Genomic DNA, 144,179 nt, shown 5'->3' with positions numbered 1-144,179 from the left:
CCATTGTTGCAGCCATCCAAACCTCTTTTTTTTTTTTTTGGTCTTTACTTTGGGTATGCAAAAGGAAACATGAACTTGAAGGGGTGAAAGGAAAAGAATCAATTGATTAGGTAGGTGGGGTTGGAGGTTTGGAAATATTTAAATATCTTGTCTTCATTTTTCTACATAGGAATGAGTCAATTCATAACCCACTAAGCCTCTCAAAATGTCTTGATTCATGTAATTGAACTTAATCTCATCCCTATTTGAAATGAATAATACTAATTAGTAATGATTCAATGTGCTATTCAACTTTTATAGCATATTTCTTTTTTCTTATCTTTTCTTTTTTAATTTGAAAGTCTTCTTTTAGTCTAAAAAATAGGCATTATTATATTTAATACAAAATAAATTTTTATTTTGCGTTAAATACAATAGTGGCTTTTTTTTTTTCTCAATAGAGACTAAAAGTATATATATATGTTTCAAAACCTAAATTTTAACTTACTATATGATCATGTTTGGTACGTAGTTATTTTGTTTATTTTTAAATTTTATATATATACACACACACACTAGTTTCTTAATCACACCATATGGTTAGTTTTTCACCTTCTTTAAACCCCACTTTTGAATTCTATCCCTAAATTTGTTAATAAAAATAAATAAAACCCTTTCAAACTACTTTGTTTAGTTTTCAAATTTCGATTGAGTTATTTAAGCATTTTCAAAAGTAGACGATAATGGAGAAATTATCAGAAATAGCCTCTTCAAATTTTCACTTTACGAAACTAGTTTTTTTTAAAAAAAAAAAAAAAAAACTAGTTTAACTAGTTTTTCTCGATCATCTCAGACAAGATCAGCCACCGAAATTTAGTCAACTTTTTTTTTCCAACTTATCGATTGATTTAGGCTTTTTCGGTACATCTCAACCATTACCTACCGAGATTCGGTTAATTTTTTTAAATATTATATAATCTTCCACAATCTTATACTAAATCTTATATATTTTCAAAATTTCTACAAATTCCACCAAATATTATATTAAATATTTACGTAATTTTTTAAATCTTTAGCTCAATTCTTGTTCCACAATTATATTTTTGAATTATCCAAATGGTTTTCAAGTGATTGACTCGTGATTTTTAAAATTTGAGAAAAACAAATTTTACGATTAAGGAAAATATGAGAAATATATAGAATCTCAGTATTAATTTGCACGAGAGTTCACCGAAAAGACTCAAATATATAAAATCTCGGTGTTAATCTGCCTGATATTAATATCGAGATTTTATATATTTTCCATATATCTTATCATTTTTTTTGCAAAATTTAATCTTTTCCAAAATTTTAAAAATTAAAATGAAATCACTTGAGATCCATTTGTATAATTGGTAAATTTATTTGAGAGTTTGGAAATTCATATAATTGTGGAAACATAAATTGAGCTATATATTTGAAAAAATATGTTAAAATATTTGGTGAAAACAAATTAATTACGATAAATTTTGAAAATATTTGGTATAAGATTTGAGAATATTACATAATATTTGAAAAAAATTAACGTGGGTAATGGCCAAGATGTATCGAGACTGCCCAAATCAATCGATAAGTTAGAAAAAAAATTGATTTAACTGAATTTCGACGATCGATCTGGTCCTAAATGTACTGAAAAAAACTAGTTGAATGAGTTTTCAAAGAGCATACTAATTTTATAAAGTGAAAACTTGAATAGGCTATTTTTGACAATTTCCCATGATAATGTCCTAAAACTATAAGTATCAATTGTAACATCCTGAGTTCCGGATAAATTGGGGTTAATTATCTTAACTTGATAATTTCTTTTAGTTTTGGATTTTGGAGCCAACTTAAAACAATTGTGGAGATAATTAATTAATTTTATGTGATTTAAATTGATTTAAATATTTGGAATGATTTAATTGTATCAAATTGATGGAGTGACTTTTAATTTTAGTTTTTGGAGCCTAAATTAAGGTAATTTGAGAAGTTAATTGATTTATTAATTTGATAGAATCTTTGGAGATTTTGGAGATATTATAATAAAATATTTTATTTATCTTTTTAAAATTTGAAAAGAAAATGAAAGAATCGGGATATTTTAAATTAAAGAGAGTGAAAAGAGGTAGAAAATCAGAGAAAAAATTTGCAATTCGGTTTTTCAGCAACAGCTTCTACAAAATTGTAACAGTTTCTACAAATTTGTCAATTGTTGGAGCTTGAACTGTTGGATCGTGCTGAAAGTTGGTCGGTCTGTTTGGGACATATAGGTCTCGTTTTGAACAGTTGGATCGTTGTTTGAAGCTCTGATTATCCTTAATCGCGGTTGAATAGAATCTGTAAAACTGGAAACCCCCTTCTTTCTCACTCTCGCAAACCCTCCTCATGCAAGACCTTCACTACCAGCTGCTAGCCTAAACAATTTGCACCATCCGACAACAATGCTCGCCATCCGACTGTGGTTGCCGCCACCGCCACTACCGCTAGCGTCATTGTCTCTGGAATTGATGTTTTTTACTCTCAAGATGCTTTCGACAAGATTAAAATTGTTCGGCGTCCTTTTTTGTAAGCTTTGGGGTCTTTGTTGAGAATTTTTTTTATACCATCAAGTGTCGGTTTTAATTGTGATTTTTGGAAGTTGGATTAGAAGATCTAAAGTTGTTGTCTAGTTAAAAGTTGATTTTGGTGATATAGTGGTTAGATCATGTTAATTTTAAAGTTTTGAAGTGGTTTTGGATCAAACACATGTTGGGTAAGTTGTTTGGAGACATTCTGGTTAAGTTGTGATTGGAATTGTGCCTTATACATTGAATTTAATTTTGGTTTATGTTTTTTTATTTATTCAGGATTCAAGATTTTACGAAGTTGAATTGCTAACTATTTAATTCTAAGGTAAGTGTCTTATTATTAGTTCGCCTTCGAACCAGTCGTCTCAACCACATGGTGATGTTTAGACCCTTATATATTATGTAAGGAATTGTCTTGACTGATATTGTATGATATATTGACTGAGGTGTTTTCGGTAAATTTTCATGGGTTAAATGGCGATAATTGAACTGTTTGATTTAATGATATGTATTGGTTTGACTATGGTGTTATGCAATGATAATTGAGGGCGTTCTGGTAGTTTTTCCTAATTTAAGCAACTATGTTTATGCTAAAAGTTTTAAATGTGGATTGATGCATGCTAGTTATATTTGGTGCATGTTAACCTTTTTATTTGGGCAATGTACACCTTAAGACTAATTGTGTATTCCTTCGGGATACACATCTATGACTGTTTATGTGCATATTTGTTTGTGTACCTTTAGATGTACACTTATGACTGACATGTGGTCCCTCAAGACACACCTACGAGTGATTTGTGTAACTTCGGGTATACACCTATGACTAACGTGTGCTCCCTCGAGACACGTCTATGACTGATATGTGTACCTTCAGGTATACACCTATGATTGATGTGTGTTCCCTCGGAATCACATTTATGACTGATATGTGACCTTCGAGTTCACTACGACTGAATATGATATGGGTATACGTCGTTGCCTAGATACAATGTTTAACATGTTACCTAGAAGATCTAGTAGTGGGTCACTTACTGAGTATTTCATACTCACTTTTTCTTATGATATGGCTTTCAAGTAAGAGTAAGCACGACAGCAAGCACGGCGGCAGATGACAAGAATAATCTGTAACCATGCCATTGGGATCAGACAGAAGCTTGCGCTCGTGTTTTCATGTTTTTCATGTTTGAAACGAGTCTTGGTATTTGAAATTCAACTTTTTATGTTAAACTTTCAAGTTCTTCAATGTTTTCCCGTTTTAAATTTATGTTTTCAAGGAATCCTGGACAAGTGTTTTGTTTATTTGATTTATTTATTAATTTAAAATTTTGATTTGAAATAGCCAACTCTATTTCCCTAAATTTATACTTTATTGGACAAAATGTTTGAATGAAAATGTGTGGTCATGAATAATGGTCCTTGTCAAAGTACTCGAATACATCAATAATATTTATAGGCTTAATTAAAAAAAAAAAAAAAAAAGTAAATTTCTAATCATTATGAATAAACAAACTAGGTGTGTTTATGATACCTCACGTGTCTATTAAATAATTTTATAAATTTTAGTGGTAATGCTAACTATTTGTTTAATCTTTGTATAAAATTATGTTGAAAACGAATATATTTGGAAGTTTAAGATCAAATAAACTAAATATAAAATTCTTGTGGAGCAAAATATAAATTTTCTTTTAGTATAAATTTTGAACATGGAAATGGCACAGATTCTTCACAAAAGACCAATCCATCATATAAGACAAATTAACATTATTAATGGGTCAAAATCTTGTTAATCGTATAAACTATTCGAAAGAATTAAAGAAATTTGAATGGTAGCTATATTGTTTAAAATATTAATAGCCATATGAATTTCTATTTTTAAAATGATTTTTAGAAATTGGGATGGCAGCTAGATTGTTTAATAAATATTAGTAACCATGTATTTGTATTATAAAAAAACAATTTAATGGGTAAAAGATATATCATCGTCATCGACTAAGGTTGTATTTGAAATACATTTTCAAATGTTTAATTTAAAAAATAGGTCATTTTAGAAGAAATCAAAGTGTTTGGCACAAATCAAAATAATTTTTCAAGTGTATTTTAATCGGTTTTTTATCAGAAGTGTTTCAATAAAAATGATTTTTTGGAAATAATTTTTTCTCAACTCAATCCAAACGGTTTTAAGAGATGAAAGGTTCAAATTCATGCCATGCACATTATTATGCCAAATGTCTCTTTGGATTCTTAAAGGACGCTCTTAGGGAAAATCTAATAATAGACATTTATGTGTGATTAGACCGTCAATAAAAGCTATTAATACACAATTTTTTAGATACGAATATTATCAAACAAAATAACTGTGTGTCAAATCGAGTATAACTCAATTGACATAATATGTTAATAATCATGAGTGATGTGGTTCAAATCTTTCTACCTCAATTGTACTAAAAACCCAAATAATAATAATAATTTTGTAAAATGTTGTTTTTTAAAAAAAAAAAAAAAAAAACAAACAAACAAAAAACATTTGTTAGGTGCTAACTAATGATGTTTTTTTAATATAATACTAAGGAAGGAATTTAAAGATTTAAATTATATTTTAGTCCCTGACTTTGAATATTATTTTATTTTGATTCATAGATTTTCAAAAAAGTTCATTCTAATCTCTAAACTTTTAAAAAATATCGATTTTGGTATATGCTATAAAGATTCTATTAACTCTTAAATAATGGTTAAATGACTTGTGTTTTTTTAATGATTAGCTATCAAATAAGTCAATCATACTAAAAAAATCATTGGTTTCAATTTTGAATTAGGTGATAAAGAAATTTTTTTACAGGAGATCTCATAAGTCATTTTGAATTCAAGATTTTGGTCGTTCACTATTTTAGCACGTTGGTTGTTGATATTTTACATCACCTTCATTTTGTTCAACTCATGCCAAATGCAATTTTATCTCTAAATAAATTTTATCTTTAAATAGTTAACATAATCTTAACCATAGGGACCAAAATAAATACTTTTTAAAAGTTCAAGAATCAATACGAATATTTTTTAAAGTTTAAAGACCAAAATAGAACTATAAAGTTTAGGAATCGAAATAGGATTTCAACTAATTTTAAATAATAGCTAAAATACATATTATATATCAGTTGACCTAGACTTGTTATGGCTACCAACTAATGATTTAGGATGTAAAAAATTTATAAAAAAAAAAAAATGTCAAGTTTATATTTATTTCAAAAATGTGAAATTAATAAATAGTTGAATTTAATTGGTGTGCATTCAATGCTTTTAATGGCATTATCTGATCTGGAATGGTAGAATGTTGGCTCAAGTCTCTCCACAAATTCGAATTTTTTTTCTTCTTTAATTTATTTGTAATGTAATTGGTTTCAATTTTTTATTGGTTTTTCTTACGCTAAATATATTATACGAAATACGCCTCTATTTTATATTTTTTTTTGTCAAAAATATCCTTATAGTTAATTTTAAAAAAAAATTATTATTGTTCCCTTAACTTTAAAAATTTTTAAATACTCTTAAAATTTAAAAAAAAAAAAAATTAAAGAAAATACACTTATGGTTAGTATATGAACAAAAATTGTTAGTGTCTTCTTAATTATCAATTTCCTTTTTCTTTTCTCTCCTCTCTGGTTTATTACTCTCTTACTCTCCTTTTTGTTAACTATTTGACATTTTTATCTACAGTAAATAAATAAATAAAGTTGTTTATTTCAGTTAAGCTAGGGACTATAACAAGAAGAAAGAGAAAGACAATGGAAACACCAAAAGATTTTAGGACTTAAATGTACAAGGTTATATGTTAGTAGTTGAATGTGTGTTAATAGTCAAATACAATTTTTTTCAGTTGACTATTTTATTGTTTTGGTATGTTTTAAGGAAAGATATTGATTATGAGATTTTATGTTTTATCTCAAAGTTTTGGTTTTTATTTTGGTTGTTAAGAAAGTTTGTGTCAGAATTAGAAATTGGAGAAAAATGAGAATATCTACATGAAAAAAAATGAGAATATCTATATAATTTATTTTAAAATTAGTTATTTTTTAATTCAACAAAACTCCAAACAAATTAATCATTGTATCTAATGATTGAAGCATTTTATTTTATTTTTTTTAAATTTTAGAGTTATTTTTGCATCAAGATATTCACGGTTTCTTAGGATCATTTAAGGGTACTTTTTTCCTTTTTTACTTTTTTACTTTTGAAAGTTTAATGGTATGTTTTATACTTTTGAAAGTGCAAAGATATTTTATAGACAAAGTAATAAGGTTTTCCATATAAAATTAACAGTTTGTGTATTTTTTAACTATTTTATAAAATAATGGCATTCCTGAAATAAAATGGAAATTTCAAGGACATTTTTTATATATAATGGCGCCACCAATTTATAATACAAAAAATCTAAAAATATATATTTATTATTATTATTATTTAGAAAATAACTCTTTTGGCAAGCTCTACCAACCACCTTGGGATGAGGTATCATTTATAAAAGAGAAAATTTATTTTTCCACGAGAAAGATATGATGAAATAATTGAAAATTTATGGTAAAAGTTGACACATCTAACAAACAAAAATACCTAAAATACACATTTTCTAACTTTTGTGTTAGATGTGTTTTAGAATGTCTCCACAAAGCAAACTATTGAAAAGGAGTATTTTAAAGACAAATTATTATTCCAATCTATTCCTTGATAATCCATCGATTATATGTACTGTTGAACAAGGCTGAAGCAATAGTTTTTTTTGGGTTTACAAGGTCTTGTGGAGTTTCCAGTTGCTATCTTAGGACCGTTTGGATGGACTTGTTTTTCAAAAAAAATCATTTTTATTTAAACACTTTTGACAAAAATTGATTAGATTATACTTGAAAAGCTATTTTGAGTGATCATCGAATACTCTAATTTCTTCCAAGATAATTTGTTTTTCAAATTAAACCCTTCAAAATATATTCCAAAGATATCATTAATGTACTATGGAAAAATGAGACTTCAAATCCAAGGGTCGAGTTTGTTAAGAAAAGATGGCAGATGTGATTCAAAATAAATAAAGTTGATGGTTCCTTCTATGGTCGGCTTAAACAACTGATATATCTGTGCTATTAAATTAAGACTCTATTGGGGTTTTTTTAATAATAATAATAATAATAATTTTCTATTATATGCATCCAATGAATATTACATTGTCTGAATTTAAAATTTATGTATAATTTACAAATTTTGTAGTTTCCAAAGAATATAAAAGTGATATTTTAAACCAAAGATATTTTGCATATCCATCGTTGATCTATCACATATATTAATTGAATTAAAAATCAAAGATAGTTGAAATTATCTTTGGGGGATTTTTAAATACAAAGATTGGGCCAAAATAATTACAATCCGTAGAAGAAAAAAATTACGGAAAGTTGCAGCCCGACTAAAGCCCAAAAATGGTGTGAAATACCAAAAAAGTCCCGCCCGATTTTTCCTCTTCAACAGATTTTTCCCTCCAACATTTCATCTCCTTCTTCAGCTTGACTTCGTTCACTCTTCTTCTTCTTCTTCTTCTATCATGCTGCTTCACGTCGACTTGGTTATTTTCCATCATGATGCTTTGATTGATCTTCCCCAACATTTTCTATTTAGGTCCATTTCATGTTACAATTATTTTAGGTTGTTGAAGCTGCAGAAAAAGGAAAACGTACAAAGTTTAGACCAAATATATGTCTAATGTAATTCTATTAGGTACGTCAGGAATTCTATCATAGATAGACAATGATAGAAGTTTATAAAAGTCTGTTAGTGATGGTCTATTAAAAAAAGAACATGATTGTAAGCTCCATCTCACTTGGGAAAAGAACTGCTCACTGAGCTCTGATACCACTTGTTGTCCCAAACGACTATGATCTTCACGTTCACAATCACAAAACACTCAAATTTAATAGTCAATAATAATTCAAGAGTCAGGGGAGGTAGCTTGTTGAGACTTAAAATTCTTCTGTCATTTATCAAATGATAGCTCGATCGTGTAGACGAAGCTCCAAAAACTAAATGATAGTTTAATTATGTAAACGATTGGATGAAGCGCTAGACGATCGTGTAGATGATAGTTGACTCGAGCTAGATGATCGAGTAGATGACAGTTGATGAGCTAAACAATTGGACGCGGAGCTAAACGATATATCAAGCACTGTCTATCATTGTTTAGCAAGCGAGCGCCTACGCGATCATGCAACCAATGCCACATGATCGTGTAAAAAACTCTATACGATCGCGTAGCATTAGCTATACGATCGTGTCATAAACTCTACATGATCACATAACAAAAGCTATCCGATCATTAACTTTGTAAAATTTAAAGAAAGCCTTAAAACGAGAATTCTATCTCGAAACATCCATCAGCAATTCATCCACAAACATTTATCACATAAACGCAATGCAGATTATAAAAATAATAATAATAATAATAATAAAACCACAGTTTACTGATAAATATATTTAAACTACTATCAGTGTTTATCAATGTTTAAATATATATTATATACTTTTGAAGTATATCAATTCCATAGTTTACTGATAGAAATTGATAGACTTTTATCAGTATCTATCAACTCTCAACTCAATTACTATAGTGCTATAATGCTTCTAGTTTTGATACCAAAAAATGAAGCAACCATGGATAATCCTAATATTGCAATAATTTTTACATAAAAAATGAAATTATAAATTTTAATAACCAAAACTGATATACTATATCAGATGGCAAAAAAGAAACACTAACTTTCAGATTAACCATTAGACAAGTTCAGTATCAATATCCATGATCAGTTCATCAAGTATCTTCATTTTCAGAATAGCTATGATATACACTGATTGAAAGATATCAGTGGATTGGATATCAACACAATAGTATATCAGTGTGTATAAATGATAGACACTGATAGAAATCTATCAGTGTCTATCAATATATATCAGTGTTTGTATAAATGGGTATATCACATGTTTCAGTCTAGAAAAGGAATATAAACAAAGAAATATTGTTAGTGAAGGTAAGCTCATGAATTCTATCATTGATAGACAATGATAGAAGTCTATAAATGTCTATTAGTGATGGTCTATTAAAAAAGAACATGATTGTAAGCTCCATCTCACTATGATCTTCACGTTCACAATCACAAAACACTCAGATTTAACAGTCAATAGCAATTCAAGAGTCAGGGGAGGTAGTATTTTGAGGCTTCAAATTTTTCTGTCGTTTACCAAATGGCAACTCGATTGTGTAGGCCAAGCTCCAAGAACTAAACGATAGTTCAATTATGTAAACGATTGGATAAAACGGAAGACGATCGTGTAGATGACAGTTGATTGGAGCTAGACGATCGTGTAAACGACAGCTGATGAGCTAAACGATCTTATAAACGATTGGACGTAGAGCTAAGCGATATATCAAGCATTGTGTATAACTGACTATCAGTGATAGACAATGATATAGCTCAATAACAGTATATCAAGCACGATATATCACTAGTGATAGAGCTCAATCATTGTTATGGAGAATGATAGAATTCTATCACTTTCTATCAGTGATAGACAGTGATAGTTCTATCACCGTCTATCACTAATAGAAATTGATAAAACTCTATCTCTTTGTATAACTTATAGATAGTGATATATGTGTATCATTATCTATCAATGGTAGAGAAATGTTCACATCCATACATAGTCCCACAAAAAACTATCTATCTGCATGAAGCCATAGATGGACGATGCTATTGTCTATCAGTGGATATCAACACAATGGTATATCAGTGTGTATAAATGATAGACACTGATAGAAATCTATCAGTGTCTATCAGTATATATCAATGTTTGTATAAATGGGTATATCATATGTTTCAAACTAGAAAATGAATATAAACAAAGAAATATTGTTAGAGATGGTAAGCTCAATGATAGAATTCATGTTATCATGAATTCTATCATTGATAGACAATGATAGAAGTCTATAAATGTCTATTAGTGATGGTCTATTAAAAAAGAACATGATTGTAAGCTCCATCTCACTACGATCTTCACGTTCACAATCACAAAACACTCAAATTTAATGGTCAATAACAATTCAAAAGTCAAAGGAGGTAGTATGTTGAGGCTTGAAATTCTTTTGTCGTTTACCAAATGGTAGCTTGATCGTGTAGATGAAGCTCTAAGAACTAAAGATAATTCAATTATGTAAACAATTGGATAAAACAGTAAACGATCGTGTAGACGACAGTTGACTGGAGCTAGACGATCGTGTAGACGCTAACGGATGAGCTAAACGATCGTATAGACGATGGGATAGGAGCTAAACAATCGTATACACGGTGGGATAGGAACTACACTATCGTGTAAACGATACTTTAGTAAATTCTAAACGATCATAGTGTCTATTAATATTTAAATACAATATGTAGCAAAAAGACCTAAGGAAAGTTGCAGCCCAACCAAAACCCAACTTTTACATAAAAAATGAAACGAAAGAAGGATTTTTCCCTCAAACATTCCATCTCCTTTTTCAGCCCAACTTCGTTCACTATTCTTCTTCCTTTTCTTCTTCTTCTTCCATCACGCTACTTCACGTCGACTTGTTTATTTTCCATCGCGCTGCTTCACGACGCTTCTTTAATCGAAGTTGATTGATCTTCTCCAACATTTTTCTATTTAGGTCCTTTTCTTCAATTGACTTCATTCACTACTTTTTTTTCTTCTTCTTATTCCTAATCCTCGTGTTACTTCTTCTACCACTATATCAACAACAAAAGGTATAACTCTTTTCTTTTCGTGATTATAGTTATTAAGTCTAATTTTGTTTACTAGTAATATTTATTAACCCTAACTATTTATTAACCCTAAATTTTGTGTATAGATGATAAACAACATCAAAAGGAAGACTGTTAAAGAAGAATGATCATCAAATAAACAAAAGAAGACAAAAACTCAAAAAGAAGAAAAAGGGAAACTAAAACTAAAGATATAAACAAACTATGATGGACATTGATAGGGGAATATCACTGTCTAACAGTGATATGATCATTTTCTCATATATTTTATGTTATCTATCATTCATACCATGTTTAGTTAGGGCCACTTACAATTGATGTTCTGATATTTCTTTTATAGATAGACAATATTTTTATCATTCATAGGCTACTTACAATTGTCATGTTGATACTTGTATATTTAAGATAATAGTGAGTGATAGTTTATGATAGAATATAGACATATATCACTTGTTTATTGTTGATACTTGTATGTTTAAACACGTGGAACAAGAACATGAATATCAAACAATAATGCAAGACTAGAACAAGAATTTGAAGATAACAATATGCATCTTATTAGATGTAATACAAATTATTAAAAACCAATTAGATGATAGGAATTTAAATACTTTTAGAAATGGTCCTTTCAGACACTTTCTAGATATAAAAATTGAAAAAATACCACAAGATTCATAAACTACCTTCTAAGAAGACAATACATTACAAATAAGCCAAATGTCTTGGCTTTTAACTTTAATGGGCATATAGCAGAGTTTGGATTGAAAGAGTTTTGTTTAATCACAAGTTTAAGTGGCACTCAACTACCATCAATAGATTTAGAAGAAAAAGAGAAAATTTCTGAACTTAGAAAAATAGTCTTTAAGAATGATGATTCAATTGATAGAAAAGACGTTGAAAGAAGCTTTAAATTCCTACATGATTATGAAAGTGATAATGTCAAGGTTAAGTTGGCAAACCTCCTTCTCTTAGAGTCCTTTTTAATCCCAAGGCAAGGTCACAATGTTGTTAGTTAGAAACATGTTGACATGTTGGACAATGAAGAAGAATTTAAAACCTATCCTTGGGGAAGATTGTCATATAATTTGACATATCAATTTTTGCTTCTTCTACTGAAAATGATTATGCAAGGTTTTCCTTTGGCACTAGTTTATTGGGAATTTCAAATAATACCAAAACTTTCAATAATAGATATTGATTTTGGAAGAAAAATTTGCAATCAAAGTCCAAGAATAATATCATGGCAATGCTTGCAACCTAATCATTGGAGAAATCTTGAAGAGAATATCTTTCAAAGAAATGATGTAAGTATTTTCTATAATTTCATAGTCTTGTTTTTATTACTTGCAATGATTTCAAACAAAAAACAGATAAAAGTCTATCACTGTTGCTTCTATCACTGTCTATCAGCAAAAACAGTGATAGACATATATCATAAAAAAACTTGTTAGTGTTTTCCTATTTTTGATCTAATAATTTAACATGTGTTTAAACTTGTGGTTTTGTGTAATTCCACTAGTTCCAACAGAAGAAGAATCACAATCAACCACTATCAAATATTTGATAGATTTGGAAGAAAAGGAGAAAGAAAAAATAGAAAGAAAAAGAAAAAAAAAGAAGAAGAAATAAATGAAGGAAGAGATTTAATTGGAGGAAAAAAGGAGCATAGGAAAAATATAATGGAGGAAATATAAGAACTGAAAAATGGCCAACAAAGGATATAAAAAGAGTAGAAAAGTTTGAAACAAGACCAAGAAGAGATCATCAGAATGTTAAAAACCATCATAGAAAGACTTCCAATTGAAAAGCTTTCACAAGAAGAAGAAGAAAATGAGGTTGAGGAGACCATAGAGAAAAATAAAGCTCATTCTTGTAGCTTACAAATTATTGAAAGAAATTATGAAATTGACAAAATGGTGAATTATGCTGCGAATTATGTATAGCTCAGGTAAGTATTTTGTAATGTGTTATTTTATTTTTAAATGTAAACATACATTTACTAACTAAACTAAAATTATTTTTTCTTGTAGATTAAAATTGGGAATGAAGGAAAGGATTGTATACAAGTTTTTATACTGATAGACAGTGGCATATCACTGCATATCAATGTGTCATTTTTCTTCCATTTTTCATCATCTTTGTATTTGATTTATGTTTTTTGTTTTAGGAATCTTATACAAAAACACAAGAGATTCAAACACAAGATCATTTTGATGATATAGAACCTCTACCTTTAGAAACCTCAAAGATACAAGAATTAAAAACAGTGTTCAAGGATGAGGATGGAAAGGAAAATGTTTGCTTCGTCTCTTAAGCTATGTGTTTTCTCTATTAAGCTACATATTGTCTATGTTAAGCTAGATATTGTCATGAAAGACAATTAGATCTATCATTAGGTCTATCACTGCCCATCAGTGATAAACATTCACGATAGAAGTAAATGAGGTCAATCACTGAACACATTGTGTGACTTCTTAAGTCTTAGTGTTTTCCTTTATTACAACCTGTTGATAAAGGAAAAAATGTAGTTGAACAAGAAGAGCATGTTGAAGAACAAGTTGATGAGGAAGAAAGTGAAGAAGAAAATGAGAATGAAATGAAAAAAAGACTTGAAAATAAAAGAAAACAACCAACAGAAAAGAAGGTAACAAAGAATCTTTGTTGTCAGTCATGATATGTAGTTTTCAAATTCTAACATTTAACGTTCTTTCTTGTTACTATTATTTTAGATTGTTGAACCTGCAGGAAAAGGAAAATGTACAAAGTTTAGACCAAAAGTATTAAATGAGAGGCCCAAGAGAGAAAGGAAACAAACAGCAAAGGCAAAGGAAATGAAAAAAGCATCTCCTAAAAAGAAGAAAAAGACTAAAACAACTTCATTGGTGGACAGTGCTCCAAGCTTCAACTTAAACATCTCTCAACTAGACTCTCGAACTCAATCTCAACTTTCTCAATCTGAATCTCAACCTCCTCAAACTTAATGTTGGAACTTGGTTTTAGAATGTTATTGAAAGAGACTACAATACTACTAACAATGAACTATGTTATTTTGTGAATGATATTTTGTGAATGTTAAAAGTGACAATGAATATTGATGGTATAACTACATTTATAAGAATTCTAGTTTATATTAATGATGTTATCTGCTGTGATTGTATCAATTTTATAAACTTTTGTATATGTGTTGGATAAAATTCTATCAGGTACATGATAAATAAACCACTATCAAATATATGTCTAATGTAATTCTATTAAGTACATCATGATTTTTATCATTGATAGACAATGATAGAAGTCTATAAATGTCTATTAGTGATGGTCTATTAAAAAAGAACATGATTGTAAGCTCCATCTCACTTGGGGAAAGAATTTCTTACTGAGCTCTGATACCACTTGTTGTCCCAAATGACTATGATCTTCACGTTCACAATCACAAAACGCTCAGATTTAACGGTCAATAACAATTCAAGAGTTAGAGGAGGTAGTATGTTGAGGCTTGGAATTCTTCTGTCGTTTACTAGATGGCAGCTTGATGGTGTAGACGAAGCTCCAAGAACTAAATGATAGTTCAATTATATAAACGATTGGATGAAGTGCTAAACAATCATGTAGACAATAGTTGACTGGAGCTAGACGATCGTGTAGACGACAGCTGATGAGTTAAATGATCATATAGATGATTGGACACAGAGCTAAACGATCGAGTACACAATGTGATAGGAACTACACTATCGTGTAAACAATACTTTAGTAAATTCTAAATGATCGTAGTGTCTATCAATGTTTAAATATATACTATATACTTTTGAAGTCTATCAATTCCATAGTTTAATGATAGACATTGATAGACTTCAGTTTATCAACTCTCAACTCAATTACTATAGTGCTATAATTCTTCTAGTTTTGATGCCAAAAAATGAATCAACCATGGATAATCCTAATACCAAGAACTAAATGATAGTTCAATTATGTAAACGATTGGATGAAGCACTAGACGATCGTGTAGACGATAGTTGACTCGAGCTAGACGCTCATGTAGACAACAGTTGATGAGCTAAACGATCATATAGACGATTGAACGAGGAGCTAAATGATCGAGTACACGATGCGATGGGAATTACATGATCGTGTAAATGATACTTTGGTAAATTCTAAACGATCTTAGTGTCTATCAATATTTAAATATATATATATATATATATATATATATATATACGTTTGAAGTCTATCAATTCCATAGTTTACTGATAGACATTGATAGACACTATCAACGTCTATCACCTCTCAACTCAATTACTATAGTGCTATAATGCTTCTAGTTTTGATGCCAAAAAATGAATCAACCATGGATAATCCTAATACCAAGAACTAAACGATAGTTCAATTATGTAAACGATTGGATGAAGTGCTAGACGATTGTGTAGATGATAGTTGACTCGAGCTATACGATCCTGTAGATGACAGCTGATGAGCTAAACGATCGTATAGATGATTGGACGTGGAGCTAAACGATCGAGTACACGATGCAATAAGAACTACACGATCGTGTAAACGATACTTTAGTAAATTCTAAATGATCATAGTATCTTCAATATCAATATCCATGATCAGTTCATCAAGTATCTTCATTTTCACAATAGCTGTGATATACACTGATTGAAAGATTAAGTGGATATCAACACAATAGTATATCAGTGTGTATAAATGATAGACACTAATAAAAATCTATTAGTGTCTATCAGTATATATCAGTATTTGTATAAATAGCTATATCACATCTTTCAGTCTAGAAAAAGAATATAAACAAAGAAATTCAAGAATTTTATTCATATAAAGTTGTATAAATGGCTATAACACATCTTTTAGTCTAGAAAAGGAATATAAATAAAGAAATTCAAGAATTTTATTCATATAAAGATAGTATTCCATTCACTTACAAACTCAATCATAGAACCAACAAAGGGCAAAAATAACTTTTATAAGTTGTAATATCAATCTATTTGGCAATACAAGGGAAAAAATGAACTATAATGATTACATCATTGAGCAATTAGGCGACGTTTGCAAGTCCTAGAATTTTGACCTTTAGAATGATAACGACTACATCTTAATGAACTACTTTTAACTTAACTTATAGATGGAATCCTTTGTTTTTTAGGTCTTCATGTTGAACGTTTAAAAATAGGAGGTAATGCTCTAATACCATCATCTAAAACCTTCCAATTTGAATGGACTCTAACAGGTCGAACACAACCCATATATGTCTATGACAATGCACTTGAGTAATAATAATTAGATACATAACAGGTCGAACACAACCCATATATGTTTATGACAATGCACTTGAGTAATAATAATTAGATACATAGGAATAAATATCCATGTTAAGCAGCCGAAGAACAATAAACACATGAGCAACATGGAATCTCTTCAAAATCCTATACTTGACAGCTACAAGATCCAAAATTAAGCTTTACTAGAAATTGTTTATCACTATCAATTACTGAGTATTCAACATTGTCAATAGGATGAACATAATAAATAAAAATGGGAAAAGAAATAAGCATATTACAGACATATTAAGCATACCAAATAAATAAAAAGTTGTAGAAATCTATCAAGGTTAGGATGATAGAAATTTATTACTGTCTATCACATTGAATATCTTTCTCCTATCAATTTTATAAAGAACACTTACCATGAAACTTCTTGATTGTTCATATTGGTTGCATAATATATTCTTTGCCCAAGGAGTCAAAATTGTTGTCATTGACAAACTAGTTTTCCTTCGATCATGAAACCATCTTTGCAGTAAACCTCTAATTGCATCGAGTAAACTTGCAACTGGTAAGTTCCTATTCTCTTTTAAAACAAAATTTACACACTCTGAAGGGTTTGTTGTCATCATTTCATACATTCTTCTTCGAGAATATGCACGAGACCACTTCTCAAATTCTACATTAATAAGGTAACTTCGAATATTTGGAGAAATTAACTCCATAAATCTCATATTAAACTCAAAGTCATCAACAATATAAGATTTAGCACAACTAAAGTAAAATCGGTCAATCAAAGGATCTTTGAATAACTTCTTCAAATTTCGCAGAACATGTTGAATGCACACACAGTACTCAACATTGTTAAACACACTTAAACACCCTTTGGAATGCTCAAATGTCGATCAGAGACAATGCCTAAATGTTATCTATCCCCTAAACTAGTTTGTATTAAAGGAAATCGATCACGAGAATTTCCATAAGTAGCAGAAAGATCATTCCAAATTACAATCATGTATAAACATTACAACTACAATCAAAACAAAAAACATGCGGTTATACAATCAACAAAGAAATTACAGCATGAAAATACAAATAAACAAGGAGAATGCTACGAATATTTGTAGACTCGTCACCACGCTCCTTGCTCACGAACGTTCAAACACAACAACCTTGAATGCTCGAATAACACAACCGCTACACAGCACGAACATCGCGCACTCGTCCTCAGCGATCACCAAGGTCACAAACACCCCAGCAGCATGAACGGCACGAATGACACCAGCAAGAAGGCTACCTTGGTATTCTCGGTGTTAGAATCCAGAGGGTGGACTCTGTGTGGACTTGGTTTGAAGCAGAAGACGGAGGAGACAACAATTGTGTAAACGATTGAGCAAGTGGGAGAAGGTTGAACCTATCGTATAGGTCGATGCCCAATCGTTTAGCAAAAGCTAAGCGATCGTTTAGCTCATCGCTTAGTTGCATGTCTGTCGCTTACAAAACACTACACGATCATCTAGCTTGCTCAAGCTATTGCTTAGTAAATCGTATTTACTTGATAACTTCTTTTTCGAAAGAAAATTCACCAATTAAACATTGTCAACGTTACTAAAATTAGGAAAACAATCTTCCTTTTATCTCACGGTTACCATGAACCACCAATAACCTCCCACTCAATTGGTTATTAGAGAAAAAGGTTTAATTGTCCAATAATTAATATTATTATAAATATAAATGATAACCAACTTATCATACTATATTTATAACCTCTAGTTTTAATATTTCATCTCATGAAACATATAAACCATAGTTCTTTTTCTATTCCATGACACTTAATGTAAATCTCATTTACATTAATCCTCCACTAGATGTATCTCATACATCATACCGATCATATCATATATAATCAAAATACCTCTTGTCAATTTGAACATTTCAAATCAACACCAAGAACTGATCCTCAACTGAATTCATTGAGCTACCAAGGGGACCTTATGGACCTGTAGCTCGAAGCTCCAATGGTACGTGAATAACTGACTAAACTCTTTAGTCACAAGATCTACCATCCGTTAACTGCCAAACACTCCATTAATGACCGACAGCTGAATTCTCCTTACCACATATATATTATGTGTCCATCTTAACCAATCAGAAGTGCAACAACCCTTCACAGATCGCTCGTAAGTACAACTGGGTCAATAACCGTTATGCCCCTGTAGTTACATCTAATTTCTTAAGTACCACTAATCTCTCTAATGAACATAAGTCATAATCCTACTATGACAGAGTCCTTTCTTCCAAAGAGAAGTTGTGGCCACTATGTTCAAGCCCCGGAATCAGCCCTTAAGAGAGCAATCTCTCTACTTATCCCTACTTTGAGAAAGGAGTGAATTCCATCTTGTGGATTGAGTTCCCAGCTCCCAGATCAGATAAGTCCCCGAAAAGGTAGGCATGTTGAATTGACAATTTGGCCACTCTCACCCATACTAATCAAAGGACCGCCCTAAAAGCCAGGGGTTCTCAAAACACTCAGGATTGAGGTCGTGTCACCTATGGTCGTTTCGGTGAGATGTAAGTCTCTAGAATCAACGGTGTTATATACAGAGTCTAGTCATCTCGTGGTCCGGGTCTGATACAAACTCTTTATATAAAACACTCCCGCTCGCACGTGTCCATATGAATGGTCAAGATCTACCATTTGTAGTAGTTTACAACACTTGCAAACCTCTACAAAGCGAATCGTATCCGTAGTATCACCAGGATCAGGTATCCCACCTTAATCCTTATACTACAGACCTATTTAGGTTATCACTTAAGGCATGATCCACTTGTATATCACATATACATACTTAAGTTCATATAAGATAACAAGGAGCTTTGTTTATTGGATATGAGTAAATGTCATAATTAAATAACATTTATTTTATTCATCAAACAATGTGTATCATTACAAACAACGAGACTCCAGGAGAATTAGGACACCGATCCCAACATGTATATGTTCGAAAAACCATTTCCATGATACATCATTCTTAGAATCTACAATAACAAATGCGATGGGAAAAATATTATTGTTACCATCTAGTGTGGAAGCTAATAGTAGAGTACCGCCAAACTTAGACTTAAAAAACGTGTCATCAATGGATATGGTAGGTCTACAGTACCTCCACCCCTCAATAGATGCACCAATAGCCATGAAACATAATTTAAAATGTCCATTTTCATCAATCTTTAAAGCAATGTACGTTCCTGAAAAAATAAATGAAAACAATTATATTAGTCACAATGGTAACAAATCAATCATTGTCTATCATTGGTAGATAGATAGTAATAGATGGCTATCACAGTCAATCGGTGATAGACAATGATGCACAATTATCATTGATAGACAGTGATAAATGACTATCACAGTCCATCTACAATACAAAGTGATATAAAATTTATAAGAAAAATACTTCAATTGAAATAATACTTGGATTCATTTCTTTCAACCTTTCAAAAAACTGTGGAGTCAAGCTATATGATTCAGCTGCATCACCATTCAATGATCTTAATATATGTTATTTTTTCCTCCAAGCTTTTTGATAACTAATATTAACACCAAGTTTATTACGACCTTATGAATAATATCTCTAGGAAGGGAGTGCTCAGTAGAGATAAACTTAAAATCCTCTTTCAAGCAGTCCCCAATTACAGATGAAGAAGCTTGCCTATGACAACTTTAAGTTGTATTCATTGAACAGTTATGGTCGGAAATATACTTTCTAAGTATCCACAACTCACTCTTCTTGTACCGAGATGCCTAAAGATACCATTGACGGCCTTCTTGCAAACATTTCAACTTAAGCGACTTTGAATTTGACCGCGTAGTCCTAAATTGAAAATTCACCAACATTTTGTATAACTTGATCATTTGAAGAACTAGAAGAAGAACCTAAACATAGCAATCTATCATCACCTCCACCACTAATACCACTGCAAGATCCTTCTACAGAATGATGACTAACTTGAGCAACTAAAGGATGCCTAGTCCTTGAATCTTTAGCCAAAGACAAATACCAACGATATCCTTATCTTGCTTTATTTGAAATATAGATTGAATATTAATTTGACCAAAATCCAACAATACTGATAAATCTATTGAAACATCCAACTGAATTTCATCAAATATCAAACTAATCAAACCATTGAAGTCTATCATATCATCAACAAAAACTCCAGCAACACTATAATTCTCATAAGAATTGTAATGAGTCCACTATCCACCATAAAAAATGACTACAGGAATATTAACCATGATATCAATTTACTGCAATAAAAGGAAAAGAAGATTGTATAAGAAAAATGTTAATATGTATATAGCTCTATCACTGTCTATCAGTGATAGACAATGATAAAGCTTAATCACTGTTATAGAGAGTGATAGAGTTCTATCACTTTCTATCAGTGATAAATAGTGATAGAACTATATCACGGATAGAAAGTGATAAAACTCTATCATTTTGTTTAACTTATAAACAGTGATATATTTGTATCATTATCTATCAGTGGTAGAGAAATGTTCAATTCCATACATAGTCACAACAAAAACTATTTATCTGCGGGGAAGAAGCCATAGATGGGCGGTGCTACACGATCATTTAGCATGCAAAGATGCGTTGAGTATCCAATACCACACGATCGTCTAGCAAGCGAGCGCCTACATGATCATGTAGCCAACGCCACATGATCATATAAAAAACTCTACACGATCGCATAGCATTAGCTTTATGATTGTTTAGCAAATGCTACACAATTGTGTAGTAAACTCTACATATCGCATAACAAAAGCTATCCGATCGTTTAATTTTGTAAAATTTAAAGAAAGCCTTAGTATGTATATAGCTCTATCATTGTCTATCAGTGATAGACAATGATAGAGCTCAATCACCGTATATCAAGCACGGTATATCACTAGTGATATAGCTCAATCACTGTTATAGAGAATGATAGAGTTCTATTACTTTCTATCGGTGATAGACAATGATAGAACTATATCGCTGCTTATGACTGATAGAAAGTGATAAAACTCTATCACTTTGTATAACTTATAAATAGTGATATATGTGTATCATTGTCTATCAGAAACTATCTATCTATCTGCGAATTCGATTAGCATGATCGTTTAGCACGCAAAAACTATCTATCTGCGAATTCGATTAGCACGATTGTTTAGCACGCAAGGATGCGTCGAGTATCCAATATCGTGTGATCGTCTAGCAAGCGAATTCCTACGCGATCATGCAGCCAACGCCACACGATCGTGTAAAAAACTCTACACGATCGTATAGAAAACCCTACAAGATCGTGTAGCATTAGTTATACGATCGTTTATCATATGCTATACGATTGTGTAGTAAACTCTACATGATCGCATAACAAAAGCTATCAAATCGTTTAACTTTGTAAAATTTAAAGAAAGCCTTAAAATGAGAATTCTATCCCGAAATATCCATCAACAACTCATCCACAAATATTTATCACATAAATGCAATGCAGATTAAAAAAAAAAAAAAAAAAAAAAAAAAAAAAAAAAAAAAAAACCCACCAGTACTGTAAACGAATTCGATGAAGAAACGTACACTTACAAACACAAAAAAATAGAAGAAAAAAATTGTACCGTGGTCGAGGAAGAATTTCGATAAAGAAGATCGGTGAGGAAAAAGATCATGACGTTCGACGAGGAACAAAGAAAAATAGCATTCAGCGAGGAAGAAGATCAATGTGTTCGACGAGGAAGAAAGAAGAACAGATTTCAGCAAGTGCAACAAATCAAATTTGAAGAAAAGGAAAATCAACGAGAAGGAAAATCATGGTATCGATAAGGAGAGAAAGAAAATCAATACGGTGTTTGTAATTTGAGAATGACGAGGAGGAAAATCACGACATCGACGAGGAAGCAGAGTTTAGTGAGCGAACGTGACAAATGAAAATTCAAAAAAAGGAAAATCGGCGAGGAAGAAGGGTATTTTTGAAAATTTTTAAAAAAGGAAAATTGGAATTTGTTTTTGCTATAAAGTGTAAATATTATGTTTTTTTAAAAAATTTATTTATAATAATTCCCCATTATCTTATATGAGTGATTTCCATGCTCATTTGGTATTATGTGTTAAGGATATTTATAACATAGTGAAAAGAAAGTGAAATATTCAATCCTAACAAATAGAATTTGATTATACATGATGTTTTATGTACAAATTTAACACATATGAAAGTTAAATTTGTAGTTTATTTAATTTGAATGAGGTATGTTTGATCTTGATCAAGTAACAACAATTCAATTTAGTTAAATTTATAAATGTTTCGATTTTGTATTTATTTGATTAGTTTTTTTTTTTAAAAAAAAAAAATTGACTGTTACTAATTTGATAGCCTATAAATAGCAACTTTCTTTTGCAACATCACATTGCAAATTGAAGAGTTCTCTCATTTCTTTCTTTTGATCTTGAGTTGAGTTGAGAACAAGTATCCAAAAGTTCTGTCAGATCCAAGTAGTTCGAGATTGTAATTCTACTAGATTTAGTCGTTGTATCGTGCTGAGACGATTATTGTAGTCTACTTGCAGTTCGTGCAGAGCGAATTATTGTCTTTCAGGATAACGCTTATTAGAAGCGTGCCTCGACTATCTTTTGAATCTCTACAAACTTTTGAAGTTTTTGTTTTTTAATAAGCTTTTGGTTATTTTAATTTATAAATCTTGTTATATTAAGTGGCTTACTTTTGAGTTTTAACATTGTTATTATTTTTGTATATAGTATATATATTGTTTTTAATTGAGGTGTAATCAGTTTGTTAGTATATTCAATTTCTATATATTTTTCCTGCATCATTACTATTATTGATTTACCATATTATAAATTAAAAGTAGTAAGTTTGTGGCATTTAACTTTTGTTGCTATTCATGTTTGTAGCTCATTTGTAATTAGGTTTATCATTGATGTACTATATCAATATAATAAAAATAAAGGGTGCATGGCTGATCTTTATTTTGTTTTCTACAAGTGATTGTATATAAGGGAGTGTTGTATGCTCATTTGCTTTTGAGTTTATTATTGATATACCTTATCAACAAAATACAAATATGGTGTATCATTGATATGTAGTATTTAACTTCCATTTTCTATCATGATTGTTAGTTTTTTTTCCTTTCATTCTTTTTTTTTTTTTTTGTTAAGAAAAAAAATCGACTTCCTAAATACTTCAAATGTGTTTTCGAGTGGAAAGAATTTTTAAACATTTGAAAAGTCAATTCAAACACAACATAGTCTATTTTTAATATGTGATAATGTTAATCGAATTAAAAATACTATATGAAATTGTTTTCTATCAACGATGGTTTGCATATGTTCGTTAATTTGTTATCAGGTCGTCGTCAATTTGGTATATCAATAGATTAAAAATGGTAAATTTGTGGAATTTAATTTTTCTTTACTATCAATTATTATTTGCAAGCTTATTTTGCTATTAAGTCTATCATTAATATACTATATAAATATAATAAAAAGGTGTATTTGTCATCTTATTAGATATAAAATTGAGTTATGTGTTTAATGAAACCCTAAAATTTCAATTTTATATTGAGTAGATACGTGATTTAAACAAATACGCGAAATAGATTAATGACCTATTATATACAAAATTATAAAATCTATTGGAAACAAAATTGAAAGTTTAAGAATCTATTAGACTATTTTTAGGATGAAGTTAAAAAATATAGTGTATTTTCAAACCATTGATAAAAATGGAGTATATGGGAATGTATTTTTAAAAATAGGTGGGAATGGAAAGTATTGACAAAAGTAGGGTAGAGAAATCGTGTACGGGGTACACGATTAGCATTTAATCCAGTCAGCACCACGTCGGCTGACTTGGTTGACCGGTCGCATGGAGACTTGTAGACCGGGTCCATGGTTTTTTTTTTTAAAAAAATAGATTGACTAATTATTATTTTTAGTCGGAGATGTACAACGATATTAAGACTTTAGGACCGGGTCCACAAATTCCTTCATTATTAATTTAATGATATATTTAATCTACAATGAAAACATAATTATTCTGCACTCATATTAAAAAGAAAAAAAGAAAAGATGTCATGATACTAAAGAAGATTTATGATTAGTTTTTTTATTTGAAAATAGAAGCTTACATGAAATTTAAAGACGATCCCCTGGCTCTTACCCCACATGGGGTTTTCTTCGTGTGCCTCTAAATTAACTTCACTCTGTTATTGTCATCTATGACGAATACGTCTTCGATCAGTGTCAGAAACATTAAATTGTTTTGTTTGTTGAATAATACTTTCTATGTTGACCAATGTTTGGTGACACATTGAACCCAATTTTAGTAAGTTGTGCTGCACTGAATATTGTTGTACATCTCCGATAAAATTATTCTGTATGATGAAAAGAATAAATATTAAACAATATTCATATCATATATATGAAAAATGTCTGATTTTAAATCTCTTGCCATATAATAGTAAATCTCTTATCATATATATAGAAAATGTCTGATTTTAAATCTAATATATATGTTAGTATTAAATAACATTCCTTTCTGTATTAAACTACAATTATCTACCCATATACTCCTTTCCTCCAAAATTGACTCTCGTTCACATGTTGAATTCGTAATTTCTCAATTTATTTGGGTGAACATATCGATAGTACCAACTCAAGATCATGTTCCTTACTACTATTGTTTCCAAATAATTCATAACTTCAACATCACTGTCTCCATCATTTTCAGGTTCAAGAATACTAAATCTTCATGATGCGTCGACATATTTATTATAATTTTTTCAACTGTTATAGTTGACAAAAAAAATATGTCGATATGTCAATCCAACAAAATCCAATTTCTAAGTTCAACATATAAGATTTAAATATTGTACATTTAAATCACCCAAATCTAAGATCCATAAACTATACATTTAAATCAGCCCAAATAAAAACAAAATAGTACATCTATGAATCATACATTTAATTCAGCCAAAATGCAAACGAAATAATATATATGAAGCAATCTTCATTTTTATAAACATATGCATATATTTTCTTAAATTAACCCAAAAAAAAAGACCAACATAATGATCCAAAAAAAATAGCCCAACAAACTCTAATTTCTAATTTCAACGTATATCAAGAAATAAATCATGGATCCATAAACTATACATTTAGTTTAGCCAAAATGCAAACAAAATGATATACATATGAAGATTATACATTTAAATTATGGATCCATAAACTATACATTTTTTTTTTAACTTAATCCTCATTTTTATAAACAAATAAATATATTGGGAAAACTTAAAGAAAAAACTTTACCTCAGTCAAAGAAAACGTTTCGGATGGAGAAAACCCTTCGGTAGATCGACTTACGACGACAACAACGATTTAATGGAGGAAGAAGAAGGCTACGACGGTAATGGTTTTCAAATGGAGGAAGAAGGATTCAGATGGTTTTCGGATGGAGGAGGAAGAAGAAGAGGCATCGCAGTTTAATGGAGGACGAAGTCGTGTATTCGATACACGACTTAGGGTAATCGTGTATCGGTTACACGACTTAGGGTAATCGTGTATCGGTTACACGATTACCTCAGTCAACGTTGCTTGACTGCCACATTGGCAGTTTGCGAGTGCTAGATCACAGGTACTCGTGTATCGGGTACACGATTTAGGCGTAATCGTGTACCGGATATGCGATTAAAAAATCTATTTTTGTCAATCATTTTAGCCCACCCTGTTTTTGTTAATATATATTAAAATAACATTATTTAAAAAAAATCATATTTTTAAAGTCTATAAATTTTTCAAACATAAAATTTAGGATAAAATACATTTTTGGTTCGAGATTAGTATCTATTTGGTCCTTGAAGTTTGAAAAGACATACTTTAGTCCTCAAGTTTTGAAAATGGTCCCTCAAGTCAATTCGACCGATAGTTGAATAACGAGAAAATGACATGACATGGTAAAGTGTCAAATTTTAAATCACATAACCTTTTTTTTAACAACTTTTCAGTTACTTTCTTTTTCTTTCTCCATAATTTCATTTTATTCTCCAACTTTTTGCTTCTCATCTTCTCCGATGGAATCATCATACTCCTTTCTCTTCCTTTTCTCTTTTTTCTCCTATGCAACTGACGATTTTAAGTGATTTCGAGCCATTGATTTCTTACAACTAGGAGAATCGGAAGAGTTTTGGTGTGTATTGATTTAGAATTTTGGAAAAGATAAAGAATTAAAGGAATTGATGAAAGAAAACTTCCACTTTTGGTTCGTAAAAATAAACATCGTTCCATAAAAAGGCACACAAAAGAAAACAAATCTGGGTAAAATTGTGGAAAATTATTTTAAATGAAAAACTGTTAAAAATATTTATAACTAATAGCAAAATATTATAGTCTATCTGTTGTAGACAGCGATACACAACAATAGACTATTATCTGTGTCCATCTGAGTCATGGTAGACACAGATACTAATCTATTGCGGTCTATCACACATAGACTATGATATTTTACTATTATTTATAAATATTTTGGTTCATTTTCCTATATTTGAAAACAACCCTAAAATTGCAACTTATGGAAATGGCTTTGCTCATCGCCTTATTATGTTGTTCCACCTTTCAGATCAATTTCTTCTAGAACTCATCTTCACCTTCCTCTATCCATTTTCATTCCCATTTTTGTTTTTGTTGTTTTCGTTTTTGAAAATTAAGCATATGGACATTACTTATACCTCCAATTTTCTTATTTTGTTATCTACTTTTCACCAATACTTTAAAAAACCAAGACAAATTTTGAGAACTAAAAAAAAAGTAGTTTTTGTTTTGAATTTGGCTAAAATTCAACCATTATATTTAGAAATATTCACGTCATTGTAAAAAAGGTGAATGATATAAGTTTAATTTAAAAAAAAATAAAAACAAAAAACATAATAATTACCTGACGGATCCTTAAGAATTCGTCTTTCTAATTTTAACTTTCATCCAATTGATAGAGTTGCAACATTTTTTGAGTTGGGATATTATTTTCAAACTTCTATCGAAACAATTAATGATAGGATTATAACCTTTGACCTATTAGGGATATACATTTTGTTTTCCAATTTTTGGTTGATTTTGAATTGGATTACTTGATTTTCTGTGTTCAATGATGCAATTCGAAGAAGCTGCAGCTAATGCACACACAAATTTCGACTAATGCCATAGTTTAGGTTCTGGTGGAGTTGAATTGTATGCCATAGTTTAACTCTTTTCAAAGTTAAAAGGTTAAATTATAAAAGACATCTTTAACCTTTACCATATGTTTCAAAAATACATTCACACTTTCAAAAGTTACAATATTATCCTTGAGCTTTCATAAACGTTTTAAAAATATCATCAGAATAAAAATTTGTTAGATTTTGATGAAATTTAAGATATGAAATGGTCTAGTAGGTGACATAGAGTGAAGTTTGAATCACTACATCGTTTTAGGTCATCCTTACACAGTTTGAAGTCTAAATTTCAATTCGAAATTCTAAAGAATTTATACTCTAATGGTAGTTTTGAAACATTTATGAAAGTTGAGAGGAAATATTGCAACTTTTGAAAGTATAGAGGTGTTTTTTAAGTAAAAAAGAAAGTTCAAAGATATTTGTTATAATTTAGTAAAAAGTTAAGAGAAAAAGTGATGTAATCTAAAATATAATATAAGTTTAATAAAAGGTATCCACCTCAGTTACGATCTACACTTCAACATGCCATATCATCTTCCGTTAGTCAACTAATCGTCAAATTGATTCGAGGAACCATTCAAAACCATTTTTTATAACCTCAGGAACTAAAATGCATCTTTTGAAACTTTAGGAACTAAATAGACATTAATCTTAAACCTCAAAGACCAAAAATGTATTTTGCCATAAAATTTAAAGTTTAAGAATACAGTAGACAAATTTTAAACTTAAAAAACTTATTTGACATAAAGTTGAAAGTCAATGACCTATTAAATACCATTAAAAGTTTCGAGAGTAAAGTTTATACTTCAACCATTTTGTTAACTCCACTTTTGAAGACGTTCTAATTTGATTAACATACCATAGTGGTCCCCATACTATAGATTTCATTTTATTTTGGTCTCTATATCTACAAATATTTAATTTTATTTATTTATCTTTCAATAAATGTTTTAAAGGTATTTACAGGCAGTTCATTGTTGATTTTTTTTCTACATATTGGCTTGTTTCTTTTATTGAATTATTATTATTCAATCAAATTCTTACAAAATTAATTTCGAAGAACTAAATTTAAGACATTTATAAGGGTAAAATCAACCATATTCCGACTCTCAAATTTTGTACAAGTACGAGGGCGGGAAAACATAAACTCAGGAAGAAGAAAAGGAGCCACAACTGAGCTTCGAAGAACAAACTCAATCTCTTCTGTTTCTCTCTTTCTCTGAAAATTCAGAGTGGAAGAGAACAAAAAATGGAGAGGATTCATGTAACGGTCCGAGCAAGGCCACTCTCAGCGGCGGACGCTAAGACGAGCCCATGGAAAATCTCCGGCAACTCCATTTTCATTCCTAATTACCCTAACAAGTTTGAATTTGGCACGTTTCTACTTATTTCTCTAATTTACAGTTCTGTATTTCTCCCCAATTTTGCCCTCCTAGCTGTTTTTCTTACTTCCCTTGGCTTCCGATTTTGCCTTCTTTCTCGTCTGCAGACCGAATTTTCGGTGAAGATTGTAAGACTTTCGAAGTCTATCAAGCTCGCACCAAAGAAATTGTTGCCTCCGCAGTTCGTGGATTCAATGGTACTGTCGATGGAAATGGTTGATGTTTTGGATTGATTTATGTGCTAGTAATATTTGGCTGAGTACTCGAATATCTCTCTTCTGTGTTGCTGTTTTCCATAATTTAGGGACTGTTTTTGCTTATGGGCAAACTAACAGTGGGAAAACTCATACAATGCGAGGTTCTCCCACTGAACCTGGGATCATTCCTCTTGCTGTCAACAATTTGTTTGATGTTATACATCAGGTATTTCTAAAATTACTCCATTGCTATCCTTGGTCATGACTAGAGGCTACACGAAGAGCATCCTCCTCTTTTTGTTGGTACTTTTGTTTTGGTTTTTGCATTTTAAAGTATACGAGGAAACTACAAGACTCGTGGAGCTTGTTTAATATTCAAATGGAAAAAATGGAACATGGGTTTTACCTTATTTGGACCGTTAAAACGAAAATTCAAACAGTGTATTGTTATAGCCGGGAGAAAGAAAAACAACAATGGTCAATCAAATGAAGCATTGAGCTTGAGTCTGACCCAACTCTTGCTCATCTAATATATTGAACTATTAGATATGTCTAAGTGAAATCTTCGTGTTCAAAGGATGCAGATAGAGAGTTTCTTCTTCGAATGTCCTACATGGAAATCTACAACGAGGAGATTAATGATTTATTGGTTCCTGAGCATCGAAAACTGCAGATTCACGAAAGTTTAGAGGTGGTGCTTAATTTTCAACTTGGTGCAACTTATTGTTCCATGTCCAAAATTATATGTATTTTTGTTGATGTTAGTTTTTTCCTTCATATTTGCAGCGGGGAATCTATGTTGCTGGTTTGCGAGAAGAGATTGTTGCTTCTTCTGAGCAAGTTCTTGATCTTATGGAATTTGGAGAATGTAATTTAACTTTCAAAAGAATACAATAAATTCTATTTTGTTTCCAAATTTCTTTTACATTTCTTAGCGCTTGGGTTAATAGTCCTAAACTTCTGATTTTGAAACTGAAGAGCTCAGTAGGGAACATTATGAATTATTTACATCTTGAAACGAGTTTAATAGGGAGCATTCTGAATTATGAATTATTTACCTGTTGCTTCCTCCTTAAAGAGTTCAATGGAATTCTATTTTGTTTCCAAATTTCTGTTACATTTCTTAGCTCTTGGGATAGTAGTCCTAAACTTCTGATTTTGAGACTGAAGAGTTCAATAGGGAGCATTATGAATTATTTACCTCTTGAAACGATTTCATTTTCATTTCTATTTTGATCTCCTACAAATCGATACCTCTGATTCTTTTAGGCTTGTCTGTCTGTTCTTGTATATATTAGTTATTCAAAGCTAATTTTAATAACTTGTTCATATATTCAGCTCATCGTCATATCGGAGAGACAAATATGAATTTGTACAGTAGTAGATCCCACACTATCTTCCGCATGGTATACTCAATATTCTTCCAATTCTGCAAGTCATACATCTATTGTTTTATTTTCCCCTCTCCATCTTACCTAATAATCAAATAGATAATTGAAAGTCGGGATAAAGTTGAAGATGGAGACACTGGAAATTCTTGTGATGCTGTTCGTGTTTCAGTTCTGGTATGTGGTTCCTATAATTCAATTATTTCTACATGCTTTTGCTTCCGTTATTCATTTACAATGACTTTATTCTTGTGATTAGTCGATGGGGACCCATCATCTCCCCTCGTTGGCTTTGCTTCTCTCTCACTTTTTCCCTTCCTTTCTCTCTTTCTCTCTCATTCAAAGAATTAAGGAAGAAAGAACCGATTGGAACTATGGGGTGTTGTCCTTTCAATTGAACGCATAGGATTTCTTTTGATATTAGGGAAGGAAGTATAGTTGACAAAGGAGTATGGAAAGATGCTCTCCTCTTTATTCATTTAGCTCGTAATTGCAGGCTGGTTAGGAAAGGGTAATATTAGCTCGTGAATAATTTCCTTTATCAGCAATTGAAGTTGTGATGATTGTGTGGTGTGAATGGAGAAGTTCATTAGTAAAAGTGGAGTGGTGGAGGTATGTAAAATCATTTCAAATGAGTAAAGAAAGAATTCTCATTCTGGAAGGATCTATATTCCCTATGCAGGTCTGAATATTTCGAAGAAAGCAGTGAAAAGTTTTTCTTTTAAAGAGAGGGGGCTTTTGGGATGTTTAATAATGTAGTAAAACGGAGGTTACATAGAACAACACTATTGTGATAAGTGATAATGAAAAATAGTGGTTTTGAGGGATTAGGTGGAGCAAGATGATTAGACTAGGAAAGAAATGTGGAAAAAGGAAGAGAAGCTTGTATAGGTTGGTCATGAGATTGAGGTTGAGTAAAATAGGAGTTGTTTTTTCGATGAAAGAATAGAAGCAATGTCTCAATATAATTAGATGGAAAACAGTTGTTATTACTATATGTTTTTTCAATGACTGTTGGTTCGATATTTTAGGAGAATTGAAAATACAATCTGTGACAACTTGATGGTAAATCCTTTAAATGTTGAGATGAATTTACTACGATGCCCAAATGAAGAACTCACTGAATTTGTAAGAGACAAACTCTAGCTAGACATCTGAGAGGTTTGACAATCTCTTTCCCTAACTTCACCAACATGGTATCCTTTTTGACCAAGACCTGATTTTGTAGAGTAGATAAATAAAATTGGTCAATGCACAACATCCTTTAAACAAGTCATATCAAACTGAGCGAGAGCTTTGAGAAGAATTCTAAAAAATGCGATGATTTCTTTCCAACCATAGTTCGGAGAGGATAGCCTTAACCACATTAACCCAAAGCTTGTGATTTCCACCTACTGCCGCATAGAAGCCTTAGTGATTTTCTTATGGCTTATTTTTGGCCTTTGGATTGGATGCTAGCATCATAGTTTTGGTGTTTTAAAAAATTTCACCATACCAATGAAAAGTTGAGGGTGAATTAGGTTAGTGATCTGAAAACATAAATTTAAAAGCAATGGGTTTGATGAAAATTAGAGTTATATATCATGTTTTTGTGTTATCAAAATGTGTTTTGGACAAAAGATTTAGATCTTGGATCCTATTTTAAAAGTTGTTAGAAATATGTTTGGTAATATATTTATAAACAATAAAAATGATTGTAATTAACAACTTGGTTGAGTGTAAACTATCACCAATTAATTTATTCACATGTTTTATATATCACCAATTAATTTATTAACATGTTTTATCTTATAAATTTTATCATGTTACAATATCATAATTCTGTTTTTAGTGTAACATTGCATTTTATAATTTCAAAATTTCAAATTTGAATTCATTGAAAGTATAAAAAATCATAATTAAATTTCATTTTCTGAAAATTTCTTTCATAGGTGTTCCTTATTCTTCTTAATTGTGCTTAATCTTTGCAGAATTTAGTGGACCTTGCTGGTTCAGAGCGTGCTGCAAAAACTGGTGCCGAAGGCATTCGCCTTAAAGAGGGATCCCACATTAATAAAAGCTTGATGACACTGGGAACTGTCATTAAAAAATTAAGCGAAGGTGCTGAGAGTCAAGGGTATGTGTGTGTGTGTTTTCCCCCACTTTTTTCCCACTTCTTTGCTGCGTAAAAGAAGGATTGTTCCTGGATGCATGGTTCTTATTTGATATATGTTGCAGGAGCCATGTCCCATATCGTGACAGCAAACTTACTCGCATTTTGCAACCTGCACTTGGTGGAAATGCAAACACAGCAATTATTTGCAATATCACTTTAGCACAGGTATCATCTTTCGTCACCTGGGAGATTTTCTTTTTTGTTCTTTTAAGTTTTAAGCAGTGATACTTTGTTACATATTACAAAAACTTCTGCAAAGTAGGAAAGGTATAATATCACGTTACCATTCAGAAAATGAGGCTTCACTCATGAAATGGTTATGGGAATTTGTAAAAGAACCTAACAAGTTGTGGCACATGGATAACTTCATAAGTGCGTATGTGATACACGCAAGTGTGCGTGTCAAATTATAATAAAGTTAAAACGGCCTTGGCCGAGTATCGTCCTTAGGGAATTAGATTGATATTCTTTTAGCTATTAAAAAATTCTTCCAATTTTATTTAGGACCGACTCGTGATGTAAATTAATTAAACTAAACTAAGAATGCAATAAAAGTAATCGAATATGAAAATTATCAACAAAGAGACGTTCTAGGAAATAAACTTCATCAATGACATTATTAAACACATTTGTTTTGACTCTTGAACCAATCAACATAATACCTAGGTCTAGAAGTCTTTTATTGTGGAATGACTTCTTTCAGGAGTTTGCTCTTATGTTCGCTCGTCAGAGGGCTGTGCGTTTGATGATTGGGGAGTTCTTCCTCCATCCGCCTTTCAAAGAAAAAGGCCACTTTCTTTGGGTCGCTGGGGTGTGCACTATTTTGTGGGATCTTTGGGAGGAAAGAAACAAGAGTGTTTCGTGGGGTGGAGAGAGACCCTAGTGATGTGTGGTCCTTAGTGAGGTTCCATGTCTCTATTTGGGCTTCAGTCTTATTTTTATTTTTTTTATTTTATTATTATTATTATTTTTTTTTTGTAATTACTAGGTAACATTTTACTTAGTTGGAAGCCCTTTCTCTAAGGGTTTTTATGGGCTTTTTTTTTTTTTTTTTTTTTTTTAAATGTCCTTGTATTCTTTCATTTTTTCTCAATGAAAGCAATTGTTTCTATATATAAAAAAATAGAAGTTTTTTATCTGGATTGTCCTTCTCAAGATCAATCTTTCCTTTCACCTAATTACTAATCTCTTGAAACTAGATATTTAAGCAAGGCATCAAGATCCTTCATTAACAACCTCTATCGTTATCCGATTACTCTAGTATGTCCAAACAATAGTTTAGCATGCATGATTTAATCTAAAGTTCACTTGTTAAAGCAAGATTTAAATCATGAAATCATTTGAATATTGGCCAAACATTCAAAAGTATTAAGAATGGTCATACTAGAAAACATTAATGCAAATTAAAATTCAAGAATCACAAAGTGTTTAACAAAAATCCATAAAATCCATCTAACCCTAGAACAATGAAAGATCAACCTAACATGGCTTCTATAAACAGAACCATGGCAAGAATGCAAAAATACAGCAAAGAATCTAAGATACAAAAGGGAAAGAAAGAATTACCGGCGTTTCGATCCCGTTTTCGTGATGGAATTGACCCTCCAATGCTCTCCAATCAACGTCGGCCCCAAGAAACCTTTGTATTTTACTCATAACTCTCTCTCTTGGCCTCAGAAACTCCAAAATTCGATGTTGAGACCAGCTGCAACCTCTTTTAAATAGGCAAAATTTTCCTAAACTGTGTAGGATTTGGAACCTCTTTTAATAATAAAAGATGGGGCTGTGCCGTGGTACTGTCAATTAAAACAGCAGACACACGTGAAATCTTTGTGCTACATTGCTACCTTGTGTTGGGGCCTTTTGTCCATGGCGCGCTGTCCACACACTTTTTGCCCTAGTTTGCCATTTTTTTTATCATCTTTGACCCCTTCTCTTGCCCTAGCTCAAACTTTGACCTATTATAGGGGGCCATTTTCGTCATTTTACCCTCAAATCAGCTCGTTTTGGTTCAAATGCTCAATTTCCTAACAATTAAACGTAATAAAGCATCAACGAACGCAAATTACCAATAAAACTAACGAAATTCTAAGCCTAAGAATGCAATTTTTAAGTGAGTTTCAGTTAGGGAAGGAGAAAGATGGGTAATTTACAAAAGAGAAGAAAAATGGGAACTCAAAATGTCATTGGCGGATTATATTGAAACTCAAAGCAACCTTTCAAAACTTATTTTGTAAAGGTTGCTGATGGGAAAAGAGCACCTTCCTGGAGCTGGAGGGACTATTAGGTGGAAAGTCAAGATCGAAGCAGGATTTTTTCGAGTATTTTTGAGCTCTGTTATGGAAGATTCAAAGTTATGTGGAACTTCAGACTATTCTTGAAGAAACTTGAATGAGGCAGGGGTGGATGGACTTGTAATAGCAAATTGGTGGCTAAAACTTCAAGTAAAGATGGATGGATGTGGGATGTAGAAAAGTCAGGAGAGTTTTTAGTTTGTAAAATATTTGGGCAATTTTAATTCTTTATTCATTTAATCTAAACATATGGTGGAAGCCATGTGAAAAGTGAAGAGGCCTATAAAGGGAACTTTTTTTTAATGGCCTATAAAGGTAAATATATTACTACGATTGGTGCTTAACTGGCGATTTTCCTTATTTATCTTAAGACATGGTGAAAGCCATGGGAGATGAAGAGTCCTAGAAATTTAAATGTAATATGCCCCCAGGGTGGGGTGGGGGGTTCAAAAGAAGTGTCCTTTTTATGCTTGAGTTTATATGTGCATATTCTATGTTCAAAAGTAAAAGAAGATACCAATCATCTCATTTTTTAGAAATGGAAACAAGCCTCTTCATTGAAATAATGAAATGAGACTAATGCTCAATCATCTCCTCTTTCAATGTAATATTGTATTTACAACTGGAAACTATAGTTGGTGTTATTTCAAGATTTTAAGATCTCAATCATCTCCTCTTTCAATGAATGAAGAGTCCTAGAAATTTAATTGTAATATGCCCTGACGGGATTCAAAAGAAGTGTTCTTTTTGATGCTTGAGTTTATATGTGCATATTCTATGTTCAAAAGTAAAAGAAGATATCAATCATCTCCTCTTTCAATGTAATATTGTATTACAACTTGAAACTATAGTCGGTGTTATTTCAAGATTTTGAATTTTCATGAGTTCTCAATTCTAGAGCAGAAAGGAATTAGCTATCTTTTCTGGTAATTTGTGGGTTTAGAAGGAAAATAAAAATATTGTAGATTTATTTGATCAAAGTTCGATATGGGGCTTATGCTCTGAAATGAAATTTAGATTTTTGTAAGGTAAAAAGTTTCTAGTGGGGAGAAAGACTAGACTTCATCGAACTCTCAACTTCTTGGTGTGTAGTTTCCCAACATTTTAATAAGTTTTCTACTTTTGAAGTTCATGCTGGCTAGACTTCTATTATATGCATTTCATTGTTAGTTTCTCTCGCAGCCCATTGGAAAAGTTTTTTGTAATCTTTCTTTGGATAAGATTTTCTCCTACTTCTGCAATTTCTTTTTGTAAATGCGTATGTTTCTTATCCAAACAAATTGGTGGTTCTCTCTCTCTCTCTCTTATTTATTTATTATTATTATTATTATTTTTTAAAAGGAAACCTAATTTTTTATTGATAAAATGAAAAGAGACTAATGCTCAAGGATATAATAACCTTCAAGAGGATAGAGAAATTGCAAGAAAACAAAAGAAGAAGAAATACTATTGAGATAGAAAGAGGAGAAGACAACAAAAAACAAACACTTAAAAGAAGAGTGTTGTAAAAGGTTTTTGTGGCAGCTTTATTAGTTTAGTTGGGTAGAGAGGATTGTAATTGGGGTAACTTTCGAGAATTACTTCCTTGCATTTATTTTTGAGTCAGGTGCTAGAATCAAATGCAATTTGCTACCTGTCTTAATTCAATGAAAAGTTTGTTTCTGTGTTTGTCTGACAATATATTAAAGAATTTTGTAAAAAAATCTCATTTCGATTTTGGGTTCATATTGTGTTTTTAGCTCAATGGCCCTTCAAACCTTTAAGTGTAATTACTTGTTTTTGTATTTACAAATGCAAAAGGTGTATCTATTATTTTTTCTCTTATAGAAGTGCCTTGATTTGGTTATTGACTTCCTAGATTTTAGCACTCTCTTGAGCATCCGATTGCTTCATTATGTATATTTGAAGGAAGTTTGTATATCTAGTACTTTATCCTGATTTTTAAGTTCCTTGATTTGGTGACAGATTCATGCAGATGAGACAAAAAGTACCCTCCAGTTTGCTAGTAGAGCATTACGTGTCACTAATTGCGCCCATGTGAATGAGGTTTTGATCTATACTCTGGTTTCATTTCTTCTCCCCTTGTCTCAACTCAGATATTTATGCTTTCCTCTGAAGAAGCTAATATTACTTGGCCCACATTTGCTTTTAGTCATCGTGCTTATCCACTTGCATCCAGTTCAAAACTTAAATTCTTTCTTGTAGATATTAACAGATGCTGCTCTGTTAAAGCGTCAAAAGAGAGAGATTGAGGAGCTTCGAGCCAAACTGCAGGTCAGACCTTATATTCTTTTTGTTTTCTTCCTTTTTTTTTTCCTCATGATAAAAGGGTTAGACTATATCTTTTGTTCTATTTCTATGTTTCAGGGTTCCCATTCAGAGCATTTAGAGGAGGAGATCCTCAACTTGAGAAATACATTATTAAAGGTCAGCAACAAACATTCATGTGATGATTCTTTTTTGAGGGTCACGGACTTATCCTGGAAGTTTCTATATGCATCTCAGATTGAATTGGAGAGGGAACGAATGGCTTTGGAGTTGGAGGAGGAAAAGAAAGTGCAGTCCGAATGGGAGAAGAGGGTGCAGGAGCAAGCTAAGAAAATAGAAAATTTGAGTTCGATGGTGCTTTATTCGAAAAGAGATGAGAACCATGATGGAATTAAAAAGGTTCACAAAATAAAAATGTATTGCATTAATTTACAGTTCGGCAATTACAACTTTCAGATTTATGCCATCTGGGAGGCTTTTTTGTAATCTCCTTGGCCTTTGGGGACACCTCATTCTTTTTTTAATACATTCTCCTCATTTTCTTTATTAATAAGTCCTGTTTCTAATCAAGAAGAAAATGTTTTGCATTAATTTGTTTTTCCGACTTCTTTCTGTTAGTCTGTACATGTTCCATCTCATTTTTGATATACTGCTTTATTCTTTTCTATCTGAGCATTATATCTAGTTCTCTGCTACTATCCTTTGTTCTGAGTAGTCTTTTTATTACATCCATACAGAGTTTCTTTATAAAAATTGTACTTTTTTGTTTTGTAGGATAAGAGAAGGGATACATGGTGTCCAGGAAATATTTCACGGAAGCCCCTTAGAGAGGTAAATTTGTTGTCTTACTGTTTTAGCGCATGGTTTATATTATGTGTCGTGACTCCCTTTATTTGAACACTAACGAAACTGATCTATTGAATGTTTTCCAAGTAGTTTAGTAAATTTTGAGATATTATTTATTTTTGGTAGCTTAGCTAATGATTGCCAGAGATAATCTAATGATGTAAGCTAGGATGGTTAGAGCAGAGTACATAAGATGGACGTTGGTTAGAAGAGAAACCAACTAGGAGAGAAAAATAACTGTGAAAATATAGGAAAAATTTCTTGGGCATTCCATTAAGTATCTACTACAATTGACCGACGTTTATCAAGTCTCCTTAAGTTTATTGAGAGGGTCTTTGAGCGGCCGTCGTTTCTTAACTATGGCCTTAGAATCTTCTGTGCAAATCTAGTAGTGGGGATCTGTGGCTCAAAAGAAGAAGCAGAGGCCCTTATATGAACAGGTCTGATAGGTATCCTGTCCTCCGGCACAAGAAACACAAGCACAAACACACCAACAAGGATACCCAACGCTAGAAAACATGTATTCAGCTCACTCTGATACGATATATTGATAAGAGGAAAGATAATAACAACTAGAGAGTCTTAAAGTAGAAATGTAAAAGGCAATAATCCCATAACAACAAGAAAGCACGAACAAAGAAAAAGGATCACTCGGCTATTTGAGAGGTCATTTCTCCCACAAAATCTCCACCAAAAACATTGCTTCCTCTCCTTGGATCAGTCCTTCAAATAGACCATTCTTTGGGCCCCTCCTTCAGCTTCCCGTACCACGCCACTCTACACGCCTCCAACGATAATATCCTCTCTTGGTCCCCCAGTACTGGTCCCCTCTTCCTTTCCTTGCTTGGTCCCCACCTCCCTCCCAATTTTCGCTCTTCCCAATTTGCCCTTCCCTTTCTTCCTTTCGTAAACCTTCATTATTGGAGGTCTTACATCACCCCCTATCTGAAAATTCACCTTGTGCTCAAGGTGAGCATCTGGAAATTGCTTCTTCATCATGTCCACGGCTTCCCATGTTGCCTCATCTTCAGGTTGTCGTGCCCACTTGATCGGCCATTCTTGGCACTTCTCATCAGCGTTCCATCTCACCCCTAGGACTTGTTCTGGCATTGCATTCCATTCAAACTCCTCTGTTAGCAATGGTGGCTCTCGCCGAATTATTGTCTCTTTAGAAACAACCTTATTTAACTGAGAGACATGGAAGACATTATGGATAGATGCTGTTGGCGACAGTGCCAATCGATAGGCCACCGATCCTACTTTCTCAATGATATCATAGGGCCCACAAAGCTGAGGGGACAACTTTTCACACTTCTTCCTTGCCAATGACTTCTGCCGATATGGTCGAATATTGAGATACACAAAGTTTCCAACTTTAAACTCCACTTCCCTTCTTTTCGATTAGCATACTTACACATTCTGTTCTGTGACATCACTACTGATTCTTAAGCTTTAATAAGGCCTCATCTCTTTCGATCGATTGCTGTTTAAGAGTGTAATGTGGTGTCTTCCTATCTCTATACGCAATAATTGGAGGGGGTGTTCGCCCAAACACTATGCTAAATGGTGTAGTGTTGATCGAGATGTGAAATTTTGTATTGTACCATAGTTCAGCCCATGCTAGCCATTTCTCCCATTTCTTGGGTTGCTCGTTACAAAAACATCTCAGTTATGTTTCCAAACATTTGTTGACTATCTCTATCTATCCATCCGTTTGGTGGTGGAATGTAGTGCTCTTCCTTAGCTTGTACCTTGAATTACAAACAATTCACTCTAGAATAAACTGACGAAGATTTTGTCACGGTCTGAAGTAATGGATGGTGGAAATCCATGGTGCTCACCACCTCCCTCATGAATTCGGCTGCAACCTGCTTGGCAGAAAATGGGGGATTGAGATTCCTATAAAGGTGAGATTCTTTACTTGGTAGGTTCTTCACGACCGTATTAGCACATTGAATAGGCTTGTTAGGAAGATGCTGTCGTTGGTTGGCCCTTTTTATTACATTCTTTGCAGGAAAGCAGGGAAGACTTGGACCATATTATTTGGCATTGCGAGTTTATGAGCTTTATCTGGGATTCTTTTTTCTAGACATTTGGTTTGATGTATGCTCGTCAAAGAGACGTTAAAGATATGATCAAGGAGGCCGTCCTCAATCCGCCGTTTGGGGAGAGAGGCCGTTTTCTCTGGGCTAGTGTTTGTACTATTGTTTGGCTGTTGTGGGACGAAAGGAATAGAAGGGTGTTTAGGGGAGTTGAGAGGGACTCTAGAGATTCGTGGTCTCTTATTCGTTTTCACGTTTCTCATTGGGCTTTGGTTTCTAAATTTTTTTGTAATTATCCTATGAACTTGATCTTGTATAGTTGAAGTCCCTTCTTGTAGTGGGATTTCCCTTTTTTGTGGGCTTGTTATTTTGTATGCCCATGTATTCTTTCATTTTTTCCCAATAAAAATTGTTGTTCTTATCAAAAAAAAAAAGAAAAAAAATCAAGTCTCTCTAAGTTTTTATTTCTGTTTTCATGTTTTAAGTCTCTTGTTTGAGCTCTTAGTCTGTGATGCTTTATTTTCCTGATTATGGCCTTCCTTTTATGTCTTTAAGTCCTTTGTGGTTTTTTGTTTACGCTATCTTTTGTAGTATTATTTTGTATCTTGGAGCAATAGTTGCTTTTCATTCCCTTGATAAAGAGTTTCGTATCTTTTCCAAAAAAAAAAAAAAAAAAAAAACAAGAAGAAAAGAAATATGGGGAAAAGTTGTTTTGAAGCTGTACTGTAGATATTAATGGGAGAGCTGAGGAGTTTCTTGCGAACTCCCCTAATTGCATCTTATAAGTAAATTTAAAGCGGATATCTCTACCAAATTTTTGCCATACATTTTTTGTACTTGTGCTCATATGTGAAATGTTTTGCAAATTTAGGTCTATCCAACCATCCAGTCTATGTCTTCGGCTGTGAAACCTGTAAGAGCCAATCGTGACATGGGACCACTTCTTCCATTCGAAGAACTGGTGGATGACACTGAGCTTTCTAAGGAGGAAACTTGCAAAAGGGGTGAGAGCGATCAAAAGAATGTATTAGAACAAGGATGTGCTTTTCCAGATCCCTGCGCGTTATTGCATGTTACCAATAGGAGAAAAGTGGTATCGAAGAAGAAAAGCTTACCGGGAGTAATGCCACTTGTCTATTTCTCTAAGATTTTTAAGTTGTAACTGTAATTATGGCATTAACGTTGTTATAAATTTGGCAGGACACTGATGTAACAGATGTGCAAGCAGCATATGAAGATTTGCTTTTAAGATTTGAAAGTGAGGTATTATTTAGTCTCTCTGACCACAGTAATAGCATGATCTCTCCCCCTTCCTGATCTTTCTTTCTTTTTAGTCTTTATTTTTTTTTGAGGATTTTATTTATTTATATATTATTGTTGTTGTTGTTTTCTGTTTTGTTTTGTTTTATTTTTATTTTTTTTTTAGAAAACTATGAGTGACATAAAAATCGATTGCTTAACGAGAAAGCTTGCTGAAATTGATGATCACTATCATGTCAAAAGAGGTGACTTTAATGGGGACAAACATATAAGTTTACGGGAATCAGAGGCTATCCTTGTTATCAAGCGACTTCAAGAACGGGTGGGTGTTTTGATTCTCATTTTATTATTTTTTGTCACGGTTCACTTGCTATATATGATATATCTACATTATTCAGTCCAATTAATTCATACTCCTTTTTCGGTACATGCTATCTCTTATGTTGGAATTGCCTTTTGTTTTTCCATTTCCACCTTTATATTTTATTATATATTTCACAGATAATGACTTTGGAAATGGAGAAATCTTCAAGTCAGCAAAATCTTGATAACGTTGTGGAGCTTGCAACAGAGCAAACCATATGTGCAAGGGAAAAGTTCGACGAGGTAAGTACGATTCAACTACCCATCTTTGTTTTGTAATCTTAACTCACAACAAATATCTTTGTGGTGCTATGCAATGTTTAAAATATTGATGTCAATATGAAAGTTGATATTCATAAATCATATTTATGATATATTAATTGATATTTCTGGAAATATAATCGATACCATATTAACTTTTAAAAATGGTGATTTTCATAATAAAACAACAATAGCGTATTTAAATAGGGAACTATTATTTGTAAAAAAAAAGGGGAACTATTATATAATTGGAAAAAATACATTTTCGATCCCTAGGTTTTGGTTCTAGTTTCCATTTAGTCTCTAGATTTAAAATGTTGCACTTTAACTCTTGAGTTTTTAGTTTGACTTCTGTTTGGTCTCTAAGTTTCAAATATTACATTTTCACCCTTGAATTTATTGTTTTGTTTCCATTTGGTCCTTAGACTTCAAGGTTTAAACTTTTAACCTTGATTTTTAATTTTTTACTAAATACATTATTGAACAATAGTAAGAAAAAAATTCATTAAACAATAGTAAGAAAAAAATTCATTACTTCAACAATTTTATAATATTTAGTCGAAAGAAAGAAATAAATAAGAAATTAGAAAATAGAGAATGATTAAGTCATGAGAGATAAAAGAGAAACTATGTTATTAAAAATATTCTAGAATTAATAAATTGCATAGTATAAATATAGAATTTATATTCTAATATTATTGTACAAATATAAATATTTTTAAAAATAATATAATTTAAATATAATATCTTAATTTAGGAAATAAAAAAATTTGTAACAAAGAGTGATAGAGAGATGAAAACGTGTTCAGAAAATTGAGAAATAAAGAAAAGCAAGGTAGTTTTGAAAATTATACAAAATGAAGGGAACAAAGTGGGAAAAGGAGAGTGTCAAATGGTGTGAGATAGGAGAAACTATGAAGTCATCACAATATGGTTGACATGTTACTGACAGTTTTGCATCGATGGGCATATGAGAGAGACACTGTAAAGGTATTTTTAATTTATATATAGTGGTTATCAGAGAATTATAGATTCATTCAATGGTTATTGTGAGACTATGGCGGTCTCATTGATTAATTTTTCTAGAAATGGAAATATAAAGAGAGTGGAGAAGAGATGGGATGGAGATTTAGGCAGAGAAGTTGGATAGAAATCCTGCGTAGGAAGTGAAAGACTTGAGGAAGTCTACAAGGGTACTAGGTGGTTGATAATGAGATATAATCACCTCGTTTCTTACAAGGTTTGTCACTGTGGAATTGGAAATAGTCCATTCCTGGAAAGTTCATCTACCCATGAACGATGATATCTCATACCCTCACAAATTGTTTGGGTTTTCTCTCATGCCCATGGACATCTGCTTTTTTTTCTTTGCTTTTTATATATCTAGTATAATTGCTTATGTTATCTAATTAATTTAATATTTTGAATTATGTTTACTTCAATTTAATAATGGATAAAACCATATTAAAAGTAATATAAATATAATTTATAATAGAATTTGAACAGAAAATATATTCCTCTGCTTCTTTAGAATTAGATTACTCTTATACCGACTATTTTTATAGTTACTTGTTAGTAGTATAAAGGTTTTTGACTATTTTTATGTTTACTTTCAAATTTGTAAAAATCATATTGCCTTAATTTTCAAGTACATCTCCTGTACTCTCTTTTAATGAATAATAAAGGCCATTTCCCTTTCAGGAAAAAAAGTATAAAGGTCTTTGACAATAGCATCATCATTATATTGGTGACAATTGTAACAACGAACTAAAAGTTCAGGAAATAAATCATTAAATTTTATAAATTCAAGGACTAAATTGTTATATACTAAAGTTGGATTTAATTTTTACAAATTTGAAATTACAAGGACTGAATTATTACAAGCTGAAGTTCATGGACTACAATTTGATTTTCATGAAAGTTTAAGAACCAAAAGTATTGTTAACTTTACAAATATTGGCAACTATGTTGTATTACAAAAAAAAACTTGTCTAATTTTGGACATAGTCATTAGAAAATAGAAAAGAAATTCTTATTAAAATTAGTAACGCATAGTTTACTGGAATAAGATTTCAAAGTTAGAAAAATACGAGGCAAAATGTGAATACAGAAAATGGAAACATAAACTTTATCTTTTACTGTAACATTTTATAATATTTTATTTATTTATTTATTTTTACAGTGGATACAGAAAGTTTCTCCCTACAGTTCTGTGTTTATATCGATAGTAGCTCTTCATGGTTTTTGAGTTGGGTTTATCGTGTATGACTTTGTTATTATGTAATATTGTGAAGTTGAGTTCTATTAAGATCTTAAACTTTCATAGCTATCTGAAGAGCTGCATAATGCACGTGAAGAAGCCAGGGTAGCTCGCGAGAAGCTTAAGTCCCCTGAATCTGTAAGAATACATCCATAGACCTTTCATCTACAATTATGATTTTGTATTATTTGGTCTTGCCTTTTCTCTAATTTCCTGCGTGTACTTTTTTTTAATATGTTAGGCGTTAATCAGTTATTAGATAAAGTAATTTGTAACCATCTTCCTGCCAATATGCTTCTTTCAGGAAGGAGATTTTGACTTCTTGTCAATACTTTCAAAGGAACTCCAAGAAGTGATTACAGAAATTGAAAACTCTAATCAAATTTCTTTGAATGTTTCTTTACTCATCAATGATACATCTCAGTGTTTTTCTGCTCTATCTGATATGCTGCTTGTAAGTATTCTTGGAGCAGCTTTTGGAGACTAGTGTTCTCATGCTCGTCTTGTTCAATGACTTTGTCTAGATCTCATTAGTTTCGAAAAAATGCAGGATTTGAAGACTTTGATCCATGAATGTTCTGTGCAGCAGAAACTAATTATTAAAGATCATGAAGAGTTGAACTCCCAAATGATGCAGAAAGTTTCCAAAATCGAGAATGAGAAGGTGGGGTATATTTGATGTATGTGGTTATAATCCTTCTGCATCTTGTAAGCCAGTTTTAATTACTTTTCTCTGGATGTGCAGCTTCTTCTTCAAAATTACTCAGATGATCTCCAGAATCAAATAGAGTTACTGAAACAGCAAGTTCAAAATTGTGAGGAGCTATCGATGGTAAATATTCTTTTATATATATTTTTTATTAGATGTATGCTTTGCAATCCTTCTAAGAGACATGCGCTTGCATATTTGTCGCTCCTGCAGGCTCTTGATCATCAGAATATGGAACAAGCTGAATATCTTGCTCAAATCCAAACTCTTCAAAAGGAAATAACATGTTTGTCATCTAGTTCACTTGCAAGGGAGAAGGAAAGCCTGAGAAAAGATCTTGAAAAGACAAAAGTAAAGTTGAAAGAGTCTGAAGTGAAGCTCAAGAATGCTTTGCAAGAGAGAACAAAACTTGAGGTTTGATAACCTTTTTCTGTTATTCTCCATTTTTCTCCAAATAACTTTAAATATGGGCCATCAATTTAATAACATTTATACACTTCCAGGGCGAGAAAGCTGCAGCAGAACGAGAGATAAAACGGCTAGTTGGACAAAATTCGCTTCTTAAGCGTGATATGAATAAACGTGACTCCATTGCCGGTAGACGGCGTGATTCAATAATTGATAGGAGTTCAAAGGGGCTTGATCCAGACAGAGCAAAGTCCTTTGTACTTCCGTATGAACAAATACTGGAGGTAACAGTAACACTAGTGGTGTTAAGAAACATATTGATTATTTCTATTAGTTAAATAATCATGGGTAAGTTACAAAGAAAAAAAATCATTTTCAGTTTTTGTATATGTTATATTTTCAATTACTTCAATCGAAATCCATGCTTTTGAATATTTAAAATATTTTCACTATAATATATATCTTTGAAAATATTTTTGAAAATGAGCCCAATTAAATTTTCCTAAAAGGTTGGCTGGTTCACCTCAGGAGAGTAAGACATCTGAATTCTTTTGAATGTTTATCAGGAAGATCAAAAGAAGTTGGAAGTTCTTACCTTTGAGTTAGAGGCGAAGATTGCTTCTCTGGAAGAGCAATTAAGGGCCACATGCAATGAGAAAGAAGAGGCAATGTTTAGAAATGAATGCTTACTTTCAGAATTAGAGACTTTAACTGAAAAACTGGGAATAGCAAACATACGACTGACTGCTGTACAGGATGTCACCGAACTTGTAAGCTTATGTTTTTATTTCAATAGTCGGACATTGGTTCTCTAAGACTTCTCTTTTCTTTCTGAAACATAATATTGTATATCTCTCCAGAAACAAAGCTTAGAAGAAGCTACATTTAAGCAGAAAAGCTTGGAAAGCTCTATAGGACTTCTGGAAGAACAAAAAGAAGAGTTGGCCATGGTAATTTGTGATTTTACCCTCACCTTTCTGTCTATGATAAAGTAATGGGGTTAAATAACAAGTTTAGTCTATAAGCTTTGAGGTTTATGTCTATGTAGTCTTGAACTTTTTATTTAATGTCTAATAGATCTTTGACATATTTGAAAATTTTAAAAATTAATTGATCTATTTGATATAAATTTGAATTTTATGTCTAATAGAACCATAAACTTTCAATTCAGTATTTAGTAGATCCTATTTTAAAGAATATCAACTAGGTCAAGGGCCTATTAAACACAAAATTTTAAATTTAGTGATTTAGTAGATACAAAATTACAAGTTTAAGACTAGACATTTTTTAAAGTTTAGGAACCTATTAGACACAAAATTGAAAGTTTAAGGACCAAATAGACACAAACCTCAAACTTCAGGAACTAAACTCGTAATTTAATCTAAAATAATATTTGTTGAGTTGTTCAGAATGCATTTGCTGCTGTGTTTCATGTTTGAACTTGTTGGTCCATTTCCACTGGTTTTGTAGCAACTCACAGAAGCCCTTCTGGAAATGGAGGAGGAAAGAGCTGTATGGTTGTCGAAGGAGAAGACTTATATTGAAGCAATAGAAGAGAAAGTAAAATTACACGATCTGAAGGTGGCTTCCGCATCAAAAGAAATATCTAAGGTATGAACTTTATGAATCAACTTGTCAAGAAATCTGCTGCCTGCTTGTTGTAAATGGTTTCTTTGTTTTCTTTTAGTTTGACCCTGTTTTGGCAGCACCCATTAAATTTTCTAGCATATATTTGTTCAGAATGACGTGTCATTGGAATGATGTCTTTCTTTAGTTTTGTAATTATTTTAACGTTGCAGTCTGGAAAAAACTTTTTGATGGTTACATACTTGATAATCATTTGGCGTTTACAGATCTAATATTTTAAAAACAATTTGATCGTTACAGATTTAAGATTTTAAAATTGTTTGACCATTCTGAAACGTTTTTCGAGTTTCCTTTTAAATAGAGGACAAATCTTGGTACGTGATAGAGATTTTTTTCTTCTCTATTTTCATCTCTTAGATTTCTTTGAGCAAGTTTTTTCTTTTTGATTCCATTCCTTTCTCCGACGAATGCATGTTTGAGATTGGTGGTTGTGTAAACCTTGGGGAGCATTCGACAATTGCGTTTTAGCACCGAGGTCGCATCGAATTTTTCTTTCAAGGTAGTAGATCTTTCATAGCACAACAACAATCAACATTTCATTCCTACAATTTTTTGTTCATTTTATGTTAAATTTGCATATTATTGGATAAATCACAATAATTCAGAGTACATAATCAATCTTCTACAAGGTGAATAAATAGATACCAATAAAACCAATAGAGGAAAATACATAAATAGAAAATACCAAAAAGGAAATAATAATGGAAAATAAAATAATAAGGAATAAACCCTAGTTTCCTTTTAACACCCTCCCTCAAACTCAAGGTAGTAGATTGGCGAACAACTTGAGTTTGCAAAGATAACTTCAGAAACAAATCAACAGATCTGGGATGGAAACAAAAACCCACGAAGAACGAAAACACAAAGTAGGCTAGAAACATAAACCCATGAAGAATGGAAATAAACTTCTGGGCTGGAAACATAGATCCTCATACCGAGATCTATAACAAAACAATCAAATTTTTGGGCTAAAAGATCCTCATATAGATCTACAACAAAACTCACGAATGACTGATTTGAAAACGGAACAAATACCTTTGTGCAAAATAAATCAAATTGACCAACTTTAAACCAAACCAAATTGAGTGGACCAAACTAGGATGGCTGAAATAAACTAGACCGAGTAAAATGAATCGGATCGGATCGAGTTGGATGAACCAAATCGAACTAATTTAACCGAACCACAACATATTGATTGAACCAAACTGGGTTTGAACTGGGCCATACATGACATAGAAATCACACTTGGGAAGGGGGGACAATTCGCTAGAGCAGCAGGTGTTGTAACAAAACTGACTGCAAAAGAGGGGAAATCGGCCACATTAAAATTATCTTCTGTATGATAACCGAGCCAGTAGGTCAAGGTCTGTGGATCCAACTCTTTGAAGACCCATGCGACAACTAGTGGTGGAGGTAACACTTCAAACTCCGGCGACATTGGAAGAATAGAAAGCGACGACTGGTGGACACAACCAACGAACAAACGACAGCAGAAATCAAACAGAATGATGTGGGGGGCGGAGCAAATTTGAAGCGACGAAGGGTGGTGGATCGGAGACAGACCTGGGCATTAATCTGAACTAAATAACAAAACCCACAGTTCAGGTGATGGTGCTAAGGGCCACGAACTTGGAAAAGACCCACACGGTTGAGACTGGGCAATGACTTGATTGAGGCGAAGCAAAAACAGACTTGGGCTGCTGATCGGAGATGGTCTGTGTGTGGATCTGCTAGAGAGAGAAGCGGAAGTGACGAATCTACATGTAGGGCTGCTTCCGTTGGTGGCTAATCAGACCGACGGAGGTAGAGATTAGAGGTTGCTAGAGTTCAACGATACAAAACCCTAGTGCTCTGATACCATGTTAAATTTGTATATTATTGAATAAATCACAATAACTTAGAGTAATTCAGAGTACATAATCAACCTTCTACAAGGTGAATAAATTACCAATGAACCAATAAAGGAAAATACATAAATAGAAAATATCAAAAAGGAAATAATAATGAAAAATAAAATAATTAGGAATAAACCCTAATTTTCTTTTAACAGTTGTATTATATTATCAAAATGTCAGTGGATAACTAATAGAGTAATCCTTGCATTATTGAAGATTGGAAGGAGACTGCGTAGTAATTTTGCAAGCCAACACCTTTCAACCAGCACTAATATTATTCCGTTTTGGTATCCTTTTAGTATAGAAAAAAAATAATTTTTGTGCTGATTTGTTTAGTGATAGTATAAGAAAGAAGCAAAGCAAACTTATTATTCTAAAGCACTTTCGTTTCATTATCAATTCTAAATGGTATATAATTCTCAAACAAAGCAAATACACGAGCCATGTATTAGTTCAACTTAAGGTTCTTTGTTTAAAGTATGTTATGTTTAATGTTTGTATTTTTTTAAACTAAATCAATGTTGGAACATTTAAATTTCATTCCCTAAAATATTAAGTTTGTTCTAAAAGTTAGATGTTTGAATCACTACCCCTACATGTTGTTAAACTAAAAAAAAACCCTATTATTTAGTGAAAAGATTGTGGAATTTAAAAGTTTTAAGTATTTCTAGTACTTCTTTGGAAGTTCTTCTGATCTAAGGTTTAAGTTTTCCCAAATAACATTTTACTGTTATTGGACTATGAAATACGTAACCAAATATGAAATTTACTGTTATCGTACTAAGTACTCCCAGATATGAAATTTCTTTCTGTGTAACCTATAAGCCCCCCTAGAAGAAGCAACAAAGCAAGTGGCACCCTAAAAAATAGGAATGGCTTCCATCCTAATGGAAATTCTTCTATTTTATAATAAGCCAAATATTACCATTAAAAGGTATTTTTATCACCATTTGCTATGAAAATATATCCTTCAGTCTTCACAATGCATAAAGGAGATAGTTCACGTGAAAAGTTTGAATGAATTATTGGTGTTTAAATGGTCGTATATCTTTAATATCAAAGCCTATAAGATAGGTCTTATTGTTCGCAAATGTACATATTTTATCTCACTGGGAAAATAGCCCTTTACTTTCTTCCCCTGAATGTCTAGGTTAACGACATTACCAAAACGATGAGTCATTATGGGTCACAAGCACACAGTAGCCTTGCTACAGTAGTTTTAGGGCTAATCTGACAAGCTATATATGGACTTTACAGCTGGAAATAAAGAGCTAATCTTACATCAAGTTATTATACCTTCTAAGAATTTGAGCTATCTAATGAAGGTTTAGACAAAATTATAAATAGTCATCAAACTGTTCCATGAATAAATTCATACCAGTTACCATTAATCCAAAGATGGAATGTTAAGACAAGATGGTTAGTCCATTTTATTTTGCAGTATACATTCATGGAATTGCATGTCTCTCTTTCTTGTCAAACGTTCTTACGACCTTTATGCAGTTTAGTGTATAAAATGTGCAGTGCTTTCTTGTTTATGATGGTTAAAGATTTTAACTTTACGATACAGGTGATGAATGATTTGGAGTCTTGTCGTGAAGAATGTGAGGTACTTAAGCAAAGTTTGAGAAGTTCAGAGGAGAATGAGAGACGGGAAAAAGAGTGCAGGTTTTTTTCTGGACTTTCTTCTCAGTTGTATCTTCAAAGGGTTTGGTTGATCATGCATCTCCTTTTTACATATATTAATTGAAGCCTCAAAGTTAAAAGGTGGTCTAATCTGTTACTTCGTTTAATAATATATGTAGTTACTTCGACAATGAAAACTTTGTTTCTAATTAAAAGATATCCAACCATACTAATTGTTATAAATAGAGGGCTGTTATGTATTAGCCCTAAGGATATTCTAGTACTTTTTCTTTGCCCTAGTATGTATTAAGGTTTCCTACAAGTCTATATGCTCTCTCTTGTATTTAGATAAGAAAAAGAATAATAAAAAAGTACTCTTCTATCTGGTGTTTTTTCCCTGTTCTAGGGTTTTCCATGTAAACATTGTGTCTTCTTCTTATTTCAATATGGTATCAGAGCATGGTGACGAAACTCTAGCCATTGTTGATGAAAATCAACCTGTGGTCTATCAATCTTCACCAACAGAAGCAGCCGCCACCGCTGCCAATGCAGCCCATACCGTTGTCGTGCAAGCAGCCGTCGATCATTACCTTCAGACAACACTGTCTTTCCTTCTCGGCCAATCGACGTCCCAGCTAACTGCAGCTGCCAGAAACCCACCAAAGCTTCCCTACCCAAGCATCGGTCTACCAGATCCCATCCGCCCAAGTGGGCTTTTATTGAGCGCCAGCCCACCGAACCCAGCCCATGCCGGAAGCCACTCGACTGCTGTATTTACGCCGGCGTTGCACTACCCGAGCGCCAGCATCATCCAGCAGCGCCAACCCATGTTGAGCGTCGCACTTCCGTCGATGACTCTTTACCTGAGAGCTGGTGTCATTAGCAGCGCTGATAGTCTCCACAGTGGACAACAACCATCTTTACCCGACCGTAAGCGTACCTTTGAAACGGGAAAGTCCTCATTTTCTCACAGTGGACAGCAACCAGCCTTCTCGGCCAGCAATGGTGCTTCGCGTTCGATGGGCTTATCTCCAACGGTGGTCCAACAACAATTGGCTAGTCTCCAACAACAAATTGTTGCTCTTGGAGCAGCTCTTGGGCCAGCTACAAATCTCCAACCAAATTTTGCAAATTCAGATTTATCCTCAAGTCTATCGATGTATTCAAAAAATCCGATAACCACCTTTCCTACTTTGTCTATAACAAATGTTATGTTTGGTTCTATAGGAATTTTTGCAGTTTCATTGCAGGAGAGAAACTGAATGGCCATAACTACTTTTCCTTGTCTTAATCCATTGAGCGGCGTCACAAGTTTGAATATTTAACTGGTGAGATACCAAGACTCAGACTAGGAGATCCACAAGAGCGCATTTGGAAAGGAGAAGACTCTTTACTTTGTTCGTTGTTAGTTAACAGTATGGAACCATAGATAGGAAAACCCTTACTTTATACTGCAACTGCTCAAGATATTTAGGGTGCAGTACAAAAGTTATATTCTAAGAGGTAGAATGCATCACGATTGTACACATTGAATAAACAGGTCAATGAGTGTAAATAAGGAACGATGAATGTGACTTCCTATTTCAACAAATTGTCTTTACTTTGGCAGGAGATGAATCTATGTCGTGAAATTGTCTAGAACTGTCCGTGTGGTGGAGTTTAGTGTTCAAAAATTGAGGAAACTGATCGTGTTTATGACTTTCTTGTTGGTTTGAATTCCAAATTTGATACTGTGCGTAGTCGAATACTGGGACAGAGATCAATACCTTCCCTCATGGACGTCTGCTCTAAGGTTTGTTTAGAGGAGGATAGATCGAGTGCCATGAAAAATCCTATAGTTTCTTCCACAGATTCTGCTGCATTTAGTGCAAAGTCATCTGGGCTTGATGGTGACAAGTAGAATAGTATACTTCCTTCAGTATGTGAACATTGCAAGAAGCCTTGGCATACTAAGGATCAGTGCTGGAAGTTACATGGTTGTCCTCCGAATAGTAGATGTCGTCATGATAAGTCAAATTCTGGTCGAGCACTTGTGAGTGATTCTACAAATGGTGCTTCTGAGTCTCAATCTCAGGTGAATAACCAGAATAACTCTGGTACTGTCAGAGTCAGTGCTATTATCCGGTTAGGTACGTTTCAGTCCTTCAGCCTTCTTAGTATTAAGTAAAAAACCGTGGATTCTTGATTTAGGAGCCACAGATCATTTGACTGGCTCATCTGATCAGTTCCTTCCATATTATCCAAGTGTTGGTAATGAGAGAATTCGGATTGCCCCTTTGCTCTTGTTGCGAGAAAGGGTAGCTGTGTTGCATGTCTCGAAAATGTCATACAACTTACTATCTATCAGTAAGATTACTAGAGATTTGGATTGTCAAGTTGTATTCTCACCTGATACTATTTCCTTTCAGGATCTGAGCTCGGAGATGACGATTGGTACTGTCCGACACGATAGGGGGCTCTATTTCCTTAATGTCGATGCTTCCTCTAGGAATTGTTATAGAACTAGTTAAGTATCTTCTTGCTTTCTGAAAAGGATTATATGTTATGACATTTTCGTCTTGGTCACCCAAGTTTTCAATATATGAAATATTTATTTCCTCATTTATTCCATAATGTTGATGTCTCTTCCTTGTCTTGTGATGTGTGTATTCGTGTTAAACAACATCCGGTCTCTTTTCGATCCCAATCTTACAAACCATCTCAGCCTTTTACTCTTATCCATGGTGATGTTTGGGGTCCCTCAGACATCACTACTTCTTCTGGGAAACGTTGGTTCGTGACCTTTATCGATGATCCCTCGTCTTACTTGGGTGTTCCTTCTCACTGATAAATCGGAAGTATCATCGATATTCCAATAGTTTTATACGACTGTGGGGACTCAGTTTAACATTAAAATTGCCATCCTTCGCAGTGACAACGATCGTGAGTTCTTTAACATCTTCCATGATTTTTTGGCTTCTAAAGGAATTGTCCATCAAAGTTCTTGTGTGTATACTCCTTCTTACTTATGGGGGGATGTTGTTCTGACTGCAGTGCATCCTATCAATCGAATGTCTTCTCGTGTTCTCCAATTTCAAACTCCTCTTGAGTGCTTCAAAGAGTCATACCCAGCCACTCATCTTATTCCTGATGTCCCTCTTCGAGTGTTTGAGTGCATTGCCTATGTCCATACTCATGGTCCTAACTGCACTAAATTTACCCTTCGTGCTTAGATATGTGTCTTTATCGGGTATCCTCTTCACCAACAAGGGTATAAGTGTTACCATCCATCCTTATAGAAGTATTTTGTCTCTATGGATGTCACGTTTCTTGCGCATAAACCTTTCTTTCCTATTAATCCTCTTCAAGGGGAGAGTACTAGTGGAGAGACTAATTGGTCCACATCTTCAATTCCTATAGACTTGCTTCTTGAACCCATCTTTGTCACGAATGATAGTGTCCTACCTACTAAATAGGTTCCTTGGATAATGTACTACAAGAAGAATCTCAGAAAAGAAATAGTGCCACTTGTTGCTTCTCCAGCTATGGTCCATGAATTGGAACCAACACCAGCTCAAGGTACTCTTATTTATGGTAATATTAATATCTGTGTTGAGGATTGTTATAATTCTATAGTTAGGGTTTTCCATTCTTGTAAATATTTTGTGATATTTTCCTTTTCTATGCTTTGTACACTTGTATATATTCATATCCTTGGTGAATGAATAGAGTATTCTGATTCTTTCTCAAACCTAAGAGTTTTACATGGTATTAGAGCAACCTAAATAAACTGGTTTTGTGAACCTTAGGGTTTGAGAATTTAGAACCTGTTTGTGATATGTTTAGGGTTTTGTGGAGAGGTGAGTTTACACTTTTGCTCATAGTCGTCGTTAGCCGCCGCCGCCGTCAACCGTCGTCTCTGCCGGAAAAAAAAAGGCCATTCTTTCGACACCGCCTAGTCCGTCGAGGAGCCCAGCCGCCGATCTACAAAACCCCAAAGTCCGGATCTCATCTGACCAGCGCGTGGGGCTCACGTGCTGCTTGTTCCAACTTGCCGTCCGTCCACGCGCCGGTGCGTGTAGGCGCGTGCGCCATCGATTTTGGTTCGTCTTTTGTCGGTTTCCTCAGTGTTGTTGACTCTTCTTGGTGGTGTGTTTATTTGGGATATATGGATATACTCATTGCTGGTAAAGACATCTCTTCGGTAAATTAGGTTTTGATTTTCTGTTGTCCGGTGTCTATTTTTTGAGGTAATAGTTGATAAGAAACCAGTAATGTCTGAGATTGTTCCTATGGTGTCAAAAATAACTGAACACAAGTTGAATTGGTCCAACTACTATTCATGGAGATTAAATCCAGGAGGTGTTGTTTGCTATTATTGTCATAAACCTGGCCATACGAAACGTGAATGCAGAAGATTGCTGAATAAGGGTCAGAGGATGCCATCACCCTCTGCACACGTCGCCTCTACTCCTGATAATCTTGACAAGTCAATTACGATTTCTGCAAAGGAGTTTGCTAAATTTCAGCAGTATCAAGAGTCATTGAAGGCATCATCTTCTACTCCCATTACGACCATCGCAAAGACAGATAACATTTCTAAATGCCTTCTTTCCTCCACGTCAAAATGGGTCATCGACTCTGGTGCTACAGACCATATGACAGGTAACCCCAATTTATTCTCTAACCTTTGTCCATCTACCTCTTCACCTAACGTCACTATAGCCGATGGAACCTCCACTCCTGTTTTAGGATCAGGAACTGTCTATCTCACTGAATCAATTTCTTTGTCATCAGTTTTAAATTTACCACATTTCTCGTTTAATTTGATTTCGGTCAGTAAACTCACTTGTGATCTTCATTGTTGTGTCTCCTTTTTTCCTGGTTATTGCTTATCTTAGGATCTTACGACGAAACAAACTATTGGTAAAGGGCGGGAATTTGGAGGTCTTTACATCTTTGAACCATAAACACCTACGGCCATCACATGCTCTAGTGTGTCGTCTCCCTTTGAAGATCATTGTCGTTTGGGTCATCCGTCTATCTCTGTGTTGAAGAGCCTTCGTCCACAACTTCAACATTTGTCTTCTTTAGATTGTGAGTCATGTCAATTTGCTAAATTTCATCGTTTGAGTTCGTATCCTCGAGTCAATAAACGAGCTAGTGCTCCTTTTGAATTAGTCCATTCTGATGTTTGGGGTCTATGTCCTGTTGAGTCCAAAGGAGGGTTTAGGTATTTTGTTACATTTGTCGATGACTATTCTCGTATTACGTGGTTATATTTAATGAAAAATCGTTCCGAGTCACTTTCTCATTTTTGTAACTTCCATGCTGAAATTCAAACTCAGTTTAGTGGTGCTCTTAAAATCCTACGGAGTGATAATGCTAAGGAATATTTCTCTCATACACTCAAGTCTTATTTAGATGCCCATGGCATTCTTCATCAATCTTCTTGTGTCGATACTCCATCTCAAAATGGGGTTGCAGCGAAAGAACTGTCATCTCCTTGAGACAGCCAGAGCTTTGATGTTTCAGATGCATGTTCCAAAATCCTTTTGGGCTGATGCTGTTTCCACAGCTTGTTTTTTAATAAATCGCATGCCCTCTTCCATTCTTAAGGGTGAGATACCTTTTCGTACTTTATGCCCCAAGCAACATTTGTTTCCCATTCCACCCAAAATATTTGGTTGTACTTGCTTTGTTCGGGATGTTCGGCCTCAGCATACCAAGGTGGATCCAAAGTCCTTAAAATATTTTTCCTTGGTTATTCCCGTGTCCAAAAGGGGTATCGGTGTTATTGTCCTAGTCTAAATAAATATTTCGTCTCTCCTGATATCACATTTTTTGAACATACTCCATTTTTTTCATCACCGTCTTTCTCTTCGAATAAGAGTCGGGGGGAGTATAAGGAATTAGAGGATGATTTCCTTGTCTACACAGTTATTTCTCCTTCCGATCCTCTTCCTGATTCATCTCTACCTGTGGCTACCTCTACTCTTCCACCCACTGTTAAGGTTTATACTCGACGACAACCTCCTTCAGTTCCATACCCTATACCAGAGTCTTTTTCGTCATTGGATCCAGAAACGAGTGATGATCTTCCTATTGCTCTTCGTAAAGGTAAACGTACATGTGCTCATCCTATTTCTTCTTTTGTTTCATATAACCATTTGTTGCCTTCCACATGTTCATTCATTGCATCCTTAGAGTCTGTATCCATCCCGAAAACTATTCATGAGGCTTTGTCTCATCCTGGTTGGTGTACCGCAATGGTGGAGGAGATGACTGCCTTAGATGATAATTGTACTTGGGATTTAATTTCCCTCCCTACAGGAAAGAAGGCTATCGGTTGCAAATGGGTGTTTGCAGTTAAAGCCAATCCTGATGGTTCTGTTGCTCGGTTAAAAGCGCGCCTTGTAGCGAAAGGCTACGCATAAACTTATAGTGTTGATTATGCTGATACTTTTTCTCCAGTAGCAAAAATGGCATATGTGAGGTTGTTTATTTCATTAGCTTCAATCAATCATTGATCTTTACATCAGCTTGATATTAAAAATGCATTTCTTCATGGTGATCTTCAAGAAGAGGTGTATATAGAGCAACTATCAGGGTTTGTTGCTCAGGGGGAGAATGGAACGGTGTGTCGCCTTCGTAAATCCTTGTATGGATTAAAGTAGAGCCCATAAGCTTGGTTTGGTAAATTTAGTCAGGTGATTGAAAGCTTTGGAATGCGGAAGAGCATGTCAGATCATTTAGTCTTTTTTAAGAGGTCTGTGGGTGGTGCCATCTTGTTAGTCATATATGTGGATGATATTGTGATTACTGGTGATGATGTTTTAGGTATCCAATCTCTAAAGACCTTTCTTCATAGACAATTCCATACAAAAGATTCGGGTATGTTAAAATACTTCTTAGGAATTGAGGCAATAAGAAGCAAGAAAGGAATTCAATTATCACAGAGAAAATATGTACTTGACTTGTTGACTGAAACAGGAAAGCTAGGGGCTAAGCCATGTAGTACCCCAATGATGCCCAACTTACAGCTCACAAAAGATGGAAAATTGCTAAAAGATCCTGAAAGATATAGGAGGTTAGTGGAAAAACTTAATTACCTTACAGTGACTCGACCCAACATAGCCTATTCAGTAAGTATTGTGAATCAGTACATGTCATGGCATGCTCTACAGTTGATCATTGGGCTGCATTGGAACAGATTCTTTGTTATTTGAAGGCTGCTCCCGGGCGTGGTTTATTATATAAGGATTATCGTCATACTAATATTGAATGTTTCTCAGACGCCGATTGGCCAGGATCTAAAGAAGACAGAAGATCAACCTCAGGGTATTGTGTTTTTGTTGGTGGTAATTTGATTTCTTGGAAGAGTAAGAAGCAAAATGTGGTGTCACGTTCAAGTGCAGAATCAGAATATAGAGCAATGGCACAATCTGTGTGTGAATTGATTTGGATATATGAACTTCTTGTTGAGTTGGGATTTGAAATCACCACACCGACAAAGTTGTGGTGTGATAATCAAACAACATATCATATTGCGTCTAATCCAATATTTCATGAAAGGACTAAACATATTAAAGTTGATTGCCATTTTGTACGTGAGAAAATTCAACAAAGGTTGGTATCTACAGGATATGTGAAGACTGAAGAACAATTAGGAGATATCTTCACAAAAGCATTGGATGAAAGACGTATCTATGTAACAAGTTGGGCATGATTAACGTATATGCTCCAACTTGAGGGGGATTGTTATAATTCTATAGTTTGGGTTTTCCATTCTTGTAAATATTTTGTGATATTTTTTTTTTATGCTTTGTACACTTGTATATATTCATATCCTTGGTGAATGAATAGAGTATTCTGATTCTTTCTCAAACCTAAGAGTTTTACAAGGGTGATATATGTGATATGAGTGAGAATGACAAAACTTCTGGTAACACTGATGCTTGTATCGAGGGTGATATGTGTGATGTGGATGTGGTTGGGAATGACAAAATTGATGTGATAACTCTAGGAAATGACAAAGTTGCAGGTAGGGATGAGTCTTTGGAAGAAGTACTAGAGGATGAGACTCTGCCGCAGGGAATTGAGTGTGATCATTATCCTCTTATTGATGAGGGGTCTGACAAAATAGAAAGTTATGGTGCCTCTCTTGATCTACCCATTGCATTGAGAAAGGGTACTAGGTCTTACACTAAATATCTCATGCATAGCTTTCTATCTTATTGTAATTTATCTCCCGACTTCAGGGCTCTCACTATGAGTCTGGATACAGTAATGATACCAAACATTATACATGTAGCAATGGAGGTTCCTGAATGGAAGGTTGCTGCAGTCATGGAAGAGATGAGGACTCTTGAAAAGAACAATACTTGGGATCATGTTGCTCTTCCTAAAGGGCATAAGACAGTTTGGAGCAAGTGGGTGTTCACCATAAAGTATGTTTGATGGAACTCTTGACAGGTACAATGCCAAATTGGTTGCTAAAGGGTTTACTTAGACTTTTGGAATAGACTACTCAGAGACTTTTTCTCCTTTAGCGAAGCTAAATACAGTTCGAGTTCTCCTTTTAGTGGTAGTTAACAAAGACTGGCCTCCATCAACCCGATGTGAAGAATGCGTTTCTAAATGGTGAATTAGAGGAAGAGGTTTATATGGGCCCTCCTCCTGGTTTTGAAGCTCAGTTTGACCATCAGGTGTGTAAACTCAGGAAGTCTCTGTATTGTTTGAAACAGTCTCCAAGAGCTTGGTTTGACAGGTTCACTACCTTTGTTAAGTCCCAAGGTTATACTCAAGGGCACTCTGATCACACCTTGTTCACAAAAAGGTCAATATCGAGGAAGATTGTTCTTATTGTGTACGTAGACGATATTGTTCCGTCAGGGGATGATACTGCTGAGATTATCAAGCTTAAAAGGAAAATGACCGAGGAGTTTGAGATTAAAGACCTTGGAAGATTAAGGTATTTTCTAGGAATGGAAGTGGCAAGATTAAGAGAGGGGATTTCTGTTTTTCAACGGAAATATATACTTGATTTATTGAAAGAAATAGGTATGATTGAATGTAAACCTATTGATACTCCTGTAGAATTCAACGCTAAGCTGGGTGATTCTGTTAACAAAGTTCCCATCAATAAAGAGAGATACCAATGTCTAATGGGAAAATTGATTTACTTATCCCATACTAGACCAGATATATCCTACGCCGTCAGTGTAGTTAGTCAGTTTATGCAGGCACCTTACGAAGAACATATGAAGGCTGTAAATCGAATCCTGAGGTATTTGAAAACTACTCCAGGTAAGAGTCTGATGTTCAGGAAAACCAACAGACGATGTATTGAGGTGTACACTTACTTTGATTGGATAAGATCTGTTATAGACAGAAGATCGACATCTGGGTACTGTACTTTTGTGTGGGGTAATCTTGTTACTTGGAGAAGTAAGAAGCAATGTGTGGTTGCTAGAAACAGTGTTGAAGCGGAATACATAGCTATGAGTCTGGGAATATGTGAAGGAATCTGGTTGAAGAAAGTTCTGTCTGATTTCCATCAAGACAGTGATCTTCCTATGAAGCTCTATTGTGATAACAAACTAGCGATAAACATATCCAATAATCCGGTTCAACATGATAAGACAAAACACGTGGAAATTGATAGACACTTCATCAAAGAAAGATTGGACAGTGGTAGTATCTGTATCCCTTACATTCCTTCTAGTAAAAAAGGTTGCTGATATTCTCACCAAAGGGTTACTCAGGAAAAACTTTGATTCTTGTGTTAGCAAGTTGGGTCTTGTTTTGATATATATTTATATTGCAATTATAATTAGTTGTCCTCTATCGTAATTTTATATCTCCTAGATTAGGGTTTCTTAATTGGTTATATATATGTATCTTCAATCGATGGTTGCTACTCACAATTAGCCTTTGCGTCAACTTGACATTAAGAATGCTTTTCCTCATGGTGATCTTCAAGAGGAAGTCTATATGGAGCAACCATCTGGGTTTGTTGCTAAGGGGGAGAATGATAAGTATGTCGCCTTCGAAAATCTTTGTATGGACTGAAACAAAGTCCTCGTGCATGGTTTGGTAAGTTTAGTCAAACACTCGAATGTTTTGGTATGAAGAAGAGTATGTCTGATCATTCTATATTCTATCGAAAATCTGACAGTGGTATTACTTTGCTTGTTGTATATGTTGATGATATCGTTATCACTGGAAATGATGTATCAGGTATATCCTCTCTCAAGACCTTTCTCCAGAGTCAATTTCATACCAAAGATTTGGGGCCATTGAAGTATTTCTTGGGTATTGAAGTAATGAGAAGCAAGAAAGGTATTTACCTACGTACTTGATTTATTGTCTGAGACAGGTAAACTAGGAGTCAAACCATGTAGTATTCCGATGATACCAAATTTGCAACTTACAAAGGAAGGAGAATTGTTTAAAGATCTTGATAGATATAGAAGATTAGTTGGGAAGTTGAAATATTTAACAGTGACATGACTTGACATTGCTTATTCTGTGAGTATTGTGAGCCAGTTTATGTCTTCCCCGACTGTGGATCATTGGGTTGCAGTTGAACAAATCCTATGTTATCTAAAAGCTGCACCTGGGTGTGGGATCTTATATAAAGATCATGGTCATACAAGGGTTGAATGTTTTTTAGATGCTGATTGGACTGGATCTCGAGAAGATAGGAGATCAACTTCTGGATATTGTATTTTTGTAGGAGGGAGCTTGCTGTCATGGAAAAGTAAGAAACAAAATGTAGTTTTTCGTTCGAGTGCGGAGTCATAATATAGAGCGATGACACAATTTGTGTGTGAAATAGTGTGGATACATCAACTTTTGTCTGAGATGGGCTTCAATGTTAATGTGGCAGCTAAACTATGGTGTGATAATTAAGCTGCTCTCCATATTGCATCCAACCCAGTATTTCATGAACGAACTAAACATATTGAAGTGGGCTGTCATTTCATTCGCGAGAAAATACAAGAAGGGTTGATATGTACAGGATATGTGAAGACTGGCGATCAATTGGGAGATATCCTTACTAAAGCAGTAAATGGAGCAAGAATAAGTTATTTGTGCAACAAGCTTGGCATGATTGACATATTTGCTCCAGCTTTAGGGGGAGCATTATGATATGTATTTATATTGTAATTATAATTAGTTGTCCATTATCATAATTTTGTATCTCCCAAATTAGGGTTTCTTAATTGCCTAATTTTCAGCCTGATTAAGTGAATAAGATCATTATTCTCTCTGAAACTATGGAGTACAGGTTTTATTGATATCTACTCCCCAACTTGAGGGGGAGTGTTGAAAATAGAGGGTTGTTATGTATTAGCTCTTAGGGTATTTTAGTATTTTTCTTTGCCCTAGACTGTATTAGGATCTCCTACAAGTCTATTTATACCTATGCTCTCTGTTGTATTTAATAGAAAAAGAATAATAAAAAAGTACTCTTTTATCATGGTTTTTTCTCCCTATTCTAGGGTTTTCCACGTAAATATTGTATCTTCTTCTTCTATCAATACTAATAAAGATGCTTAGGTTCTTTTTAGCACTTGTATTATGTACCGCTATAACTTGTATACGATACCTTTCTATTGTTATCAATCCAAGTCTTAGTTCAGATGTCTGAGAATTTCATTAAGATTGACTTGTGGCACTGATTTAGTGTAATTTACTTAAAATTTGTTAATTGAATGTGTCTTTTTTGTTCTGTTTTTGTTTTAATTTCTTAGGCAATGATATATTAAAGCATCTGCATCACGTTGTATTTGTATTCGTGCTTCTTATGCTCGTTATTCTTATCATCTATAAAATATTTTATGCATTTGAAGAACAGGTGAAGTATGTTATGTTTATTTGTATTTTGTTAATTTTGCATATTTTGTTGCAGTCAGAAGAAGCTAGATGTCATAGAGAGCCTAAAAAATGAGAAAAATATAGCTAAGATTGAAAATGAAGCGACTCAGCAAGTAAGTTCGTTTACTTTCAGCACTTCTATGGATGTAAGCACGATGGGATGTTACCGATAGTTCAAACTAATATTTTCTTGACTTTCCAACTTTCTGAGGGGGGGAAAAAAAGAGACAAGGGCATACAAACTAAATAAGCCCACAAAAGGGAGCACTCTAAAAAAGGATCTTCATTCTCCGATTAAGAAGAACATGACCAAGCGAATAATTACAAAAGAAGCTCGTCACTGATGTCCAAAGGTTTAAATCTCACAAGGAACCATACATCAAAAGATTCCCTCTCCATACTTCTAAAATTTCTATTATTTCTCTCCTTCCATAAACCCCGCAACATGGCGCACACCCTGGCTGATTAGCTGAGATTGTCTAACAGGTTCTTTGGTGATTTTTTTCTTGTGGATCATCTCTTCTCAAATAGAAAATTTACATGGTCTTATGATAGGCCAAAATCAAGAACGTCTATGCTAGGAAGCATATGCATGAGGATGCATAGGCACTCTACATGACGAGAGTTCGCTATTTTTGAGGATCCTTGAGTTAGAGGGGTGAAGTGGACATTGTGCAAGTAGGGTATATACGTCGTGTAAAATGGCCATATTTTGGCTATCTTGTTAAGGAAGAGAGATCACAAAGCTCTCAAATTCTTTGTCGGCACTGCACCTTGTACCCTTTTCTACTTCTCAATATTACTTTGTAGAATTGATAGCTTTTGCTCTAAAGGTTGGATGGATAATTTTAAAGAGGTGAGGTCACTGAGGTGAGACAATTGTTATGTCCTAGAGTTACTTTGGGTCACAAGTCTACCTATCTAAACTCCGTGCCCTTCCAACCCCCTTTTGATTTGAGAACAAGTAGATGCCCCACCCTACTTCCAGTTTCCATCTTTTTTTTGGTTGTGTCACTCTTGGAGGATCGAGAAGGATTTTACATGGTTATGATGAAATTCTATTTCATTTTCCTCCTTTATAGGAGGTGTTTATTTGGCAAATTACTTTATTTGTACTTTCTTGAAAAATGTGGCTGGAGCGAAATAAGGAATGTTCTTGAGAGAGGGTCTTATTTTTTTATTTTTTGATCAATCAATTAATTAATTAATTTTTTTAATTGATAGAACTTTAATTGAGAATGAATAAAAGAATACAAGGGCATGCAAAAATAAAAGCCTAAGTGCTCCAACTATACAAAATAGAACCTATAAAATAATTACAAAAGCTATGGGTTTTAGTGATTATCTTTCTTCTCCTATTCTTTTTATTTGGAGTCACTTTCTGTGATTTTGTTTGCTTTTTTTTTTTCAAGGATCTTTTTTGTTCACTTTTTTGGCTTCTTTTGTTCTTGACCTTCATTTCTTAGTTTCTTTCTATAATGTTATCGTATATTCTTTCATTTGTTCTCGATTAAAGTTATTATTTACAAAGAATAAAATTAAATATATATACATTCAAACGAAATATCCAACCAAATTGCACATTTGAAAAGAAATGAAAAAGATTGGAATCATTCTAGTTTTGTTCAGTTCGTTTTGGACATCTCTAATTAATGGTACACGTGAAGCTTCATTTGATAAAGCTACAAATATATGTTTGAAGAACCAATAGGAACGATAAATAATTTATACCTCAACTTTGGTGGTGTAATTGTGTGAACTTTAGGTTTCGGGTGAGATAATATTTGTAATTAATCGCACGTTTTTTCCTCTTTCAGAATATTAGAAACCAGCTGCTTCTCGTAACAGTGGAAAGAGATAATTTGATGATTCAGATTCAAGATCTGCAAAGTCATTCAACTGAAGTGGAATTGCTGAAAAATAATACTAGCGAGATGGTGACGACACAACTTGCCTGTTTTTTATTCCTCTCTCGTTGAACCAAGTTTTCTGAATAGTAGACATGCTATATCGATGAATTTAATGCAGTTAAGAGGAGCAGAACTTCAAGTGGAAAAATTGGCCTCGAGAATTTCCAGCTTGGAAGTCAAGATGCATGATGTAAGTTCTTGACCATATTGAATATTTTTAAATAGATATCTAGAATTTAAGAGGTTACATTTCAGAGATTATATTTTATTTGTTCTGAACATTTGTAGTGTTACTGGTGGTACCGGGTAGGAAGTATAAAAAAAAACTAGATGCTAGATCTATGGTGTTAATCATCTGAGTTTTTACACTAAAAAGGGGTTCTCTCCAAAATTATCGGTTATGGGTGGACACAGATGAAAACGCCCTTCACATTTATCGTTGCCGTTGCAATCTGATTAAATTCTTTGAGATGATGGAATGAAGATTGATAATTTATTCAAGATGATTAAATTCTTTGAGACCCCTTTTAGGATTAAAGGTGCATTGGCCAAGCCTTAGTGATTTTTGTTAATTTAAGGACTTCAAGGTTGCTGGAACTAGCCCTAAGAGTGGGTTGTAGATTTGAAACACTTCCCTTTTCCTAAGAGTGGGTTGTAGATTTGAAACACTTCCCTTTTCCTATTTACAGATTCCTATGGGGAAATCCCAAGAAGTAAAGTTTTGTAATCCTATTTCGTAGAGGATCATGAGGAAAGTTGACGGACGTTTTCTTGTGAATCAAATGAATTATGATATAAAATGGTGGTTGCATATGGGAAGAACAGGAAATTTGGTTGGTTCACGTAATTGAAGGAACCTTGCTGTTCAAGAAGCCTCTGGCAGTACATTTTTAGGCCTGTAGGCCATCTTTAAAAGATTCTCTTTTATTAGGGTAGGCAATGGCAAGATTATATAGATTAACCTTCAGCTCTAAGATTTTCCACAGGAGTAGGAAATTTGTATCTTGCCGCTATTTTCCTGAATCTAGTACATATTACATGTTGACTGATTTCCTTTTGCTTCTACTCTAGTTTTGTGAGCTTCTAAAAGAAAGCATATGTATCTAGAGTTATTATCTTATCTTGATCAAGAATCTAACATGCTTGTCAACAGGACGAGGTTCAGAACGGAAAAGAAAAGGCGAAGCTTCGATTGAGACTACGAGGAACTCAAGCAAAGTTGGATGCGTTCCGCATCAGATATCAGGAAGCATTGGATGAGTCTGATCTCATGCATAGAAAGTATGAGAAGGCTGCTAAGGACTTGAAGGAAAAGTTGGCTTCTAAATGTACTGAGAACCTTAATCTTAGAAAGCAGCTTGCTTCCGTACAAGTACTATGAAGGTAAATATTTTGTTTGTGTGTATCCATAATATTGAATTATGCTAACCCTTTAGCTCAGGTCTAAGTCGTCATCAAACTTTTTTTTTTTTTTTTACAAGGTTGTAACTTTATTGACAGTTTATATCAGTCATTGTCATTAGGTTATGTTATTGTAGGTTGAGTTATTATTTTTCTTGCCAAAATTATTGTATATACTCCTTTTGTAATTGCTCGAGGGGGAAAAGTTGTTTCTACCTATCTTTTATCTTTTAAGATAAACTCCAAAAAAGAAAAAAATACCCAACTTTATTCTCTAAAAAATATCCATATTCTTTCAAAGATGACGATATTTTAGTGACCTATCCATTAAAATATTGAGAGAAAATTGGATGTGGAATGATGTGGTTAGAGGTGTTCAAATAACCCGACAACCTGAACAACTTGGACTACCTAATCCAAAATGTAATGGTTGGGTCGTGTGTTGGCTAAAAAAATATAAACCAACTTGAATTTTATACATATATATTTTCCTTTGTTTAAAGTTTGATTACTTTGTATTGATTATTTTTTGAATTTTTAATACTCTTTTAAAATTTTTATGATATTTGTCTTTGTTTAAAGTTTGCAATAAATATCATAGATATTTAGTATTTAGCATTTGAATTTTATGAGATTTTAGTTATTAGTCATGTATTGTATGTAAATTTACATATTTTTAATTAAAAAGAAAAATAAAGTTATAACCCGACAATCCAAGGTTGGATTGAGTTGGAGGCTCTATTTGAGTCTTTTAGGTTGTCAATCTAACAAACCCGAATTTTTAGATTGGTTCAAAAAATACTCTCAATCCAATCAAATCCAATCTACAAAAAATACTCTCAATCCAATCAAATCCAATCTAACTCATATATATCCTTAGACGTGGTAGTCTCAATTTTTGTTACAAGTCACTGTACGATATTTTTTTTATCTTTTGACTAATACTTCATAATGAATTAAACATGGAGCCAAATGACCATTTTGGCTTCTTTACAGCTTGACCTTTTCCATTCAAATGAAGATGACTTTTATTACTCCAGTTTGGATTCAAGAAAGTTTAAAAAATGATTTTAAATCTTGTGATTTGAAATTTGAAAAATGATTTTAAATGAATTATTACATTTGGAACATAAATTCAAAATTTTGTGTTTGGATGATAACCAAAAAAAGAAGAAATTCAACCATTCTAATTAAACAATTTTCAGAAAATGACAGTAATTTACTTTTAAATCCGATGAAATTCTACAAAGTTTGGCCATTCTAGTCAAACAATTGTTTAAGTAAAAAGAGGAATTGAATTCACTCCATAATTTAAATCATTCACTTTCTTACAATAACAAATAATGGAATTCATTTCATTTAAAATCTCTCCGGATCTTCTAAATAGGTCTATGTCAACAAATCTTGTCATGTCTTAACTTAAGATAAACATTCACAATCTTCTTGTTTTTGCTTTGTCTGAATCGAATCTAATATTTGTTGTTTTTGCAATTGTTTCCAAATAAGCATCCATAATCTTTTGTTGTTCTTACTATGACTTTTCAACCACCAAGGTTTTTTTTTTTAAAAAAAAAAATCGTAAGTGAGATGATACTTTGTAGAGTACCGTCAATTTCCTTTTAACGACTTCTTGAAGAACAATGAAGCTCGATCAAAGAACTTTTTTGAGAATGTAGGTTTACAGGTTAATCGAGGATCCTAACTCCAGGTTCGATTTTCTTCTTTCCAACTCGTTGTTGGTGCTAATACCGTTATTGACCATCTTTAGGTTCGAAATTTCTTTCAAAATACCCATAACCTACGATTTTGTTTAAATTTTCCAATGTCGCATATTTGTGTTGTATGATTGTACTTATGTTTATTTATGATCTCAATCACTATATATTTTTAGTGTTTTTAGGTCAAAATCTAGGTTATGATTTTAAAAAATATGTATTTTTTAAATAAATTAATTGTAGATACTACTTGAGTATTTTTGTAATCTAATAATTAATAATTAATTAAATCCAAATTAGCTTTGCTATTTTTCATAACCTAATAACATCTTAGCTATTTTCTAAAATGAAACTTAAAAAAAAAAGGCTATTTCTCTTTTTTCCAAGAACCCTTTTAGTGTTAAATTTTGGACAATTTTATCCTTGGTTCTATTTGTTTATATCCGTTTTTTATATATATTTTCCAATTTACGAAGCTTGATTCATGTTCGGAGGGAGAAAATGCATTTAATATATATTTTTTTCTCATTTTCAAAATACATCCAACATGATTTTATTTTCCATTTCACGTATTCCGATGTCTTCTTCATTTTTCATGTTTGATTTTTGATATTATGTAATATATTCTATTGCTTATTTAGAGTATTATTTGTTTTCATGTAATATATTTCATTATTTATTTGATATGCATATATCAAGTATTTTGATATGTATGCACTTCTAATATATTCCCTCAATGACTAATATGTATGTCATTCTAATGTAGTTTTTATATAATAATCTAACTTATTTGAGTTTATCTATTATAGTTCATTGTTCTAATGTATATTTGAAAATAACCATGAATCTAAATTATGGTGTATACATATGATATAATAACTTGAAATATAAACAATGTCTTTAGTTATTTTGCAAATATATACATCATATTATATTCTACAAATTAGATCAAATTATTTAAAACAAACAAAATTTGTGTGAGTTCAATTTCTTATGGTAGGGCTCTAAAATGTATTAGTAATCTTTTCTCCTAAAATATATTCGAATGCATATTTGATATATATGGTGAGGGAACGGTATGAATTAACAATATACGATAGAATATCACATACTAACTATATTTAAACAACAATATATATTAACACGACAATAGTAGATAGTATTGCAGTCGTATTTATATATATAAGGAAAAATAGCTTTTAGTTTATGATATTTCAAATTGGTCATTTTGTTCTCTAAATTTTAAAAAATAGGCCCACTCTAAAAAAAATCTTCAAATTTAATATGAAAAATATATAGATGTTGATATGACAAGATGACATGGAAAAAATATATTTTATTAGTCTTTCCTTTCTTTCTCTCTCTCCTCCATTATCAAATCTTTCTTTTTTCTTTCCAAAACAATAATCCTAATGAAAACCAAAAAGGGGGATTACTGAAATTTGAATATGAACTCAAGAAGAGACCAAAAATATGAAACCCAGCAATGAACTCAGCAAACCCTTGGATTTCTCCAACTGGGTCTCTCTCAATCTGTTTAAAATGGCTACCATTTTCTTCCTTACCTTTACAATCGCCTTCTTCTTCCTCCGAGGAGCTCGCGATTGTATTGCATTTTCCTGGTTCAACTCTCACCCCAAACCCCCTCAGCTCACCCCTTTGCCCAAAATCAACTTCGATTCGATTCGATTCCATCCCCTGCCATTACATCAAATGTTCAATGAAACCCATCAATTACGTCTCTTGTTTTCTTCGTTTGTTCTTGAGTCCATTCAAAATTCAGTAATCTCCTTTTAGGATTAGATGAAGGAGAGGGCACCAAAAAAATTGGTAATGGAGATGGGGGAGAGACGACCAGAGAGAGAATGAAGAAAATGAAAGAGGATGAAGAGGGAGCGAGAGAGGGAGATAGAAAACAAAAGATTAATAAAATATTTTTTCCATATCATCTCGCCATGTTAAAATTTATACATTAAATTTAAAAATTTTCTTTAGAAAGTGATATTTTAAATTTATTTTTGAAAATCCAGTCACTAAAATAACTAATTTTAAATTTTAAAGATTAAATGTACATATTCTTCCAAATTTAAAGACAAAAAAGTTTTTTATATATATGGATTATTTGAAATAAAGCCATAAAACAATCTATATCCTGATCAATCATTGTTTCAAAACAATAACAAAAAATGTAAATAAAAAATATATAATACACAGCCTCCCACTGGTTAAAGTTCATCTCAGTGTAAACCATGCAAGAAGAATATAAAAAGAAATTAATAATTGAGATGAGTGCGGTTCAAATGCAATAAAAAATTAAATTTAAAACTTAACCAGAAGATAGTGAAGAGAGTAAATAATCGAGTTGAGGGTGTGAAGCTTTAACGGGAAATCTCAAGAGAAGCGCCACCGTCACCTGAACCGACCATCACGCCACCGTTGCCAGCCACCTGCAACTCACACCGCCTAGAAGAAGAAAAGGAGAGAGGAGAAAGAAAGAAGAAAAAGAAATGGAGGTCCAACAATTTTTCCTTTTTCCTTTTCCTTCTTTTAAAAAAACATGGGTACGAAACCCTAGGCTATGTAGGCGGAGAGACACAAAAACCTAGATTTATTTTTTTTACTATTATTTTAATAAAAATCATGGATAATGTATTAATGGTAAATTGACCCAACATAACTATTTATGAAATAAATTGAATATAGAAAATAATAATGTAATATAGGCCTAGAATTAAGATCTTCTATATAGAAAGCCCAATAGACCATGGATAAACATTTGAATCTTAAAACTTTAAATATGGTACCAATTTCTCTTAGTTACGTACTTATATTTTAAAATTTTAATTAATCTTCGATAATTTCTAATATGATTTTTAAATTTAGAATTGAATTTAATATGATTTTTAAATTTAAAATTTCATCCCCATGAAATAGTTTGAAAATAATTTACGAGATAAAATTTAACCAATCAAATCGAATCATCTAATTGTCTATATCTCACGTGATGTCAAATCAATCAATATTTACCTAATAAAAATGTAAACTAATCCATTCTCGTCATTTAAAATTTTTTTATGAAATCAATGAGACAAATTCCATGACCACAAAATTCTAACTCTCTAAACTATCAAATTTGTAATTTAATTTAGCCCCGATCAATCATTAGCGATACTATAGTAATCTTCATGCCTATTAGATAAATTAAGATTGTTGTCTACTTGTGCCAAATTGCCTATCTATCTTACCACATTTCATAACAAATTAATTAACAATTACGTAACAATATTAATGGAAAATTCCAAAGTTTGAAGACGGTTGAAGAACTAAATTTGTAATTTAAAGAGTGATTCAAACCGTTGAGGGTAATCTTATTCTTACCATTGATATACAATTAATCTTAAATATTGCGAATAAGTTTGTGGATTAATTTTTACGTAGCCACGATTTCAATTTCATCAAATTGAATCAAAGAATAAAGGGAAACTTGTACCTCTCACAAGTGATATGAACTCAAACGCAATGCATTAAAATTCCAGTACAATCACTTATCAAACTTTTAACAACTAAAAGTCCATAATTTCAATTAGATTTAAATCGATTAAGCATTAGCTACACAAAAAATAGCTACGGTAAGGCTTAATTCATCTCTACAGCTCATCTCCTTGAAGCAGGTAAAAAAAAAAAAGGAATCTTCTTCTATTATGGTTACACCAATATACCTAAAAACTCTGCTGCATCATACTTTCTGAAATAATAACTAAACATATGAAACAAGATAGTTGAAACTTGAAGCAACGACTTTAAATCTTAACTGGATGCATAGTTGTAAGCAGGATTTCACCCTATATTCCATTTCTCTGCCAAATCTTTGCAAATATCCGCAATACAGCAACTAGCACTGAGAGGATATTCAGAAACTGCACAAATATAACAGGAAAAAATGTCATCAAATTAAGGATTCACGGCCAAGCTAATGGATTTAACTTCATCAGAAATTTATACTGCCCAAGAAGAACAGTAGAAGTTTGAGCAATTTGCCAACTAGTCAAAATGTTACAAATATAATGCTATATCACTCTACTATATCTTTGGAGGTGCTTTTTAAATGGTTCGAACTTTAAAACCCTTCTACCTTAATGCTTATGTTTGACTACAATTATAGAAACCGTCCTTGAAACAGCCAAAATAATTTAGAAGTGCATTTCAAAGAAGTAAAAAGCCATTGATACTTGATTTGTAACCTCCATCCTTATTCTGGGGGAGATAAACTTCATCCTTAATTTGTCGTGATACTTAACCTAATTACTTTCTACCCACATTCTTGTCCTAATTACTTTCTACACACTTTTCTGCCGACTTATCTTTATACACTTTGTGTCACCCTCACTTCTTTCTATGCACAATTTTTCTTGCTAATCTCTGTTCACAGTTTTCTACATGGAGATTTCTATCTCATACTGCAAATGAATCGCTACATCAGAAGTACTAAAAAAGAACTTCTCGAGTTAAAAGTAAACGTACCTAATGTAATCATTTCCTCCCATATAATCACTCGAAATAAACACACAAAAGAAAGCGAACTTACTTGCTAAAAGATCATCGGTGTAATCAGTCTCAATTTTCCCATGAGCCATTGCACCCACCTAATACATTGCAGCAAAGGAAAGTTGTCATATGTTATACACATAAAAATGAAGCATTCAGAAGTGGGAATTCTGCTTAGGAGGTTTAAAGATACCACAAAAACAAGGTCTACATCATCTTCGACAGCATCCAAATAATTTCGCATCTTGACCAACTTGTCTGAACTATGCGAGAAGCCTGATATGCAAGAAAACAGTATGGAAGTTTTCGTCCAAAGCCCAAAACTCACAATGGGGAAAGAGCATATAAAAGCTTACCCATTTTACGAGAATTTGCAGGTAAGTACTGAGTTACAGGATTCTTTATCACCCGAAAGAGTTTCTCACGCTTACCCGCAGCTGTGATGCTTAACTTTTGTAGCAATTGCACTGCAAAGTATTTGGCAAAAGGTCAATGAAAAGAATCATAAAAAAGGAAAATTCCATTGATCACAAGACACCCAAATAGCAGAGATGTCCTGCCAAATTAGAACAAGCAAATCCACTTACACATAACTCCATAAAATCGTTTCTGCGTCCTTGGAAGACGAACGTATGGTTTAACTTCAATTAATAAACCTTTCTCAGTTTTCACATAAACAGCTTTCAACCTCCCAGCCTTTGCAATTCGGCTATCGAATATCGCCAAAAGAGCCTGAATCATTTACATTTAATATCACTTCTGAAACCCAAATAATCAACATATCAAATTCCCTCTCCCCTTTCCATAAAACAATTCTTTATCCAATGGGAAAATGAACAGTGAGCTACAATACAGCTACTTACTTGATGCAGGATATCAGGTCTATAATCCCCCGGATTTCTGTTATTTTTTCTCAAAAAATTGGAGTGGTCATCAGAATTCAACAGCTGGTAATTCTATACGCACGAAACATGGAGAATCGATAGTTAGCTTCTTAAACATCATAAAAAGCATAATAAAACCCAGTTAAACGGCTGAATTGAATGAAATCCTAAAACTCCAAAGCAGCAAGTGAAAAACGGTACCTACCTTCCCAACTTTGGCAACCTCCAATGAAGCTCTTTCGAGGACGAAGATGACACCCGCATGTTTATCACTGTTGGGGTCTTTTGGAACAATAGGAATACCTTCAAGCTCGTGGAAGTCTTCCTTGGGTGGTTCCTCGTCAGGTTCGTTCTCCGCCGTAGGCTTCTTGGCTGGAACCGTGGATTCTCCGTCATCGTCGTCTCTGTCGTACTTCTCCGACTTCTTTCTCTTCTTCCCCTTGGCCGCAAATGGTCGAACCATGGTTCGTTGGGGCTGGAACTTCCTTGAAGGTAGCCGAAGCTTAGCGCTAAAACCCTTGAAATGGGAATGTAAATCGTTGAAACTTTTTGAAAGCAGCAGCAGCAGCCACTATAGAGATTAGAGAGCTAGGTTTATGGGCTGAGCTTTTTTCATTTTTCTTAGGGCTTTGTACATGGAAGGCCTAAAAATAAGGATACATTAATCCATTCAACCTTTCATTTTTTATAAAGGAAGAAAGGAAAAAAAAAAAAAAAAAAAAAAAAACAATGACAGAAAACGATGCCTATTGAATTTTGTTTTTCCATCAATGTCAGTGTCTATTTATAATTTAGACTTTGATTTCACGCGTATATATATATAATTCTCTCTCCTCCATGCATATATTCTTTTCCTTATGCATATTCTCTCTTTCCATGCATATATTTTCTCTCCCAAGAATATATTTCAGATATTCTCGCTCCCCCATGATTCACAGCTATTTCTTCCTCATTCTCTTTTCTTCTTTCGGCAATATGAGTTGCAAATAGAAGATAAATGATGTGGGGTGAGCAGATCTAACGACAAGAGATGGTTGACGTAGGGAAAATTAAAAGCATGGCACGAGACGACACAAATGACATGGGATGAACTGATTGAAGGAACTCTAAGAGAAGAGAACCTTGAGCGGAAGAAAGATCGTCCCAATTCTCATTTTTCATTGAATGTAAATTTTACAGTAAATGAAGGACAAGATATGCATTTACATAAATTACAGCATGCTATATAATTAGGTTTTAGAAACCTTACCTTTGAAAACTTTTCTTCAAGAATCCCTCGAACAATACACGAAGGCCTTGAAGACTTTCTTCAAGATAACCTCGATCAAGAATGAGAACACAACCACAATGGTTTCCTTGGTATTCTCAGATAGAAAACCCAGGAGTGGTAGGCTCTAGCTATTTTGGATTAAGGAAATTTTGTGTAGAGAGGAGAAAAGAGATTTAAAGATTGATCAATAACAATTCCACGAACCCATAACTTTTTTATCTCTTCTTTTTTTCCTCACAATCAATCGATTAGCAGAGAAGAAGAAACTTTTTCTTTTTTTACATGCCAAAAACAACAATCACCCAATGGTGGGTGGAGAGAAAAGAAAGGGAAGGGAGTTGCAACTCCCTCCCTTATTATTAAAATAATAATTAATATAAATATAAATATGATAATTAACTTATCATATTATATATATATAACTTATAGTTTTAATATTGTACTACATACAATATAAACTATAGTTTCTTTTCTCTCTTATATCACATTTAATATAAATCACATTTATATTAAATTTAACAACTATGAATCCAATTCAAAAACTATATTTGAATCTCATTCAAATATTTATTTCCTCTCATTAAGCTATAATGTATCAAACACATTATAATAATGATATCACATATAATTGAAACAACTTATATCATATATGATTAAATCTCTCTATTAACTTACACATATTTCAAATTAATCAAAAGTTGATTCTTAATTAGACCTATTAAGCTACCAAGGGGACCTCGTGGACCTGTAGCTTAAAGCTCCAACGGTACATGAACAATTAATTAAACTATTCACTATCCGTTAACTATCGGGCACTCCACTAAAGACCGACAATTACAATCTTCGCACTACAGATATATTTCTGTGTCCATTGGATATAACCAATCAATAGTACGATGACCCTTCACAAATTACTCGTATGTACAGCTAGGCCAAGTTACCATTTTGCCCCTATAGTTACATCTAACACCTTAAGTATCACTGATCTCTCTAATGAATAATAGATCATAGTCCAACTATGACTAAACCCCTCTTGAGCTAGAAGAAGGTGTGGTGCCACATTGTTCAAGACCTGGAATCAACCCTTAAGGGAGCAATTTATCTACTTATCCCTACCTCGGGGAAGGAGTGAATTCCATCTTGTGTAGTTGTGTTCCCAGCTCCCCAATCAGAAAAATCCCTAAAATGGTAGGCTTGTTGAGTCGGCGATCTGACCACTTTCACCTATACAAATTAAAGGACCACCCTCATAGGCAGGAGTTCACAACTTACTCAGGATTCAGGTCATGTTACCTATGATCATTTTGGTGAAATGTAAGTCTCTATTATGAACGACGTTATATAATGAGATTAAACATTTTGTGATCCGATCTTATACAAACTCCTTTGTATAGAATATTCCCGCTCACATGCCTATATGAATGATTATAAGCAGATCATTTGTAGCACTTTACAACAATTGTAACACCTATAAAGCGGGCCATATTTGTAGTGTCACCAGGATAAGGTACACAACCTTATCCATCTATTACATAACATTTAGGTTATCACTTAAACATGATCCACCCATATATCTCTACATATATGTTTAAGTTACAAGATAACCTTGGATGTTAGTTTATTGGTTTGTGGTTAATGCAACTAAAAAATGGAATAAAATATCATATATTCTATTAAATAGACAATGAGTTTGAATAAAATATCATATATTTTATTAAATAAATAATAAGTTTGTTCAATACATTTACAAGACCCTACGAGATTTAAGGCATCAACCCCAATAATCTCCCACTTGACCTAAAGCTAGTGGGGTGTACAATATAGTCAAAATACAAAGTACACAAAAAATAACCTAGGGCATAACACACACCCAGTACAAATCTCCCATTTGCCCTAGTCTAGACGTGGCCTGTCTTATAGACCCATACTCTTCAGGTCTCCCTTAAACACCTTAGCTGTGAGGGCCATTGTAAACGAATCAGCAACGTTGTACTCTGCAGCTATCTTCGTGACAATCACGTCTCCTCGATGCACAATCTCTCGGATGAGATGATCTTTCCATTCTATATATGCTTCCAGCCCTTGTGACTCCTAGGCTCTCAAGAATTAGCCACAACAACACTATTATCACAATAAAGTATTATGGGCTTTGACATGTCTGGAACAACTTCCAGATCAGTCAAGAATTTCCTGAGCAAAACAACTTCCTTAGCAGCTTCACAAGCCGCTACATATTCAACCTTCACAATGGAGTTAGCAATGCACCCTTGCTTGGTTCTTCTTCAGACTACTATCCCTCTGTTAAGAGTGAACATTGATCTTGATGTAGATTTTCTAGAATTCATATCAGTCTGAAAATCAGAGTGCGTGTATCCTGTAAGGATCAAATCCTTAGAACTATACACGAGCATGTAGTCCCTCGTTCTTCGTAGATACATGAGGATGTTTTTAACGACGATCCAGTGATCTAATCCTGGATTAGATTGATATCTACTGACTATTCCCACTATATAGCAGATGTCAGGTCTAGTACATAACATCGCATACATCAAGTTGCTCACAACCGATGCACAGGAAATCCGTCTCATCTCCTCAATCTCTTGAGGTGTCTTAGGACACTGTTCCTTAGACAATATCACTCCATGCCTGAAAGGCAATAAACCTCTCTTGAAGTTCTGCATCGAATATTTGACAAGGGTCTAATCAATATACGATGTTTGAGATAGAGTTAGCATTTTGTTCTTTCGATCTCTAAAGATCTGAATACCCAGAACAAACTGAACTTCCCCCAAATATTTCATTTGGAATTAGGTCGCTAGCCAGTTCTTAACTTCAGACAGTAAACGTATATCATTCCCAATGAGTAGAGTATCATCTACATATAACACTAAAAAAACTACTGAATTGTTGATGATTTTCTTATATACACAAGGCTCATCAACATTTTGATCAAAGCCATAAGATTTGATTGTAATATCAATCCTTATGTTCCAAGATCTAGAAGATTGCTTCAGTCTATAAATGGACCGATTAAGCTTGTAAACTTTTTGCTCTTGACCTTGGATTATGAATCCCTTGGGCTATTTCACGTACATGGTCTCCTCAAGATTACCATTCAGAAAGACAGTCTCGACGTCCATCTGCCAAATCTTATAGTCATAATATAAGGCAATGGACAGGAGTATCCGGATAGACTTAAGTATGGTAACAGGTGAGAATGTCTCCTCATAGTCAACTCCCTCTACCTAGGTATAACCCTTTGCCACTAATCTAGCCTTGAAGATTTGCACCTTCCCATTAGCACCCTGTTTCCTCTTGTAAATCCATTTACAACCTATAGGTTTAACCCCATCAGGTTGATCTACAAGATCCCATATAGTACTAAATTTTTGTCAATATCCTCTATTGCCATCTTGTAAGACAATGGATCCTCAACTTCACCATCAGTTACCATAGTCAGAGTTTCTGTTAAACCCATATAGCGAACAGGTGGGTTCACAACCTTCCCACTACGTCGAGGTTCCCTCAACATTTGAGGTGTATTTGACCTACTAGATGATCCTACTTCAACAACTTTTGTTAAGGTACTAGGTTCTTCAACAACTCTAGTTGAAGATTCAGTAATTTCTTTGAAAATTTCATTCAACACAATCTTTCTTTTGGGCTTGTGCTCCCTTATGTAGTATTCTTCAAGAAAAGTAGATTTTTCGATACAAACACTTTGTTTTCTTTAGGATCAAAGAAGTAACCACCAGATTTTTCGATACAAACACTTTGTTTTCTTTAGGATCAAAGAAGTAACCACCTCTTATTTCTTTAGGGTAGCCTACAAATAGACACAATCTTGAACATGGTTCCAATTTCTTAGGATTAGCCTCAAGCACATGTGTTGGACAACCCCAGATTCTGAAATGACGTAAACTAGATGTATGACCATTCTATAACTACTCTTGGAAGGAATACAGTTCAAGATGTATGCTATAGTCTCCACTGCATAACCCCAAAACGAGTCAGGTAAGGAAGTATAACTCATCATAGACCGAACCATGTCCAACAGGGTTCGATTTCTCCTTTCTAATATACCATTTTGTTGAGGTGTACCAGTTGCTGAGAGTTGGGATACTACTCCATGTTCTATCAAATAGTTCTAGAATATTAAATCCATAACCTCTCCACCTCAATCAGATCAAAATGTTTTAATCATTCTGTTTAATGCATTTTCAAATTCAGCCTTGAATTCTTTGAACTTTTCAAAAGATTCAGACTTATGTTGCATTAAATAAACATACCCATATCTTGAATAATCATTAGTAAAGGTGATGAAATATTTATAACCTCCTCTAGCTTTTACATTTATTGGACCACAGATGTCTGAATGTACTAGCTGTAAAGGTTCTTTGGCCCTATGACCTTTTCCAGTAAAAGGTCTTTTAGTCATCTTGCCTTCAAGGCATGACTCACACACAGGTAAAGAATTTTCTTCTAACTCGCTTAGAAGTCCATTCTTTACCAACCTCTCAATCCTATTGAGATTAGTGAGTCCTAGTCTTAGGTGCTAAAGTTGGACATCTTCTTTACGAGAAATTTTAAGTCTTTTATGTTGAGTTACTGCAATCTTAAACATTTATGTGTTATGGAGGGCGTTAGTTGCTAACGGTCTTAGCACATAAAGATTATTTTCTAACTTTGCAGAACAAATATCAACACCATTCTTAGAAGTAAACACTTTATTAAAAAAAAAGTTGATATTATATGAATGTTCAAGCAAACACTTTACAGATACAAGGTTCCTTTTTAAATCAGGAACTACATAAACATCTTCTGAAATAAGAAATTTATTCTATAAAGTCAACTGGAAACCTCCCACTGCCATAGCTGAGATGATGTGCCCAATTCAAACCCGCATCGTTATCTCACTAACATCTAATTGCCGCCAGAAACTAATTTCCTGAAATGAAGAACAAACATGGTTAGTGGCCCTAAAGTCTATAATCCGGGCAGAATCATCATTCTCCACTAAGCAGGTTTCCAATACAAGTAAATCATATTTACCTTGCTTAGTCTTCTTCTTTTCCGTCAAATATTTGGGGGCAGTTTCTCTTCCAATGACCATCTTGGTTGTAATGGAAACAGATTCTCTTTGCAGCCTTGATACCTTACCCTTTAGAGTAGCAGCTACAAGGTTAGCTTTCCCCTTTCCACCCTTATTCTTCTTCCATTTTTTGGTGTCAGAGGAAGAAGGTACAGACTAAGTTCCAGACAAACCTTTATGGAACTTCTTAGAAGATGAAGCAACATTTGCTTCACCCTTCTATTATTTGCATTTCATCAAGGATCGGAAGGTTTGTAACTCATTGAGCAGAGTGGTCAGGTTGTAATCAATCATATTCAAAATAGCATTGCTATGAAAATGAAGGAAACTTTCAAGTAAAGATTCCAATATGAAGCTAACCTGACTGGCTTCATCGATGCTCGACCCATTCATCTATGCCACGTTGAGATGGACCATCATGTTGAGAACATGTTCTCGAACAAATGCCTCTTCTTGCATATAGGCATTGAATATGTGTTTTAGGGCGTCATGCCTGAGCTTTGCAAACGGTTGTCCGAACATTTCTCTTAGAGACTCCATGATCTCACGAGCTATGAGCATGGGTTCATGCTTCTTGGCCAAGACTTCGTTAGAACTAGCCAAGATATACGCTCGGGCCTTTTTGTTTGCCCGTGTCCAATGTTCGTATGCTTTCCGAACGTTTCGAGGAGCATTGTGAGCTAGAATGGGAGGATAATCCTCCATCAAGCAAAATAAAGATCATCGATGATCAGTATTATGTTGATTGTATTTTTCCAACTAGCATAATTCTCTCCCGTTAATTTATCTGCGGTGAGTAAACTTAAAGTAGCAGTAGCCATGTTAAAGAATTTGTTGAAAAAGAACAAACTATTTACATTCAGTCTACTTACATTAAACCACTTATGATAACCAATCAATTTTTTAGCAAAGTAGTCTAGTGTACCCAAAGTTACATTTATTTTGCAATGATGTTTAAGTGAGGCAGGACAAAAGTCACTGTAGGGTGATTAAGTGCCCTTTCACTAAAATGAGACATTCTCAACCATTAGATAGAAATAACACATTGTCACTGCATCTAATAGTCACCATTGTTCGGTCCAAAATTTGTTAACATCCTTAACAATTTTGTGTAAGTGTAGCTCCTCATTTTAGGTTCTAGAGTTCCGTCCCAATGAGCCAACCATAGGGAAAAACCGATTGGGACATGAAACTAAAGCAACCCTATCCATTTCTAGAGATTGAATAAAGCGTCATGCAGTACTGCCATCTTTTAGGGGGACACCCACGATGCCACGAGGCGATGCATGAAACTTTATTTAACCTAATAAGAGAGACTGAGGGATGTGTTGTCACATGTCCCGTTCCTACTTACTATAAACACTCTCTCCATTCACCTTGTTATTGACCTATCCAAATGCCACCCGTAGGGGGACACCTATGGTGCCTCGAGGTCGAGTTAGATCTCCGGTGTGAACTTACAGGGAGAAACGTGTAGAGACTAAAATGAAGTATCATATACCCATTTTCTTCCCACCGAGTGTTTTATCTAGGGTTAATTAACTTAGAAAAAATTCGGCTACTGATTTATCTAAGTGTTTGTTTAATTCGGTCAAAACGACTATTGTCTTTGATGATTAAACAATTTTGATTGAAGTCTCATTAAACTCTTTATTAGACTTTGATCAAATTTGCATGCATGTAATAAAGCTATCTAATTCACCTTTCCAGGTAGGTTCTCAGGTAGGGTGCGACGTTTCCATCAACTTAAGTACCCCAACCTAGTCAGAACCCGCCTTAGCCAAAAGGTCCCTTATAGATACATTTGTTAGATATTTAATCTTTTATTAAATAATATGCATTTACATAAATTATAGCATGCTATATAATTAAGTTTTAGAAACCTTACCTTTGAAGAATTTTCTTCAAGAATCTCTCGAACAATACACGAACGCCTTGAAGACTTTCTTCAAGAAAGCCTCGATCAACACAACCACAATGGTTTCCTTGGTATTCTCAGGTAGAGAACCCAAGAGTGGTGGGCTCTAGCTATTTTGGATTAAAGGAATTTTGTGTAGGGAGGAGAAAAGAGATTTGAAGATTGATCAACAACAATTCCACAAACCTAGAACTCTTTCTTCTTCTTCTTCTTTTTTTTTTTTTTTTTTTTTTTTTTTTTACAATCAATCGACCAGCAAGGAAGAAGAAACTTTTTCTTTTTCTACATGCCAAAAATAACAACCACCCACGTAGAGAAAAGAAGATGAAGGGAGTTGTAACTTACTCTCTTATTATTAAAATAATAATTTATATATATATATATATATATATATATAATTATATTTTATATCAAATATAATATATAACCTATAGTTCTAATATTGTATCACATACAATATAAACTATAGTTTCTTTTCTCTCTTATATGACATTTAATATAAATCACATTTATATTAAATTTAACAACTATGAATCCAATTCATAGAAACTATATTTAAATCTCATTCAAATATTTATTTCCTCTCATTAAGCTATAATGTATCAAATACATTATAATAATCATATCACATATAATTGAAACAACTTAATTATATCATATATAATTAAATCCCTCTATTAATTTGAACAATTCAAATTAATCCAAAAACTGATTCTCAATTAATCCTATTGAGCTACCAAGGGGACCTCATGGACCTGTAGCTTGAAGCATCAATGGTACATGAATAATTAATTAAACTCTTTAATTAAATATTCACCATCCATTAACTGTCTAGCACTCCACTAAAGACCGACAACTGAACTCTTCGCACTATAGATATATCTATGTGTCCATTAGATATAACCAATCAACAGTACGATGACCCTTCACAAATTGCTCGTAAGTACAACTAGGCCAAATTACCGTTTTGCCCTTGTAGTTACATCTAACTCCTTAAGTACCACCGATTCCTCTAACGAACAATAGATCATAGTCCAACTATAACTAAGCCCTTCTCAGGCCAGGAGAGGGTGTGGCATCACATTGTTCAAGACCCGGAATCAGCCCTTAAGGGAGCAAACCCTACCTCGGGGAATGAGTGAATTCCATCTTGTGTAGTTGTGTTCTCAACTCCCCAATCAGACGAATCCCCAAAATGGTAAGCTTGTTGAGTTGGTGATCTAGCTACTTTCACCCATACCTATTAAAGGATCACCCTCATAGGTTCGTTCACAACTCACTCAGGATTCAGGTCATATTACCTATGGTCATCCTGGTGAAATATAATTCTCTATTATGAACGACATTATATAATGAGATTAAATATTTCGTGATCCGCTCTTATACAAACTCTTTGTATAGAATACCCCCGCTCACATGTCTATACATGAATGATCAGGATCATATCATTTATAGCACTTTACAACAATTGTAACATCTATAAAGCGGGTCATATTCATAGTATCACTAGGATAAGATACCCAACCTTATCCATCTACTACAGATCATTTAGGTTATCACTTAAACATGATCCACCTGTATATCTCTACATACATGTTAAGTTACAAGATAACCTTGGGTGTTAGTTTATTGGTTTTTGGTTGATGAAATTAAAAATGGAATAAAATATCATATATTTTATTAAATAAACAATGAGTTTGTTCAATACATTTACAAACTATAGGACCCTACGAAATTTGGGGCATCATATCAGAACATTAAGGGAATATATTACTATTACAAGTAATACCTGAGTGTATACATAAATACCTGGTACATAAACCAAATAAACTATCACACCCCTTCCCGGTTACCCCACCTAATCTAGAAAGGGGTGTGAAGATGTTAAACATCACCTCCCCTAATGATATTTAGCATCCAGCTAACCAACTCAACATGTACATGAACTTGAATAGTTACATAATGGTTATTTAATACATTTAATTTCCATTCGACATATTCCATTTTATGACATTAACAAACACATTTCATAGCTTTTCCATTTCCTGTTATATGCAAAACATCAATGAAGTTTATGTACTATTTAACACTTTTATAACTGTACAACCATGCACTACTTTTGTCCCACACTTCAAAAACTCAAATACATTTGGTTCATGATATACAACCTATATACACCAGGACTTCAAAACATGTAGACCTACGATGTAGCAGGAGACCCTCGTCGTGTGGTAGTAGACAACTTAGGTTGGATTCGGAACTTTATCGCTACCTGGGGGGAAAACATAAAACATTAAAAAGCATGAGCTAATGGCCAGTGAATGGTAATTTAATATGAACATAAGTTTTCTCTTTCTAAATCATTAATAAAGTAGGTCAAATCATTCATTAAATCATTGACAAAGTATAAAAGATTCGGTAACATCTCAAACACATGCTAGTAAAACAGTGGCATGATCATATCTCATAGAAGCACATTATAAAGCATCAGGAGTTATCAGAAAATTACACCAACTCTGTATCCAAATACTCATTTACAACAGCGGGTTACTTTGGACAAGGAATGCTCCTTGTGGTGTAAACCAAATCACAAGAATATACGTGTACACAGAGTTGCCTCCAAGGCTAAACATAGATCCAAACCACATGCTTAGGTTACTCTAGACTCCCCAGTATGCTCTTGCCATATTTGATCTCAGCAACCACCTATTAGCTTGGGTGGCGCTATAGATGCAAGTTGCTCTGACTTCCTGGTACACTCTGGCCACATTTGACCCCGATAACCTCTGATTTCCTGAGCAGTGCTACTGAAACACATTCAAGTGGTATGAAAAAATAACCATCTCTCGGGTACAAGAATCAATAGTTTGAAATCACTTTCACAAAGCATTCAACATAATTTATTCCACCATCAAGAGGTTTTCTTACAAAACCATACAAATCATAGTAAAGTAAAATTAGATTCCAAACTACATGTTTAAAACTTTAGTTCATATAAAATCAATGAGAGCTCAGAAATCATGATTCAATGCATTTCTAAAATAATAGTCAAGTAAGACAGATCATGCCAATACATTTCATAAATCATAGCATACTATCATACGTATATATTTTTAAATAAAAAATACTTAAAATAAAATTGCTCACAGTCATGAGCAAGATTTTCTTTGCTTATAAGCTTTTTCAACCTCAATTTGACCTAAAACATAAGTCATTAAACACCAGGTCACTTCCTGGAAGTCCCCTTGACTCCAAGTGTTGGGGTTGATGCCTTAAACTCTCGTTGGGTCCTATAGTTTGTAAACACCTGTATTGAACAAACACTTGTGATGTAATAATATGAGATATTTTCTTCACTGTTGTCTAGAAACATGAGATGTTTTAATTGCTTTACCACAAACCAATAAACTAAGATCCCTGGTTGTCGTTATAACTTAAGCATGTATGTGGAGACATACAAGTAGATCATGCCTTAAGTGATAACCAAAATGGTCTGTAGTATATGGATATAAGAGAGAAATCTTATCCTGGTGACACTATAGATAGTGTTGTGACGTGCTACAGATGTGTTGGGATTGGGGTCCTAATTCTCTCGGAGTCTCGTAGTTTGTAAACTATACACATTGTTATGAATAAAATAAGAGTTATTTTATTTCACATTTACTCATATCCAATAAACAAAGCTCCATGGTTATTGTATGTAAACTTAAGCATGTATATGAGATATATAAGTGGATCATGCCTTAAGTGATAACCTAAAAAGGTATGTAGTATAAGGATTAAGGAGGGATACTTGATCTTGGTGACACTATGGATACGACTCGCTTTGTAGAGGTTTGCAAGTGTTGTGAACTACTACAGATGGTAGATCCTGACCATTCATATGGAGACATGCGAGTGAGGGTGTCCTATACAAAGAGTTTTTATAAAACCGGACCAAGAGATGACTAGTCTCTTTATATAACACCGTCGATACTTGAGACTTACATCTCACATAAACGACCATAGGTGACATGATCTCAATCCTGAGTGTTTTGGGAACTCCTGCCTTTGAGGGCGGTTCTTTGATTAGTATGGTGAAAGTGGTTAGATTGCCAACTCAACATACCTACCTTTTCGGGGATTTTTTCTGATTTGGGAGTTGGGAACTCAATTACACAAGATGGAATTCACACCTTCCTCGAAGCAGAGGTAAGTAGATAGATTGCTCTCTTAAGGGTTGATTCCGGGTCTTGAACATAGTGGCTACAACTTTTCTTTGGAAGAGAGGACTCTGTCATAGTAGGACTATGACTTATGTTCATTAAAAGGATCAGTGGTACTTAAGAAGTTAGATGTAACTACAGGGGCATAACGGTTATTGGCCCAGCTGTACTTACGAGCGATCTGTGAAGGGTTATCGCATTGTTGATTGATTGATATGAACATAAAATATATCTGTAGTAAAGAGAGTGCAACTGTCGGTCTTTAGTGGAGTTCCTGACAGTTAACGGATGGTGGATCCCGTGACTAAAGAGTTTATTCAATTATTCACGTACCGTTGGAGCTTCAAGTTACATGTCCATAAGGTCTCCTTGGTAGCTCAATGGATTCAAGTTGAGAATCAGTTTTTGGTGTTGATTTAAAATGTTCAAATTGACAAGAGGAAATTCGATTATATATGATATGATCGGTGTGATGTATGAGATATGTCAAGTGGAGGATTAATGTAAATGAGATTTACATTAAGTACCATAAAATAGAAAAAGAACTATAGTTTATATGTTTCATGAGATGAAATATTAAAACTATAGGTTATAAATATAATATGGTAAGTTGGTTATCATATATATTTATAATAATATTAATTATTGGATAATTATATCTTTTTCTCTAATAACCAATTGAGTGAGAGATTATTGGTGGTTTCATGGTAACCGTGAGATAAAAGGAAAAATATTTTCCTAAATTTATAAGTTGTTGAAAGAGTTTCTACTCTCGGAATTACTCACAGAAAGGCTGTCAATTGAATAGGATTCACTAAACGATAGTTGAAGAGAGACTAAACGATCGTGGAGTGACACTACACGATAGTTCACTCAACTAGCCTTTAGCTAATCGATCGCGGAGATTTTGCTAAACGATCACATAGAACTTGTTAAACGATTGGGCATCGTCTATATGATAGACTTCGGTCATCTCCCACTTGCTCAATCGTTTACATGATTGTTCTTCCTCCGATCTCATCCTCTAACCAAGTCCACACAGAGTCCACACTTTCTGATTCTCACGCCGAAAATACCAAGGTAGCCATTGTGGTAGTGTCGTACTCAACTCAACATAGTTCGAGGTTTTTGGAGGTTGTTCGTTATATTTGTGGTGTTCGTGTGGTGGTCGCTGTGATCGTACTTCATTGCAATCAAAGTGTTTGAGCATTCTTGATTGCTATCTTGCTGATTGAACGAGCATTCGGGATCAAGGGAGGTTGAAGATAAGTCTTCAAAGGTATGTATGATCTTTCCCTTGAGTTTCTTGAAAAGCATGTTGTAATTTTTATTGTGCATGACCAGTTAGTTTCCGATTGTTGATTCTAATTGTGTATGTTCAAATACAAATGGAATTTGGATGATCATTTCGCTGTTCATGGAAATCTCATCCAATTTCCTTTAGGTTGTACCCCGCACAACTATCCAGAAAGCAAAAATAATCATTCCATGCCAATCTATCCAGCATTTGATCAATGAAAGGTAAGAGGAAGTGATCTTTTTTGTCACGGCTCGGTAATCCATGTAGATTCTCCAACCGGTAACTATACACGTTGATATTAGTTCATTGTTTTAATTGGGAATGACTGTAATTCCCCTTTTCTTTTGCACATACTACACCGGGCTGACCCACGTGCTATTTGAGATGGGGTAGATAATTCCAGCATCTAGCCATTTGATGATTTCCTTTTTTACCACTTCTTTCATCACATGGTTCAACTTGCGATGAGCTTCAACAGAGCCCTTCTATCCCTCTTCTAATCTAATTTTGTGCATCCAATAGGATGGACTTATTCCCTTAATATCAGCAAGGGTCCACCCTATAGCTTTGTTGTACTTTTTTAACACCTAAAGAAGGGTTACTTCTTTTTCTTTGGTAAGCATGGATGATATGATGACTGGCAAGGTTTCATTTTGTCCCAAAAAAGCATACTTCAATGAGTTGGCAACAACTTCAGTTCTAGGACTGGAGGTTGTTCTAGAGAAGTTTTATTCAATCCTTTTTCTTCCTCCATATTTAGCGGTTCATAAGTTTTCTGTATCACGATTATCGCATTACATAATTCGATTGCAGTGTGCGCTTCTTCCTCTGATTCTTCATTTGTTCCCCAATTCCAGCTGCAGGGCCATTCCTCATCCACATCGCATGAGTGTGCTTCATCTGGGTAACTCATTGCCTTAATAATGCTGAGCTTCAACTTTTGACTGTTGACATTAATTGCAATTTCTCTTTTGTGCACATCGATCAGAGCTCTCCCAGTGGAGAGGAACGGTTGTCCCAAGATAACATGGAAATCTTTATCAGCTTCATAGTCGAGTATGATGAAGTCTGCAGGAAAGATGAATTTATCAACCTTGACCAACACATTTTCCAACTTTCCTTCCGGATGAACAAGCGATCGGTCTGCTAATTGGAGGGTCACTGATGTGGGCATGAGTTCTCCGATCTCCAATTGTTTAAAAATTGACAGAGGCATTAGGTTTATGCTTGCCCTTAGATCGCATAGTGCATGCTCAATATAAATTCCTCCGATTGAGCAAGGTATTGTATAACTTCCAGGATCTCTCATTTTTTGAGGAATGATCGCATTGTTGACCTATGTTAGAGCCACCATCTCGTACTTCCTTATGCTTCTTTTCTTGGTTATAATATCTTTCAAGAACTTAGCATACGTGGGCATTTTTTCTATTGCTTCAACGAAAGGGATGTTGATATGCAACTATTCCAATATTTCCAAGAAGCGTTGGTATTGATTTTCATTGCTTTTCTTCTTTTTCAGCCTTTGTGGAAATGGAGGTGGTTGCACTTCTTATGTTTTTTATGGAGTTGTGATAACTTGTAGAAATACAGGTTATTTATACTGTTTTATTTAGATATTGTGGCAAAAAGAAAGAAAAGTTGCGTCAATAGTATAGAAATTGGCTAAGAAATGTGAGAATTGTAAAATGTCGTCAATACACCCACTAACACTATTGCGATGGTAGAATAGAGTATTTCAATTTCTGTTTTGCAGGAAATCAGTCACCGCATGTGTTAATGGCTCAAAGATAAGAGGAAACAACGCATTGCGCCCACCGCATGCGGCGATTGATCGAAGATGTAAAGAGCAACGCATTTTCGGAGGATTCGGACGGATGTACAGCTTTCAGTTGTGCATTTCTGATGGGTTTATTGCGTAACAGAAGGAATATTCACTCCGCCATTTCAAGAACTACCATAACCATACAATGGGGACCACAAAGTCAAAGAGCCAAGCTTCACCTATAAATAGCTTCTGCAAATTCACTGAAAGATATACTTGAATACATAAAGACGTGTATATACTGATCTGAGAGAGAGACTGTTCTGAAGCGATTTCCAGAGTAGTTCCGAGATAATCAAGAGATAAGGCCGAGAGGTGAGTCTCTGAGCAAGGAATCCTTCCAATCCTCACCGTTGAAGCTCTGTACGAATGTCATTTCTACCAGAAGAGCAAGCCTGAGAGGGAAGCTCTCCTCTCCATTACTACCACATGCCGGCAAGCAAAGCCTCCGTCCAGGATCTATGTTAAGACGTTGACACTTTTCTGTATTTGTTTCTAATATCTTTTTCATCACCTGTATTCATCTTCTTAATCTTTCATTCACACCATGTATCGAACGCTTAATCTTAGTATTAAATGTTATGATCATTTCCATTGTCATCTCTTTGTCTATTTCCGTTCATCCATAATCCATTTTCTCCATGATGTTTTCCTAATTCCCTAGGTAAATAGCAAGAATTAAGCAAGTAAATTAATTCGTGTTAAGGAAATAATTATGTTTAGTCAAAACATGCTCGATGGCATCTTCACCTGTGAGAGTAGAAGTGAAGATGTTATTCCGCCTATCGAGAGAAGGTTGGAAGAATGCGTTAACTAAAGGGAGAAGTACTTCCAGAGATAGAAGCAACCTTGCGTTCATCACGTTCATCCCTGTTTCACCATAGAGATATGGGAACGCGGCCGATCACTGAAAGGTGTACGCCAAGGGAAAGCAGAACCTTAGTTACATTTTTAACACAATTAACAAACTTGCGATGTTTTTACTATTTATTTCTTCTATTTCTGATTCATCCATAAAGACTTGCTATCGCATACCACAATCCTTTGTATAACTTCACAGTCAGTCTCGAACTCAGTATCATGTATCATGTATCTTGTATCTTGTATCATATTAGGTTAGGATTTTATTTTCAACGCAATTTATTTTATCAACTTATTTTATTTCATTGCACTTTAAATTCCTGTATAAACCCAATTCTTTATTAATTGTCAAAACTGGTCGCGTGTATCACAAAAGTAATGCATTAACGATAACAATCCCTGTGTTCGACCTCAGATTATTTTGAGAAACTTGTGTTGGAATTATACTTGGTTTCAGCACAAGGAAACTTGTGACACACATTACTCTATCGCATACTACAATCATATCATTAATAACGCATATTTAGAAGTAGTATTTCATAAAGATTAAAGCTAAAAATTAAGCGTTACAAGTTGCTATGCTTATTTCTTCTGGTTCTTGTTCTTTCTTCTGAACACTTTCCTCAGACGCATGATCTTTGCCTTGTTGGATTTTAGATTCTTCTTGCAATTTTCTTTTTACAGCCTCTGTTGTCATGCATTCACTTCTTAATGTCACTGCCTGACATTGTTCCTTGCCTTTGTCTCTCATATGGTGAGGAATTTCAGTGGTGCTAAGAAGTTCTCCTTGTTGCCTATTCTTCAACTCATCTGCAATCTGGCCCATTTGTACTTCAAGATTACGAATGGATGTTGTTTGATTTTGAAGAACTGTTTCATTCTTTTGAATGTATTCCTTCAATAAATTTTCTAAGGAAGAGGATGAGGATGACTGAGATGAATTGGTTGTCTGCTGAAATCCATTTGGTATTTGTTGAAATCCTGGTGGTCCATCGCTATGAGCATTGTGAGTATTGACTTGTGCTTGTTGCAGATTACCACCCAAAGAGAAATTCGGATGGTTTCTCCAGCCAGGATTGTATGTGTTAGAGAAAGGATTGTTTTTAATGAAAAAGATAGACTGAGGATTTCATGGGCTTCTTAAGGTGTGAGGTTCTTCGCAAGACACAATTTCTGTTGTTCATTTGGGCAATCACATTCACTTCCCCGCCTTTTGCACTGATCTTTGCCATGCTCATTGCCTGAAACAAGTTTGTCATCACTTTAACTTGTGTTTGCAACGTCGTTGTTCTGGGTACTGTTGGTTCTGGACCCATATTCTTTTTCCTGGCAGTCTTCGTGATTCTTTAAGATCTGATCCAATATATTCTTGGCCTCAATGTAAGTTTCGTCTAGAAGTCCACCTGCTGCTACAGCATTCACAGCGGTCTGCGATCCTGAGTTCAAGCCATAGTAAAAAATTTCCATCTGGAGACAATCAGGGAGTCCATTATGCGGACAGTCTCTAACTAGTCTTTTGAATCTTGCCCACGCATCACTGAGCGTTTCTGATTCTTCCTGTTGAATGTTTGTGATTAACCTTCTCCTCTTTGCATTTTCCATTGGTGGGAAGTACTTTTTCATAAACTTCTCTACCACTTGTTCCCATGAAGTTATCTTCCCTGGTTCAAGCGAGTACACCCATTTTTTTAGCTTCGTCGCATAATGAAAATGGAAATAGTGTAAGTCGTACTTCCTCTGGTGTGATGTTTGGAAATATAAAGGTGTTGCATGTTTTGACAAAACTCCTCAGGTGAGCGTGGGGATCTTCACCTCGTCTTCCCCCAAATTGCCCTATCACTTGAATCATTTGAAGCATTACGGGCTTCATTTCAAATCTTTTTCTATTTAAGGTTGGTCGCATGATTCTTGGAGAGGAATCATACAGGTTGGTGACGCATAGTTCCTGATGGGTCTATTGCAATCATTTGCCAACAAAATTAGGTTGGAAATTGCTTCATTGTGATTATTTTCTTTTTATAGTTCCTTCAGGTGGTTATGCTATTCGGCCATCCTACGAGCTCTGTTTTGTCTTTTTTTTCGGTCGGCTCCCTGTCTTCTGCGAAAAGTTCTCTCTATTTTTGGTTCGTATACAAGCTCAGGAGTATTTCCTTTCTAAGGTACAATACTCCAGAAAGTCGAGGTCTTCAAAGATCAATAAAAATAGCTTTAGCACACTTAGTTACCGCAATCCCTAACAATGGTGCCAAATACTTGATGCGTTCTGTACATGCGATGAAATAATAATACTTATGAGATTTACACTCAGTAAACAAAACTGAGTTCCTCCAGGAAATTGCTTCATTGTGATTATTTTCTTCTTGTAGTTCCTCCAGGTGGTTTTCTTTAGTCAAACCCAAGTGCAAATTTGACCAAAGTTCCTGGTGAATCCAGGGTCGAAGGCAGGGATTGTTTCTAAGCACGCGATGAAACTAAAAATATGATCTTAGCGCGAGTTAAAATGTTCAAAGGAGTGATCAAAGAAGCAAACCTAAACCTAAATATGCGATGGGGATTGTGTTTAAAATGAAGCAGTACGAGTTAGATAATAGTTATGCGATAGGAAAGTTGAGAAGAATTTTTACTAACATTTTCTAAACAAATAGATGAAATATGCGATCAAGCTATACACTCAATATTACGACCAACATTTCTTAGTGTTCTTTGCCACATTTTCTTATCTCTAAGATGCATGCGATAGGTGTAATATGCGAGAATGTACTTATTTCTAAGGAACATTTTCTCTCATTTTATGAGGTCTTAATCTAAATTCTTTCAAACTTAGATTAGCTTTACTTAGAAAAAGTTCTCAATTGATTCAAGCAACAAATATAAGCATGCATAAAACAAGTTGATCGCATGATTCCTCTAGTTATTTAGTCGTGTTAGCTACAATATTCTCAACCCATGAAGCGACTTAGCTAGGCATTATATTGGTGAAAAAGATAGACAAGATATATAATAAACATGTATTCATACTACAATTCTGAATTTGTCAATACAAGAAATACAATACAAATACAAAAACAAAGAGAAAGGGTCAGAGAGTCAAGTCGTGGTTTGCAATGTCTTGCTTCCTCCGTCTCGTTTTACAACTGCTTCACTTAGATGATTGAACAGTATTATCTTCTTCTTTCCCAAGAATCCTAAGCTCTCACCAAGGAGTTTCTATAGAAAATTGATAGGGGTTTTTAGTAGAATCCCTTCTAAGGGTATTCTTCTCGTCTCCCACAATGTATCCATCGATATATGTTACGATGTATATTTTTTTCCTCTTTTTTTTTTTTGCATGGCATTTGCATGGGTATTTATAGGCGTTCGCGAGCACTTCTTTTCTCAAGCTCATAATTGCATTGATAGGGCGCATTAAATTTTATATCCTACCATGCTGTCTGCAACGTGTCAGTGGTTTATTGAATCTTTAAGAAAGTTTTCCTGTCGGGCACCAATGCAACTTGTGATGTGACACCCACTGTCCATATCATGTCATGCTTCAACGCTTGCAGCTTATGCAACCGTCTTTCCTTTTATTCTTAGGCAACTTCTTCCTTTGAACGTATTAGTGGGTATGCAATCATGCGATCATCAGACTGTTGAATGATATACTGCACAAAAGTAGCAAAATTAGTCTGGAATTTAAATATGTTATGCATTAGAAGTATGTGATCGTATGCTTCGCTTTTTGTATAAATTTATTGGTAAAAATGATCTAAATTTCATGCTATTACCTTATTATTTTAAATGAAAGAGATACAATAACTTGTATTTTTACAAGTTATCATATAAACAAAAACAATAAACTAAAATAGAATATACGTAAACAAACATGTAAATAGCATGCTGTAGGGAAAGGATAGAACCATTCTTGCCTTTGTAGATTCTCAAGCTTTTAGAATGGTCCTTTCGATGTTCCAATGAACGAATCCTCCATCGATCTTAAACACGAACGTTTCCTCGAACAATCTTGAACACGACCACGAGAGAAACCTTGTTATTCTCAAAGATTCCAATAGAAGGATAGGTGGTATCTAACTATTGGAAGAGGGTGAGGAGGAAAACTTTTTGGGAAAGTAGAGAGGATTTCTTTTGTGGTTTAGAAAAATTGTTAAATGAATGCTTGCAATTCTATTGTGTTTTGTATCTCAAAGGGCCATAAGGAAGACTTTATATAGAGAAGGGTCAACCCCTTCTCCTAAATCTTTTTCTAATTTTCCCTTGTGCATAATTAATTAAATAATTTATTTAATTAATTAGCACAATTAATTAAATAACTATTTATACATTAAAACCAATTTAACGTATATATTATTTAATTCATAAACATCATATGTATATGTACAACACCTCTCTATTAATTAATTAATTCTTTGTGAATCTAATTAACTTGAACTAATTATTTGAATCTCATTCAAATGTTTCTTTACAACTTAATTTGAATTATAGATCACATCCATAATCAACTACATATTAATAATATTAATATACAATTTCCTCAAATTGATTTGAACAGTTCAAATCATCCCTCTTTAGTATCCTGTAATGAGCTAACAAGGGGACCTAGTAGACCTGTAGATCAGAAGCTTCAACGATATGAGATTAATTGGCTAAACTCATTAACCAAGTTAATTAATATCCTTTAACTATGGATACACTCCATTAACGACCCATAACTGCACTCTTCTCACTACAGATATATTTCTGTGTCCACAAATATAGACCAATGACAGCAAGTTAGTCCTTCACGAGAGTTTGTAATTCCAACTAGGTCAAATTACCGTTTTACCTTTGGGTTACCTCTGACTCCTTAAGTATCAATGCTCCTCTAATGAATAACCTATTTATGGTCCAACCAATAAACAGAAACCCCTCTTAGGACAATGAGAGAGTGTAGCCCTTTGTTCAAGTCCCATAGACATCACTTAAGGGAACACTAATCTACTTACCCTGAAGATAGGTCGGTCTTGTCCCTGAAATGGTAAACATATTGAGTCAGCGAACTGGCCACCCTCACCCATATAAATCAAAGGAAAATCCCTCGTGAACAGGAGTTCATAATATACTAAGGATTAAGACTAAGTTGCCTAGGTCATTTTATTGAAATAGAAGTCTAACTAGTTAATGCTATTACATCTAATGGTTACTATTTTATAGTTCGGTCTTATGCAAACTCATTGCATAGGATACCCTCACTCGCATGTCACCTACATGAACACATTGGGTCATTGCGTTTGTATAAAATACAAAGTGGGTCGTATCCATAATATCACCTAGGATAAGGTACCCAGCTTTATCCTTATACTATAGATCCTTTAGGCTGTATCTTGAACATTGATCCTTGTATGTCTCCACATACAGTTTAAGACTCATAAGGCAACATTGGATGTTAGTTTACTGGATTGAGGGTTATTAAGACAAAATAGAAAATGACACATCTATAACTTTTTATTGATGATGGTCAATTAATAACATTTACTATCTACGAGTTTTAGGGCATAAAACCCAATATTGCATACCACGGCTTGATTTTCTATCTCTATCTCTTTTTTTTTCTACAGTTGTTATTTATATTGTGTAAAACGTTGAAAGACTCCATTTTATCCATATGAATGCATCGACAGTTTATCTTTTATCCATCTCTCCATCTTTTACCATGAGCAACTAATTTCTTTATGGGTTCAGAAGCATTGCAACTAACATGAACTAAGTAAAGCTTAATCATGCGTTCAACTTGTTTTATGTATGCTTTATAAACTATTTGAATAAGTTGAAATATTGTTTTAAATAGAATGAATCTATTGTTCTAAATAGAATGAATCTATGTTTGAGAAAAGAAAAGGATTTAAACTGCATAAAACCGAAAGAGACTATCTTTAGAAATAAAGAGACATCTTTTGCATCAAATACTCATTGCATGCATCTTAGAAATAGGATATGGTGGCTAAAGACACTGAGAAGTGTAGGTTATGATTTTCGAGTGATTTACTAAAACACATGATTTATGCAGTTACTTGGGAATTGTTAGTGAATATTTTTCTCAATTCTATCTTTATTCATTTGAAATCTATATCTCTCTGCATAGACTGTTTCATTTACGATTTTGATACCCATCACATCCATCAATATTTATTTTAGCGATAAAATAGAAACAAACTCATTGCATATTTAACAAACAGTTTGCATCAAGATCGAAACGATTATTGTCAATGTATCAATAAAACACAACCACTAAGTTCGATCGTGGACTCACAAGAATTCTAATTGGATTTATATTTGGGTCTAACTAGGTAAAACAACGTTTATAAGATAGTACAAAACAATTAAGTCATCATATAGATAAAATGCATCAAAATGCATCAAGTTTTTTACCACCTTCAACCCTTAATAACAAACATCCTTATGTCATACACTCCAAGTTTACTTCCTTAATTTAATCTTAAATTTAAGAAAAAGGAAAAGAATCAAGGACTTACAAATCAGTACCCTCTTTTTTTTAATTTTTTCCTTAAAATTCAGCTAGAAGTCATCAGGAGAATAACTGAGGGTATTTGGTTCTCATTTGTTGCTCACTTTCTCAGGTTGCTTCTTCCACTGCATGGTTCCTCCACAACACTTTAACTAGTGGGATTGTCTTCTTTCTCAATACTTGTTCCTTTCTATCTAAGATTAGTACGAGTTCTTCCTCATAGGATAGATTTTCCTTAAGTTGTAGTGGTTGTGATTCTAGAACATGTGATGGGTCCAGAACATATTTACGCTATTGGGAATGTCCTAAAACTCGTATTTTGTAAACATTAAGCATATTCTATTCATAATAAAGTTATTATTGAGACTTCATTCAATAAAGGTGTTATTGAATTGCATTCATTCATAAATCCAATAAACGAACCCATGACTATAACATGAATATTTAAACTTTATGTAGAGACATAAAAGAGGATCAAGTTTTAGTATATAACCAAAACGGTCCATAAGTATATGGATGAGGTTGGATACCCATACAATCAGAACACTTCAGTGGGAGATTAATAATATATATGATATATTATTTTTAGCTCTCATGTCCCTTAGAGTTCACACCGTGAGGTCCATGCTTGGCTTCGTATCACTTTTACCGCGACTGCTCCATTCAGAAAGTGTTTGCATGGGTCAATAACCAGGTGAATAGGAGAAGTAGTCCATAGTAAGTGGGTGTAGAAAATGTGTCAGCATATCCTTTTGTCTCTTCCATTAGTTTGAACTGTTAGATTCTTATGTTGCGCATGCTATTGTTTTTAGGTGGCATTATCTAGTCGTTTTTTGCAACTATCCCCTCAGAGGGTTGTAACATAGGATTCGAAACAACTCAAACTTTAGAAATGAATAGGGTTTCTTAGTTTCATCTTGACTATTGTCTTGCAATTCGAGGGCTTGTTCATATCATTCTATGAAATCTAAAAATGGAGGGTCACACTTACAAGAGTTACTAAGAGTTAGTAAGTTCTTGAACGAAAATGGTAACTAAATAACTAATAGAATAAAGAGTTATTCTAGAGTCAGTGAATGAGTATTTTACTGTCCCTCGGTAGCATATATTCTGACTCACTAAAGTCTCATTGCAATTAAATAGAGAATTTGGGTACTTCATTTCTTTTGGCTAAAATTGGATTTAGATGCAATTTTCTAATAGGATTTGTTTATATTTCAACATGTCAAACTCAATAATTCAACTCTTAGCTACCGATAAATTTAATGGTGAAGGTTACTCGAACTGGAAATCAAACATAAATATGATACTAGTTATTGATGACCCGAGGTTCGTTTTAACAAAGGAATGTCCTCTACTTCCCAATTCAAATGCATACAAAAATGTTCGGTATGCCTATGACAAATGGGTCAGGGCTAATGAAAAGGCCTAAGCCTACATTTTAGCAAGCATATCTGATGTGCTCACTAAAAAGCATGAAACCATGGTCACTACTAGAGAGATCATAGAGTCGTTATAAGGGATGTTTGGACAACCATCCTTATTAGTATGACATGATGCAATAAAATATGCTTACAATTCTCCCATGAAGGAAGAGACCTCGGTTAATGAACACGTTCTGGATATGATGGTCGACTTCAATGTAGCAGAAGCAAACGGTGTTGTCATAAACAAGAAAATTCAAGTTAGCATGATCATTAAATCTCTTTTGAAGAGCTTCTTAACCTTTCGCACAAATGTTGTGATGGATAAAATTTATTATAACTTGACGACTCTCTTAAATGAACTCCGGACCTATCAATCATGAATGAAAAATAAAGAAGGGGAAGCAAATGTTGTTACCCAAAAGAAGCTTAAAAAAGGATCGGCATCTGGTACAAAACCTTCTGAAAAGAAGTCTGATCCTTCAAAGGATAAAAGTATCCAAATTAAGAACAAGGGAAAAAGGAAGAACAATACTCCTGCTAAAAAGAAGACAAAGTACTTATATCGACAAATGCTACATTCTTAGAGGAAGATCACATAAGAAATCATCAACCTCCCAGTAAAATGGTATTAAATGAGATGTCCAAAGAATCTACAAATAAATAAACAAAAGTTGTTGATCAAGCTGGTCTTTAAACAAAATTTGTTGATAAAACTGGTCCATTACATCTGTCTAATGAATTGAGAATGCCTCGACGTAGTGGGAGGGTTGTTCAAAAGCCTGACCGATATATGGGTTTAACAGAAACTCAAGTCATTATACCTGATGATGACTTAGAGGATCCATTGACCTTTAAACAAGCAATGGAAGATGTAGATAGAGACTAATGGATAACATAGACCTTGAAATGGAGTCTATATACTTCAATTCTGTCTGAAATCTTGTAAATCAAATAGATGGGGTAAAACTTATTGGTCGGATTTACAAAAGAAAACGAGACCAAACTGGTAAGGTACAAACCTACAAAGCCAGACTCGTGGCAAAAAGTTTTACCCAAAGAGAAGAGGTAGACTATGAAGAAACCTTCTCTCATGTTGCCATGATTAAATCTATTATAATACTTTTATTCATTGTTGCTTTTTATGATTATGAAATATGGCAAATGGATGTCAAGACAACCTTTTTGAATTGTTATCTTGAAGAAAGTATTTATATGTCTCAACCAGAAGGATTCATTAAACAGAGTCAAGAGCAAAAATTTTGCAAGCTCAAAAGATCCATTTATGGGTTGAAACAAATGTCTCGATCCTGGAATATAAGATTTGGCACTGTAATCAAATCTGATGGCTTTGAACAAAACGTTGATGAACCTTGTGTTTACAAGAAGATAGTCAACAAAACTATAGCTTTTCTTATACTTTATGATATCTGACTCATTGGGATAAGATAGAATTCCTTGCTGACGTAAAGAGATGGCTAGCATCATAATTTCAAATGAAAGACTTAGAAGATACATAGTATTTTCTTGGGATCCAAATAGTTCGAAATCGCAAGAACCAAATGTTAGCACTATCTCAAGAATCTTATATTCACAAAATGTTGCCAAGATATAATGTGCAAGATTCCAAAAGAGGTTTGTTACCTTTTAGACATGGAATTCATTTTTCTAAGGAATAGTGACCTTAGACACCTCAAGAAATTGAGAATATGAAAAGAATTCCTTATGCATCAACAATTGAGAGTTTAATGTACGCTATGTTGTGCACACGCCCAAACATATGCTTTGCGGTCGGAATAGTCAGCAGGTTCCAATCCAATCTTGGATATAGTCATTGGACTGCCGTTAAGAATATCCTCAAGTATCTTCAGAGAGCGAGGATCTATATGCTCGTGTATAGCACTAAGGATTTGATCCTTACGCGATCCACTAATTCTGATTTTCAGACCAATGTAGATTCTAGGAAATCTATTTCGGGATCAGTATTCACTCTAAATGGAGGAGCTATAGTATGAAGGAGCATCAAATAGAGTTGTATTGCTGACTCTACCATGGAAGCTGAATACATAGCTGTATGTGAAACAGCTAAAAAATCAGTATGGCTAAGAAAATTCTTGGCTGATTTGAAAGTGGTTCCAAATATGCATCTACCAATCACCTTGTATTGTGATAATAGTGGAGCAGTTGCCAACTCAAAGGAACTTAGAAGCCATAAACGTAGAAAGCACATTGAGCGAAAGTATCATCTCATCAGGGATATAGTACACCGAGGAGACATAATAGTCATGAAAATAGCCTCTAAAGATAATCTTGCTGATCCATTTATGAAGGCCTTCACAGCTAAAGTGTTCAAGGATTACCTGGTAGGACTGGGACTACGAGCTTCATTAATCTAGGGCAAGTGGGAGAATGTAATGTAAAGGGTATTTAGATGCCTTAGTTTATTATATTTTTTCTCTCATACTCAACATTGTATATTTGTAAATATATTTAAAACCCACTGAGTTTTAATCCAAGTGGAAGTTTGTTAGGAATGTCCTGAAACTCGTAGTTTATAAACATTAAACATATTCTATTCACAATAAAGGTATTATTGAGACTTCATTCAATAAAGGTGTTATTGAATTGCATTCATTCATAAATCCAATAAACAAACCCATGGCTATAACATGAATACTTAAACTTTATGTAGAGACATAAAAGAGGAGCAAGTTTTAGTATATAGCCAAAAAGGTCTATAAGTATATGGATGAGGTTAGGTATCTTATCGTGGGGATACTATGGGTGCAACCCATTTTGTTTATTGAAACAAACGATGTGATCCCAAAGTCGTTCATATGGAGACATGCGAATGGGGGCATCCTATGCAAAATACATTTGCATAAGATCGGACCACGAAATAGTCACTTTTCTTTATAACAACCGTCTACTGTTAAAATTGACTATTTCAAATTGATGACCTAAGGTAACTCATCTTAATCCTGAGCTAACTATGGACTTCTATTGATTCGGGATTATCCTTTAATCTGCATAGGTGAGACTAGTTCAACATCACTACTCAATAAGCCTCCCATTTTAAGGGTAAGACCAAATAGATAGCTGGGGACGTAGTCTTGCAATACAGGATTCACTCCTACCCGTCTTAGGGTCAGCAAATAGGTTGTTCTTTTAACTATTGACTCTTGGTCTTGAACAAAGGGGCCCTACCCTCTCGTGACAAAGAGGAATTTGGTTTATTAGTTGGACCATAAACCAATCGTTCAATAGAGGATCAGTGGAAACTTAAGAAGCAAGATATATTATAGGAGTAAAACGGTAATTTTGACCTAGCTGTAAATAAGAACGACCTGTGAAGGATCGACTTACTGATTATGGTTAAATCAAGTGGATAAAAATATATCTACAGTAAGAAGAGTGCAACTACTGAACTATAGTGGTGTGTCTTGGTAGTTAACATATAGTGATTAATTTGGTTTAAAAAGTTCAGTCAATTAATCTCAAATTGTTAGAGCTCATGATCTGTAGGTCCATTAGGCCTGTTTAGTAGCTCATAAAAGGATTAAACCTTATATTAAACATTGAGTGAATTTGAAATGTTCAAATTCAAATTAGGGTCTGGATAATTATATTCGATATAATTAACGTTTAAATTTATTGAAAGTAAACGTATTTGGAGAGTTCAATATATTTAAATATTGATTACATGAATAGGGAATCATGTTTGAATTAGGTGTTTTATTAATTTAATATTTGATATTAAATTATTATTATTTAATTAATTAAAATGGTTTAATTATTTATTTAATGAATTAATAAATCAATTTCAATTTTAAAATTCAATTTCAGAATTTGAATTTAGATTTTAATTGAAAATTAAATAAAATAAAATTAGAATTGAAAAATTGTTTTAAATCCATAGTGGATTTTCCCCAAATTTGAACACCTAATCCATTAAATTAGTGATATTTGAAGTGTCAAATAGTCATTTATTCCTTTTGCATGTTTATTTTGTTTAAATACTCCATAATTTGTTTGAATTATGGCATGCAAATTTGAAAAAGGAAAAATAGAACTCTGTTGAAGAAGAAAACTATTTTCTCTCTAATTCAATCCCAAATTCACCTTCAATTGGAGTTCTACCACTCAATCTAAGGCCTGAGATTAGTAGAGAAGACTCTTGTGGAGGTCTACTACAAGAATTGAAAGTCAATTTCGTGGAGATTGCAAAGAACAAGTGGAAATCATCAAAGTTATTCAGACTGAAACCCTATTGTTGGAAACTATGATTATGCATGCTTGTTACTCAAATTAATGGAATTAAAGTGTTTAATGATTCTGTTTGCTTTTGTATTATGCATGTTAACTTTATCATACGCAACATCGACAATTGGAACACATCGTGAATCCTGGAAAGCTCCATCGGCAATGCCAAACGGTAGGCCGATGATCCTATGCATTCCAGGATTTCATAGGGTCTTATATATCTCTGACTAAGTTTTCCTTTCCTACCAAAACGTAACACTCCTTTTCAAGGAGAAACCTTCAGGAAAACTCTATCTCCCACCTTGAATTCTAGTTCTTGATGGCGTTTGTCATCATAACTTTTTTGGCAATCTTGAGTGGTCTTAAGTTTCTCCCTAATAATTTTAATAGTATCCAAAATGATTTGCACCAATTCTGGACCGAGCAACTTCCTCTCACCGACTTCATCTCAACATATTGGGGTCCTACATTTTCTCCTATACAAAGCTTCATATGGAGCAATTTCAATACTTGAATGATAACGGTTATCGTATGCAAACTCCATCACTGGAAGATGAGAATCCCAGTTAACCTTGAATTGTAGCAAATAAGCTCGAAGCATGTCTTCCAAAGTATGAATAGTCCGTTCTAACTACCCATCTGTCTGGGATGAAAGGTTGTGCTAAACTTAAGTTTAGTACCGAGAGCTTGTTCCCAGCTTGGCCAAAACTTAGACATGAATCTTGAATCTCGATCAAAGATAATCAATACTGGTGCTCCATAGCAGCTAACAACCTCCGCTACATACATCTTAGCCAACTTATCCAAAGAATAAGTGGCTTTAACTGGTAAAAATCTCGTTGTTTTAGTCAACTTATCAATTATCACTTAGATGCCATCATGACCATTCTGAGTGCGAGGACGTCTAAACAGAAAGTCCATGGTAACATGCTCCCACTTCCATTATAGCACTGGGAATGGATTTAGGAGCCCAGTTGTTTTCTATCGGATTAGTTTAACCTGCTGATAAATCATGAACTTCAATACATATTCAACCATACCACGTTTCATTCCAAGCCACCAGTAGAACTATTTCAAAATCCGATACATTTTAATACTACCTAGATACATCATATAGGCTGAGTTATGGGCTTCCTCTAAAATATTTTTCTTTAAGTTTGTATTAGGAACACATACACAATTATATCTTATATAACTCTATCATTTCTCACATCATAGTCTGTCTAATAGCCTTGTTCCACTGTTTCTCTTATCTGCTTCAACATTTCATCATCTTTCTATGCCTTACAATCTTATCAATTATGTTAGGCCTTACCTGAAATTGTGTAATTAAACCTCCCTGGTTATCTGCTGCTAACACTTCATTGAAACTCTTTAGTTCACACAAAAGAGATGATCTAATATCATTCAATGAAACTTTCGAGCATAATGCCTTTCCACTCAAAGCATCAGATACCACATTAGCTTTACCTGGATCATAATCAATAGTACAATCATAATCTTTGATCAACTCCAACAACCTTCTTTGCCTCATATTTAACTCTTTCTAATCAAAGACATACTTCAAACTTTTATGATTTGTAAGTATGCGACATTTTTTCTCCATACAAATAATGTCACCAAATCTTTAGTGCCAACACTACTGCTACTAGCTCCAGGTCATGTGTTGGGTAGTTACACTCGTGCCTTTTCAATTGTCTGAAGGCATAAGCTATCACTTTACCCTTTTTCATAAGAACATACCCTAAACCCTTACGGGAAGCATCATAGTAAACTTCATAATTAACACCAGGTGTAGAAAATGTTAGAATAGGTGTTGAAACCAATATCCTCTTTAATTCCTAAAATCTCCGTTTGTAATCCTCTATCCACACAAATTTAGCATTCTTCTTGGTTAATGTTATTAATTGAATGGCCAACTTTAAGAATCCCTTTACAAAGCGGCGATAAGAACTAGCTAAACCAAGAAAACTACATACCTCAGTCACTTTCATGGGCTGCTCCCACTTAAATATTGCTTCTATTTTCTGTGAATCCACTGAAACACCTTTAGTTGAAATCACATGTCCAAGGAACACCACCTGCTCGAGCCAAAACTCGCATTTTCTGAACTTTGCATGCAACTTCTTATCTTGTAATGTATGCAACACTATTCTAAGATGCTCAACATGTTCTTCCTTATTCTAAGAGTAGATCGGTATATCATCAATGAAATATCCTATTCATCAAATCCATGAATGCTATAGGTGCATTAATCAACCCAAACGACATTATTAAGAACTCATAGTGCCCATATACCTTGTTCTGAATGTTGTCTTTAGGATATCTGATTCCTTAATTTTCAATTGATGGTACCCCATCTCAAACCAATCTTAGAAAACATTGAGGCATCTTTTAACTTATCAAATAAGTCTTCAATATGTGGCAAAGGATACTTGTTACATATTGTTACCTTATTTAACTATCAGTAATCAATACATAATCTTGGTGTATCATCCTTCTTTTTCACAAACAATACTGGTACACCCCACGGAGAAACACTGGGTCTGATGTAACCTTTATCCACCAATTCTTACAACTGAGTTTTCAATTCTCGTAATTTTGTCAATGCCATTCTATATGGTGCTTGAGAGTTCGAAGTTGTTCCAAGTACTAAATCAATGGCAATAATATCTCTTTATCAGGTGGTAATCTTGACAGATCATCTGGAAAAACAGCTGGGAATTCCTACACCACTGGTATCTCCTCTAATCTTAACTTCTTATCAACCTGTTTGTTTATCACATGAGCTAGTTAAGCAGTGCAACCCTTCCTTAGCATCTTACTTGTTTTCAACACAGAGATCAAATATGCAGGTAGGATTCGTCTGTCACCTTTAAAATTCACTTCGGCTTTTCCAGGTTGTTTAAATACTACCTCTTTTTTAGGACAATCTAAAGAGGTATGATATTCTGAAATGAAATCCATCCCTAGAATTACATCAAATTCCTGGATATCTAGGGGTATTGATCTGTAGATAATTCACTTCCATCAACACATATTGTACATTCTCTATATACATCTTTGGCAAAAAATGTTCCACCCAATGGCATACTAATAAACAACTTTTCTAGTAAACATTCTAACTTTTTATTTGCACCCATAACAAACACACATGACACAAAAGAATGTGTAGCACCAGGATAAATCAATACATGAGTAGGTTTATAAAAAACAAATAACATATCAGCCACAACATTAGGTGTTTCATCAGGCTCCTATTGGGTCATTGAAAAAATATTCCCCTGAGCACGAGGACGGCCCACTGGTGCCTTCTGCTTAGCACCACTTGAACCCTCGCCCTTGGAAGCTGTTGACACATATGGCTGATCAACTGTCTGAGAAGTGGTCTTTTGACTATTATTGCCCTCTTACAGTAATTTAGGACAATTTTTGTGGAAGCGTCTAGATTGTCCACAGTTGAAACATACACCATTCTACCAAAAGCATGAACCCCAGTGACCTCTGCCACATTCTGCATATATAGGTCTCTCTCAACTTCTATAGAAGCATCACTGGATGATCTAACCTATGAACTTACTGTGAACTCTGATGTTCATCTTGAACTACTAAAAGTCTGAAGTCCTCCTTCTTTGCTTGATCTAAAACTAGAAGAACCACTATATCTTGGTTTAAAAGCCACTTTGTTTGAAACTCTAGGAGTAAACCTCATATTGGATCTATCATATTGTTGGCTCAAGGAGGTAGTTACACGAGCATTCCTTGCAGCTTCTCTCTCTATCTTCTTCTTAGATATACTTTTCTCAACTCTCATTGCCGTTTCAACTAATTGAGGAAAGTCATTCCATTCAACATTTGTGGTAACGGGTGTACGAATATCTTCCCTCAATCTATCTTTAAATCTTTTGCATCATTCCTTCACATCCTTAATTAATGAAATAGCATATTTGGACAGTTCTGTATATTTTTTCTCATATTCTGCCATCGACTTCATTCCCTATACTAACTTAAGAAATTCATTCCATTTCATATCGCAGAATGACCTTGGATAGAACTTATCATAGAAGAATCTTCTGGATTCCTCCCAACTGATCTCTTTATCTCTATGGCGTAACTAAGTCATACACCACCAATCATCTGCTGCCCCTGTAGTAAGAAAGTGGCAAGTGCCACCTTTCTGTCATCTGGGCATCTCACCACTCCAAAGTACTTTTCTACCATTTCCATCCATTTCTCAGCATCCGCAGGATCAAATGTCCCTGAAAATGTTGTGGCACCCAAGTTCTTCAAACGTTCTATCTCAAAGTTCTTCTCAAGGTTATTTTGCATGATCCTCACACTGGCTGCAAGTTCTTGAGCCAATCTAACCATCATTTATTCCCCGAAATTCCTCTCTACGTGGGGTTGATTAGTTTCAAAATCTGATTCCTCGGTTCCACTTCTTACACCACCAGGAGCTTTACTAGTTCTGTCAACTGGATGTTTCTCCGTCCTACCACGACAAGTCATAATCCCTAGATTACAATATGTGACACCATATTCAGTAAAAATCATGGATATCCTATTACATGCTGACTCTCTAACACATAACCCTCAGGTCTCCCAAAATCATGGTCTGATACCAAGCTATCACACGACGTCCTAGATTACTCACCTAATCTAGAAAGAGGTGTAAAGATGCTAAACATCACCTCCCCTAGTGACATTTAACATCCAACTAACCAACTCAACCCGTACATGAACCTGAACAGTTACATAATGATCATTTAATACATTTAATTTCCATTTGACATATTCCATTTCATGACATCCACAAACACATTTCATAGCTTTTCCATTTCCTGTTATATGCAAAACATCAAAAAAGTTTATGTACTGCAGAGCACTTTTATAACTATACAACTATACACTACTTTTGTCTCACACTCCCAAAACTCAAATACAATGGTTCATGATATGCAACCTATATACAACAGGACTTCAAAATATGTAGACCTACGATGTAGCAGGAAACCCTTTTCGTGTGGCAATAGACAACTCAGCTTGGATCCGAAACTTTATCGCTACTTGGGAGAAACATAAAATATTAAAAAGCATGAGCTAATGGCCAATGAATGGTAATTTAATATGAACATAAGTTTTCTCTTTCTAAATCATTAATAAAGCAAGTCAAATCATTCTGTAAATCATTGGCAAAGTATAAAAGATTCAGTAACATCTCAAACACATGCTAGTAAAACAGTGACATAATCATATCTCATAGAATCACATTATAAAGCATTAGAAGTTATCAAAAAACCACACCAACTCTGTACCCAATACTCGTTTACAACAATGGGTTACTCTGGACAAGGAATGCATCTTGCGATGTAAACCAAATCACAAGATCATACGTACATACAGAGCTGCCTCCAAGGCTAAGTATAGATCCACACCATAAGCCCAAATTACTCTGAACTCCCCGGTATACTCTTGCCACATCTGACCTCGGTAACCACCTGTTAGCTTGAGTGCGTTACAGGTGCAGGTTCTTCTGGACTTCCCGGTATACTTTGGCCACATCTGACCCCTGTAGCCCCCTGATCACCTGAGCAGTGCTACTGAAACACATTCAAGTAGACGAAAAAATAACCATCTCTCAGGTACAAGAATCAATAGTTTGAAATGACTTTCACAAAGCATTTAACATCATTTATTCCACCATCAAGAGGTTTTCTTACAAAACCATACAAATCATAGTAAAGTAAAATCAAGTTCCAAACTACATTTCGAAAACTCTAGGTCATATAAAACCAGTGAGAGCTTAGAAATCATGATTCGATGTAGTTCTAAAATTATAGTCAAGTAAAATAAATCATGCCAATAAAGGAACTCTAATTCAAGAGTACCTACGAGCGGAAGTGGATCTTTCCAATTCATTGTGACAAAATTTTCACATATACATTTAAACATACTAATATGCATTCATAATGCTAAATTATTGACGTGCTCAAAGGAACAATAAATAAGAGATCGAGAGATCATACCAGTTGAAGACTTATTCTTCATAGAAAATCTCGCTTTCGCGGAGACGATGAGCTATCGCTCAGCAAAACTCAATCGTCTACCTCGAACAGTCTCCACATGAACAGAAGGAAACGGGGACGACACCACCACTCAGAGCCCTCAGTATTCTTGGAGTGAGAATCCAAAGGGTGGGCTTTGTTCGAATTTGATAGAGGGAAGGAGGAAAGAAGATCGTATACAACGATTGAACAAGTAGGAAATAGGATCATCTATCGTATAGACAAAATGCTTGATCGTTTAGGTGAAGTATACGATTGTGTAGGAAAAGGTAAGCGATCGTCTAAACGATCGTGTAGGAAAAACTAAGTGGTCGTCTATGCGATCGTTTAGTAAATATCGGACACTAAACGATCGCTTAGGAAAAGGTAAACGATCGTTTAGTAAATAGCATATGCGGGTGTAAGCATTAAGCGATCAATCAACACTATCGTATAGGTAAGCAATCGTTCAAGCATTATCGTTAGGCACATGTTTTGCTAAGTGATGACACTCTTCAACACAATGTCTATGCATGCAATGCTTAACACACCGTGAGCTATTTAAGCGTCTCAAAGTGATTCTTCAACTTACTCATCCGTTATGAAAACAGAAGAGACGTCGTCTTATTACCTCTTTAACCGTTCAATTAATAGACAATGAATATAATCACATCATATTCATAACCTATGGATTAATATCATATATTAATCATAGTATTTTTCCTCTACTAGATATAAATCATATTTATATCCAATTTTTTTCAAATTAATGTATCTCATACATAAAGTTAATTATATCATATATAATTAACTAGTTCAATTATATCATATATAATCGAACTCCCTCTTGTCAATATGAACATTTCAAACTGACCCAAAAACTGATTCTCAACTTGTATCCAAGCTACCAAGGGGATCTTATGAACCTATGGCTTGAAGTTCCAACGGTACGTGAATAACTGACTAAATTCTTTAGCCACGATATTCACTATCCGTTAACTGCCAGGCATTCCACTAAAGACTAACATTTGAACTCTTCTTACCATAGATATATTTCTAAGTCCATTGGATCAATCATCAGTACGATGACCCTTCACAGATGCTCGTAAGTACAGCTAGAAAATTTATCGTTTTGCCACTATAGTTACAACTTACTCCTTAAGTACCATTGATCCCTCTAATGAACAATACAACATAGTCATACTATGTGTGAACACCTCTTGGGCCATGAGAAGGTGTGTGACGCCACTTCGTTCAAGCCCCAAAGTGTGACGCCACTTCGGAGAAGAAGTGAACTCCATCTTGTGAAGCTGAGTTCCCAACTCCCAAATCAGACAAATTCCCAAAGTGGTAGGTTTGAGTCGGTGCTTTGGCCACTCGCACCCATGCAAATCAAATGACTGCCCTCAATGGCAGGAGTTCCCAACTCACTCAAGATTGAGGTCATGTTACCTATGGTCATCCTAGTGAAGTGAAGTATTTGTCATGAACGAAGTTATATGATGAGATGTTAACACTTTGAGGTCAGGTCTTATACAAACTCTTTGTATAGGATGTCTCCGCTCGCATGTCCCCTACATGAATGATTAAGATCAGACCAAGTCACAACACTTGTAACTATTCCACAAAGCGGGCTGCGTCCATAGTGTTATCAAGATAAGGTTTCCTTCCTATATCCATATACTATAGACCATTTTGATTGTCACTTAAAACATGATCCACTTGTATGTCACTACATACATGCTTAAGTTACATAAAGACAACCAAGGATATTAAGTTTATTGGTTTGTGGTAAAATAAAAACATCTAAATGTGCAAAGTCAAGAAGCAAAGTAAATATCATATATATTATACATCACAAGCGTCTGTACAAAATTGTTTACAAATTACAAGACACGAGACTTTAGGGCACAAACCCCAACAACCAATACATTTCACATATCATAGCATACTATCATGCGTATATGTTTTTATATCAAAATACTTAAAATAAAACCATTTACGGTCACGGGTATGAGTTCCTTGGCTTATAAGTTTTTTTAACCTCAATTTGACCTGAAACATGAGTCATTAAACACCAACCCAATATTCTTTGACTCACCTTTAGCCTTTATCAGATCCTAATTTAGAGTTTTTGCTCTCAATTCCAAAATTTCCTAAAATACCTTTAAATTGTCCTAAAAATTCTAAATTATTTATTTTAGGGTTAAAATGTCAAGGAAATATAATTTGGGCTTCAAAATTACTCACCAACCCCTAAAATGGCCAAAAACTAGTCAATGGCATCAAAATGGGTCATGGGCATGCATGCTGGCATGCTGGGCGTGCATTGTAGGCGTGTAAGAGGGCTGGTGGGCATGTTGGGTGTCACAATCGCTCTTTTGGAAGCTTCACTTAGCGTTTGTGACATTTGTTCACACTCAAGAACAAGTCAACCAATTGGAATTCGGATCGCTGATGGCACACCGAGTGTCTCTCACAACCTCCAACCCCATTTAAGAGAAAATGGTTTTAGAAAATGGGTTTAGAGGAAAAGGTTTTCGCAAACGTTCAAAAGCATGATTTGAGCAAAGAAAGATTGTAGTAGGTTAGAAAACAATAAGCAATAATGACTTTATAGCATACCACTCCGGGTATGAGGATATGATGATTAGTCTTACCCCCATATAGTGCATTTTGAATGAAAAGATATTTGCCACCCTTGCAAATGGAATGGGCGAGCGGTCATACACTAAGAAAAGTACATAGAAAGTAAACTAACTAACAAAATGAAATAAATGGGATGAGAGCATGGTAAAAAGAGGTAGAAGTGGATATATGGCCATGAGCAACATGTTCTAGATAAGCATGACCGTGACACTGGCCGTGCAAGGTCGGTGGTAGGGGCGCTGATGTGCATTGGTGTGGGTGTGGCTGGGTGGCACTACTGCCCTATTCGAGAAAATCCTCATTTCAAATTAAGCCAATTTTAACCCTATTTCAAGCAAAAGTTAGCACATACTTCCTTCATGAAATATGTTAAGGAATCTTTACAACCAATCTCAAAATTTCAGCCATTAACGCTCCTTCTACATCTCAGAATCTCTCGATGATTATACCTTGCTTGAATTTTCTAATTTAACGAACAACCTTCACTTTCTTCATGATTTCTCCACTTATCCAACTTCAAATAACTTCGACAGCCTTATGTTAAACTCCCAACTCATTAAGCTTCAATTTCATCCAAAAATTGTAAATTTTGCACGAGTAGTTTGGGAGAACCATCTTCATCTTTAGACCCCAATTTTTTTTTGTCAAAACTGCTCCTTTTTTCCTCCAATCAAAACCATCCAGCCAGTTGCTTTAAGCCTAAAACGTGGTAATACCTCCATTTTCCTCCTCTTTATCACTTTTAATTAATTTTAATTAATTTTATCCCTAAAAATTATTATTTTATTTATTCGTTTATTATTATTATTATTATTATCTTTTTTTAAAAAAAATTAATCAAATCTCTTTCCTTAATAAACTTACTTCTTTTCACCTAACATTTAACTAATTTCCACACTTATTCAATTATCCCAATACATAATTAAAGGCCCAAAATTTTTAAATGTTTAAAGAAAAGAAGATTTAATTTGAACAATAAACTCCAAGCTTCAAACTTTAACGTGGACCACCTAATTTACTTAGGTCACTTAGGTCATTCTACTAACTTCATTTCAAGCCACTTAACTCATATACTTCAACTTTACTCTTTTCCTAACTAATGTTTCACCATAGACTTACTTGAAGTCCAAATGATATCATTTAGTTAAATTTTAGGGTTAAGAAAACGATATTGGTTAATTTAAGGTTTACCACTAACTTCAACTCCTAACAACAAACATCCTTAGGTCACACGCTCCAAGTTTACTTCCTTAATTTAAGCTTAAACTTAAGCAAAAGGACAAGGATTAAGGACTTACAAATCAGTACCCCCTCTTGTGAATTTCATCCTCGAAATTCAGCTTGAAGTCATCAGGAGCATAACTGAGGATATTTGGCTCTAATCTGTTGCTCGCCTTCCCAAGTTGCTTCTTCCACTACATGGTTCCTCCACAACACTTTAACTAGTGGGATTATCTTGTTTCTTAAAGAATCTCAAATAAAATAAATGAGAATTGATTTAGAATGCATAATCTAATTCAAAAATTCAATTATGTCTTAAATAAACAAAAATATAAAATTTAAACCAATAATTTAAACTAGCTGAAAATAAAGTAAGAGAAAATGAAAATAAATCAATTCAAATAATTAATTAATTTAATCAATGAATCAGTACATTATACAAAACAAATAAATAAATGCAGTACCAAAACAGAAATTGCACGTTGTCAAAACAACGTATTGAACAAATATAATATAAGTCAACCTAATCTACCTTCTCTATGATAGTAATAAATACACATTACACAAAATTTTAAAAATAATTCAATCTCTCTACATTCTCTATGATATTAGCAAATACACAGTATACAAAATTTAAAACTAAAACATTGCTCTATATCTTTTGCCAAATGCATAGTATATGAAATAAAATAGAGACCCAAAAGCCTAGAAGGATATATGGTAACTCAGTACTTTGGATCTCAAATATGTTAAATAATGAGCAGATATTAACTAGGATTATGAAGGCACTGAAGTGATGCAATAATATTAACAATATAGATTTTCTGTCACACATGAATAAAAAAGATGAAAAACTCTCTAGGATTATAAAGTCACGAATAAATTTCGAATTACAGTTAATTACATTGTCTTCCACACAATAGCTTTAAATCCATGAATGAAATTAACATCCCAAACTCTTTCACATTGTCCTCCCTCCCTTCTCCAAAAGAGGGAAAAAAACATAAACATGCTTCCTCTCCTACAAATACATATGTTATTTGTACCTTATATGTGTCTGTTGCTTGTTATCACCATGCACAGACAATGTATTTGCATGTGTAAAACCCTAATTGACATAAACCAAAGATTTTGTGAGAATTGTCTTCTTCTTAAAATTATTGTTACTGCTCAGATTCAACCATTACTATGACTGTCTAGCTAGCTTGGCTTCATCCTATTTTGTTACCTTCTTTGTTTTGATTTTTTTTTTTTTTTGGTGATGAGTAGGCTTCAACAAGATCCTCGATCTAGGGCTTTCCATGAGATTTCATCTCCTTTTGAAAATTCTACTATCGTTACCCCCTCTAGTGCCTTTTTCCAATCATATTCTCGAATTATCTTTTGTTATCTCATCATCATCGAGAAATTTTCATTCCTCTCAGATGACTCCAGTTGGATTTAAAGCATTGCTTTTTTGGTGATTTCGTTGGCTTTGATGCTTTGTGGATTGATTACTTTCTTCCTTGGCTTCATGTTGATGCTTTGATTTCTCATTTTGGTGATAAATTGTAATGACCCGAGTCCAAGAGAGGAGAGAATATAAATGAACTGAGATTACATCCAAATGAGAGATATGAAGATATGAATGTATGATTAAGAAAAGTTTAAAAGAATTGAAAGTTACTACTGTTACTCAGATGGGCTTTGAGAAACTAATAATAACATATTAATTTGGGTTTTTCAAAAAGTAAAAGTTAGGCCCGAAGAAGAAAACCACTTACTGCTTTTGAAATCAGCTGGAAGCTAATACCTTGTGCTAAAAGCACAATCCACGTGAAGGAAGATCTTGACCGTACACGTTGACGACCAGATTTAATTACAAGCACTCACGAAAATGGAATGATTTTAATGACTAACAAAAGTTATTCTTTTCTTGCAGATGCAAAACGAGAGAGAAAAGGAAAAATGAGGAAGAGCTGCCGAAATGCTGCAAGAATGGCAATGGAGCTATAGATTCGAAGCAAGAAGATAAAGTAGATGAAAAGATGAAGCAAGAAAACCAAGGATTAATGTGCTTCGGCCCAAAAATAGCCTACATCCATGGAGAGAAGTTGTTCATTAAGAGATAGACAGATTATTTTCTTTTACAGAGATGAGTTTCTTCCTCTTTACTTTTCTGATGTATTTTTTTCTAAGTACAAGTAAAGATTACAAAAGCATTTATAGAAAGTTTTGTGTATAACTGAATCAACAAACTTTGAAGTTTATTTCACCTTCTTTTATTAACAATCTCCACCTTGAAATTTAACTTCAAGTAGTTTTTTTAGCTTCTTTTCGTAAACCCTCTTCTTCTTCAACCTTTGTCTCTCAACTTAAACCCTATAATATCAAGGCATTTTTAAAGTTTGAGCTAAGTGACAGTCTTGGTTAACATATCGGAAGCATTCTCCGAGGTATATACTTTTAACACTTCAATATGTTTATTTTCAATCTGTTCTCGTATGAAATGAAATTTCACATCTACGTGCTTCGTTTTTTGTGATATTGAGGATGCTTAGACAAATGTATAGTACTTTGATTATCACAATAAATCTTTATTGTATCTTGCTTAATCCTAAAATCACGTAGGAGTCCTTTTAGCCATAGTCCCTTCTTTACTGCTTCTGAAAGGGCTATAAATTTAACTTCAGTAGTGGAGAGGTCTACTACTGACTGTAACATAGCATTCCAACTTAGAACACACCTTCTATATAGGAAGATATAACCTGATAGGTATCGCCTCTTGTCTAAGTCTCCAGCACAGTCAAAGTCAACATACCCTACTAATTTCGGTTTCTTGTCTGATAATTGTTGATACTGTAGTCTGACACTTAAAGTGCCTTTAAGATACCTCATTATCCACTTAGTTGCCTCCCAATGCCTCTTACCCGGATTAGCCATGTACCTACTTACCAGACTTGTAACATAAGCAATATTCGGCCTTGTAGATACCATTAGGTACATTAAACTTCCCACAACTTGGGAATAAGGAATAGTTGACATTATCTTCAAATGTTCAATGTTTGATTCTTTTGGTTAGTTCTCTACTGAAAGTTTGAAATGATTTGTGATAGGAGTACAAACTGATTTAGCTTCTGTCATGTGATATTTCTTGAGTAACTTCTAACAATATTGAGACTGATCAATGCTGAGTGTGCATGATTTTCTGTTTTTAATTATGTTAATGCCTAATATTCTGTTTGCATGACTCATGTCCTTCATTTCAAATTCTGATTTAAGTAAATCTTCCAACTTTATTTAAGTCTTGCATAGTTGCTCCTGATAGCAACATATCATCCACATAGAGAAGTAAATAGATAGGATATGAGTAGGTGTTAGTGTTTATATAAACACAGCTAACATAAGAACTCTTGGTAAAATCATTCTTGTGTACAAAATCATTGAATCTTCTGTTCCAACACCTAGGAGACTGTTTAAGGCCATATATTGACCTTTTATGTACACAGAAATGATCTTCTTTCCCTCTGACTTCATACCCTTTAGTTTGACTCATGTAAATGACTTCATCTGAGAAACCATGTAGAAAAGTTATTTTAACATCAAGTTGCTCCAGCTCTAGATCATTCTGAGCCACAATAGACAGTAAAAGTCTGATAGAAGTTTGCTTGACCGCAGGAGAAAATATCTCATTGTAGTCAACACCTGGCCTTTGATTAAATCTCTTAGCTACCAACCTAGCCTTATATCTAGGTCCTTGACCATTAGGGAATCCTTCCTTGTACTTATAAACCCATTTGGATGCAATTGGTTTGCATCCTTTAGGCAAGAGAGCCAACTCCCAAGTGTCATTTTTAACAAGTGATTCAACTTCTTCATTCATTGCCTCTATCCACAATTTAGCTTTAGGATAGCTTACTGCTTCTTCGAAAGTAGAGGGTTCAACTTCATATTTAGGTCTGAAGCATTTAAAGCTAAATTGATATAGACATCATATCTTGAAGGGGGCAATATAGTTCTTTTTTGCTAGGCTATAACCCCTTAGATTTAGTTCCTCTTGCTCTGGATCAGAAATAGCATCTTCTACTTCTTCTTCATGATGAGGTAGTTGATCAAAATGAGATTCTGAGCTTGAGGGATCAGTAGTAGTGTTAAAAACTTGCTCCACCTCAATTGTATCATACTTTCCTTGAGGTGTTGTAACAATTGGAGTAGGTTTTTGCATAAACATCTTAGTCTCCCTGAAAATGAAATCTCTACTAGTAATACACCTTTTTTCTATAGGATGCCACATTCTGAAACCCTTCAATCCTTCAATGAAACCCAAGAACATACATTTCACTGCTCGGGCAGCCAACTTCCCCTTGTTCTGATGTACAAAACCTATGCAACCAAACATCCTTAGATTATTTAGGTTAGAAGGTTGTTTGATCCACCTTTCTTCTGAAGTTAGCAAGTCAAGAGAGGCATGAGGGCATCAATTAAGAGTATAAACTGTGTAGGATGCTGCCCCAGCCCAAAACTTCTCAGGAAGAATAGCATCTGACAAGAGACTTCTCACTCTTTCCATGATTATTCTATTCAATCTCTCTACCACCCCATTTTACTAAGGTGTATACCTAACAGTCTTGTGTCTAATGATCTTCTGCTGTCTACAAAAAACATTAAACTCTTTTGCACATAACTCAAGCCCATTATCAGTTCTAAGACATTTTATTTGGTTGTTAGACAGTTTTTCAACCATAGTCTTCCATTCTTTGAATTTATCAAACACCAAGTCCTTAGATTTAAGGAAAAATATCCAACATTTTCTAGAGTAATCATCTACAAAGGTCAAAAAGTACCTGGCTCCACTCAAAGATTGGAAAGGTGAAGGGCCCCGTAGGTCCGAATGCACATAATCAAGGATGGTCTTGGTTGTATGCTGAGCCTTGACAAAACTATGCATTGTAGCTTTTCCTATCACACAATGTTCATAGAAGGATAAGCTTTGATAAATTCCCTTAGGTAGAATTCCTTGATTGGCAAGAGCTTGTAGACCTTTGGCACTAATATGAGAAAGTCTTTTGTGCCAAAGATCTCCTTCAGTAGGCTATTTAGAAGTCACAACTAAGGTTGAATGTAGTTTCTAAACTCCTTGAATAACATAGACCCCATTTATCTTGATCCCTCTGAAAATAGGCTTACTATTCTTCAAAACTTCACAGTAGCCTTCTTTTCCTCTATATTCACAGTCAATTGAATCACACATGCCTAGTGAAATCAAATTTCTCTTCAACTTAGGCACATGTCTAACATTTCTTAGTAATTTGACTGATCTATCTTCAAGCTTGAGTGACACAGAACTAATACCAACTACTGGACATGAGTTATTATTACCCATGTATACTGAGCCTCCATCCAGATCTCTGTATGTGCTTAACCAGTCCTTATGGGGTGTCATATGAAAAGAACACCTTGAGTCTAGAACCCAATCTAGGTTCTTATCTGATCCTTCATCTGCTTTTAGATTTAATGTAGCTAGGGCATCTGAATAGAAATAGAAGTCCTCATAGACTGAGGCTTCTCCTGACTGACTTTGCTGGTTTTTCTGTTGAGGCTGTAATTGTGATTGCTTATTTTTCTGTTCATTTTTCCATTTCAAGTTTCTACAATCCTTGATTAGATGTCCCAACTTCTTACAATATTTTCATCTACCCTTGGTTTTTTCTTTATCTTCTTCTGTTGAGTTTTGCTTCCCCTTTTCCTTGTTGCTCTGTTTAGACTTCCCTTTAACAAATAAACCTTCAGCATTGGGTTTATCTTCTTTGCTATTAGAAGCTCCATTTCTTTGATTTTAAGAGCTGAAATAATTATACCAGTTGTTAAAAACTCTCTACCATACTTTAGGGCAGTCTTAACATCCTTATAGGAATCTGGCAGTGAGTTAAGAATCACAAAAACTTCATTATCGACTCCAATCTCTTCACCTTAAGTCTTAAATTTGATTGTAATCCTCTTGAAGTTATCTAGATTTTCTGTTAAGGACTTTGAGGAGCTCATCTTGAAGGTGAAAAAGCTTTCCCTTAGAAAAAGCTTGTTTGGCAGGTTCTTTGTCTCATACAACTCGTTCAACTTAGTCCACATCTTGAATGTTGTTTCTTGGTCAATTACTTGTCTTAATACATTGTCTGAAAAATTAAGAACAAGAGTACCATGAGCAATTAGCTACATATTCTCCCTCTTTTCTTCTGTTGTTATGGTAGGTAGCTTGGTTGGATCTTCAACAGCCTTATGAGCCCTTTGTTGCCCCAAGATTGCTTTGATCTTGGCTTTCCACAAGCCAAATTCTCCTTTCCCATCAAATTTTTCAATATCATATCTTGCTACTGCCATTTCTTTTCCTTTGATTTCGAAAAGCTCCAAGATTCACTTTCTTTTAGTTCTTGATTAATCTTGAAGTTTTCTTGCAGGCTCTGATACCACTTGTTACTCTGATGGGCTTTGAGAAACTAATAATAACATATTAATTTGGGTTGTTCAAAAAGTAAAAGTTAGGCCCGAAGAAGAAAACCACTTACTGCTTTTGAAATCAGCTGGAAGCTAATACCTTGTGCTAAAAGCACAATCCACGTGAAGGAAGATCTTGACCATACACGTTGGCGACCAGATTTAATTACAAGCACTCACGAAAATGGAATGATTTTAATGACTAACAAAAGTTATTCTTTTCTTGCAGATGCAAAATGAGAGAGAAAAGGAAAAATGAGGAAGAGTTGTCGAAATGCTGCAAGAATGGCAATAGAGCTGTAGATTCAGAGCAAAAAGATAAAGTAGATGAAAAGAAGAAGCAAGAACACCAAGGATTAAAATGGTTCGACCCAAAAATAGCCTACATCCATGAAGAGAAGCTGTTCATTAAGAGATTGAGAGATTATTTTCTTTTACAGAGATGAGTTTCTTCCTCTTTACTTTTCTGATGTATTTTTTCTAAGTACAAGTAAAGATTACAAAAGCATTTATAGTCAGTTTTGTGTATAACTGAATAAAGAAACTTTGAAGCTGATTTCACCTTCTTTTGTTAACAACGACCTATACCAACAACATGCATCCACCTTTTCGATAGCTCAATCATAAAAACTTCATAGTTAAATGCGCTTAACTTGGAGCAATTCTATGTTGGGTGTCTTTTTGAGAATTTTTTAGCAAACGTGTGAATGAAGACAAGAGGACAAGATATGATGAGAGTACCGTGTTGGTTTGTGGGGAAAAAATTAAAGATTTTCCATAGTTTCAAAGGAAATAGGCATGCAAATCTAGATATATTTTCCACAAATTCAAAAAAACAAATCCCCACCAAAATAGGATTTTCAATCCTCCAACAAAATAGGCAAAAATGCTACACCAGGCCGAATTCTTAAATTTCACTCTTCAGAAAAATATGAAACTAGACACTTTTCAAGACATCTTCCACACTTTATATATTTCTTACCTTTTCTCAATGCAAAAAGAGTTTTTTTTATATATATATATATATAAAATTATTTTTAAATATAAAAAAATTGAACCAAAATATTTACAAAATATAGCAAAATTTTAAAACTATCAATGATAGACGCCTATCATTAATAGTTCTAAAATTTTACTATGTCTTGTAAATATTTTTAACAGTTTTACCATTTAAAATAATTTCTCTTAAAAAAAATCTTTTATTTATTTATTTTGCAAAAATGATATTTGCACAATTTTGAAATTATGGATATGTTTGAAAATGATTTTAGAAATGGTACATTCCATTTTACCCCTGCACTAGATCAAATCCTTTCTCTAATTATGTGGATGATGTATCTCGATTTTTCTCCTCTTATTAAATTTTCATATTTGATTTTCAAATTATCTTTTTCGCTATTGAAATATTAGGTATCTTGGAATTATATTTTATCATGATCTTATTTTGAATAGAAATAGTTTTTAAAATATTAAGATTTTTTTTTTTTTTTTCCTTTTCATTTTTAAACAAAATCACTTTTTCGACTTGTCCAATTTTTAAATTAATGAAATCAACTACCATCGTTCTTAGCTATCCACTCCTCCAAGACATTGGAAGCCTCGGATAGAAGAGTTGTCCTCCTATTAGATTCTATATTTCATATTTGTCAATACTTGGTATGTTACACTCTTCTATTAGATTCTAGATTTTCATATCAATTCTTCGATGATATAAATATTTCAAATTATTATTAGTCAGAGATGTCCAACATATCACAGTACTGAGGATTGAAGTTGGGACGATAACAAGCAGTTCAACAACTCTAGCCTATATCAATTCACAAAGTGTATTAAAAATAAGTTTCATAATCACATTCTGAGTCAAATAAATCCAACATAATTATAATATATGTGTTTATTATTTCAGATAATATTTTCTAATAATATTTGTGTAGTTGACTAACGACAAGATAAACCATGCAAATAATAGAAATATTGACTAACCCATAGTCTTTAAACTTTAAAGTAAGTTTTGAAGATATGTAATAAGATTCACCTCTTTTTCAATTTTCAAAAACATCACACTAATATGATTTCGTCCCTTCATCATTCGACGTTGCCATGATCACTATTTCATCTTTTATTGATGTCTTTTTCGAAACCTATATTTGATTTAAGTGATTTTACAATATAATACAAATCCAAAGTGTCACGGGCTTAACTCATATCACGTTCAACTATTGCATATTTTCCATGTCGTACTTACTTATTAAATATTATTAATAGCACATCTGGGTCCAAGTAATGCACATCTCTATTAATCTTAATTGACAAATTACTTAACGCTACAACATTTGAATCTGAAAGAAACTTATAAGATATTAATCCTAACTAAATGGCCACCATAGATTAATTTCTTTTATTAAACCCATACACTCTTTTTACCACTAAGATCTGCAATTTACCACTTTATGGACACAAACAAGAAGAAAAAGAGTTCTTTTTTATTTAGTGTGCTTGCTTGGTAGCAAAAACAGTTGGACTAACTATACAAACACAGCACACAAAATATACACACTCAGCTGCTCTCACTGGTAAAAACCCTGTACATCCAGAGAGCTTCCATGGAAATCCAACAAGTTTAATGCTTTTACCTAAGTCATAACCCCCGTTTCACACTTTCACTCCAATCCTCTCTGCAACCTACATCACCAAAAGAAAATACCAGCAGGCTGTCAACTTTGTGATCGAAAAACGACGAAGAATCGATTTGAGACAGATAAATGGAAGTAAACTACATGACATGGTAGCGTGATTTATGGATTGAAGCATACCTCTTTGAAGGAGTGTACATCACTTCCCCAAAGCCATGCATCACAACCGGCATCTCTAGCGCCCCATATATCGTTCCTACGATCATCCCCAACATGTAAGGCATCCTCAGGGCTCACTCCCAACAATTCACAGGCTTTTAGGAATATAGTCGGATTAGGTTTCTCGGCTTCAACCTGTTCGAGATCAGGTTAGGAAGAACAACTGAATGTAAGTTCACATGTACATGTCAAAGGCAAAGTAAAGCAGTTTGTAACCAAGATTATTAAACCTAGCTCATGAAATACACATGAAAAAGAGAAGAGCAAGCAGCAAAAAACATGAAAATGGATGAATAACTCACTTCAGCTGACACTGCTACAGCGTCAAACCAGTGATCGCAATTCAAAGCCCGCAATAGAGGTCTTAATCGAGTGTCGAAGTTTGACACAACGGCTATCTTTACACCTGCTTGTCTGAGAGCTTTAAAGACTCTCTCAGCATCAGGATCACAAAGGTGCCAGGCCTGCAAGAGATTTATAAGCAAAAAAGATCGTTACAATAATAATAAAAGACATCACAAAACAGTAGATTTGCCAGAGAAAAAAGCGGCTGCCAAAAACTCTAACCTTCTTAGTCGTATAGTAGTTGTAGAGTTCTTCAAAATACTGAGAATCAGAACAGCCCGTGGAAGAACTGACGATATATTGCCAAAAGGGTTTCCCATCACTCACATATCTGCAGAGTTCCATAAAAGCAATTACTTTCATTAAGGAAAGGAATTGGAGAAGAATTAAAAAACTTCTCGCTGTCCCTGGATTAGTCAGACAAGACAGTACTCAAAAGATCAATTAATGGATTAAGGAATCAAGTTTGGATTAAAGATAGGAAGATAACCACATAAACAAAAGCCCTTTTTTACCCTCATGGTATTTAGTTGATATTCTACCTTTCAAATTGCAGATACAACTGCAATACAAAGAGCCCTTTTTTTTCGGGAAAAGGTTTCTTAATCTCCGAACAAAACAAAATCTTTAGTTCATTTAGTAACCAATTAGATTTTAGGTTTTTTAAAATCAAGCCAACACTCCTTTTACCTCTAAATTTCTTGTTTTGGTATCTACTTTTTAAGAAAAAATAGTTTTTTATTTATGAAATTTGGTTAAGAATTCAATCGTTTTACTCAAAGATGAAAACTACAGTAAGAAATTGAGAGAAATAAGTTTAATTTTGAAAAATTAATGGGACCTTAGTGGTATGCACATAGTAACAAGGATCTCATTAGATCATTAACGAGCAAGCAATTGCTCCAATAAAAAAGAACAGAAGAAAAAAGGTTGTGTTTCTAACTTTCTAAGGCAAGGCTGATTTACAGTTATTAAAGATATTTAGACCAATTTAATCTTCGGGCTGACCAAGAAAACACAGGCCATGACAATCAATTCTGATCAATGTTTATTAAGGGTTTGAGTCCACTTAATTCTGACCAAAGCACTTTACAAAACTGACTAGGATATTGGGTAGCCACAAGCATAAAGCTAGAATTATAATGGTCAGTAACCTAACTGTTGAAAAAAATTCATTAAATACACCATAATTTCCTTGAAACCATACTCATTAAGCCAAATAATTCTATACTAAACTACAAACCCAAATAGCACATGCATGCACTTTGATGAACAGCTATTCACCTAAAAGACAATATAAATTAATTCTTCTTAATTATTCATTCAAGTTAATCTAGTCAACAATTAAACGGTCTTTTAGACAAGACTTTTCTTTCACAGAACACAAGGTCTGCGAGATCCAGACGACAACATTAATAAAGGATAATATAGTCAACTAAAATTGGAAGACGCTCCAAAAGAAAAAGAAAAGTCGACCTGAGACGAGATCTACCCCAAGGCTTCTCGTACGCCCTTCTGTATCTATTCAGAATCTCCCCTTCCGAGTAGTTCACTCCATACTTCTCACCTATTTCCCTATATATCTGCAACAAGATCCACAAAAATAAACTATAGTAACCATAAAACGAATGATTCACTTCATAAAATCGAAACTTGAAAACAAAATTGAAGAGAGAGGGACAAAGAGAGGGAGACCTGAGCCATAGGTTGAGAAGGAACCACAAGAGTACCAACGGCATCAACGAGCAAAGCCTTGTGAGTGATTTCGCCATAGAGAGACCTCCGATAGTCTTCATAATCCTTAACGCCCAAGATTTCAAAGCCAATAGCTCTGTTACCTAGGGCTTCGGGCTCCATGGAAGCAACAGCAGAGGATGCAAATGAAGGCCCGAATCCTCCCAGCGGGTGGAGCCGAGCAGCCGCCTGGACGCCATTAGAGGAAAATGGAGGTCTAGAAAGCAAGGTCTTAGGAGAGAAAGAGGAGAGAATCCTCGAGATCTTGGTTCTAGTAGCAATTAGCGCCATTAGCGAACTTCATTTGAGTGCAAGCTTTTCACAGAACTCTCTTTCTCTTCTTCTTCGCTATTCCTTCGGCTGTAAAATGGAAAATGTTTTTGAGAGTTATTTCGAGTGGCTTTAAATAGAAGCCTGCCAAAGAAGGAAATTATGATCCTTCTTATACGGTATTCCCCAATTTACTCTTTAACTTTATTCTTATTACCGATAATACCCCTTGATTCTGATTCCTAGGTCGTTATGGGCACTTCATAAGTGGGGAATATCATGTCATCTGTGACATATCTACTTTTGCGTATAAATTTAGTTTTAATATTTAATTTATTCATACTTTAGTGTATAATGAGAATTAATTGAAATGAGAATTCTATTTTTTTTATGTTGTTTATTTATTAGTAATTAGAATTGTAATCGTAATCACAAACTCATTACTTACATCTATAATTTGAATAAAATAAGGATGTTTTTTTAGAGCTTAACGAAAGAATATGCCATTTTTAAAATATATATATATATATCACTTATTCAAATTTTTATAAGGAAAATTTTCAAAAATAGAAAAACAAGTTAAACTATTTACACAAAATAATAAAATTTAATCTTGTTGATAGAAGCTTGTCCGTGTCTATTATTTTTTTTCTATGTTTGTAAATAGTTTGACAATTTTTTTTTTTTTTTTGCTATGTTTGTAAATAGTTTGACAACTTTTTTATCTTTAAAAAATTTTCTTCTTATATAATGGTTAAATTATTTATTTATTTATTCAAATTTCTATATTGGTTAAACCTTTTTACTTAATTATTCAAAATTCAAATATCTAAATTAAGATAAAATAATGAAAAATTATTTCAAAAGGTAAAACTGTTGAAAATATTTATAAGATATAGCAAAATTTTAGAACTATCAATGATAGACGTTGATAGATACTGATAGAAGTCTATCAATATCTATAAGCATCTATCATTGATAGTTATAAAATTTTATTATATTTTATAAATATTTTGATTCATTTTTCTATATTTAAAAATAGCTCTAAAATAATATAATAGGTTAAAAAAGATGAAAAAGTCAGGCATTTATTTAATTTTCAAATTGTTTAAAATTGGTGCTTAAATATGAAGGCCAAAATAAAAAACAAAGATGTTGAAAGGGAAAGGAGGAGCTATTTTCAGAAATTGGAATTTTTATTTAATGTTATAAAATAATTAAAAATAATAATAAATCTGAAAAATATATATGTATTAATTATACATCTTGGTTATAAAGTAATAGCGAGCATTTAATAAAATCTAGAAAGTGGGGGTAGCCATCAGCATGTAAAAAATATCATTGTAATTATTTTAACATGTTGGTTTAATAATTAATTTTGATTAAAAAAAATAAAAATTGATTGGGACATTTTTGGGTCATGTATGTTATTAGGTAAAGAATTTATTTAAAGGTAACACAAATAAAATAAAATGAGAAACAAGCTTGGCCACAAGAGTTTAAAATGGGTCCATTTTGTCTTGGCACATCTAAGATTCTTCTATGGGTCACACAATGTTATGTCCCCACAATCTCATTAAATAATGGGGCTACATTATACATAGGTAAACTATAATTACAAGTTTAACCTTCAAATTTTAAATTCTCTTTTTTTTTTTTCTTTTTATTATTTTCAAAATGGATTATCATTTATCATTGTGCTTTTAATGATCTTTAATTTAGAGGTTTATCTTGTCAACTTTTTTTTTTTTTTTTTTTTTTTTTTTTTTTTTTTTTTTTTTTTTTAGTTTGAAACTCCTATGATATGTTAGCTATATTTTTAAGAGGGACGTTTGGACAATAAGTTAGTTATTATAGTCATAAGTTATTATAGTTGAGTTATGATAGTTTATGTTTGGGATGTAGATTATTTTAGTTTTGGTTATAATGGTATGTGTTTGAGGTGTAGATTATTTTAATTTGAGAAGGAAATAGTAAACACTGTAGCAAATAATAAAAAAACAATGAATGTAAAATAGTAAAAAATGTAGTAAATAGTAAAGGTTGTTTTGAAATAGTGTTGGCTATAGTTAATTGGAGGTTTTGAAATAGTTTTTACCGTAACAAAAATGTGGTTATTATATTTTGACGATAACCGTTGTCTCAAACGCCTCCTAAAAGATTATCATGTGAAATTCTATGAATATTTTTTTTATATATGAGTTTTTTTTATATAATTGAATTAATGACAAAATTTGTTTTAATGTGCTTTGTAGTAACACTTTATATACTTAAATCCTTTAAAGAATTCATCGAGTTTGAAGATGTTTGGGGGAATTCATCGAGTTTGAAGATCAACATATGATTTATAAGAGAAAATCTATTGATATGTTACAAGAAGAAGATATAAACTAAATAAGTCTTAGCAAGCATTATAAGCTTATCATGTGTGTATTAGCAAGTATTAGACAAATAATTCTTCAACATTATAAGCATTTGTTTGAAATTTAATAAAACTGTCATGAGATGTATTTATTTGATAATGTAATAATGTCATCGATCAAACTTTTGTGATAATAACTTGGTGTCATTGTATGAACTTTTATTGACAATAAGATATATATGGTCGTCCAAAGAAAACGTATATACTAGAAAATTGATACTAAAAGTACGATATTATTTACGTTTTTTAACAATGACACAATATGACGATTTTTACTATCATTAATATCTCTATTTTGACTTTATGAGTCATTTATTAACAATGGTAATTTATTATATAAAATTTACCGTGAAAACTTATCAATGTCAATAATTGTTTAAAGCAAAAAAATCATTAAGCTAATTTTTGAAGAGTCATAGAATCTCACATTTAGTGTAGTAAATAGGAACCAAATTTAAAAGTAAACTTGAACAAAAGAAAAAAAATCAAATTTAAAATTTTAAAATGATAGGGGTCAAATTTGAATTTTAAGTCTAGGTAGGTACCACAACAGTGAAAATTTAAGCTTAAAAGTTTTTCGAACAAGAAATATAATAATAATAAAACTAAAATTACACTAATAAGATTAAAAAAAAAGGGCTAAAATTGAAAGCTCAATATAACTGAATACTTTGAAAAGTACAAGAATAAAATAGACGTAACATAACTTTTAAAAGTTCACGAATAAATTTATATCTAACAAGATAACAAAAGTGGAAGAGATTTACAATTTGTTCCAGAAGTCTTCTAAACTACTTATGTCTCGTTTGATAATTATTTTATTTTTTATTTTTGTTTTTGAAAATTAAGTCTATTAAACACTACTTTCATCTCCAAATTTCTTCATTTGTTATCTGTTTTTCATTAATGGCTTAGAACTAAAAAAAAATTGTTTTCAAAAGTTTTTTTGTGTTTGGAATTTGGCTAAAAATTCAACCATTGTATTTAAGAAAGATGCAAATCATGGTAAGAAATGTAGATGAAATGTGCTTAATTTTAAAAAACAAAAACAAAAAACCAAATGGTTCACAAACGAGACCTTACTTTTTGGTAGGTTTTTGAAAAGTAAGTCTATTTTCACTAAATTTCTTACCATGATTTTCATATTTCTTAAATAAAAAAGTTGAATTCTTAGTCAAATTCCAAAAACTACTTTTTTGTATTCTAAACATAGTTTTTGAAAGCATTAGTAAAAAGTAGATAATAAATCAAAAAATCTAGAAATAAAAGAGGTGTTTATAAACTTAATTTAAAAAAACTAACACTTCGTTTGGTAACTATTTTGTTTTGGTTTTCGAAAATTAATTCTATTTCCTTCTCATTTCTTACAATGGTTTGTATCTTTCTTAAATACAATAGTTGAATTCTTAACCAAATTCTAAAAACAAAAGCAAATTTTTAAAAGCTATTTTTTCTTTAGTTTTTAATTTTTAGTTTGGTTTTTTAAACCAGATAAAAAGTAGATAACAAAGGAAAGAATTTGGAGGTAGAAGTTATGTCTATTGGCTAAATTTTGAAAAATAAAAAACAAAAAACTGGGTGACTATCAAACGAGACCTAAAAAAGGTAGTTTTTAAAAATTTGTTTTTGTTTTTGAAATTTGACTAAGAATTCAACTATTATACTTAAGAAAGATGTAAATCATTATAGGAAATATGGAGGAAATAGATTTGATTTTAAAAAAGCAAAAAATAAAAAACTAAGGTCTTGTATGGTAACCGATTGGTTTTTGGGTTTTTGTATTTTAAAATTAAGTCTTTAGAAACTACTCTCACCTTCGAAGTTCTTCTTTTATTGTCTACTTTTTTTTACTTATAGTTTAAAAAATCAAGCTAAAATTTGAAGAAAAAAAGTAGTTTTTGAAAATCTATTATTATTTTTGGAATATGACTAAAAATTTAAGCATTGTACTTAACAAAGATTCAAAACATTGTGTTTTGACAAGAAATGTAGAGGAAATATACTTAATTTTAAAAAATAAAATAATTACTAAACAGGAACTAAATAGATACCAAATACAATCTAAAGTAAAATGATAAATACACGAATCTAAACTTTAAAAATTAAGTTTTGAATGGCACCCTACTTGTGAAATCGTCGAAGGTAATATAAACTTTTGGTATATGTTCTCTAAAATTTATAGATTAAAGTATATATCTTAGAAATTCGAATCAAAACCAAAATGACTCGACAACGAAAATTTAAAGACGAAAAAAGTAATGATTCTAAATGAAAGAGACAAATGGATAAAAGATTTGAAGCATTTTCACCCCATTCTCATTTGTTATAATTGAACGTCTCATTCACTCAAGAAATGGGAAGGTAGGTTCGTAATTATTGCCAAAATCGTGCCCTTTAAGTTAATTTATTCGCCCAGCTGTTGAAAGTGACAGATCACACGCATTGACGTGGCAGCCCATGTAGGTTGTTGAATCCCACCTCATCATTTCCCATTCTTCATTAAATATATTTTCTACCCATGCTCAAGTATTTTATTTTATATATATATATTTGAGAATCCTAAAATAAAAGGTCGAAATGAAATTTGGCCTCACTTTTAAAAACAAATGAAAAGTGACATTTTGCTTACATTATTCATCCGTAAAATTACCACTTTAACCCCTTTAACCTTCTTCCTTCTCCTTCTTCGTTTTTCAGTTTTTTTTTTTTATTTTTTTTTTACGTTTCTTCCGTCGGCTTCTTCTTCCTCTCCCACTTCTTATTCTTCTTCCTCCTCTTCTTCTTTCTTCTGCCTTTCTTCTTCTTCTATCTTCTTTCTACCTTTTTTTTCTTCTTCTTGTTTTTCCTTTCTTTTCTTCTTGTTTATGTGTTTTTTTTCTAAAGGAAAAATCGAGATGGAGGAGAGAATCGAGATCAAGAAGCATAGTAGAAGTTGAGTTTAGGAGAGAAAAGCGAGATCTATAGAAAGGAGAGAGAAATGAGATCGAGATGGAGAAAGAATCGAGATCAAGAACGAAAAGAATTTGTATACTGAGGAGAGAGAAGCGAGATTTAAAGAGAGGAGAGAGCAACGAGATTGAGATGGAGAGGAGATTAAGATCAAGAACGAAGAGTAATCAAGGAGAGAGAAGCGAGATCTAGGAGGGAGAATTGAGAAGAATTGACATGTAGTTTGACATGGATCGAGAATGGGGAACGGAGAACGGGATTGGGAAGCGTGGAGTTGGACCGCTGATCGGGATTGAATAACGGTAGAAGAGAACGGAGAATGAGATCGAGAATCGAGGCTGGGACATTGGGGGCTAATTAAGTGCATCTTAGGGGCAGTTAGGTAATTTCACAAGTAGCTGACGTAAGCAAAATGCCTCAATGCAAGTCATTTTTCAGTTGGGCCCCCAAAATGGGTCATCCATACAAAACCCTTATATATATTTATTAAATTCTCACTCCATAAATTCTCTTATGAATTTTGACTTTTTTTCAAAAAAAAATATGTATTTTGATTAATATACTTTTTATTTTGGTAAATTATTAGTTGTGTTTATTTTAATTTAGTTCTTATAATCATTTTTCTTATCGTTCTTCTTTCATGTCATAAATAGGAAAGAAAAAGTATTATAAATATTATAAATATAAATAGATGCACATTACTTAGTGTCTTAAAAACCATGTGTCAATCTTCATGTTGTACATGTGCCTTGTAGTTATTCATGTTTGGTGTCCATGTAAGACCACATCCTACTTGCGACTTTGCCTATAAATAGTGATATTTGGTGGATCTTAAAATCATACACAATGGTGGGTTAATCCACTTCAAAATTCCACTTAAATTTCCATATTGCCCAATTTTTATAGTTTTAGTTATTTTATAATTTTAATTTATTATTATATCATATCATATTTATTTATTTATTATATTTAAAAATATATATTATATTTTCTCCATATCCGTTGTGCTCCTCAATTTCACAACACGTTATTAGCACGAGCTCATGTTGCTTCCATCGTTGAAGGTCGGTTCTAACGGTAGGTCGATTTTTTCCTCTCTATTAAAATTAATAAATTAAAATTTATTTTGCATATTTAGTACATATTAAATTTCTACTATAAATACAATATTTTGTGATAGTGTTGCCATAACAAACCTTACAAAATTAGACTTCGTGGCCCTTAACATTAATGGCAATAATTATTTGTCATGGGTGCTTGATGCCGAAATTCACCTGAATGCTATGAACTTGGGAGAAACAATTAAAGAAGAAAATACGTCATCCAGTCAGGACAAAGCAAAAACTATGATTTTCCTTTATCATCATCTCCACGAGGGATTAAAAATGGAGTATCTTACAATAAAAGATCCCCGTATCTTGTGAAAAAAATTGAAAGAAATGTATGATCATCAAAAAACAGTTATTCTTTCTAAAGCTTGTTATGAGTGGATGCATTTAAGAATACAAGATTTCAAATCAGTAAGTGATTATAATTCCGCATTATTTAAAATCAGTTCAAAATTGTTGTAATGCGGAGAGAAAATTATTGACGTTGATACGTTAGAGAAGACATTTTCTACATTTCATGTCTCGAATATGCTCCTGCAATAGCAATATTGACATAAAGGTTTTAAACAATATTCTAAACTAATTTCATGTCTTCTCGTGGTCGAACAAAATAATGAGTTATTGATGAAGAACTACGAATCTCGACTAACTAGAATAACACTATTCCCTGAAGTGAATGTTGTGAATGTTCATAATCATGGTCGAGGTTGTGGTTGTGGTCAAGGTTGTAACCATGGCAAAGGAAGAAATAATTATTATTTTCGTGGTGATCATTCTAATCATTCAAATTTCAAAATAACCACACAAAATGATGATCACAAAGGAAAAACTCAACAAGATAAAAGTGTTGAAAATAAATGCTTCCGATGTGGAATAACTAGTCATTGGTCACGTACCTGTCCCATATGAAAAATGTGCAAGCAAAATTTACATACCAGGATAATGAAATATTTACCCATCCCATATGAAAATTTTGGATGTGGAGGACTTCTTTGAATCTTCTGAATAGAAGATTGGCACGGTTGATAGAATATCAAGTGTTTCTTTTGACTTTAAGAATATCTAGACTTAATGTTGTTATTTTTCTTCATGTTTTTTAATAACTTTTGTATATTTTAATTATTGTTTTTCTTATTGTAATTATTTTCTTTTAATGAAGAAACACGGATGATTTTCATATGTTTGGTGATTAAAAAATGAGCAAAGAAGATTGATGTTTAGCAGATAGTGCAACTACACACACAGTACTTACAAATAAAAAATATTTTTCCAAATTGACAATGCTGAAAGCAAAAGTAAATACAATATCAGGTTCTGCAAGCTTAATCGAAGGTTTTGGAAAAGCAAATATTATTTTGCTTATAGGAACAAAATTTACAATTGACAATGTATTGTTCTCCAGTCAATCAAAGAGAAATCTTTTAAGTTTTAAAGATACATTGCAATGGTTATCATATTGAGACTGGTATTAAGAATAATGTGAAATATCTATATATTATCTTTACTATCTAAAATGAAAAACGTATATGAGAAAGTTATTTGTTTTATCTTCTGGATTGTATTATACTCATATACGAGTAATTGAAACATATGCAACAGTGAACCTGAAGTTCATGAATCGAGATATATTTGCTATTTGGCATGATAGATTGGGTCATCCAGGGTTAATAATGATGAGAAAAATTATTGAGAATTCAAGTGGACACCCATTGAAGAGCCAGAAGATTCTTCAATCTAATGAATTATCATGTGATGCATGCTCTGAAGGCAAATTAATAATTAGACCATCATCAGCTAACGTGAGAACTGAATCAACTGCATTTTTAGAACGAATTCATGGTGTTATTGAATGAAATCAAACATGAGGATTTCCATGAGAAGCGGAAGGATCATTCCAAATTCCATTCGAGTTGAACACAATCAACTACAGTACAAAACGGAAACTAACAGGTCATGCAAAACAAGAAATTACAGCATTCTAACAAGAGTAACAATGGATAGAGTATGCGTACCCTTGAAGAACCATTCTTCAAACTCCCTTGATCAATCTCCAAACGCCCAAGAACAGCAACGCCCGATACATAGCACGAACACAACGAACAACACGAACAGACAACAACTCCTCGAACACAATCAAGACTAACTCGATCCACGAAGTAAGTGAGGACACCACCACAATGGTTATCTTGGTATTTTCGGTGTGAGAATCTAGGAGTTGTGGGCTCTATATGATTTTGGCTCGAGGAAGATACTAGAGAACAATGATCATGTAAATGATCAAGCAAGTGGGAGATAAGAAGCATCTATCGTATAGACGATGTACCCGATCGTGTAGTAAATGGCACCTAATCGTATAGACTTAGCCATGCGATCGTTTAACTATGATCAGTTGAAAGACTATCGTATAGTTAAAGCTTCATGATCGTTTAGTCTCTATACAGCTATCGCTTAGTGAAATGCTTTCACTTGATAGCTTAATCCGTGAGTAACTTTCAGCATGAAGTAACTTTTAAAATTAGGAAAACATTTTTCCTTTAATCTCAGGTTACAATGAAACCACCAATAACCTCCCTCTCAATCGATTATTAGAGAAAAAGATTTAATTATCATATAATTAATATATTATAAATAAATATGATAACCAATTTACTATATTATATTTATAACCTATAGTTTTAATATTTCATCTCAACACATAAAACATAGTTATTTTTCTATTTTATGGTATTTAATGTCAATCATATTTACATTAATTCCTCCACTTGACGTATCTCATACATCACACCAATTATATTATATATAATTGAATTTCCTCTTATTAATTTGAACACTTCAAACTAACTCCAAGAACTGATTCTCAACTTGAATCCATTGAGCTACCAAGGGGACCTTATAGACCAGTAGCTTGAAGCTCCAACGGTACGTGAATAACTGATTAAACTCTTTAGTCATGGGATTCACCATCCGTTAACTGGCAGGCACTTCACTAAAGACCAACAGCTGCACTCTTCTCACTACAGATATATCAACCAATCAACAGTGCGATTGAAGGATCTCATATCTAAGAGTTCCATGAGCGCGTTCGGATCGCTCCGATCTCACAGTGACCGAAATACATCAATATACATTCAACACATACAGTTATGCAAACAAACATTATTTATCGGCATGCTAAGAACAACAAAATCATAAGGGAAAGAGTTCCATACCAGTTGAAGACGTTCTTCACACTTCGGAACTCCAAGCAGCGGAACCCTCCATGCGATCTACCAATGCCCAGCAACAACGTCAACAATAGCAGCATGAACAACCACACAAACAGGAACGCCATAGGGACGACACCACCACTAAAGAGCCCCGAGTATTCTCGGAGTGAAAACCCAAAGGGTAGTCTTTGGTGAATTTGGTAGAGGACGGAGGAAACACGAATCGTATAGGCGATAAGCAAGTGGGAGGGAAAAAGCGCTATCGTATAGCAGACTGCTTATCGTTTAGGAGAAGCTACACGATCGTTTAATAAAATCAACACACTATACGATCGTTTAGAGAAGCTATCCGATCGTGTAGGAAATAGCGTGCGATCGTTTAGGTGGAGAGGACTATCGTATAGGCTCTCATTTTACGTAAACGATCGTTCTCTATTCTCCAACGCGTGCTCTCGAATATCGTTTTGGATGATTGAACTCTGGGCCATTCAAAATAAAAAAAAAAAATTCATTTTAATTCATCGGTTACAATAACCGACAAATCCCACTAACCCACGTCCAAACGTGATTTTTGGATTAATTATCATATAATTAATCAATAAAATTATTAATAAATATAATCATATTATATTTTTATCCTATAGTTTGATATCACATATCTACTATAGTATTTTCTCTTCTACTTGATATAAGTCATATTTATACCTAATTTCCTCCAAAATAATGTATCTCATACATTTAGCCAATTATATCATATATAGTTAACCAGTCCAATTATATCATATATAATCGAACTTCCTCTTGTCAATTTGAACATTTCAAATTAACCCAAATACTGGATCTCGACTTTATCCAAGCTACCCAGGGGACCTAATGGACCTGTGACTCGAAGTCCAACGATACGTGAATAGCTGACTAAACTATTTAGCCACGAGATCCACCATCCGTTAACTGTCAGACATTCCACTAAAGACCAATAGCTGAACTCTTCTTACCACAGATCTATTTCTGTGTCCATTGGATATAACCAATCATGAGTACGATGATCCTTCACAGATGCTCGTAAGTACAGTTGGGCCAAATTACCGTTATGCCCCTGTAGTTACATCTCACTCCTTAAGTACCACTGATTCCTCTAATGAACAATACAACATAGTCCAGTTATGTGTGAACACCTCTCGGGCTAAGAGAAGGTGTGTGGCGCCACATCGTTCAAGCCCCGGAATCATCCCTTAAGGGAGCTATCTATCTACTTACCCCTGCCTCAGGGAAGAAGTGAATTCCATCTTGTGTAGCTGAGTTCCCAGCTCCCAAATCAGACGAATCCCTAAAATGGTAGGTTTGAATCAGCGACCTGGCCACTCACACCCATACAAATCAAAAGACCGCCCTCAATGATAGGAGTTCCCAACTCACTCAGGATTGAGGTCATGTTACCTATGGTCATCCTAGTGAAGTGAAGTCTCTGTCACGCTTCGTGGTCAGATCTTATACAAACTCTTCGTATAGGACGCTCCCACTCACATGTCCTCAACATAAATGATCAGGATCAGACCATCTGTGACAAGTCACAACACTTGTGACCATTCCACAAAGCGGGCCGCATCCGTAGCGTTACCAAGATAAGGTTTCCCTCCTATATCCATATACTACAGACCATTTTGGTTATCACTCAAGATATGATCCACTTGTATGTCACCACATACATGCTTGAGTCACATACAGATAACTAAGAATTTTATGTTTATTGGTTTGTGGTAAAGCAAATAAAACAAGCAACTGAGCAAAAATACAAGATGTGAAGTAAATATCATATATTAACAACACAAGCGTTCATACAAACTGTTAACGAACTACAGGACACGAGACTTTAGGGCATCAACCCCAACAGCGATAACCCTTCACAGATCGCTCGTAAGTACAGCTAGGTCAATTTACCGTTTTGCCCCTATAGTTACATCTAACTCTTTAAGTACCACTGATCCCTCTAATAAACATAAGTCATAGTCCTACTATGACTGGGTCCTCTCTTCCAAAGAGAGGATATGGCCACTATGTTCAAGACTCGGAATCAGCTTTTAAGGGGGCAATCTATCTACTTACCCCTGCTTTCGGGAATGAGTGAATTCTATCTTGTGTTACTGAGTTCCCAGCTCCCCAATCAGACAAATCCTCAAAAAGGTAAGCTTGTTGAGTTAGCAATCTGGCCTCTCTCACCCATACTAAGCAGAGGACCACCCTCAAAGGCAGGAGTTCTCAAAACACTCAGGATTAAGATCATGTCACATATGGTCGTTTAAGTGAGATGTAAGTCTCAAGTTTCAACGGTGTTATATAAAGAGACTAATCATCTTGTGGTCTGGTCTTATACAAACTCTTTGTATAGGACACCTCAGTTCGCATGTCTCCACATGAATGGTTAGGATCTACCATCTGTAGTAGTTCACAATACTTGCAAACTTCTACAAAGCAGGTCGTATTCGTAGTGTGACCAGGATCAGGTATCCCTCCTTAATCCTTATACTACAGATCTTTTTAGGTTATCACTTAAGGCATGATCCATTTGTATATTTCATATACATGCTTAAGTTTAATACAATAATCACGGATCTTTGTTTATTGGATATGAGTAAATGTAAAATAAAATAACTCTTATTTTATTCATAACAATGTGTACAAAGTTTACAAACTACGAGACTCTGGGAGAATTAGGACACCAATCCTAACAGATATATGTGGACTTATTAACCTACCAAGTGGACCATTTAGATACTTTATAGTATTAATAGATGCATCCAGTAGATGGTCACACATGTGCTTATTATCAAGTTGAAATCTTGCATTTTCAAGATTACTTGCTCAAATAATTAAGTTAAGAGCACAATTTCCTGATTATACAATTAAGATCATTCGTCTTGATAATGCTAGTGAATTACAGCCCAAGCTTTTGATAATTATTGTATGTCAATTGGGATAAGTGTTGAACATCCTATAGCTCATTTTCATACACAAAATGGTTTAGCATAATCATTTATAAAACATTTACAAATAATTGCAAGACTATTACTTATGAGAGCTAAGCTTCTTTCATCTGTATGGAGACATGCTATTACTTATGGGAGCTAAGCTTCCTTCAGTGTCACTTGTATGCATTAAGCCAGTAGCTTATCATAAGCACTCGCCATTACAATTAGCTTATGGTCATGAGCCAAATATTTTTCGTCTGAGAATTTTTGGGTGTGCAGTATATGTTCCAATTGCTCTACCACAACACACTAAGATGGGTCCTTAAAGGAGGTTAAGAATATATGTTGGATATGATTCTTCATCAATTACTAAATATTTTGAACCCTTAACACGTGATATATTTACTGCATGATTTGCTGATTGTCATTTTAATGAGACAAATTTTCCAACATTAAGGGGAGGAATTAAGAAATTAGAAAAAAAAATTACATAGAATGCATCGTTATTGTCTTATTAGATCCCCGTATAAATCAATGTGAACTTGAAGTTCAGAAAATAATTCATTTGTAACATATAACAAATCAACTACTAGATGCATTTATAGATGCAAAGAAAGTAGCTAAGTCACATATATCAGCTGCAAATGTTTCATAAAAAATTGATATCCCTACAAAAACAAGTTGTCACTAATGAGTTTGGAACAAGCCAGAAGCGTGGTAGACCAGTGGGGTTCCAAAGGTAAAAATCCTTGAAAATGAAAAATAATTAATAGTAAAAAAGACTTGGTTGAGGATGTAAATACACATAAAAAAATCCTCGACATGACTAGTGAGGAAGATGAAATACCCAAAGATAATAATGGGATTTCAATAAACTATGTCATGATAGGAAAAAGATGGAATCAAACTAATATAGTTATTAACAATATTTTTGCATGTAATATTGCTTTTGATATTCTATCTAAAAATAAGGATCATGAATCAAAATTTCTTGAAGAATGTCAACATAGAAAAGATTGACTTCAGTGGAAAGAAGCAATCGAGACGGAATTAAACTCACTTTCAAGATGGCAGGATTTTGGACCAATAGTTCGGACACTATTAACCTGTGGGATACAAATGGGTATTTGTGAGAAAAAGAAATAAAAATAATGAGGTCACAAGATACAAAGCAAGACTAGTTGCACAAGGTTTTTCACAAAGACCTGGTATTGATTATGAGGATATTCTCTAGTGGTGGATGCAATTACACTAAGATATTTAATTAGCCTTATTGTGTATGAAAGTCTAGATATGCATCTTATGGATGTAGTCACAGCATATTTATATGGATTTCTTGATAATGATATTTATATGAGAATCCTAGAAGAATTTAACGTACCTGAAACATATACATTAAATTCCCGGGAATTGTATTCAATAAAGTTATAGAGATCACTATATGGATTGAAACTATCAGGACGGATGTGGTACAATCGCTTGATTGGATATTCATTGAAAGAAGAATATCAAAATAATCTAATATGTCTGTGTGTTTTTATAATGAAATCACAAACATGATTTGCTATTATAACTGTATATGTTAATGACTTGAATATAATTAGAACTCTTGAAGAGCTTTCAAAGGCAATAGAATATCTTTAGAAAGAATTTAAGATGAAAGATCTAGGAAAAACAAATTTTTTCCTTAGTTTGCAAATTGAGCATTTAGCAGATGGAATATTTAATCATCAGTCAACTTATACAGGAAAAGTTTTGAAAAGATTTTATATGGACAAAGCACATCCATTAAATATTCCAATGGAAATTCGTTCATTGGATATAAAGAAAGATATATTTCGACCTCGAGACGATAATGAAGAATTTCTTGGTCCTAAAGTACCATATCTTAGTGCAATTGGTGCATTTATGTATTTTGCTAATAATATAAGACCAGATATTGTATTTTCAATCAATTTATTAGCTAGATATAGTTCTTCTCCTACAAAACGACATTGGAATGGAATTAAGCATATTCTCCATTACCTCCGATGAACAATCGATATGGGTTTTTTTATTCAAATAAATCAAATTTTACCTAGTTGGTTATGCAGATTCTGGATATTTATCTGATCCATACAAAGCTAGATCTCTTATAGGTTATCTGTTCACATATGGAGAAACTGTTATATCATGACAATCGGTGAAACAAACCATAACAGCCACTTCTTCAAATCATGATGAAATTCTTGCAATTCACGAGGTTAGTTGAGAATGTGTATGACTAAGATCAATAACTCAGCACATTCATGAAATATGTGGCTTGTCTTCTAATAAAAATCTTCCAACAATATTATACGAATACAACATAGCTTGCATAACCCAAATCAAAGGAGGATATATTAAAGAAGATAGAACAATATTTCACCAAAGCTTTTCTACACTCATGATCTTGAAGAAAATGACGACATCACTATACAACAAATTTGTTTGAAGAATAACCTGACAGAGTTATTTACAAAGGCATTACCAACTGCAAGTTTTGAAAAATTGGTGCACAACATTGGAATGCGGCGACCAAGAGATCTTAAATGATGTTTTCATGAGGGGGAGCAAATATATTGTATTCTTTTAGGGGTATAATTATAGGAAATATGTCCTTTTTTTTCCTTCACTAGCGTTTTTTCCCATTGGGTTTTTCCTAGTAAAGTTTTAACGAGACATATTTCATATATATGGACATCTAAGAGGGAGTATTATAAATATTATAAAAATAAATAGATGCCCATTGCTTAGTATCTTAAAAGCCATGTATCAATCTTCATGTTGTCCATGTGCCTTGTAGTTATTCATGCTTTGTATCCATATAAGACGACATCCTACTTGCCACTTTTCTATAAATAGTAGCATTTGGTAGATCTTAAAATCATAAATATTGGTGGGCTAATCCACTTCAAAATTCCACTTAAAGTTCCATATTGTCTAATTTTTATAGTTTTAGTTATTTTATAATTTTAATTTATTATTGTATCATATTATATTTAAATATATATTATTATATTATATTTTCTCTATATCCAATATGCTCCGTTGTGCTCTTCAATTTCACAATAAGAAGTAAATTTTGAAGATATGTAATAAGATTCACCTATTTTTTAAATGTACACAACATATTTATTGGGAAGAAATTGCAAGTTAGTCTCATAACCTAAACATTTATATCTTTTTGGTCCATTTGTTTTTAAAAGTGTCAAATAAAGTTTTGAATTTTTAATTTTGTATCTAATAAACAAACTATAGATTTTGTATCTAATAAACAAACTATAGATGCAAATATAAAATTTATATGTAATATAGTGGTGGAATTTTAATGATGTGTATAGTAATTCTGTAATTTTTTTAAAAAAAATAAAAAGTTCAAAGGGTCAGGGACGGCATAAAATGGCTATATAAAAAAAAGTGATTTTCAAAATTCATTTTTATGTAAGCTCTTTTGATAAAAAAAAAAAAAAAGGATTAAAATACATTTAGAAAATGTTTTAAAAACTATTTTGAATGGTTACCAAATATTTAATTTTTTCGAAAATGACTTAATTTTAAAATTAAACACTTGAAAACTTAAACTAAACACACCTTAAATCTGCAACTTTTAAACTTTAATAGTCAAATAGATACGAACTTCAATATTTATGGATTATTTTGTGTTGGATATTTATAGTGAAAGAAAGTGAAACTTTGATGAATATTTGAAACGTAAAAATGGATTTAATTGTGTAGATTAAATTCATCATTAAAACTTTCGTATTGGATCGAAACTTCAAATTAAGATGATGTTTCATGTACAAATTTAATATATATGAAAGTTAAATTTATACTTTCTTCAATTTGAATGAATCATGTTTGATTTTGATCAAGTAGTAACTCAATTGAGTTAAATTTAACAAATGTTTAATTTTGTATTTATTTTATTTTTATTTCTTTATCAAGTAACAACTCAATTGAGTTAAATTTAACAAATATTTAATTTTGTATTTATTTAATTTTTATTTCGTATTTCGGAGAGTTACCAAGTTTCTAGTCTATAGATAACAACTCGATTCTTCATTTGTAGTTGAAGTGTAATCAATTTCTTTCGGTTATTATATATATCATTTTCTCCAATATTTTGTAATTTAATCATTTGTTTTTCTTACCTAATAATTGTTCGGTTTTGTCTTTTTCATTGGGCAAACTATATATCTTCATCACTTATCAGGTGTTTTTTTTCTTTAAATTATTATTGTTGTTATTGTAGTTTAATAAAAGATATTATTTTAAAGTTTATTATATAAATATCTTAGAGGTTTTGAGGAACTAAACTTCATAGTGCAAGATTGATAATACAAATTTATGATAATTAAATGGTACTCTTAAAAATTGAAACTTCAATAATAATATAATAAGTTTTGAAAACACCATATTTTTATAAAAAGTTCTAAAACACTACACTATTAATTTTTTTTAAAAAAAAATGCTTAATTCTCTCCTCCATGTGATTTTATTAAATTTATTCAATTAAAAATTTGAGAGTAATATATAAATGTATAAATAAATATATGACATATGTACATGCAAATTTTGAAACGTCGTGATCTTTAAAGATATTTTTCACGATTATAATTATTCTTGTCATATATATTGATTTTCTATCTTTAGAAAACAATAAATTAATAAATTAATAAATACTAAAAAAATGTATTATGCTTTTGTATAAAAAAGTATTTCTGATCCATGTAACAAATCATTTTTTATAATTCAAAATTTATGATGATTTAATTCTTCAATTTTATTAGGCAGTGATCATTTTAAACTACACATCTTAGGAAGAATTTACAAGGTTAGAAATTAAATCTTTACAAACGAAACTATCATACTTTTTTTTAACCAAAAGACTTCATTTTTACCATGGAAGTTTAGAGAACAAATATATGTTATTTTACTCATAAGTGAATCTAATTTTATGAAATGAAATAATAAGAAATAAAATAAAATAAAAACCTACTTTATAAAAGGTAAAATTATTGAAATTAAAAGATTTCACTTTAATACTACTCAACTTTAAAATATTATATTAATATCTTTGACCTTTAAAAAAATTTAAAAAAAAATATCCTCGTCGTTAATAGTTAAGATGGAATACTCACGTGTCCGTTGAAAATTTAAATGTAGATTACATGGCTAGGCTTTTAAAGAAGGATGGAACGAACATGTTTTATTACGAATTTTTTATTGAGAAAATCTATGTCAAGTACTATTTGACGTCTTAATTAGAGATGTTGCAAAGTGTGGTTGAGAATCTCTATCCTCGATTTTTCAGGCATCGTGATGAAAAATTCATATGAATCAAGTTTTCTGTCGGAATTTTTTTAGTTGACAATATTTGAGATGAAAGTATCAAACCTTCAACATTAGGATCGAAAATATAAATTTGATGACGTTGTGGACCGTTAGACCTCGTAAAAGTAGACTCATCTGCTTGGGTCTTTCCAACGCATTAAGATAGAAAAAGACGACCGTAAGTTATATCCTAATGATTATTTAAAATTTCATTTTTTCTTTTGTCTTCCTTTGGCAATTTATAATATTATATATACTTTTTCATCTCATTTAATTGTGACTTGAAATTATACATATGCACTTATTTTTTGGTATTTTATTTATACCATAGTTTAATTGGTTAGTTTTCTATTTTTGACAATGTCATTTTTTTTTTTATCAACAAAAACACTATAGTTGCCCATTGGGAGACGGTTATAAATATAGTTATTTTGGTTTAACTTTAATTTTAACAAAAGTCAACTCTTTGACTTTTTACATCTTTGACCATTTCTATTATTTCCAAGCTTCCGAATATGAACGTATTCATATTTTTTATATTTAAATCACATTTAAATATTAAAGTTGTATCCCTAAATTGAAAAATCGACCACTATATCACATATACTTGTCGGTTTCTCTCTCATCACCTAATTCGAACAATTTGAATTATTCTATCATTCTGTTCTAAGTTTATTCCATATGAGCTAGTAGGGGAACCTAATGAACCTATAGATCATGGGCTACAACAATCCGAGATTAGCTGGCTAAACTCTTTAGACGGAGCTAATCAACATTCGTTAACTAACGTGTCATTCCACTATAGTCCCGTAGTTGCACTCCCCTCACTATAGATATATTTGTGTCCATTTGATATAACCATGGTTAGTAAGCTAATCCTTCACAAGTTGTTCGTAATCTCGGCTAGGTCATAAAAACCGTTTTACCCCCAAGACTACATTTTATTCCTTAAGTTCCACTGATCCTCTAATGAACAATTGGTTTAAGGTCCAACCTATAAACCGATCCCCTCTCGTGCCAATGAGAGGGTGGGGCCCCTAGTTCAAGACCTAGATTAAGTACTAAAGGGAACAACCTATCTACTATCCCTATAACGGGTAGGAGTGAATTCCATCTTGCACCCTATGTTCCCAGCTATCCATCTGATCTTACCCCTGAAATGGGAGGCTTATTGGGTCAGCAATAATGAGCTGCCCTCACCTATGCAAATCTAAGGATAATTCTAAGTGAACAGGAGTTCATAGTTAGCTCAGGATTAAGATTAAGTTACCTAGGTCATCAATTAACGAAATAACCAGTTTTATACATTAAACAACATTTAGAACGTAAAAGTGACTCTTTCATGGTTCAGTCTTATGTAAACTCTTTACATAGGATGCTCCAATTTTCATGTCTCCACATGAACGGTTTAGGATCACATCGTTTGTACTGTCTACAAAATGGGTCGCATCCATAGTATCCGCAGAATAAGGCGCCCAACCTTATTCATATACTATAGACCATTTTGGCTATATATATTTGAACTTGATCCACATTTATGTCACTACATAAAGTTCAAACTTAAACTTAATAGTCTCGGAACCTTAGTTTATTGGATTCATGAATATAGAATTTAAATTTACTAAAGATTTTCAATAATTGCTTTATTGAACAAGAATATGATATTACAAACTACGAGTTTTAGGACATAAAATCCAACAGTTTCATTGTCATCAACCCTGTTTTTCTTGAATTCTGAGAACTTTCGCTCAAACAATTCTTGCATTGATTGCATGATCTGATGTGCAATGACCATGCTCTCAAATCTTTTGGCTAATGCATCGGTATGCTTGCCAAATTATGAAACCTGCCTTAGAATTAGCCTTCGTCCACATTTCGTATGCATCACGAACATTTCATGGGTTGAGACTCAAGAACAATCCTCAGTCATGACAATGTTGAGGTCATTAACCATGAAAAAAAATTAATTGAATCTTTCCAAGTCGTATAATTAAATATGGTCGAATTAGTTGAGGCAACTAACGGAAAAATACAGTTTGACATTTTTACTGAAAAGAAACAAATTTATCTACATTAGATTCTAGCATAACTCTAAAACATCCAATCAATTTTAGCAAAAACTAAATGAATCTCGTTTAACATCTAATTTTACAATGATGCTTCAGTGATTTAGGACAAAAGCCACCGAAGAGTAGTCAGTTGTCCCTTCACTAAACTGAGACACTCTCAACCAATTATTACACTAGAATAACTCTTATTCCTATAGCAATCAGTCATCATTTATTTGGTCAAGAAATCATTAACTAGCTTAACAATTTCTTGTAAGTGTGACCCATCATTTTAGACCCTAGAGTTCCACCCCAATGAGCCAACCAAAGGGAAAAAATCAATTAGGGAAAAAACTAAAGAGATCCTATCCATTTCTGGAGTTCGCCTTGATATTCACCTACTGCACAAATCATCTGAAGGGGGACACTCCTAAGGCGCCTCGAGGACATGCAAGAAGATCTCACGGTGCAAAACAATGAAGGAGACCATAGAACATGTCAACACACATTCCTCTCCCATTTACTATAAATACTTTCTCCATTCACCTTGATATTGACCAATGCAAGTAATATCTAGAGGGAGACGCTCCTAGGGCCCTCAAGGCCAAACATGAGTCTCACACTGTGAATATTAAGGGAGA

General features: G+C 33.4%; 4 protein-coding genes and 1 long non-coding RNA gene across 9 annotated transcripts in view; 1 reads left to right on the top strand and 4 right to left on the bottom strand.

Annotated features, from left to right (window-relative positions):
- The window catches only part of LOC150032941 (uncharacterized), a 953-nt gene extending 731 nt beyond the window's left edge, over positions 1-222 (bottom strand). Inside the window, exon 1 of the mRNA XM_090307644.1 lies at positions 1-222. This exon is cut by the window's left edge and continues 177 nt beyond it. The gene's annotated coding sequence lies outside the window, so the exon portion shown is untranslated.
- A 28,693-nt stretch (positions 223-28,915) lies between these two features.
- Positions 28,916-66,318, top strand: LOC120091223 (P-loop containing nucleoside triphosphate hydrolases superfamily protein). Of its 5 annotated transcripts, none has more exons than XM_039049144.2 (32): positions 28,916-29,295; positions 29,412-29,501; positions 29,609-29,727; positions 30,079-30,192; positions 30,288-30,369; positions 30,840-30,907; positions 30,992-31,066; positions 32,860-33,005; positions 33,107-33,209; positions 37,304-37,384; positions 37,544-37,612; positions 37,706-37,765; positions 37,844-38,005; positions 38,381-38,437; positions 41,366-41,614; positions 41,695-41,757; positions 41,921-42,076; positions 42,256-42,360; positions 44,705-44,776; positions 44,943-45,092; positions 45,189-45,302; positions 45,384-45,470; positions 45,561-45,761; positions 45,851-46,039; positions 46,322-46,525; positions 46,616-46,705; positions 47,226-47,366; positions 50,868-50,965; positions 62,823-62,901; positions 64,606-64,725; positions 64,817-64,888; positions 65,852-66,318. In XM_039049144.2, exons 1-32 carry the CDS (start codon positions 29,172-29,174, stop codon positions 66,077-66,079), a joined length of 3,768 nt encoding a protein of 1,255 aa, XP_038905072.1. In that variant the 5' UTR covers positions 28,916-29,171; the 3' UTR covers positions 66,080-66,318. The 5 variants fall into 5 exon arrangements, 3 of the variants coding, with proteins under 3 accessions (XP_038905072.1, XP_090162871.1, XP_038905073.1); XR_016524440.1 differs by lacking the exon at positions 62,823-62,901 and adding an exon at positions 47,760-47,901 and having other exon boundaries at positions 29,022-29,295; XM_039049145.2 differs by having other exon boundaries at positions 29,073-29,295; positions 30,086-30,192.
- A 2,759-nt stretch (positions 66,319-69,077) lies between these two features.
- Positions 69,078-70,402, bottom strand: LOC150032940 (uncharacterized). Its single transcript, XR_016524441.1, has 2 exons — positions 70,146-70,402; positions 69,078-69,512 (listed from the first exon to the last, which is right to left on the bottom strand). It is a non-coding gene; the product is annotated as an uncharacterized LOC150032940 (long non-coding RNA).
- Positions 70,403-71,368: 966 nt separating this feature from the next.
- Positions 71,369-73,906, bottom strand: LOC120091224 (nucleolar essential protein-like protein). The gene is made up of 7 exons (XM_039049147.2): positions 73,449-73,906; positions 73,223-73,315; positions 72,947-73,091; positions 72,716-72,826; positions 72,553-72,635; positions 72,400-72,457; positions 71,369-71,731 (listed from the first exon to the last, which is right to left on the bottom strand). Exons 1-7 carry the CDS (start codon positions 73,704-73,706, stop codon positions 71,652-71,654), a joined length of 828 nt encoding a protein of 275 aa, XP_038905075.1. The 5' UTR covers positions 73,707-73,906; the 3' UTR covers positions 71,369-71,651.
- A 46,839-nt stretch (positions 73,907-120,745) lies between these two features.
- LOC120091652 (Haloacid dehalogenase-like hydrolase (HAD) superfamily protein) lies at positions 120,746-123,659 on the bottom strand. The gene is made up of 6 exons (XM_039049754.2): positions 123,175-123,659; positions 122,956-123,062; positions 121,702-121,810; positions 121,437-121,598; positions 121,096-121,269; positions 120,746-120,964 (listed from the first exon to the last, which is right to left on the bottom strand). Exons 1-6 carry the CDS (start codon positions 123,502-123,504, stop codon positions 120,935-120,937), a joined length of 912 nt encoding a protein of 303 aa, XP_038905682.1. The 5' UTR covers positions 123,505-123,659; the 3' UTR covers positions 120,746-120,934.
- Positions 123,660-144,179: the final 20,520 nt, after the last annotated feature.

Source organism: Benincasa hispida, chromosome 11 (assembly GCF_027475165.1).
Source record: "Benincasa hispida cultivar pf3 chromosome 11, pf3_genome.v1.1, whole genome shotgun sequence".
Taxonomy (NCBI): Eukaryota; Viridiplantae; Streptophyta; class Magnoliopsida; order Cucurbitales; family Cucurbitaceae; genus Benincasa; species Benincasa hispida.
The sequence above is the reverse complement of the archived record's forward strand: the minus strand, read 5'-3'. Positions and strand labels throughout refer to the sequence as shown.

Coding starts and splice junctions, on each gene's coding strand:
- LOC120091223 (XM_039049144.2), top strand. CDS start 29,172: ATGGAGAGGATTCATGTAACGGTCCGAGCAAGGCCACTCTCAGCGGCG. Junction 30,908..30,991: donor CCCACACTATCTTCCGCATG/GTATACTCAATA, acceptor ATAATCAAATAG/ATAATTGAAAGTCGGGATAA. Junction 31,067..32,859: donor CTGTTCGTGTTTCAGTTCTG/GTATGTGGTTCC, acceptor TAATCTTTGCAG/AATTTAGTGGACCTTGCTGG.
- LOC120091224 (XM_039049147.2), bottom strand. CDS start 73,706: ATGGTTCGACCATTTGCGGCCAAGGGGAAGAAGAGAAAGAAGTCGGAG. Junction 72,827..72,946: donor ACGATTTTATGGAGTTATGT/GTAAGTGGATTT, acceptor AATACTTTGCAG/TGCAATTGCTACAAAAGTTA. Junction 71,732..72,399: donor CACCGATGATCTTTTAGCAA/GTAAGTTCGCTT, acceptor ATATTTGTGCAG/TTTCTGAATATCCTCTCAGT.
- LOC120091652 (XM_039049754.2), bottom strand. CDS start 123,504: ATGGCGCTAATTGCTACTAGAACCAAGATCTCGAGGATTCTCTCCTCT. Junction 121,599..121,701: donor ACTACTATACGACTAAGAAG/GTTAGAGTTTTT, acceptor AATCTCTTGCAG/GCCTGGCACCTTTGTGATCC. Junction 120,965..121,095: donor ATGTACACTCCTTCAAAGAG/GTATGCTTCAAT, acceptor TTGGTGATGTAG/GTTGCAGAGAGGATTGGAGT.